At 46.4% G+C, this 144179-nt stretch overlaps 1 protein-coding gene across 3 annotated transcripts; it reads right to left on the reverse strand.

Annotated features, from left to right (window-relative positions):
• Positions 1-31870: 31870 nt before the first annotated feature.
• On the reverse strand, positions 31871-95885 carry ASB1 (ankyrin repeat and SOCS box containing 1). Of its 3 annotated transcripts, XM_084643196.1 has the most exons (6): positions 95545-95885; positions 92416-92557; positions 88682-88984; positions 79059-79444; positions 77628-77804; positions 31871-32061 (listed from the first exon to the last, which is right to left on the reverse strand). In XM_084643196.1, exons 1-5 carry the CDS (start codon positions 95663-95665, stop codon positions 77671-77673), a joined length of 1086 nt encoding a protein of 361 aa, XP_084499322.1. In that variant the 5' UTR covers positions 95666-95885; the 3' UTR covers positions 31871-32061; positions 77628-77670. The 3 variants fall into 3 exon arrangements, with proteins under 3 accessions (XP_084499322.1, XP_084499321.1, XP_084499323.1); XM_084643195.1 differs by lacking the exon at positions 31871-32061 and having other exon boundaries at positions 71456-77804; XM_084643197.1 differs by lacking the exon at positions 31871-32061 and having other exon boundaries at positions 71456-77804; positions 92416-92562; positions 95545-95676.
• Positions 95886-144179: the final 48294 nt, after the last annotated feature.

Genomic DNA, 144179 nt, shown 5'->3' on the forward strand with positions numbered 1-144179 from the left:
ACGTCCAGTTATTCCCTCACACAGTCTCATGTGCAGAGAAGGCACCATGCAGTTAAAATGTCAGGGTTTAGTCAGTGTCTGGACGCAGAGTGAGTGACCACAGTAGCTTATGCAGTCTGGTTAATTCAACAGCCTACAGCAGGAATTCCCAAACTTTTTGCTGGCACAACCCAATTTGAATTAATTATTTCTTCCCTGGCCCCCAGACAGCATGAAAGACACCATTTTGAAGAGCAAAATTGCACCCTCCGCGCAGCGTGACTTTGCTCTTACCGTACATGGGAGGTCATGCCACATGGCAATTGCCAGCTTGCTCTACAAAATAGAATCCTCCTCACAGCATGACCTCGTACATATGATGTCCTCTGCACTCGAGGGATCGCCATACCATCTGCTCATGGTGTGACCCCGTTTGGGGTCATGACCCACAGTTTGGGAACTTCTGGCCTATGCAAAGTGAATCAGTACACAGCGTTGGTGGGACACCATTATTACAGCACTAGGAAGACCTTTTTTTCTTCCTCAGCTAGTGACAATGGGCCAGAGCCTCAGCTTGTGTAAATCAAAAAAGCTTCACTAAAGAGTGAACCTGTGTGTTGTATGTGGGGCTGTACCTTTAAGGGCTGAGCTTCCCATACAGAAAGTCTGGGCAAGGTGCTGTGAAACTCTAGGTGTTATGCACAGCCAGTGGGAACCAGACACAGACTAAAGCAGAGCACTTGCATGCATCTTAAGCACTGGGGCCTAAATCCCCAAAGGTATTTAGTGTCTTCAATTCCACGGATTTCTATGGAAGTTAGAAACCTACATGTGTCTGAGAATCTGGGCCTGAGGGGTCACCAAACACTGCACCCTGGATGAATCTTACAAGGGCTTGTGGGCTGCTTCTGTTTCAAGCAGCTATGTTGATTTTACATCAGCTAAAGTTTTGGCCCGTTGTTTGCTGCTGCTTTCCATTGCCATTGGTAATGCTTATTTTCAATCATTAACTGTGCAGTGTGTTGACGCTTCTGTGACAAGGGCTGAGAGCTTTCATAGCTTCTGGGCACCTTACAATAATCGAAAACAAACTAATACCCATATGGGAAGCTCCATAAACAGTCCCTGCTGCATCTCACTGAGTGCCCTTAAAAATGTAATTTTTTTATTGTCTTTGTCGCGGGGAGGTGGGTAACAGGTTAACCGTTTTCCAAACTTGGCCTGCTCTGACTTAGCTGCAGAGCTGCCAACAAATAAATCAGAAAAGGGAAAGGGAAAACACTCTTCAGGCTTCCTCCACTAATTCTTGAAAAAAATATCCCTTGTTTATCACAAAGTGCTCGTCTGTGTGAAATCTGTTAAAGGCGTAATGTTCTTTATTGCTAAGACACTGGTTTAGTCTACAGAAAAACTGGTCTTTCATATAAGGCCAAAAACTACTTGCCTTCCTTGTGAAAGCAGTTCCTTTAGGACAGATTCATCCCTGGTGTAACTTCATTAATACCAACAGAATGTGAAGATTTCAGTCCATTCCTTTTATGGCATTTCAGCAGGGCTGTCTGAAGTACAAGCCTTGTTCCCAGTATTATTATTTATTAGCAGCCCTAATCATGGACCAGGATGCCAGTGTGCTAGGTGCTGTACAAACACAGAAAAAAAAGCTCTTACAGTCTAAGACAAGAGCCAACAGATGGGTATAGACAGGATGGAGGAGTACAAGGAAACAGTGACACAATATTGGTCAGCATGATAGGCTGTGGTATCAGTGTGCCAGCAGGTTAACTATTCTCCGATTCTGTCCGTATCACACAGCAAAGGAGAGTTTTAAAGAGGGATTTGAAGGTGGATAATGAGGTCGTTTTGCAGACGGTCATAGGGAACGCCTCCCCTGTGTAGGGCAGCATGGGAAAAAGCTCACAGAGGGGCTTGTTTGAAAATGTATCAAGTGGGCAATGCAGGCTGACATCATGGGCCACTCCAAAGTGGGAGTTGACAACTCACTAGTGATGATGGGAGATGCTAGGTTGGATGAGGAGAGACTGTGAAGGGTCCTCAGTGAAGATGGGTAGCTTATATTTGATGTGATGGAGAAGAGGGAGCCAGGGGTGAGGTACAAAGAGAGGTAACTCAGTCAAAGCTGCAGGCTAGGAAAATGCCCTTTGCAGCAGCATTCTGAATAGGCACGAGTGGGCTGACATTGAATTTGTCAAGGCAAGAGAAGGCTGTCACGATAATTGAGACACAGGGCAAGTGAGAAGTTCCTACAATAAAACCGATGGCTCACTCTGTGGCTCCGTTTCTCTGCTCTAATTTGAGTACAGAACATGTTGTCAATGCAGATGGCTGCTTGGCTTTTTTCTGCTCTGTCTGGTTTTGTACCATCCCCTGCTGAGCCTGTATTGTCTTGTATAAACTGGTGTGGTGTGTTCTAAAGTAGAACTCTAGTCTTACTAGTGAGGTGGATGAGCTCATAGACACTAGGAAGCAAACTTTGCTAATACACTTGTCTTAGTGGTATAGACCAGCATGTGTTTGCTGCATTTCCTCTTCCTGGAGTGAGGCCTGTGGCCTGACATCCTAGAGTATTGGGAGCTCACTGTTGACACCTGTTGGTGAATAAGGAGAAGAGTGGGCCAGAGCTGCTGGAATACTCCAGATAGGCAGTGGCTCCACGGGGGAGGGAGTTCTCTCTTGCCGTCTGTTGGGGAACAAGGCAAAATGACTGAGTGGGCCAGACTTATTTGCATTCAGCTATGTGACAATTTAAGGCATTTTGGTTAAAATTCAGATAAGTTTTGAGCTTGGGGACAATAAAATGCCATTGTCCCCATTGGGAAATGAAAGGGCATGAGATTTTCATCAAATGTATGTGGAGTCTCCCTGACCGAAATTACAGTTAGTGGCAATTGGGTAAGGGAGCCTGAATGGGGTAAAATAAGAGGGAGAAAGAAAAGGGGCCTGAGTTTTCTAGAGGCTGCTGAGAGTGCGTCTCTGTTTGTAAGGTCTCTGCTGGAGCCACATGTCCGACTGATTTCTTTCCAAAGACTTGGCACATAAGCAGCTTTTGGGTGGCAACCAGAGCTGTGCTGAGGGCGGTGATGATGTGGCTGGGGCTGAAGCCCCAGAGAAGAGCAGCAGCCTATCTGAAGGACTTGGGTGTGAGCCTCCCTACCCACCAATCAAAGGCGAAATCACCTCAGCTGGGTCAGGTGGCAGACTCCCGAGGCAACACCGGACTCCTTGGACTCCTCCAACCCTGGACAACAAACTGTGAGTGGGGAGCTGGAGCGGAGGGAAGTGGCTAGAATGCATCAGCCAGTCCCAAATGCCAGAGGAGACTGATGTGGGGACTGTTGCTAGGACACCCTTGGGGATAGGGAGAAATCCTACCAAATAGATATTGTGAGTTTATTAACTGATGGCTTGAGAAAACTGAACCCACCCCCTCTTGCTGCCAGCAACACCTGGCAGAGGGGTTATGCTGACAACAGTCACACCGCAGCGGTTCAGCTTGGAAGCACTTTTTTGTGCTTAAAATGCATGTGGTGGTAGAAAGTGGGTGAATGGCTCCAGCTCCCTGCTTCAATGTCCTTATCTATAAGCTGGGACTCATAGTAAGGATCAAACTGACCTGACAGATGCCCTGTGATGACTAGTTAATGTCTTGATGGTGCTTGGCACGTGTAGCGTTCTGTGTATTCATGATCATAATGAGGGCGTGACACCCGTGCTGTGTGTTCTGCACTGGCTGTCTGGTCATTTCTAAGTGCCATCCAAGGTGCTGGTTATGCTGTGACTGGGCTTGGATCCAGTTAAGTGAAAGATCACCAGTGTCCCATCATGGGGCTTTGATCCTTTACTTTGCTCTTCCTGTTAGTTTCTGGGATTCAAAGGCCCACAGCAAGTGGCAGGGCATTCTCATTAGAGGTTGTACTTGGGTCACTGAATAATGTCTTGTTTTGAGGGCATAAATTACCTCTGCAGACTGATCACTGCCTAATAAGGGACTTGGGTGATGGGTGTGCACATTGCAAAATGGTTGTCTCAATCATATTTGCCAGAAATAGATACCTACAAAATGATGTTGAAATGGTGGCACTGGGAACAGGTGATCTTAGTGCTTTGTATACAGAACTGTTCACAGCAACTTGTCTCCTGTGCTACAGAAAGTGTAAAATCAACCAACAAGAGAAAGACACCAAATAAATAATGAAAATATATTGATTCAGATCTCTTGCTCTTCGTAGAGATGTGACACATGGCGTTCGTTGTCTGATTATTCCTCCAGAGCTTCAAGCCAAGTTTGTTCTGCTTGCTCATGAGACTCATCAGGGAGTTATCTGACCCAAATACAGTCTCAGAGATCTCTCCTGGTGGCCAAGGATGGGCTCACAAGTTGAGAACGCTGTAAAATTCTGTATTACTTGCTATACATTAACAAAACTGCTGCAGCACACACAGTGCTATAGTATCTACCTCCCTTGCCTGATTCTACACGGGAGAAAGCTCATTTTGGGTGCAGAGTGTCATTTCAAGGACATGAAAATGGCCCCAAACCAATTAATGAAACTTTTGGGCCAAGTTTCATGAACAAATTTTAATTAGTTTTTCCAGCAAAAGATTTAGTTCTGTTTTTTAAAAACTGTTTTCAAACTCCGCACCAATCGTGAAGCTCTGGAATTCATTTGCCACAGATTTCGTACAGAACTACTGAGCAATTCGGCATGCAGCAAAACAGATGTCTCCTGCAGAACTTCTGCATTGGAGGAATATGCAAACTAAATTAAATGTAGATGTTCTCCAAAAGCCCGATGCTGACAGAAAAGGTTCAACAAGATGCAGCTCACCAGATTGTTCAACAAAAGTAGTCTGACAAAAAGAAACAATGTACAGACGTACGCTGTAATAGGAGGCAGTTAAAATCTCAGAGTTCATAAACCCTAATGTGGGGGGAAAGGACTAAGCTTAATGGTTAACTTCAGAATCTGAGACTCATCGTTGGCAGAGATGGACATGTTCTATTAGGTCAACCAGACTGTCTTTCTGCTAACAATGTATAATCCATGCTAACCAAGTGTGACTCTTTGTCCCCCTCTAGTGGCTGGAACACACATAGCGGTTTAATGTCCGTTACCATCCTTTGGTCAAGTAGCAGAGGCTCATACTTTCAGATCCAGGTTCAATCCCCATCGACAACTCAACCAGGGCCATCATTACACACAACATTAAAACTTGGCCAGCCCAGTTTTAAATGTTCCAAGCAACAAGGCTTCCACCACTTCCCACAGTAGATTATTTCACGTCACCATCGGGAGACTTTTCCTAATATTTGGCTAAAATGTTCCATCTATTTCTAGTAAAAAGAAAACCTCACTGCGGGGTAGGAGCTTAGGGTTATGGGAGAGCTCATTTATATGAATTCTTTGCTCTGGCTGAGCATCAGCATGGGTCCACTACAAAGCTGGCAGGGAGGTGCTCCTCACCAGCCTGACTCACCTCAGGCGCAATAGGCCTATTGGTAGCCAGAATATGTAGGAGTAAGGAACTAACGCACTCCTTGCTCCAGCATAGAAAAGAATCAAGACTGGCCCCACAGTGAGTTACAGCTCATACCATCCCGCTGGTGGAAATGAGGGACAGGTCATATAGGACCATAGAACTAATGGCAGTGCCTCTGGCTTTCTACACAGCTGCACTGATGAGTGGGTGTCTCAGAGGTCCCCTTCCTGCCTTGAATTTCCCCAGTGTACTGCAGTAGCTTCGCTTCTGGTTCTGGGTCAGTCCCCAGTGGATCAACCACGTCTTGCAACCTTCAAATGCAAGACAAGTAACTATGGCAGAGGAAGCAGCAGCACCCCAAGGGAAGTCCCTGCTGTTTACATTACCAAACCGGGATCTTGCTGTGACCAGGTGGGAAGGCGCTCCAGCAGGGAGGGGTTACAGGTTGGGGGGAGGAGCTGTCACATGGCTGCATGGGGTAGCAATATGAAAGGTAAGTGGAAGCTAGGTGAAGGGAGGTTGCCTGAGGGGTCTTCTCCACTCCCCAGCTAGCTGAAGGCGGGTGTTTTTGAGTTGATTTGCTCTAGCTATGTGAACCTTTCATTGAGGATAAAATGAGCCCTGAGAACAGGAACTCTGCCTCTGTCTTCACGTACAAGGTCAGCTCCCAGACTACTGCACTGGGCAGCACAGCATGGGGAGGAGGTGACCAGCCCTCTGTGGAGAAAGAAGTGGTTCGGGACTATTTAGAAAAGCTGGACGTGCACAAGTCCTTCGGGCCGGATGCGTTGCATCCAAGAGTGCTAAAGAAGTTGGCGGCTGTGATTGCAGAGCCATTGGCCATTATCTTTGAAAACTCATGGCAATCGGGGGAAGTCCCGGACGACTGGAAAAAGGCTAATGTAGTGCCCATCTTTAAAAAAGGGAAGAAGGAGGATCCTGGGAACTACAGGCCAGTGAGCCTCACCTCAATCCCCGGAAAAATCATGGAGCAGGGCCTCAAGGAGTCAATTCTGAAGCAATTAGAGGAGAGGAAAGTGATCAGGAACAGTCAGCATGGATTCACCAAGGGCAAGTCACGCCTGACTAATCTAATTGCCTTCTATGGCGAGATAACTGGTTCTGTGGATGAGGGGAAAGCGGTGGACGTGTTGTTCCTTGACTTTAGCAAAGCTTTTGACACGGTCTCCCACAGTATTCTTGCCAGCAAATTAAAAAAGTATGGGCTGGATGAATGGACTATAAGGTGGATAGAAAGCTGGCTAGATTGTCGGGCTCAACGGGTAGTGATCAATGGCTCCATGTCTAGTTGGCAGCTGGTATCAAGTGGAGTGCCCCAAGACTCGGTCCTGGGGCCGGTTTTGTTCAAAATCTTCATAAACGATTTGGAGGATGGTGTGGATTGCACCCTCAGCAAGTTTGCAGATGACACTAAACTGGGAGGAGAGGTAGATATGCTGGAGGGTAGGGATAGAATCATAGAATCATAGAATATCAGGGTTGGAAGGGACCTCAGGAGGTCATCTAGTCCAACCCCCTGCTCAAAAGCAGGACCCATCCCCAATTAAATCATCCCAGCCAGGGCTTTGTCAAGCCTGACCTTAAAAACTTCTAAGGAAGAATATTCCACCACCTCCCTAGGTAACGCATTCCAGTGTTTCACTACCTTCCTAGTGAAAAAGTTTTTCCTAATATCCAACCTAAATCTCCCCCACTGCAACTTGAGACCATTACTCCTTGTCCTGTCCTCTTCCACCACTGAGAAAAGTCTAGAACCATCCTCTCTGGAACTACCTCTCAGGTAGTTGAAAGCAGCTATCAAATCCCCCCTCATTCTTCTCTTCTGCAGACTAAATAATCCCAGTTCCCTCAGCCTCTCCTCATAAATCATGTGTTCCAGACCTCTAATCATTTTTGTTGCCCTTCGCTGGACTCTCTCCAATTTATCCACATCCTTCTTGTAGTGTGGGGCCCAAAACTGGACACAGTACTCCAGATGAGGCCTCACCAATGTCGAATAGAGGGGGACGATCACATCCCTCGATCTGCTCGCTATGCCCCTACTTATACATCCCAAAATGCCATTGGCCTTCTTGGCAACAAGGGCACACTGCTGACTCATATCCAGCTTTTCGTCCACTGTCACCCCTAGGTCCTTTTCCGCAGAACTGCTGCCTAGCCATTCGGTCCCTAGTCTGTAGCTGTGCATTGGGTTCTTCCGTCCTAAGTGCAGGACCCTGCACTTATCCTTATTGAACCTCATCAGATTTCTTTTGGCCCAATCCTCCAATTTGTCTAGGTCCCTCTGTATCCTATCCCTGCCCTCCAGCGTATCTACCACTCCTCCCAGTTTAGTATCATCCGCAAATTTGCTGAGAGTGCAACCCACACCATCCTCCAGATCGTTTATGAAGATATTGAACAAAACCGGCCCCAGGACTGACCCCTGGGGCACTCCACTTGACACCGGCTTCCAACTAGACATGGAGGCATTGATCACTACCCGTTGAGCCCGACAATCTAGCCAACTTTCTACCCACCTTATAGTGCATTCATCCAGCCCATACTTCTTTAACTTGCTGACAAGAATACTGCGGGAGACCGTGTCAAAAGCTTTGCTAAAGTCAAGAAACAATACATCCACTGCTTTCCCTTCATCTACAGAACCAGTAATCTCATCATAGAAGGCGATTAGATTAGTCAGGCATGACCTTCCCTTGGTGAATCCATGCTGACTGTTCTTGATCACTTTCCTCTCATGTAAGTGCTTCAGGATTGATTCTTTGAGGACCTGCTCCATGATTTTTCCGGGGACTGAAGTGAGGCTTACTGGCCTGTAGTTCCCAGGATCCTCCTTCTTCCCTTTTTTAAAGATTGGCACTACATTAGCCTTTTTCCAGTCATCCGGGACTTCCCCCGTTCGCCACGAGTTTTCAAAGATAATGGCCAATGGCTCTGCAATCACAGCCGCCAGTTCCTTTAGCACTCTCGGATGCAACTCATCCGGCCCCATGGACTTGTGCACGTCCAGTTTTTCTAAATAGTCCCTAACCACCTCTTTCTCCACAGAGGGCTGGCCATCTATTCCCCATGGCACACTGATAGGTTACAGAGGGACCTAGACAAATTGGAGGATTGGGCCAAAAGAAATCTGATGAGGTTCAACAAGGACAAGTGCAGAGTCCTGCACTTAGGACGGAAGAATCCCATGCACCGCTACAGACTAGGGACCAAATGGCTCAGCAGCAGTTCTGCAGAAAAGGACCTAGGGGTTACAGTGGATGAGAAGTTGCATGTGAGTCAACAGTGTGCCCTTGTTGCCAAGAAGGCCAATGGCATTTTGGGATGTATAAGTATGGGCATTGCCAGTAGATCGAGGGACATGATCATTCCCCTCTATTCGACACTGGTGAGGCCTCATCTGTAGTACCGTGTCCAGTTTTGGGCCCCACACTACAAGAAGGGTGTGGAAAAATTGGAAAGAATCCAGCGGAGGGCAACAAAAATGATTCGGGGACTAGAGCACATAATTTATGAGGAGAGGCTGAGGGAACTGGGATTGTTTAGTCTGCGGAAGAGAAGAATGAGGGGGGATTTGATAGCTGCTTTCAACTACCTGAAAGGTAGATCCAAAGAGGGTGGATCCAGACTGTTCTCAGTGGTAGTAGATGACAGGACAAGGAGAAATGGTCTCAAGTTGCAGTGGGGGAGGTTTAGGTTGGATATTAGGAAAAACTTTTTCACTAGGAGGGTGGTGAAACACTGGAATGCGTTACCTAAGGAGGTGGTGGAATCTCCTTCCACAGAAATTTTTAAGGTCAGGCTTGACAAAGCCCTGGCTGGGATGATTTAATTGGGGATCGGTCCTGCTTTGAGTAGGGGGTTGGACTAGACGACCTCCTGAGGTCCCTTCCAACCCTGACATTCTGTGATTCTATGAACTTGCAGGACCTTGTCTCTGTATCACTCCTTTCCTGGCTGGTGAAGTTGTTTAGCTGCTTACGCTTGCAGATGCTAATTCATTGCTCTCTGAAATGACTCCCAGAGTACGGTCCAGGGGGCACCACTTCTGGCTGTGGCCTCACAAAGGCAGCTAGTGGCAGTGTCTGATGCTGGAACAGCCACCTCAGAAGTCTTGGTCTCGGGACAAACCAGCAAGGGGCAGCAGGCCTAGGGGAGTGGGGTGTCGGGTCAAGCCCACAGGGATGGGAGGTCCCAGGAGATTGTTGGAGAGCGAGCCCACCCCACCGCAGCTCCTGTCCCAGCTCCCCACTCCAGCCCATTGACTCTTGCCACAGAGTGCATTTAGGGCCCTTCCCCTAGAGCCCACCTTCCTGGCCCTGAGTGGTGGTTGTTTTGGTGGGGGAAGGGGTATTTCCCCCCCATGGTCAGGGGTCCAGTGCAAGTGTACTGAATGCACATCGGTTAGTCTAGGCCTGCTCAAATCTACCCTCAGTGTTAACTAATAACACTAATACCTCACTCTTCGATGGAACTTTTCATCAGCCACGCTCAAAGCACTTTACAAAGGAGGTCAGTATCATTATCCCCATTTTCCAGGTGGGGAAACTGAGGCACAGAGCAGGGACATGACTTGGGGAACATCAACCAGCAGCAGGGCATACTTGAGTTGGAACCTGCATCTGAGGTCAGTGTGTTATCCACTAGGTTGCACACCTTACCTGGTCAAATGTATAGCAGGGTGATTTTAACCTCTTTAAAGAGTAGCTCTCCATCATGAAGCCTTGGGTCCTGCATTTCCAGTTGGGTTTTTTCTCTTTACGTAATGTAGGTGCATTTCTCACTAAAGCACATGAAAAGTCATAAAGACCAGCCTGCGCTTTGGCTGGTAGAATGGACTCTTTAAGAGCCTTTTAATTAATGTTGCTTTGTTTTTAAAAGCCCTCACCCCTCTCTCTCCCATGCTGCAAATCCATTCCCACTGTATGCGCTGTTGGCTGCGAGTGGCCCATTCGGTCCTGTGCCAGCAGCCCGGATGGCGACATATTGATGGCAGTGCACAAGAGATGACATCACATGAAAGGCTGACATCAGCTGCCAACTTAAACAGATGCTCAGGGCTTGGTGGGCTTAATTTTTTTAATAACATTTTTGCAGTTTTTCCCCCAATAAAAAGCATTCTGGAAACGCAGATCAGTTATTCCCATGTTTCAAATGCTGGCTCCATCCTGTGTGCAGCTGCAAGCATAGAATTTAACCTCTTCAGTATTTCAGTGTAAAAATATGAGGGAAAGGGATGCCTGTTGTTACATTGCTTTGCTTTGATTTTTACTTATGTGCCCAGCCCAAAAACCTGGATCTTTATGTCCCCGAGCTTAGAGCAGGGCCAAAACAGACTTTGCAGCTGGCTTCTATCCTTGTAATAGACTGAATCAAAACCCCAGATCTGAATACACTCAGGACTTTTGGAAGGTTCAGATCTGGATCAAAGTTTTTCAGTTTGGACCTATCTTCTGTTTTCTCCATCTATTCTATGCAGTCTTTGCCTTTAATCCTTTATATGAGAATTTAATGCCCATAAAATCAAGGTGCTAATGCGAGCCAACCAGGCATTTGTTGATGAAATGGTTTTTCATCAGAAAACACTGATTCATCCAAATCAAAACTTTTCACAGGAATGTACCACTTTTGACTAAACTTTTGTCAGGAAAAGTTTCTCATGTCCAGGATGGTGGGTCCTAGCCCATGAAAGCCTATGCCCAAATAAATCTGTTAGTCTTTAAGGTGCCACCGGACTCCCTGTTGTTTTCATGTCCAGGATGGAATTTCTGGTCAAATCCAGAGTATGGGACATGCTTCTCAACCAATAGTTTATCACTTCAAAGTTAGGACAATCCCCTTAGACACAGAAGTCCCAGGTTCTAATTCCTGCTCTGAATTGTGTCCAATAAGGACATGACGCTGGGTTGCTCACATCCCAGGCAAGTGCCCTAATCACTTGGGTACTGGCTGTTCTGGGGTGGAGCTTTCTCTGTTTTTTGTGAAAAACTTCAAAACATCTCAGTTTTTGTCCCAATGCAAATCAAGCAAATGGTTGAAATCTCAAAGATTTTTACAGAACAGGGAAAACATTTCCGGCTGTTTGCTTGAGTTACATATGGGGTGCACATATCCCGGGCAGCCTTCCCACACACAGTTCTGCCAATGCTCCTCAGTTACACCCCTGCTGCTGCAGAGAAGGCCAGTTGTATCGAAATGAATGGTGGTTTTGTGACATGCACAGAAAAGATTATACTAAGGTATATAACTGTGATCTGTGGATTGAGCCAGGATGTGGATTTAAGTCTTCAGAGATACCAGGGCTCATTAATCTAGTGGACAAAGGCATAACAAGGGCCTAAGAACTAGATAAGTTCATGGAGGATAGATCAATCAATGGCTATTAGCCAGGATGGACAAGGATGTTGTCCCTAGCCTCTGTTAGCCAGAAGCTGGGAATGGGCGACAGCGAATGGCTCACTTGATGATTACCTGCTCTGTTCATTCCCTCCAAGGCACCTGGCACTGGCCATTGTCGGTAGACAGGATTCTGGGCTAGGTGGACCTTTGGTCTGACCCTGTATGGCCATTCTGATGTTCTTATGTTTTTAAGGCTGGAGGTTGAAACTGGCAAAGTTCTACATGGAAAGGAAGTACAGATTTTTTCAACAGTGAGGCTGAATTAACAATGGGAATGGATCATCAAAGGATATGGTGGATCCTCCATCACTTAGAGTCCTTCAATCAAGATTAGCTGTCTTCCTAAGAGACATGCTTGTGTTCAACCTCAAGTTGTTGGGCACAATGCTGCAATCACTAGGAGGAATTATCTGTCCTGTGTAAAGCAGGATTTGATTATCATAATGGTGTCTTCTGGCTTTAAAATCTATGCACGAAAAATGCTACTCCACTTCCTGTGTTACCCAGCAGCCTTGAAATGAAATGTGCATTCTGAGAAAACGATGGGTGTAAACATAACTCTCCTGGCAGTAAATAATTCCATGGGGGGGGGGGGGGATTTGTGACAGGTCTGAAAGGGGAAGGCAAGAAGCTTGTATCTGGTACAGTGAAGAAGGGGAAGTCAATGGAGAGACTCAAGGGGGTAATGTGGCCAGAACGACAGGCCAAGAAAATGACTTTAGAATAGGGTTGCCAACTTTCTAATTGCACAAAACCGAACACCCTTGCCCCGCCTCTTCTCTGAGGCTCTGCCCCGCTCATCTCTATCCTCCCTCCTTCTGTCGCTCGCTCTCCCCCAACTCACTCGTTCGTTTTCACCAGGCTGGGGAGGGTCCCTTTTCGACCGGGGGTTCTAAAGTTTAGAAGCAACTGAGTTAGGTATGCTGTGTGCTTCAACTGTTCACGTTCTGACTTTCTATGGTAAACGGTTACATTTTATATGCTTCTAAAGCAGATCCTAAAGCTCAGAGTGAATCAGTTCAACACCATGGCTGGGGTATTTTGCCTCTTGCAGGAAGCTGTAATGGTTTGTGACAGGCTTTCTGTTTAAAAAAAAAAAAAAAAAAAAGTATGCAAGGCCCAGGCCTTTTAGGCTTGATCCTAGAGTGAATTGTAAGAAAAATAAAGTCTCTTAGGGAAGAAAGACTTGCACCCTTTAAGGATGAATTCCACCCCAATCCTGTGCCAGCTCTTTCTTTCATCATTTTGTGTGCCCTTGACCCTGCTGCTCTGCCCAGTAGGTAGCTGGGTATTAGGGTGTACTACAACTCCCAGCAGCCACCAGTGCTGACACATCAAAATAAGCATAGCTTAAATAAATAGATAAAGTGCTAATGACTCTGCTGGCTTTACTGAAGCCAGTGAATCACATTCCTGCTCATTAAAGTCTCAGCTTTGGAAATGTTTCAGAGTAACAGCCGTGTTAGTCTGTATTCGCAAAAAGAAAAGGAGTACTTGTGGCACCTTAGAGACTAACCAATTTATTAGAGCATAAGCTTTCGTGAGCTACAGCTCACTTCATCAGATGCATATCGTGGAAACTGCAGCAGACTTTATATATACACAGAGAATATGAAGCAATACCTCCTCCCACCCTTACCAGCAGGACAGTGGGGTGGGAGGAGGTATTGTTTCATACTCTCTGTGTATATATAAAGTCTGCTGCAGTTTCCACGATATGCATCTGATGAAGTGAGCTGTAGCTCACGAAAGCTTATGCTCTAATAAATTGGTTAGTCTCTAAGGTGCCACAAGTCCTCCTTTAGCTTTGGAAATGATTCCTTGAAAATGAGGGTGTCATCCTCCAACCACCTACACGGGAGCAAAGATAAGATGGGTTGCTTCTAAAAGTTATATTTCCCAGAGACCTTTGCATTTGCAAGGTCCCGAGTTTGATATAGTTCATTAACAAGAACAGGAGTATAAAGAAGAAGGTTTCTGCTTCGGCTCCTTCTTTTGGGTTGGCCCCATGTTGTGAGGTTGATTGATTACAGTGGATGGAGAAAAGAAGAGTTTGAGAAGACCCCAGAGATATTCGAAGCAGGATGGGAAAGGTGAGAGGCCTTCCAGAGCAAAACCAGAAAATTGGACCTGTAAGTACCTTTTTTAAATTTTATTTTATTTTAAACTGGAGATGCTAGAGTTGTTAGAGGCCAAGAGAAAGGTGAAGAAGCATTAGGTGCACTGCTGACAGCCAAATGAAATGCAGTTGGAAACCCAAGTCAGGGCTGGAGCTTGAGAGAGGAATCAAATGAAAGCTGAAAGTTTGTGCTGGAAGGGAAAGATGGATGTCAGAAGAAGAGATAGACAGGGATGCAGCCAAAACAGGGAAAGTGAGCCTCAGGAAAGAGAAAAACCTTAGAACAGATCACTGTCAGCTAGGGAACTCGATGGAGAGAGAAAGAAGAGGAACAACAGCTACTGTGAGCCTAACGGGCCTCAGAATGTGAAGCTATCCAGACACTAAGGTATCTCGGGAGGACTGACATACTGCACGAGGTACAGAGGGAGGGGCTCAAATCCTGAAATATATCCAAAACCATGAGGGAGGGTGGTTTTGTTGCCTGTGGGAGGAAACTATTTCCTAAGGATCAGGAGAGCTTAAGCCCCAGGCTCTGTTTAGAAAAGAAGCCAACAGATCAACCTGTCAGAAGATCTGTTTGGGAAAGGGAGCTGCAAAATCAAGCAATTAAAACAGAGGCTAGGTTGTGGGAAATGTGTCCAAGGGAAGCGATGCATGGTCAGGAGCTCTCATTCCTCGTGATGAGAACCAAGACCGTGTCTTCACTAGGAAAAAAGGTATGTTCGGACTACAGGTTAGCTGACATCTGGTAACTAACACCTGTTAAAATACTAGTGTGGAAAAGGCTATTGTAGTTTGACTGTGTGTTAGCAGGTTGAGGTAAACCCTAGGGTCTCCCCTAGTGCTTACTGCCTTGACTTTTCTAGGATTTTACCTCATGTTCGTTATCATGTATTAGCTAAAATGTAGTAATAAGACACCTTTTCCCTAATGTGGATGCAGCCTAAAATGTTAACACGTTCTGCATCTAGCATAAACTCAGCTGTATCTGGAGATAAAGAAAGCTGAGGGATGTAGGAGGCAGAAAACAGCTTTTTAATAAAGGAACTTTTATAATTAAGAAACTTTTAATCAAGAAAATGCCTTGTAAAAGTGCAAAAGTCCTAGCCCCTCTGGAGGATTAGATTTCCAAGGAGAAATGGAGATGCAAACAGAAATATCTAGAGCCAGTCTGTTATCCTCTGTATGAAAAGCTCCACTTCTGCATAGTGGATCTGTACTCCATCGCAGCCAGACATGGCTAGGAATATACTATAATGAAAATGACTGTGGGCCAGACTCTCTTACCCTTACATTGAATACTCCACAAAGAACACCAATGAAATCCATGGAACAATTCTGGAAATAAAGTGCTACCAAACATGTGTCAAAGTATCAGAGTCTGTCCCCATATGGGTAAAGAGGCTGGAGTGACCAAATGCCCCTGACTTAGTTCCTCTCCTCCCCACCTGACCCAGAACTCAGTGTGCCAAAATGCCATTTCCAGAAGGAGGCAGTCGCTTTCTGAAATGAAGCTCAGATGTGATGGTAATGGGAACAAAACAGACAGACATTATGAACAGGGCTGCAAGAGGCATGCATCTTCACCCACAGCGTCTGCTGACACAGCTATGTCAGTGTGGGATCATGAGTCGTCACATCCCTGACCAACACAGCTATACCGGTAGTGTAGACCTGGCCTGAGATGCTTGGCTGTTTCTGTAAAAGCAGAACACACATGTTCTTCATTTGTTCTTTCAAGTGTTATTTTTTGGAAATAGAATGAGGAATACCCAAATCAGAGTGAGTTCCTTGGAAGTTCTCATTGAAGTCTGAGTTTTACCATGAAGCCAACAATGGGCGCCTTAGAAAATCTCCCCACTTAGTTATCAATGATCCTGGAGAAATCCCACACCAAATTGTAGATTTGAGGGAGGAGAGATCACATTTGGGGCCTAAAATACTGAGCATAGTATCTCTTCGATGTGAATTATAAAGTGCAAATTCCTCTCCACCGCCTCCCTCTCTGCTTGTGCAAGGGAGGAAGCTGTGGCTGCATTGGGGTTGCACCCTATATAGGACATAGTCAGCATGTTAACAGCCCTTCTGCAACCATGCGGGGCTATGGCTCAAGGCTGTAACTCCCTGTAATGGGGTGCACTCACCCCACACTAGACTGGGAAGGGTTAAAGTGGGCTGAGGAAGCCACGCCCACCAAGCCCTAATGGGTACGCTCCAAGTGCAGCAGTAGTATAAAGGGAAGCAGCTCAGCTCAGTCTGGGCTGACAGCTGAAGAGGAAGGATGCTCCCTGCAGGCTTCAGCCGAGGAAGCACAAGAGGCTCCGACAGTGGGAGCCAGGAACGCCGAGACCCAGACACCAGCGGATGTCCGGGAGAACCCAGGATCCCTGGGAGCCATCTGCTCTGCTGAGTCCGGAGGCCCCGAAGACGCCCAGACCACTACAACAAGGGACACGGTAGGGAGTAGCCCGGGGGCGGGCAGGCGGGCGGGCGCCAGTGCAGGGCTGAGAACAGTCAGCATGTTGCAGTTGGATCCCTGCTGACTCAGTGGCAGAGACCCTCACCACTGACTGGGCTCTGGGCTGGAGCCTGCTGAAGTAGGGAGGGCTCAGGTCCCCCTATCCCAGCCACATCCACCCCAGGTAGCAGCCCACTGTCCTTGACTTTGGCCACTAGGCCTTACCGCTCTGAAGATAAGGGCAACTCAATTGACTCTGTCCGCTAGGCCTTATCGCCCTATGGATAAGGGCAATGCTATGGATGCTGGCCATTAGGCCTTATAACTCTGGGACCTAGAACCATGCGGTGAACCTATTCTCGCACTGGGAACACCTCCTTGCATGCAAGGAGGATGAGGTGCACCCACCCTGCACTAGGCGGGGTGCCCCCCCGTCACACTCCCCCTCCCCCCCCTTTGCAGCTGCCTGAGAGCAGTAATTAAGAAGGTTGAACTCACCTCTAGCGCCCCTGCTGGATCACTGATGCAAATGCAAGGAAAACATGGAGACCACCAAATAGTTTAATCGGTTTGTATTAAAGGCAGGGCTAAGCATATGCAAACCACCGAGCAACAGGAACTAGTCCCCTCAATTGCTGGCTGTACCAGTGTCTCGCGTTCACAAACAACAAAATTGCTCGGCAGATCTGCTAATGAAATGATCGAGAACATTGTGTTGTTAAAGGGATACATTTAAACAGTGTGCACACACAGGGTTTAGCTGAACAGCTGCTGATACAGTGGAGCCCTTTAAATTACCTGTGAATGCACTTTAAAGTGCACAGTGGGGGAGGAGGTAGAATTTCATGAATACCATTTTTCTTCCCTAATGTCTCAGTGTTCATTTTTATTTTTGTTAATGGAGGTTTAAAACTCCAGGAGGGACATTCCTTCCCAGATTCTGACATTTTTAAGATAGGTCAGAGTTTTCAGCCTAAACTACAGAGGCCCTTAAGTCGGAATGGGAGGCAATAAAGATATTATGGAATAGGGGGTGCACAAATCCTTAGACAGATAGAAAGACAAATATTTCCCTAACTCATGTCCATGTGATTACACTGGCCGCAATGCAGTTGTACAGGCATAAATTAGGGCCATGTTTGACCTTCCATATTTATTTTGAATTTCTAGCATTTCCTTGTGCTCCCATCAGGAGGTAAATGGGGTGGATTCTGCTTTCAGTTACCCCTTTGCAACTCCATTGATTTCCATTGCACTGAAGAAACCAGTGATAAACTTTGGGTGGCCAGTGGGGCTAGGCCAGGATTTTCAGAAAGGCTCAGCACCCACAGTTTAAGTTGGATTTTTAAGACCTCATTTCCCATGGCAGGGCTTAAGTGAGGGCCAGTTTTTTGAAAGAGCTCAGCACGGTGGGTGCAGAGGTCTTTTGAAAATCTGGCCTCAGTGTTACAATGGGGGGAGCTGCTGAGGCCTAAGCACTTTTGAAAATCTGGGCCCTTAATTTTGGTGCCTCGATGGGAAATGCATCTGTAGACAATTCAGGGCTAGGGAATGAGGTGACTCACCCCCTTTAAAAATCTGGGCCCAAGTGTCTGAGCTAGAAAGACAGAGCAGTCTACTGAATACTTCCATGTTCTTGCAGGAGCACAGTTTACTATGGGGATTAGTTATGTTCCTCATGAATACTCATCACAAATTCCTCATAATACATGAAATAGTCAGCTGTGGATACCTTTTTTCTTACCAACCCTGTGTGCAGTGAACACCCCATTGTGAATCGCCATAAAAGATGAAGAGCGTCTGAGTCAACAAACCCACACGAGTCTTGATGAAAGGGCATCCCAGTCAGACAGGTCTGGATTCCATAACTATAAAGGTGTTTTATTTCCTGGAATGCTGACTTCAAAGGGCAGATTTTCGAGACAACTAGCTGCTATTTTCATTTCTCTGGAGAAATCATAAGACGTGATTGACAATTAAGATCAGAAAAGATTTGATGGGCAAAAGATCAAGAAATAAATCTCCCCACACCACAAAATACAGGACCCCTTTAAAAAGCTGTTCATCCCAGCTCACCACTTCTTTCACAAGGCTTCAGGGCCTAATTTCAGGGAGGTTTAGTGCCACTAAAATAGGGTAGAGGAAATTGGGCAGAGATTTGTTGGCTACAAAGCTCTCTAAAGCTCCAGAATAAAGGAACAGCTATTGTGACACGTTCCCTGAAGATGGCTCAAAGAGACACAAATTAAACTTCCTTGGCCAACTTCAATCTATATGTGTTTTTGGGGTGCTTCACAGTAAGGAGATCTGAAGAAGAGCTCTGTGTAAGCACATAAGCTTTTCTCTTTAACCAACAGCAGTTGGTCCGATAATAGATATTACCTGCCCCACCTGTCTCCATAATGAGACCCAGCAGTAATGCCACCTGCCGTCAGGGTTTCCCAGCTACAGGGTGCATCTATCTTGGAAACTTGAAGCAGGTAAGGTAATGTCTTTAATTAACGTGACTTTGAATGGACAAGGCCAGTCATGTTTTAAACGTGTTTGCTGGCTGTGATTCAGCTTGTGGTCTACGCAAAGTCATGTTTAACGTGTTTTCCAACACCTCTAGCTCTTTATTAGACACATGCATATTGAAAAATTGGAAGTGCAGTTCTCTGAGCTTTGTTCACAAATGCCAGTTCCCACCTGTGCTTGTACAGATCTCTTACCCACCCCAAAGGGAGAGCCTATAAAAATGTGGTCCCTTAGGGCATGTCTACACTGCACTTGGGAGTGTAATTCCCAGCTCAGGCAGACATACACACACCAGCTCTGTTCGAGCTAGAGCACTGAAAATAGCACTGTGGTCATGACAGCACAGACTAGCTGCCCAGGTACATACTAAGGGGGTTTGGTGGGATTGTATTTGCACAGTGAGCCAGAACTGCATCCCATGCTGCTGTGGCCACACTATCACATGCATGGCTCCCTGAGGTGGGAATCACACCTCCCTGCTGCAGTGTAGACATACCTGCAATCTCCACCTGTCTCCGCCTTTCAGTGACTCCTGGCCTGAATTTGACATATTAACCTCATCACTTTGAAATAGAATAGTTTCCCTCTAGACTCCATGGCTTGAATATCACAGCTTTATACACAGAACTCATCCGCTACCTGTAATGTCTGTTTTATGGTTCCTATGCGCCGAATGGTACGGTGGGCACAGCATTTATATACTGCCATGCAGTGTTTCTCAGCAGAAGACAAAAAAAAACTGGAGGTGGATTTGAGCCATGAGGTTTGGTTCCAGAGCTGGTTTCCCACAAAGTTCAGGTTTGGAGCCAAACTTCTGTTTCAGGCCCACCTCTAAGTTGTTTCCATAAGCAGCCTTAAAACATGAAAAGAGAAACAGTGTCTCTGAAGATCTGTGGCTGGTTGTTAACTGTGGTCTCTCTGTGCTTCTGTGGGCATCATTAGGTAAGGGGAGGGGTTCCTGTAATTCCCACGGTTGTGTGGATGGCTTGTTTTTGTTGGGACTGAAGAATTCTATGTCACTCCGACGTGGGAGTGGTCTTCAGCAGGAGTTGTGGGTGTGCAGTACCTCTCAGGATCAGGCCCTCTCTTCAGATCAAATTCTCAGCAGTTAGTTCAGTTCCTGTCAGATGCTTGCCTGGGCTGTGGGAAGCTTGGAGAAATTTCCTGCGCTGCCTCAAACTTCCTGTGATCTTGAGCATGCCTTGACCCAGGAGCGTCTCTGTCCCCATGTCGCCATCTGCAAACTACGGATAATACAATAATAATAGCTAGTTCTTCTATAGCACTTTTCCAAAGAGGTCAACATCAGTCTCATTATCCCAATTTCACACGTAGGGAAACTAAGGCAGAGGGGGTGAAGTAACTTGCCCAAGCTCACCCAGGAGGCCCGTGGCAGAGCCAGGAATAGAATCCACTCCCAAACCAGTGGTCTATTTACTAGGCCATACTGCCCCACTGCGCAGGGGCTGCTATCCTAAATGTGTGAGGTACTTGGCTACTTAAGTAATGGGGGGGGAGTCTCATAACTACAGCAGATATATACCATACTTGACATGGATTGGCATCCCTTTCTAGGCCCTTAAGTCCTGGGCAGAGTTAGACAAAGCCCTTTTCAGCTAGCAGTCTCTCCCTCTCTGGGAACTACCAAGTCACTTTCTTTTCAGATCTCATTTAAAAAAAAAATCTTCCCACTGATTAAATTATTTGTTCCTGATTTCACTTATTCTGGCCTTGATTCAGCAAAACCCCTTCTTACATGTGAGCAATTCCATGCCAATTTGACAAAGCAGTGAAGCGCATTTACCTTTAAAGTCGGACATTACATTTCATGTATAGTGTGGTACAAACACTTAACCAATGAAGCCACAAGTGCATTTTCAGGTTATGCTGAGTGAGTGCCAACTAGAGCCAGGAGAAAAATGCAGAAAAACAATCCCATAATTTTTTGCCAATATTTTTGTTGAACCTTTGAATTTTTGAAAACTTGTGGCCATTCTCAAAAAGCAGCAAAAACTTTTACTCCCAAGAAATTGTCAGTGTTTCCCAAATTTTCTACCAGCTCTAGTGCCCACAAACCTCATCCTGTAGTTTGCATATGCCACGTATGTTTCTGGAAATCTATCACAGAAACACTTCAGAGAGTCTTTTTTTAAAAAAAAAACAAAAACCCTACTTTTTGCTCCACTTCCTGGAAAGCCAGGAGTCTTAGTTAGCATGTGTACAACTGTACAGGGGTCAGACAGAAAGTCATTTGCAAAGAAGACATTTTAGAAACCTCAAAAAAAATTACATGAGAGTCCTTCATAGATAATTTTGCAATTTTAAGGTCAAATGGTTCATGACCATCCAGGACTAAAACACAAGTGCTGTGTATTGTTTTATAAAACTGGGGTGCTCCTCTTTTCAGTGATCTTTTCTAGCCCTGGTGGGTTAGATATCCAAATCTCCATCCTTGAATATCCATCTTTACTGCCTGAGGACTGAACATTGACCATCCTAGCCTATATGTAGGGGTAATTATACAGGGGTAAAGAAGGGGACAGTTTTGTATCTGGTTCTTGACTGCTGTTTGAAAGCTGTTTATAGATTCAGAATGTTAGTGGTAATCCTGTTTACAACTGAAGCCTACCATTAATGCCATAGTTGCAGAAATAAGGGATTTTTTTCCATGGATATCATGCTGTCCTATGTGGGCTGATAGACAGTCAGAGGGAAAGACCACTAGGCCATGCCTGCGTTGATGTAACATGTGTACATTGTTTCAGAGGGGTAGCCGTGTTAGTCTGTATCAGTAAAAACAACAAGGAGTCCTTGTGGCACCTTACAGACTAACAAATTTATTTGGGCATAAGCTTTTGTGGGATATAACCCACTTCATCAGATGCATGGAAAATACAGTAAGCAGGAATAAATATGCAGCACATGAAAAGATGGGAGTTGCCTTACCAAGTGGGGGGTCAGTGCTAACGAGGTCAATTCAATTTGTCTGGATGTGGCCCATTCTCAGCAGTTGACAAGAAGGGGTGAATATCAAGAAAGGGAAAATCATTTTTTGTAGTGACCCAGCCGCTCCCAGTCTTTATTCAGGCCTAATTTGATGTTATCAAGTTTGCAAATTAATTCCTGCTCTGCAATTTCTCATTGAAGTCTGTTTTTGAAGGTTTTTTTGTTGAAGAATGGCCACTTTTAAGTCTGCTATTGAGTGACCAGGGAGATTAAAAATTTTTAAATATTACAATGCTTGATGTCTGATTTGTGTCCATTTATTCTTTTGCATAGATACTGTCCAGTTTGGCCAACGTACATGGCAGAGGGGCATTGCCGGCACATGATGGTATATATCACATTGGTGGATGTGCAGGTGAACGAGCTCTTGATGGTGTGGCTGATATGGTTGGATCCTATGATGGTGTCCCTTGAATAGATATGCGGACAGAGTTGGCAATGGGGTTTGTTGCAGGGGTTGGTTCCTGTGTTAGTGTTTCTGTTGTGTGGTGTGTAGTTGCTGGTGAGTATTTGCTTCAGGTTGGGGGGCTGTCTGTAAGCAAGGACTTACATTGTCATGGGTGCCTCTTTTTAATTGGTCCACAGAGGATAGTTGCCTGCTGCTGATTCTAACGAGACAGCATCATCTTTTAGCACAAATGGTAGAGCTCTGTGAGTTGGTGCTAAGGGTCCAGAGTTCAAACCCTACTGGCGGTTATTGTAGAATTGGTGCCGAAATAGTGACAGGAACCATGGGAGAACTTGGATGCTCAAGAGGAGGTTTCCCTCCCAAAAGGGAGTATGTAGCCTACCTGTAAAGTCTGTCACACAGCTCCCTCTAGTGGCAGCCCCACAGAGAATAACCATCATCTTCTGCTAGCAGATTTGCTCCCTTAGCACCAGAGGTCTGCAGAACAGTGCTGAATCTCCCAAGCTCAAACCTTTCTAATCACCCACGTTCACAGGAGGGGAATGGTTGTTATGAATGTATCCTCTTAACCAATCACTGAGGAGAAAGTCTGAAATGTCAGGGTAGTAAAGTGTTAATATATAAGCAGTATGGCTTGGGGGGAAGGGGAGGAGAAGAAATAATCATCTGTGGTGTCTCTCCTAGTTGGGTCTGGCTTTCAAGACCTATGTAAATAAACCTCCTGGAAACTCAGCAATTTTATCATCATAAAGGCTGGCAAGCTTTCCAAGCAATAAAATAAACTCTAATCATGTCTTCAAATAGAACACAACTGGCGGCAGTCCTTGTGCAGGAGGTTCTGTCATATCGGACATTGCTTTTTATTTATTTATTTTTTCTTCCATGTGCGTTCCATGCCAGGGTTATGATGAATAGGGAAGCCAAGGGGCACTCTGCTGCTAAGCTTAAAAGGAAGCAGACCATATGTCTGTAGTGCAAATCAGGAATGGGCAACTAGTTCAAATGAAATAAGAAACCCCTCTGAACCGCCATCTGCAGCTCAAATGGAACCTGGATCAAAAACCTTCCAGCCTACGGGAAAAGGCTGATGTTTCTCCTTTTCGTACGTCTCTGCACTTCAAGGGTCATGCCAGTGCTGGAAATCTCATAAGAAAGTTTGTTCCTGCAAGGTTCCCAATCAGTGTTGCACACTCAAGATTAGAGGTGGTAGAAAATCTTCTGTTGATAAGTTTTTTCAGGGGAAAGTGGCATTTCTGACCAAGTGGAAATTTTCACACTCACTCCCCTCTCCCCCAAAATCCATTTTCATCAAAAACTTGTTGAGATAATAAATTTCAATGAAATATTTCAACAAAAATAAAAAAAATTGTATCCTTTTTTTAAAACAAAAATGGATCGTTTTTCCCAATGAAAAAAAATTGTCAGGGGGAAAAACAATATTTCCAAACCAACTTTACTCAAGATGTGTCTGAATTTTGGGTGCTTATCTGAGCCCAACCTGTGCTCTGAAGGTTTGATGTTCACCATACTGAGTGGGAGCTGCTGAATAGGCATCACAAAATGGCACTCTTATTTCTTAGGGGTCACACTGAATTTTGCACCCATTGTTTTTATTTGGGGGGCAGGGAGGTTCAAATCCAGTTTAGAGGGGAAGGATGGTTTTTTCCAGTTCAGGCACTGGTGTCGCAGTAAAATGTCCCCCCCATGTGGTCCCCTGGGTCAGCACCAGCATTGTATATTGCTGATGCCTTTATATGCATTGGAAAGTATCTTGGGAAGGGTTGAAGGTGTGAGAGTGGAGTGGAAGATTCCTTTGCAGGTTACAAGAGGCCGAAGGGGGAGGAAGGGAGAAAGGAATGGGTTAACTCAATGATCCAGCTAGGCTTGAAGATAAGGAATGAAACTGCAGCCCAAGGCCAGCGCACACAAACGAGCTCTCTGCTGCCAAACAGCCAGAAGCCTGTATCTCAACCCTCTCCAGCTGTGAGAAAGGAGAACTGAGCCAGACAGAACTGAAGGGGTTTCAAAACTAGTGAGATTACGAAGGTCAGTGAGTTGAAAAACAACAGTCTTGCAACCCTGAAACCGGTGTGTTTTGGGGCAACTAAGGGAGCCACGGAAGGTTGGTTTGGACTGGTACTGAGAGCACAAGGGACAAAGGTCCTTGGATGAAAATGCCCCCGGAAGGACCCAGGCTTAAAACCCTCCCGAGAGCTGAAGCAAGTCGGAGATTTACAATGGACTTAGACGATTTGTGCTCAAGGCAGAACTCTCATCTACCCTTCTCCCTCTTCTTCTTACGTTACACCCAGGCTTGGACAGCCTTGGGTTGTTTGTGTGTAAGCATGAAAGTGGGTTAGGGCTTGGGCACTAATGCTTTCTTCTTCCCTCTGAGTGACATGGGGCACACCCAGGACTCACCGCTGTTATTTGGTTAATAAAGCTTTAAACTTAGTCACTTGGTGTGCTCCTTCATCTCCTCCCCTAAAGAACCTGTGGCCTCAGCCTGATCACCTGAAGCCCCAGGCAGATTGGTAACATAAATCTGTCACACTGGACTAGGCCTCAGCAGATCAGAGTTTGCTTCCAACTCTCCCACAGACTCCTTCTCTGACCTTGGGCAAATGACTTAATCGTTCGGTGTTTCATTTTCCTACAATACAATAGTGGTAGGAACCCTTCTTTGATTAATCTTGCATATATTTAGCCTGCACATTCTTTGGGAGCTGGACTTTCAGGTACTAGGTGTTTGTACAGTACTGAGCACAATGGGGTCCTGACTACAGCTGGGCAGGAACAATTTTCCCGTCCCCCTACAAATTTTCAAGATTAAAAAAATAAAAATTCTCATTCTGCATCTGGGTCAAAGTTGAGGCCTTTCAAAATTCTTCATGAAAAACCAGTGAGAAAACTCCCCCTGGGGGTTAGGGCATTGCCCTAGTATGTGGGAGAGGCTGGTTCAAGCCCTTGGTCTGAGGCAAGTAAAGCAGAGAGCTGAACGTGGGGTTCCGGTGTCTCAAACTAGTGCCTGAACCACCTGGCTGTCTGGTGTTGTGTCTCTCCGCCAGGAACTTTGTCCCAAGACACCTCTTTCAGTTCACGTTCCATTGAAATGGATACATGGCCACAAAGTTTTGGTTCTAACAAACCAGCATTTTTCAATGAAAAACCACGGCATCAAAAAATTTCCAACCAACTCTCGGCCTGACCTGCTTGAGGCCTCTGGGTGTTACTGTAAGACAAACATTAAATAATAATACTATTAAAGATCATCATTGACGTTATGCTACATAGAACTGACTTCTATTTGGACAACTATGGCTTTACTGGTGTATATATGCACTCCGATGACGGTGTAGCAGGAAGGTTTAATCAATGATGCCAGAAGTGAGTTGTTGTTTAGATTCACATGCATTTAAAATGAAAGCACAGAATATGGTCAGATTTTATTCACGTTTGAAATAAGTTGTTGGCTCTTGGTCATATATGGTTATCTCATCCCCTCCACTGTGAGGCATAAAGGGAACGAAGGTGACATCAGTTTGACTGGTAAGTTATGAGAGAGGAGCCTAGGCAGATATTGTAACGCCAAGATGGCAGATGCAGCTCCCTGTAAGCATCATACCATAGGGTCATGCAGTCTTGGAGGACATGACTGGCCCAAGGGCAGGGAGGAAGTAGTGTACAGTCCCAAGTACAAGCCCACCCGACTCCCTGAGCCTCTGCCAACCACACCCACCCTGGGCTGGCTTGAGCAGAGCTGTCCACCACACTGGGAATTACACCTCCCAGGTGCTGTGTGGACATACCCTGAATGGCATTATCTCTTCCAAAAATGGAGGCTTCTCCGTTGGAAAAGCTATTGGAGTTAGTCTTGCTTAGAGAAGTGAGATGAGCTGTAGCTCCCCCCATCTTCCTCACATTCTGCAGAAAAATCCTATCTTAGTCTCTGATGAACAAACTCATTTTCTTGAGCTGGTCAAAAAAATGTTTGTCCAAACTTTTTGTCCAGCTGAGATGGGGTGTACTTGCCCTGCACTGGAGATGAAGGGGTTAAGCCAGCACTCTTGGCAGCGGAAGCCACTCCTCCTCACCCCTGCTGGGCATGCTCCAGCTGAAGCAGTAGTATAAAAGGGAGCAGATCAGCTCAGTCTGGGCTGACTGCTGGAAAGGAAGGACGCATGCTGCAGGCTCCAACCCAGGAGCAGTCAAAGTCCCAGATCACGGGAGCCAGAGGCGCCGAGACCCAGGCAGATGCCCACATACCTGCAGATGCCCAAGGGAGGTTGGGGACACCAGGAGCAGCACAGGCTGATGGATCTGGAGACCTGGAGATGCCCAGATGACGGCCACAGCATACACAATAGGAAGCAGCCCGGGGGGGCAGGGCTAGCTATTGTCCCAGTTGTTGTCAGCGTGTTTCGGTTGGATCCATGCTGACTCAGTGGGCTCACACTCGCTACTGAGAGGGTCCTGGGCTGGGACCCGGTGGAGCAGGGAAGGTCCAGGTACCCCTATCCCCGCCACCACCCACCCCAAGGGCACCCTCAACTGGCCACCAGGCCACACCGCCCTGAGATGGAGGGCAGCCATATGGACTCTGGCCACTAGGCCACACTGCCCAGAAGGCAAGGGCGGCCACGTTGAGTTGGGTCACTGGGTCCTACTGCCCTGAGGTGAAGGGTAATCAGGCAGTCTTAGCTGCAGGACTATCGTGCTCTCACCCTACCTCAAAGGCGAATGGGATGTACTTACCCCATGACACCAACGAATAATGTTTTTTCAATGAAATGGGAATTTTCTCCAAAAAGAAAAGAGTAAATTTCATCAAAAATGCCCAGATTTTCATCCAAAAAGCAAACTTTCTTTTGATTCTCAACAACGAAAAACTGCCATTTTTCAGTTTTAAACTGACACATTTTGGGGGTTTAGTTGCCTTTGTGAATGGTCTTTTTTTGACGAAAATCCCAAGAAATTTCAAATAAAAATTGCAACAAAAGTAATTTTGTTTATGGGAAATAATTTCCTCACCAGATCTATAATTTATTTAAATCTTCTCTTCCTCCTATCTCCCCACCTAAATGCACGGGAACACACAGATTTAAAAATCAAAGGGCTGCCCTTGGCTCTCTCCTTCACCCTTAGCTGCCCTGAGTGTATTTTCATTTTAATTAGGGTACAATAAATTGATTTCAAAATAATTATATGCACAGTCTGATTAATTCACTGAGTCAAAATGCAAGGTTAGAGTCTCAGTGTTGGCTGTAGACTAGTAAGATGATATAGGTGTGGATCATGACACAGAAAAGCCAGAAATATATATGGATCCATGCCAAGTTTATGCGTAAACTCAGATTGACCTTATACGTTGGAAACTGTTGTGGTCGCTCTGTCTGGCATGCTCACGCATTTACAGCAAGAAAATCTAGAAGTGGGAAATTGCTGTCTCAATGAATGGCCAATCATAATTTATATGGGCCTTTCTCTACTGAAAGGTGAAATTAAACGTATGGATGCAGAGCTACAAATCATTGCAAGAATGCATAGTTTTATACTCCCAACTATGGTGATTTCTTGGACAGAAAAGACCATTAGTAATAGTTGTTGACTGGGCAAGGTGGAAAAAAAATCACATCCGCTCTTACTGTCTTTGCAATATTCTTACGAGTAGATTCCACTCCATCACCAGGAGCTCTTTCGAATCTCTCCTAAGGGAGAAAGTGAGACAGAGTCAGAGGAGAGAGAAGATTGCTGAGAATAACAGATTCAAAGCTCAAGCAGTGTAATTACTATCCCTATTCTGTGGCCCTTACTTTCTATAGCAGGAGTATCACTGTCATCAAGTGGAAAGAACAAAATTCTGGGTTTGATTCTTATTTATGCTAAGGCCCTTTACACCACTTTAGCAGTGGAAAGGGTTCTTAAAGCAGACATCTCTTACATTACATCCCTCTAAGGGTTGCTGGGAAGATGGAAAGTGGACCCCAGTGTAAACTGGAATTCAGGACTCCTGTGTTTAATTGTGGTCCATATAAATTTAGGGCTGCATATTCCCCCTCAGTCCACAGCAGAACACCTATGAGTGTCAAGGGGAGGTTTGCATGGAGACCAACTGTAAAATACAGTTTTTTCTGCAGCAGCTACACTTTCAGTTATGATCATTAATTACTGTTCGTTCAATACTTTATGGTCATATATCCAGCACTGGTCAGTGGGAAAATCTGTTCTTTTTTAGGACGAATGCTACTTCGGCCCTTTGCTTCTCCTCCTTGCCTGTTCCCCATTCTCTCCATCTTTGTGCCTCTCTTTCCTTTCCTTTCCTGCACCAGCTCCCAATTCCCAGCCTTTCATCCTGAGGGGTTCTCTAGCTCTCCCCTGGTCATTTCAGTGATCGGTAATTAAATAGCTAATGCCAGCGTTTCAAGTGACTCTAGAGCCATCACCCATCCACGATTAATGTTGGTTGGGGGTTCACACTTTTCAGAGCCATTTTTTCAGGTCTCCGCAGACTCAGCAAACAGCACTGCATCAGTTACATCTGTTCATATTCGGAAGGATTCTCATCCACTGGAATCCCCAGGTCCTTTTCTGCAGAACACCTGCTTAGCCAGTCGGTCCGCAGCCTGTAGCGGTGCATGGGATTCTTCCGTCCTAAGTGCAGGACTCTTCACTTGTCTTTGTTGAACCTCATCAGATTTCTTTTGGCCCAATCCTCCAATTTGTCTAGGTCACTCTGGACCCTATCCCTACCCTCCAGCATATCTACCTCTCCCCGCAGCTTAGTGTCATCCCTCTCTCATAAACTCTCCCTCTCCTTATCCAGATAAGGTTGCCAACTTTCCAATGGCAAAAACCAAACACCCCTTCTCCAAGGCCCCTCCCCACTTGCTCCCTCCCCCCTCCCTCCATTGCTCACTCTCCCCTACCCTCACTCATTTTCACCGGGCTGGGGCAGGAGGTTGGGGTGCAGGAGGGGGTGAGGGCTCTGCGGTGGGGCCAGGGATGAGGGGTTTGGGGTGTGAGAGAGGGCTCCAGGCTGGGGGTAGGGGTGCTGGCGGGGGTGAGGACTCCTGCTGGGGGTTCAGGCTATGGGGTGGGGCCAGGGATGAGGGGTTTGGGGTGTGGGAGAGGGCTCCAGGCTGGGGCCAAGGTGTTCAGAATATGGGAGGGGGTGCAGGCTCTGGCTGTGGGGGTAGACTCTGGGGTGAAGCCAGGGATGAGGGGTTTGGGGTGCAGGAGCAGGCTCAGGGCTGGGGAAGGGGGTTAGGGAAGGTGCAGACTCCAGGAGGGAGTTGTGGGAGGGGGTAATGTGGGGTGTGGGAGGGGGTGAGGGGTCCTGGAGGCACTTACTGCGGCTCCCAGGAAGCAGCCGCCAGATCCCTGCAGCCCCTAGGTGCATGGGCAGCCAGGGAGGCTCCACACACTGCCCTCGCACCCACAGGTGCCGCCTCCACAGCTCCCATTGGTCGCGGTTCCCGGCCAATGGGAGCTACAGAGCCGACACTAGGGGCAGGGAAGCATGTGGAACCCCACCCATGTGTCTAGGGTCCGCAAGGACCCGTCGGCCACTTCCAGGAGCCATACGAAGCTAGGGCAGGCAGGGAACCTGCCTTTTCCCTGGGCCCCCGCTGCACCGCCAACCAGACTTTTAACAGCCCAGTCAGCAGTGCCGACTGGAACTGCCAGGGTCCCTTGTCAATGAGGCGTTCCAGTCAAAACACAGATGCCTGGCAACCCAATAGCCACATCGAATCTCACTGATTTCACGGCATGTTCTATACATGTTTCAGAATATTAACTTATGTCCAAAGCCATACCGTATTGGCCTATTGGTCCTTTTTGATCACGTTCCAACCATGCTCTCCCTTTTGGCAATACATAGCTGAATCTTCGTTACTTAAGAACACAAAAAATTCTATACCTTCTTCTGTTCAGTGACAATTGCTTCACAACTAGGGAGGCATGTCCCAGCTTAACAACCACTTCCTAGAACATACAGACTTATGAACAATGAAATCAGTGGAGTTGTAGCAGCATATAACTGGGGTCCACAAATGGAGGATCTAGCTGTTAAACTTCAGCCTTGTGTTTCACAGTTCATTTCAAGTGTGTGGGCATCTCACATTCACAGATTTTTAAGGCACAAGGAGTCATTCTGGTTATCTAGTTTTGTAAAACACAGGGCATAGCTTTTCACCCAGTAATTCCTGGATCAAGTCCATATCATGTAGTGTAGTTAAACATATAGTTTAGCAACATACAGAATCTTGATTTTCAGACCTCAAGTCATGAAGAACCCACCACTTTCCTGGTAATTTGTTCCAGTGTTAATGACCCTCCTTGTTAAATTTGCACCTTATTTCCAGTCTGAATTTGTCAACTTTCAGCTTCCAGCCTTTCAATCTCATTATGCCTTTGTCTGCTAGGTTAAAGAACAGTCTTCCCTACATGGGTACCCCATAATCAAATCACCTCTTAGCTCTCTGCAACAAACTGAATAGACTGAGCTTCCTAAGTCTTTTGCAGTAAGGCAGAATTTTCAGACCTCAATTTGCTTTTGTTGCTCTTTTCTAAACCTTTTCCATTTTTTCAACATCCTTCTTGAACTGTGGATATGAGGAGCGGACCCAGCACTCTGTCTCCATATAGTTTATAATGTGTTACTGCTCACAAATTCTAACTAACTTAAGTGTCTTTTACCTTATAACGGAATGATGATCAGCTACCTTGCATTCTGGGTCTGATCTAAGTCCGTCCATTGACATGGATGAAAAGACTCCCCTCAATTTTAATAGACTTTGGATGGGGTCTTAGATTGGATGTTGCACAGTCCAGCTGATACAGTACAACACTGAACTTGGGCAAAACAAAATTACCTGAACAAGGAGGGATGAAAATAATCGAGTAGTTTTAAAGTTGCATATAGGGAGTTGCTCTGCATAATTCTAACCACTTGACTCAGGCCTTGAACAACTCTTCAATTATCCAACTGTGTGGGAATAACTATGAAGCGCATTTGAGGTTTTTTTTCAATTCAAATGAGACCTAATCTTCCTTGTGAGTTTGAACACTTTTTTCTCCTGGTGAATTGTTTATTTTTTTATTCTGGATGACTTCTAAGAATAGCAATTTGCTCCATAAAAACTTACTCTTATGCTTTGATTCATTGCACTTAAAGAAGCTGTTGTCATTCTCTCAGGTGTTGGCATGCAATATTTGACAATCTTGAACTGACAGAATTCCTAGAATTGAAGAACAAGGCTTTGTAGTTTGGATCTTTATTTTATTTTTTGAATGGGTGCAAATGGATGTTTATTTTTCGTAATAAATGCCATGGAATTTGTAAAGACATTCTATTAATTTCTAGAATTATTATTTTCTGGTGTTAGATTTATTAAGGCACATAAAATCCATAAACCTCAGATATTTGCCTAGTGGGCAAGCCTAACAGCACGTAAGAAAAGCATAGAAAAGGCATACTACTGCCAACAAATTGTTAGCGTCTTTAAAAGCATAGGATGGCCTTGTGATTAAAGCACTGGTTGATGATTCAGAAGATGATCTCTGTTCATTGTCTGAGACAGGGACTGTCTTTAATGTGTCTGTACAGCACATTGGGGCTCTGATCTCAGTTGTGGCCTCTAGGTGCTACTGTAAACAAAATAATAATAGTAATTAGTTATTTGTAAATACTTACAAAGTATTTTTTTATTATTTATTCCATCATGTATAGAGTGGTGGATTCCTAAATAAGACTCAAGGTAAGGAAAACGTTCCACCATTCTGTGGGCCATACCTATATTCCCCAAACTTCAGTGGGACTTTTCTCTGAAGTAAGGACTGTGGGATCCCATAGCTTGCCAATCAGACAGCAAAAGACTCAATACAGCCACCATTTCTGTTTTTTCACAGTTTAAGATCACACGTTCCTCCATAGTATTCCAATCAACCTTGATTGGAGTATTCCGCAAAGCCCTGGCAATTCTAAATATCACTTGACTGGTCGCAGGGGAAGCTCCATCTTACAGTAATATATGGCAATATATGGGTGTGAAGTTAGGATGCTATATACAGACAAAAGGTGTATTAAGCAAAGCTTAACCACGCCTTTTGTAAAGACAGAGTACCTTGCCTCTCCATTTCCTGGCTCCAGCCAAAAGCAGATTTGGGACATGATGCAGATAGAGCTATGTTGGTATAAATCATCTGTGGATCTGACCTTACAGTGTACTTGCAATCTCCTACAACCTATCTATTTTAGACAATACAGAGGCCTGCACGCTGTACTGATTTTGTCAGTCTGGTTTCTAGGACAAATGTTTTCAAATTCCTCATTCTGAAGCCTCATGCCCCCAGATTGAGAGAGGTGTTTGCGACGAAACCTGCAGTATATTATTTTTCTGATCATGTGATTATTTTAATGCATTCTGACCTGGGCAACTTGGTGAGCATGGCTTCTTAATAACATAACTCCCTGGTCAATCAGATTGTCCCCTAATTGTATTGTAGCTGCTATTCCTGGAGGATGCTTTAAGTCTAACTTTATAAGACAAGCTTCCCCCAATCCACACAAGGTAAGAAAGCATTCGGTTCTGGTTGTAACAGCAGGTTCTTGAGATCATTATAGACTTCCTGGGGGCCTGGTGCTTCAAAACAACATCCACCAACATTTGTGGTGTCTTTGAACCACTTATAAATAGAACGATTTCATGCAGCTGTTTAATGTGTACACCACAGAATCAGGGGAAGTGCCTTAAATCTCGTTCAGAATATACAGTCTCTGGTGTCATCCCAGCCATCAATCATAGCTGAAACCAAGATGAAATCCAGAGGAGGTGCTGAGTGCTAGGGTGTCAGCCACAGAAGAATCACCCATCTTTTGAAAAAGCAACAAGCAAAGCTCCTACCACAAGGAATAAATTTGCACACATGCTTTGATCCCTTTCAGGGTTTTTAAATTTGTTTTACCCACATCCTTTTCACTGCACCACTCAGTAAAAGATGCTTTAAATTAGATAGGGCTTGGAAGCCCCACAATTCTCATCCCCCTCCTCCACTTTCACCAGCCCCCAACCCGTAGAGTCAATCTGGTAGCCAGAGCTATGCCTGGCTAATAGAAAACTGGCACAAATGAAAAGATGGATAAATAAACTTGCAGGAATGTTTGTCATGTTTCATCTATCACATTTCCAAACAGCCGAAGTAAAATACCATGTGGTAGTGTTTACATCATTCCGATGTAAGGCTATGTTTCCAAAAAAAAAATCTACCTCTGGTGTTATGTAAAGTCAATAACAGTCTCCTCTGCATTCACAAATGCAAAGAGACCTCTTCGCCGCTCTTCCTTCCCCTGCCACTACACCAGCCAGCCACCAATGTCTGCAAATGACTCATTTACGGATGCTTTCGTTTTTTTTACTCTTCCTTACAGATCCTGTTGAGTGAGTGCCTGGCCCCATGATGCCCTGGTACTGTACGGGTGATGAACAAGTGACACTCATTACACCACCTGGAAGCACTTAATCTCTGTACTAATGAAATTGGCACAAAGCAGCTTCTTAACAGCTACCTGGTAATTTCCAACGTCATTAGCCAAGCTGCTGGTATTCTGCACTGAGTTTATCATAGCCCAATTTCCGTGGGAGAAAAGTCATTGCAACAGATGTGTCCATCCTGCCAATGTATTCCCATGCAAATCAGATGCATTAATCCTCTGGCGAACTTGGCATGTCCAGTAAAGTGCTCAGTGCACTCAATTCCCATTGATTTCCCGGTGAGTCCTACCTGCTAGGACCATTCAGATATAATGCATTATGCTGCACCATATACTTAACGATCATGAATGTCAGCCAGTCCTGTAATATCTAAAATATAATTATGGTGTTGCCAAGTCTTACAAGCTTATCATAATGTTGGCAATGTTTGGTGTGTTTCTTTATCCCCCTACTCCATGGAGAAAGATGATAAGTGGAAACCTCAGCTTTCATTTTTTTTTAAAAAGTGCATTCCTAGTACTAGCTTTTCCAGAGAAAAGCTTAAATGGGAGCTCTGATGGCTAAAATGCAGAAGGCAAATTTAAAAAAAGGACAACTTAATTATTTTTTAAATAAAATCACATCAGTTTGGCTTGAAAATCATGAGATTTTATTAAACAACTCATGATTTGTGTGGACTTCACTTGTGATTTGTAAATGCTGGGGGCTGTAATTAGGCTGGGATTTTCAAAGGAACCCAAAAGAATTAGACATTCAGGTCCAGATCCCCAAAGGTATTTAGGTGCCTGAGGATATGGGCCTCATCTGCCATTGAATTTCAGTGGGATTTGGATACATAACGCCCTTCAGCCTCTTTGAAAAATTCCCTGGTCTTTAAGGAAAGCTGCACCTGTTTTGCTCAGCCAGACAGTCTAGTAGCTCCCCCAAGAGAGAAGACCCAGGGATACACTGTGAGATAGAAACACCGGGGCCTTATTTTCAGAGGTGCTCCCAACTCAATGGGAGCTCTGAACGCCTGAAAAAAGCTCTATTTTTGAAGTTCTTAACCACTATTACCATTTCTGAGCCTCGCGCAATGAGCAGCCATCTTGCTGGCAAGTGATGCCATCGGTTACACTAGCGTGTGTGGCTTTATCGTGCTAAATACACAATTTTAATCCTAATAAATGATGAGACTGTGAACTGGCTTCCAGCTCTCCTCCTTCACCTTGTACCCACTAGGAAGCAGATGGCCTCCTTATGGCCTCCAGATGGAAAACCCACAAATTCCTCCCTTTCTTGCTATTCATGCTATCTTTGTTCTTTCACAAATGTGGCAGAGAAAGGGGAGGAAGCTTGTGTGGCTAGTGCTGCTCAGTCAGAAGGCTGATTTTCAGCCATTCACAGCCAGGGCCACTGTGGCAGAAGCACAGCCCTGACCTGCTTTTGTGTCCCAGCAGGTAGGGCAAGGTAAGAGATTCCTGAGGGAGGATTCCATTCTCGCCCCTTTCCCATCCCCTGCTGCTGGAAGGATTCCTTTTTGCCCCCTCTCCCATCCCCTGCTCCACTCTTCAGCACAGACTCTGGAGAAGGTAAGATAAAAGGGAAGAATGGAGAAGGGAGGGACAAACTGGGCAGGGATTGGGGAAGAAGCATCAGAACACTTCCTTCAAGACAGACTCCACATTGCTTCCCTCACAGCTGGAAATAGACTTTGGTCTGGAGATTCAATGGACTATAAAAGAGAGGGGTACAGGATCCCAAGCTATCTGTCTTTCACCAGCCCTTTGACTTTGTGGGGTAGATCCTGACCCAGGAGTTTGGTCAGCCAGCTTGTTGGAAGCATGGTGAGGATTTGACCATGAACCAAATCTAGCTTGTTAACTTTTAGTCACTAGAAAGCATTTTATCTTTACTTGTAACCATTTCTGACTTTAATTCTTACATGTGTACTCACTTGAAACCTATCTCTTCGGAATTAAAGAAACTTGTTTTATTTTGAATCTAAGCCATTCCAGTGCTGTGTTTGAACTGCACTGTTTGATAACTCTAGTTAAAGTAACAAACTGTTGGATTTTGACTCTGCAGAACATGTGTTTTGGGAGGAATCTGGGGCTGTGGAGAGTTTGGAGTCACCTTACCAGTAGTTAACCCAGGCTGGTGGAGAAAAGTGGAAGGCTTTGGTATTGCAGGCAAGGCTCCTGGAGCCAGACCATTGGACCAGGGCTGCTCAATCCAAAGGCATAGAGAGCATGTTTGTTGCTGACTGTGAGCATCCCAGGTAGAGAGCTACAGTAGCAATGCTTTTAAAGGCATTTAATGGTAATAGGGTGAAAGGTGACACAACTCTTTACCAGTCTGGATTGCACCCCATCACATGACAGCTTCACTGGGGGTGGGGTGGGGGCTGTGGAAGCCTGGAGGTGCTACAGGTGGGAGAGAAAGGACATGAGGCTGTGGGGGACCAGGAGGGGCACAGGATGCAGATGTAATGTAGGAAAAATTCATTCTCCACCCAGTGCTATGGGGGTGACAAACTGGGGGAGGCGCAGCCCTGAGTTAGGTGCAGCCTGCAGCTGGGATGACCCTGGGCAGAGAAGCCTGAATTGTGTCTCACAGAGGACCAATTTGGTCCCTGATGACCCCTTACTCAAGGATGAATCTTGGCCAAATCAAACCGGACCACTGATAGATACAAACCAGATACATGACTCAAACCAGGTACAAGGCACAAACCAGAGCACTGAAAGGTCGAGGGGAGGTCTGTCTCTGGGGCTGATTTCAAATTTCTACCTCACACTGCTGAGGCAGTGACAATATGTGATGTCAGGAAGGAATATTCTCCCAGGTCAGATCAGTAGTGACCTGGGGAGGGTTTGCCTCCCCCAGCAGTGTGGGGTGTGGATCGCTTACCAAGATCATCTGGGTGTGTCTCTCTTAATCAGTTCCCTGCCATTGTGGGGGCCTCAGGGCACTGGTGAACCTTTGTCCCCCCCTATTCTCTCCCTGTGGCACATAATAGATCATTCTCCATGAGGGTTGCAACACTTTGGCCTAATTTTAGTTGTTGGTTTTAGTGTGCAGGTAGTAGGTAGTGGGTGGTGGGTTGTGCTAAACAGGAGGTCAGGCTAGATGACCTGGTGATCCCTTTTGGCCATAAACTTGATGATGGTGAATTGCAGAAGGAAGAGCTCTTTGCCAGTTCCTCCATTTCCCCGAATAGTTCTCTAGATCAGGAAAAAATCTTGCCTGCTTTGGAACAGTTCATTGGATGGGGTATTCTGCCGCAGTGCATATCCAGTGTGAATGGTGCAGGGGGAGACATGATGGAATGTTCTAGATATAGCTTTCTAAGTACAGAGACATGAATCACTAGCTACCAGCAGGGTGTCTGACTTCCATGAATTCCCCAGAGACACAGGATTCCCTTTCAAAGGAAGCTGAGTCATGTCCAAAGCAGTGTCTCCAGTATAATTTACAGGACAATTAATTAAGCGTAGCATCCGGCAGTGTCTTAGATTGACTAAAAGCTTGAAACTGTAACAAAGAAATACTTTTGTATATACCAGTGTGGGAAAATGAGTCGGGATCCGTTCCTGGAACAAACGAAGCAATGTTACCTTATTAGTAAATGTCAAGTTAAAGAGTTGTTAATATCTTCCTTTTGCTTTTGCCAGTGTTTTGTTGCCATGCTGTACAGTATCTGTAAGTTTATACAACACTTAGAATCATAGAATCATAGAATCTCAGGGTTGGAAGGGACCCCTGAAGGTCATCTAGTCCAACCCCCTGCTCGAAGCAGGACCAATTCCCAGTTAAATCATCCCAGCCAGGGCTTTGTCAAGCCTGACCTTAAAAACCTCTAAGGAAGGAGATTCTACCACCTCCCTAGGTAACGCATTCCAGTGTTTCACCACCCTCTTAGTGAAAAAGTTTTTCCTAATATCCAATCTAAACCTCCCCCACTGCAACTTGAGACCATTACTCCTCGTTCTGTCATCTGCTACCATTGAGAACAGTCTGGATCCATCCTCTTTGGAACCCCCTTTCAGGTAGTTGAAAGCAGCTATCAAATCCCCCCTCATTCTTCTCTTCTGCAGGCTAAACAATCCCAGCTCCCTCAGCCTCTCCTCATAAGTCATGTGTTCTAGACCCCTAATCATTTTTGTTGCCCTTCGCTGGACTCTCTCCAATTTATCCACATCCTTCTTGTAGTGTGGGGCCCAAAACTGGACACAGTACTCCAGATGAGGCCTCACCAATGTCGAATAGAGGGGAACGATCACGTCCCTCGATCTGCTCGCTATGCCCCTACTTATACATCCCAAAATGCCATTGGCCTTCTTGGCAACAAGGGCACACTGCTGACTCATATCCAGCTTCTCGTCCACTGTCACCCCTAGGTCCTTTTCCGCAGAACTGCTGCCGAGCCATTCGGTCCCTAGACTGTAGCTGTGCAACTTCTCAACCTTCACACAGCACAGAAGCCTGAGAGCTTAGCATTGACTGTAACACCCATTGAAACAGGTATTGCTGATGGTTTCACCTTAGCGAATAAGAAAATCAGGCATTTTTGAATCAACCTACACAAAACCTGGGAGTTAAATGCTGCGGTGGCAGGTGTCACCCCATGGCGCTGTTACAGTTAGTCCTCCAAGTTCTTTTTATTGGTGAGTGAGCAAATGTTCAGTCTCATTAGACATTCTGTGAGCTGTATGGCTGAGCTATGTGATCAACAGGAGAGTCTGCTGTCTACTTTGGTCTCTAACAAGAGTCTGTTCTTGAGGCAGAGATCTTCCCTGGGAACCGGACTTTGGTGCCGGGCTGAGATTCCTAAAAGAAGGGATTGACCTGCACACACTGTGACCAGCTCTGTTTCAGGACTGCATATGTGTGTAAATAAGTCAGTTACACTTAGAATATACCTAGACACCACATCACTGATTTCTCCTTGTGATGGGGTGTTCAACCCCATGCTAGCCCAGAAAGGGTTAATGTGGTCCAGGGGGGGTTAAGTAACCTGATGGGCCACACCTGATTGGAGAGTTAGGCTAGATGGCAAAGCCTGAGAGGAGAGTTAGGCTAGATGGCAAAGTGCTGAGAGGGAAAGGAGAAGACCCAAGGGGAGAGCAGAAGCCCTGGGATCCTGGCCCTGAAGGAAGGGTTTACCCGGAAGGGTGGAGGCGCAGAAGCCTGATAGAGGTGAAGTAGGAAAAGGCTCAGGGGAATGTCAGCAAGGTGGGATATTGCAGACCTTGGCTGATGATTTGAGGTTCCTTGAACTGGAGCCTGGAGTAGTAGGTGAGCCTGGGTTCCCCTGCCAGACACCGGGAAAGTGGCATAGTCTGGACAGAAAAATGGCATACTGCCTGAGCCAGATCCTCCAATGAGACTTTGATACCTTGGAAGGGGAAAACTATAGTGACCTGGCCAGAGGACCAACACTTGAAGAGGGGCTGTAGCACAAAGGACAGATGGAAGGGGGCATCAGACGGGTCGGAGCTATTCCCCCAATGCAGCTGCAAGGAGGCACCCTCTTGGTGAGTAGAAACCCTATAGCAATGCTCCACTGAGAAGCTGACCTATAACGCCCTAGACATTTGCTGTCATATGGTGGAGTACTTAAGGGTATTTAGCTGTTAAGCTATTGTGTGGATCGGATCACTCAGGTTCACTCAGAACTGTCTATTTCCATCAGGAGACTGTATGATCCTGAAGGCACGTGGGCTTGTGCTCCTTTGCTGGAGTTTAGGCCATTTTTACTGAGGTTTTCAAGATGCCAGGATGCTTCAGGATGCCAAAAGCTGGATAGCGGGCATCCAAATATTTGGGGGTGGGTGGGAATTTATGCTTGATTTTTCTCCAAGCAGCAAAGTTAGGGTCTGAGTCCGTCCTCCTTGCTCCTGTTGAGTAAGTACATTACTCTGCAAGTGGTCCCACTGCCTTCTAAAAACCTGCAACTCAGTGCAAGTAAGAATGGGAGAATCAGGCCTTTGGAGGGGGTGGATTTTGGTACAGATATTTCACACTGCTCTGCTAGGCAGGAGTGCTCCCCAAGGACCAACTCTGCCCCCCTTACTTGTGTTGAGTAGTGCCTTACTCTGTGAGTAGTCTCGGTGAACTCTCTGCCCCAGGGGTGCCTTTATTTATGCTGAATAGTGCCTTATTCCATTGCTAGCCCCATTGGAATCAGGAGCACTTGCAGAGTGAGATGCTGCCCAGTAGGAGTACCAGAATCTGGCCCAAAAGGCTACCCTGAGGAATCAATGGTTGGAGACATCCAACCTTGTTAGCACGATACCTCCTGAGGTGGCCCAAAACCATGCTAGAAAATGGGTAATCCAGATATCGAAGAGCTTAAGCATAGCTTTCAGAGACCTGGATGTTTACTACACCGGAACAGTGAGAGTTACGACTTGTTACCTTTGAAACTGAGACGCACTTGGTTTCCCTGAAAGCATCAGGCCTTTGGGGCGAGAAGCTCTGAGAAGTATTTGCACTGTGAAGAACATGGTGATTTAGGAAGTAAAACATTTGTCTTTGTGTTGAAATTCCCTCTCTTCCTGACTTTGTTTCCTATTATTCTCCCTCCACCACTCCCCTTTGTGTTGATCCACCTCATGCTCTTAGACTCCTTCACCACATTGCTCATTGCGGCACCCTCTGGCGATGACAGGCAGACTCTGTGTAGGTGATGTCAGCAGTCATGCAATAAGCATTCAGCAGGTTAGAACCCTCAGCAATGGCTATTCCCCATATTCCCTGATCCTTTTTTGTGCAATCTTGATCCAAACACCAGGTGCCCCACAATGTGGAAACATACTTTAGCAGCTATTATTCTTTTAAGTACAGTAGGGCTCTACATACACACTGCTTCCATTGTGTACTGAACTACAGCGCTGGCCAGGATCCAAATGCATCCTTGCTGTTAAATATTTCCAAGATCATACCATTTACAGGTCGGTTTGATAGCTTTAGACTTGATAGTCCACTTCCCATATATATTTTGTTGCAGCCAATGGAATAGATTGCTGAAAAAATACAAACAATGGCTAGTCAACTTTAACACCATTTGAACAGGTGGTTCCTATATATTTCCATACATCTATATATCCCTGGTGTAGCATTGAGTCTACTGGCTATTTTCCTCCGAAAAGTTTCTAGCTTTGCCCTCAGGCACTTGTTGTAAAAACAGAGCTATGATACATATAACATGCAGACACCACCACAGAGGTCTCCTCACCAGCTGTTGCTGCTCCTTCTCAAGCCGTGTAAATAGATTAGCTTGAGAGCAATTTATCTCCCTTCAAATGAATACCTTTGTCTCCAATCGCTATATTTTTGTGGGCATAGATTCCCAATATAGGCTTTAGCAGAAACGAAATACAAATAAGTTAGGCAGCACAAGCTGAGAAATACAGACTAACTAGCAATCCATCTTTAACTTTAGTAGTAACAGGAATATTAAAATATGTTCTGGCATTTAGGTTCAAAGGGCAAAGTTCAAATCCCCAGACTATCAAGAATTTGTTTCTCTTACATCATCTTTGTCAAGGCCCTGGTGCCTTTATGAATAAATATTTTGTTTCAAAACAATGTTGCTTACAGGCTATATAATGTTTTGGTGAATTTCTCTTCCTCTTTCTTTTTAGTCAGTGACGGGTCTGACAACACTACACCAAATTCTTATGTCCATTACGCTGGTATAACTACAAAGTAACTCTACTGATTTTCACTCGCATAACAGAACAGAATTTTGCCAGATAACTTTGTCAATAACTCATCAGCTCCTCGTGCCCACTTGAAAATACTGTATCAGAGTTGGTTGCCAGAGAAGTAGTTGTGGTATCAAAACCAGAGATGGGCCTTAGCCACCAACTTTTGAAGCAGACCTAGATTTCAAACGCTTTAAAATTCAGGGGCATTTGTATCTAGGGTTGCATTCAGGTAGGGGATATGTGTACATCTGAAGAGTAATAGACCGTCCCTGTCCTCAGTAGCTTGCAGTGGACATGTACAAGATAGAGGGTGAGAGAGAGAGGAAGTATTCTCTCTATTTTACACAGGGGTAACTGAGGCACAGGCCGTTAAAGGCAATATTTTCAAACATGGGCACCTAAAGTTAGGCACCCAAATCCATATCTTGATCCCCTAAATAATTGGCCTGAGTTTAATAGATGCCGAGTACCCACCGTCCGTGTTGGGAGCTGCTGTGATAATTGATACCCAAAATACTAGTCTCTTTAAAAAAACCTTGGCATATATATATATATATCCATGTTGCTCATACTATTCTCCAAGACAATATCCAAGGCTGTCTTTTCCCTAGGAAGAATGCCTGATAACCCTCCTGAACTGCATTAAGTCTCATGGCAGATCACATGACCATTTTTTATTAAGAAGTAGCCATTGATAGTATATCTGTTGGGCGCTCAGTCTATGTTCTCCCCTCTCGTGTGCTCTTACACAGAGTGTTTGTGTGTTTGGTGCTATGGCTCAGTCTATGCCCCTGAACAAGACCTTTCAGCTCACAAGTGCTTATGAGAAATCAGGATACACTGGTGAAACTGAGGGCCTGTTCCCCCACTGCCTTGCACCCTGTGGGTTTTCCAAAGAAGTCCAGAGGAGGTAGGTGCCCAACTGTCACCAAATTTCCATGGGACTTGGGTTCCTAACTCGCTTTGCAAATCTCAGCCTTAGATTGGGGCAATGTGGATGTGAAGTGGCACCATAGCAGAGTCGCACCACTTCGCACAGGTATAAATGACTGAAATGAGCCCTGAGTGTTCAGCTCTCTTCAACCATATACGTTCCTTAGCGTCAGGGGGTTGCTGGCCTTGTCTGAGTTGACTAGGAGCTCTTAGCATATAGGTGTGAACAGCGACTGTGTAGCTGACTCCAGGCCTGCTGCCAGTGTGACATTTTGTTTATTCTGTGTGTGTAACTGACCACTTTTCCAAAGTAACAGGTGTGTACTGCATGAGAAGGTGACTGTGAGGGAACTGATGCCAGCTTTGTGTTTATAATGCCTGGGCACCTCTTACCTAGCGAGACATTGCTTTTATTAGTGTCCTTAGAGCACCACGTACCTGCGCCATGCTGCTAAATGAACTGCACGCGCCCCATCTCTGTCTATTGATCAGTCAGCTGCACTTATCTGGCCTCTGCTACCGTAGTGCCTGAGCACCTAACACACTTTTATGTATTTATCGTACAGCACCTCCTGTGAGGTAGGGAACATAAGAACAGCCATACTGGGTCAGATCAACCGTCCATCCAGCCCAGTGTCCTGTCTGCCGACAGTGGCCAGTGCCAGATGCTACCAAGGGAATTAACATGTTGCCCCAGATTTGAGGGGTGCATGTACCCCAGATTTTGATCAAGCTAATTGCAACCACATTGTGTGCAGTCAGCCACCATGAATTAATAACCTAGAACACCACATAATAGGATCTACTTTGGGAGCAGTTTTCTCAAGCTATCCTGAGAGACTTTTTCCTGACACAAGACTTCCTGGGCCACCAGGAGAATGGTTGGGGTATGTGGGGGACTGCAGGAGAGAGAAGCAGGAGGCGGAGCATATCGAGCACATGGGGGATTGCACGCTCAGCGATATTGTCTTCAGTAGTCCACTGCAGCTACCCTGTTCTCCAGGCTCTAGGGGGTAAGGAGCCAAACAGCTATACCTAGATGCACGTGGCTGGTGAGGTGACTCAAGGTTGGTATGTGCTGCTCTCCATAAGCAAGCGCCATCTGTCTGAAGCTTCACTGTGATCTGTTCTGTGTCGGCCTCTGATGAGCCAGCTGAGGAAGCTGGACACGGCCTCTGTGGGTCCAGCAAGGGGGGAGCGCAGCTCTACACGTGGTAAAATGGCTCCAGTGCTGCCCAGGCCCCTAGTACAGCGAGCCATGTGCCAGACTGCCTGAGTGCCTGTGATGGGTGCCATGGGCTGGCACACACATGAGTCCTCATTAGCAGTCTTTTGCTTAGCCATGTCCAGGGTCCCCAGGGAGCAGCGTGTTATGAGCCCAACCCTCTGGAGCGCTTTGAAGTCAAAGGGAGCAAGGTTGAGCCATGGTATATGATCTACCTATGGTATTTTCCACTGGGGGATCTGCTGCCAGTAATATAGTGTCAGAGTACAAGGGAAATGCACTGAGGAAAGTGTTATTTCAGTGCAAACAAATTGTATTCTTTAAGCAAGAAGTGTCCATTTCACAGGAGCATTGTACATGGCTTGCTGTTACAGAAATCAGACGTGAAATGAATCCAGGAGAGCCCCTGGACACAAATCCCCAAAAGCAATATGTTTCACCTTTACCAATTTCAAAGGGAGACAGAAATTGAGCAAAGCCAGTTTATAGGAGTAGCTTATAGAAAGGAATAAACTTGTTAAAGGGCTAAACTCCCAATGCACAGAAAATGGGGATGGATCTGACAGAAGAATAAATATGGTAAATGAATACAGACCACAGCATATTTCATTAAACATCATAGCCCTCTTCAGGTACTGGAGTTGTTGTTAAAATAGAGCTCTGGTTCACCAAGGTTATCGGTTTAACAGGGTCCTACTACACTGTGATTTACAGGACAGCCTTGTATTATTGGATATGTTTTGGCTTGATAGAGAGAAAATTAATTTGCCAAAACGGCTGTTGTTACCTTACCTCCATTTAAAGGGTTTTACCACTGTGTGCTGCTGTATTGTGATTTCTGAATTTTCAGCTGCTTCCTTGCTACTGCAAGTACTCAGTGCTATCACGCTGAAATGCCTCTGATAGTGGCTTGTTCCCAGTCACACATTCATCACCATATTATCAATTACACTGATCAATTTCACTGCATTATTGTTATCATTTATATTAGAGTCAGGCCCCAACCAAGATCCAGGCCTCACTGCACTGGCTGCTATGCAAATACGTAGTAGGAGGCAGTCCCTGCCCCAAGGGTTTATAATTTAAATAGACCCGACAGAAAAAGAGGTGGGACACAAGAAGCGTTAAGAGAGATTCAGTGATTTGTCCAAGGTTCGACAATCACTGCAATTGACCCCAGAACTCCTGAGTCCAGTGCCTTCACCTTCATACTTAGCATTCCTGTTAGAACTGTGCAAATAATGGATTTGTTTGGTTCACTGGCAGGTCAAAAAAAATTATGTAGGATGAAACAAAAAAAAACTTTTCAACATTTTTGCAAATCAAAAAGTTGGGGGGAAAATCATTTCAGGTTGAATGAAACATTTTGTTTCAACCTCATAGAAATGTTTTCATTTAATTTTTGACCATTTAAAAATGTTTTTTTAAGGGAATTTTGAAACGGAAAAGTGAAATGTTTCATTTAGAAAATGTCCAACTAAACCATTTTGATTTTTTTCAGGATTGTTTTTCTTTGTGTGGGAAAGGACCAAAGCAATTTTGACACACATTCACAAAATATTTCATTGTCACCAAATCTGCATTTTTCACCAAAAAACCTTACAGGCAAAAAATTTCACCGAGCTCTACTTCTTAATAACTGACAGGCAGCTCACAGGGAAAGTAAAATAAACCAAACAAATGTTCTAACATTTTACAAATTTATGACATACGAATGTACTTGGATATAGTCAGACTCTGGTTTTAGTGGCATATGGAGAGAATACTCTGCCCTGTGCGGAAGAATGTGGGCCCTGCTTCAAAGAATTTAGAGCTTTCAGCGTCTTTGAAATCTAAACACCTCATTTGGTTCAGTTTCACAGTGTGCCCAAGCCCCATAGCAGACAGAATTTTTGTGGTTTCAAGTTTTTGTTCGGTAAGTTTCACACACTTTGGAAAAAGAAGGCTGGCCCTGTAGCTGACAGATTGGACTGGGCTTCTGGAGACCGGAGTTCTCTTTCCAGTGAGACCACAGACTTCCTGTGGGGGTTGGGAATGTCACTTATCTCTCTGCATCTCAGATCCCCATCTGTTCAATGGAGATAATAATACTTCCTTGCTCTGTCTCAGAGCTGGTCTACACTATGCGGGGGAGGGGAACAAGGTAAGTTATGCAACTTCAGCTATGTGAATAGCGTGGCTGAAGTCAATGTACTTAGATCTACTTACCGTGGTGTCTTCACTGTGATATATCGATGGGAGACACTCTCCCATCAATTCCCGTTGTGCTTCTCATTGAGGTGGAGTACCAGGGTCAACGCTAGAGTGAACGGCAGTCAATTTATCGCGTCTACACTAGACACAATAAATCGATCCCCGCTGGATCAATCGCTGCCCATCGATCTGGCCGGTAGTGTAGACAAGCCCTTGGTGATGTAGATTGCCAACTTTCTGAGACAGAATTATTGCATAAAAATGGCCATGCTGAGTCAGACCAATGGTCCATCCAGCCCAGTGTCCTGTCTTCTGATGGTGGCCTGTGCCAGATGCTGCCAAGCGAATGAACAGGGTAATCATCAACTGAACTGTCCCCTGTCATCCAGCCCCAGCATCTGGCAATCAGAGGCTTAGGGACACCTGGAGCATGGGGTTGCGTCCCTGACCATCTTGGCTAATAGCCATTGATGAGTCTATCCTCCATGAACCTATCTAATTCTTTTTTGAACCCAGTTATACTTTTGGCTTTCACAACATCCCCTGGCAATGAGTTCAACATGCTGACTGTGCGTTGTGTGAAGAAGTACTTCCTTATGGTTTTTTTAAACCTGCTGCCTAGTAATTTCATTGGGTGACCCCTGTTTCTTGTATTATGTGAAGGGGTAAATAAACTTCCTTATTCAATTTCTCGACACCATTCACTATTTTATAGACCTCTATCATACCCCCTGACCCCCCAGTACAGTCATCATCTTTTTTTTAAGCTAAATAGTCCAGGTCTTTTTAATCTCTCCTCACCAGGAAGATGTTCTATATCCCTAATAGGGCCTTGAATTTAGCTTCAGGAACTCTAAGCACAAGTGTAGTACAACTAATAACATGAGTCTTACCAATAATATCCCATTGTATATCATTCTGTTTTGTTACAGGGAGGGACTTGCTGGCTGAAATAACATTAGTCACTCCACAGCATACCCACGGGAGCAATATGTCCCTAGCATCTCAAACAGGTGATTAAAATGAAGCAGAAAGCCGACAAGAAATGAAAGTGGGGAGGGATCAGCAAGGAAAGCTACCTCTTGGAGATCAGAGGAAAAGTGAGAACTGCCAAATGCCAAGCAGAGTTGGACCTTACAAAGGGAATTAAAACCAATAGTAAAAGGTTCTATAGCCATCTAAATGAAAACACGGAAAGAAGAAGTGGGACCGCTAAGCACCGAGGATGGGTTGGAGATTAAAGATAATCTAGGTATGGCCCAACACCTACATAAATACTTTGCCTCCATTTTTAATAAGCATAATAAGGAACTTGGGGACAGTGGCTAATGGGAATGAGGATATGAAGTAGAAATTACCACATCCGAGGTGGAAGTCAAACTCAGACCATTTAATGGGACCAAACTGGGGGGTCCAGATAGTCTCCATCCAAGAATCTTAAAGGAACTGGCACATGAAATTGCAAGTCCAATAGCAAGGATTTTTAATGAATCTGTCAACTCTGGGAGTCGTACCCTGTGACTGGAGAATTCTTAATATAGTACCTATTTTTAAGAAGGGGGGGGTGTGATACAGGAAACTACAGGCCTGTTAGTTTGACCTCAGTTGTATGCAAGGTCTTAGAACTAATTTTGAAACAGAAAGTAGTAAAGGACATAGGGGTGAACGGTAATTGGGATAAAATATGACATGGTTTTACAAAAGGTAGATCGTGCCAGAACAACCTGATCTCCTTCTTTGAGAAGATAACTATTTATTTATTTTTTTAGACAAAGGAAATGCAGTAGATCTAATCTATCTGGATGTTAGTAAGGTATTTGATATAGTCCCACATGGAAAATTATTAGTTACATTGGAGAAGATGGGAATTAATACAAGAATCGAAAGGTGGGTAAGGAACTGGTTAATGAGGAGACTACAATGAAGGTGACCTGTCAGACTCAAGGGAAGTTACTAGTGGAGTTACTCAGGGATCAGTCTTGGGACCAATCTTATTTAACATTTCTATTAATGACCTTGGCACAAAAAGTGGGAGTGTGCTAATAAAATTTGCAGATGACACAAAGTTGGGAGACATTGCCAATATGGAGGAGGACTGGGATATCAGACAAGAAGATCTGGAGGGCCTTGTAAACTGGAGTAATAGAAATGGGATGGCATGCATCTAAGGTCAAGTATCTAAGGACTAACAATAAGAATTTTTTGCGATAACCTGGGGATGTATCAGTGTGAAGTGACGGAGGAGGAGAAAGACCTGGGTGGATTGGTCAGTCACAGGATGACTATGAGCCACCAATGTGATGTGGCCGTGAAAAAGGCTAATGTGAGCCTAGGATGCATTAGGGGAGGTATTTCCAGTAGAGACAGGGAAGTGTTATTGCCATTACACAAGGCACTGGTGAGACCTCACCTGGAATATTGTGTGCAGTTCTGGTCTCCCGTGTTTAAGAAAGATGAATTCAAACTGGAACAGGTGCAGATAAGGGCTAGTAGGATAATCAGAGAAATGGAGCATCTACCTTACAAGAGGACACTCAAAGAGTTTGGCTTGTTTAACCTAACTAAACAAAGGCTGAAGAGAGATATGATTTGCTCTTTCTAAATATATCAGAGCACTAAATATCAGGGAGGGAGAAGAGTTATTTAAGTGCCAATGTGAACACAAGAACAAATAGATATAACCTGGACATCAGTAAATTTAATCTTGAAATTAGATGAAGGGTTCTAACCATCAGAGGAATGAAGTTCTGGAACAGCCTTCCAAGAGGAGCAGTGGGGGCAAAAAACCTAACTGGCTTTATGACTGAGCTTGATATGTTTATGGCGGGGATGGTACAATGAGACTGCCTACAGTGGTATGTAGCTGATCTGCAACTGCTAATAGTAAATCTCTCCAACAGCCGGTGATCGGACATTAGATAGGGAGGGCTACTAAGTTACTACAAAGAATTCTTTCCCAGGTATCTGCCTGGTGGGTCTTGCCCACATGCTCAGGGTCTAACTGATCACCATATTTGGGATTGGGAAGGAATTTTTCCCTGGGTCACATGGGCAGAAAACCTTGATTTTTTTTATTTCGTCGCAGCATGGGTCACTTGTAGGTCTAAATTAGGTAAATGGTGGAATCTCTATAATTTGAAGTCTTTAAAGCATGATTTGAGAAGGTCAGTAACTCAGCCAGAGGTTAGGAGTCTATTACAGGAGTGGGTGAGTGAGGTTCTGTGGCCTGCAATGTGCAGGAGGTCAGACTAGATGATCATGATGGTCCCTTCTGGCCTCAAATTCTATGAGTCTAATAGTAAGCTGCCCTTTGATGCAAAGAAACCACACATACATCCATGCAAAGGCAAACGTTGGTCCCTCATGTGGCTGAACTTTTGCAGATAAATGAATTGTCCATGCTGAAAAATTGTTGTTGGGAGGAGGGGTTTGGATTTGGGACTTTTCTCTAAGACCTCTCCCCCGCCCTTTACTGTATTAATGTCACTTCTTACAGCAAATCCTGCCACTGTGCGCTGAAAAATGATCACCACGCAGAGATGACACTAAAAGACTGCACACAGCTAACTTCCAGCCTCCGTGTTGATGGGCATTCTGAGCCATTATCAATGGGGGAGTACAGCTTAATTTGCCCATAGTCAAATTTGCTGATATCCCGGGCAGCAAATTTTATTGCATGGCAAAGAAATCTGTACTAATAATTACTTTATAAAGCCTAATAAAACATGCTGGGGGAGGAAAGGCAATCAGGACCAACTGGAATATGTTTGTGTTCACATTCTTCCACCTTCTGTCCTAGAGGCCAGGAGACATTGTCCCTCAAGTGTTGCCAAGAAAAGGAACTGAGATCCTTTTCAGTTCCCCCTTTGAATCTGCAAACTTCATCCCTGCTTCCCTCTCCTAGGGGAGGAAATAGTTCAGATTAAATTAGTATTGAAGCTGGAAGCCTGGAGTTGGAATCATTCCCCCGTTGGCCTTTGCTGGGCTCAGAAGGTAAAAGCCTTCAGGGCAAATTTGAAAATGAAATCTCCTGCCAGTCTTTCTCCCACTTAGAGGTCCTAGTGTTTTTCCTCACGTGTTCTGCTTTAGTACTTAAGAGACCTTTTCCTCAGTCACCTTAGATGGACCTCCAGGGCAAACAAAATAATTGGCTTAGTCAAATGCCAGAGAAAAAATGAAAAATTCATTTCTCAGGTGTAGCTCCGCTTGTAAATGGACTGGACCGCCACCTCTCTCCATTTCTAGTTCCCCCTCTCTCTCGGCATCCTTGCCATAGTGAATGCTTCAAAACTCTGAGTCAGAGGGGCAAATGATTAAAAGCAGGGTGTAATTCTAGTCCATTCCTTCGGCATTCCTGTAGAACCCATGACATACAGCCCGAGAGCTGTGTACTTTGTGGGGCTCAGATTTTGAAAGATGGGGTGGGGGTTGAAGCTCAGGCAGTTTGGCACCTAAATGTAGGCTCCTACATCCATATTCAGGCGTCTAAGTAAGTGGCTTTCCAAGGAGGCATAAAGGGACTCAGCATCAGGCCATTAGAAGACTATTTACAGGAAATTGGTCTAAATGGGCTAAGTGATCCGCTGATCTGATCAAACAGCAGAAGGCATTACTGCTTTAAAAGGGGAAGAGCAAGTGGTCAGAGATGGGTCATCCCAGAGAACAGGCCTTGCATAGAGAGACACGGAGGGACTCGAACAGACATTTTCAGGGAGGGCTTTTCTGTATAGGTTCCATTAAACAAATGCCCCGACCCTACTCTGACACTGTTCTAGTAATAGCAAGTTTTTATCTCATGACTCAGAATGCCCCGATTGGGAGCCTGGTCCCATTGTGCTAGACACGGTACAAAGAGACCAAGGACAATCCCTGCCCTGGAGGGCTTCCAACCCATCTTCTTGGACAAGCCCCAGGACTGTAGGATATAAACGCCGCACAGTCATTATCCTCTCCGCACCCTTCGGAGAAGGTGGCTCTTACTCACACCTCCTCAAGCTCGCACAAGGGGCCCACAGCAAAGCCAGGCTTTGACTTTGGAGAGCCTCCTGTCTGATGACTATTAATATTTATCCTTTGGCTCATCCACCTCATTTCCACTTTGGCTGAAGAGCTTCATCCCTAGCTCTGATCATCCTTTAAGTTCCTATCTTTTGGGATCATCTTCTCATAACCCTGTCCTAGCACAGCTGCAAGACAATGGGAAGTAAACACTTGGAAGAGACTGGTGTCTGACACGCTACCTGGGTAACACTCTTCCACCCGCCTAAATGGCAGCGCTGAGTGGTATTATTCCTTATTTTCCCAGTGGGTGATGCTTTACAAATGAAAGGCGGCTACAGACGGCTAGCGACCTCTAGGACACAGTTAAAGGATGGTGTTGATGGGTTTCCAGACCACATTGTTAAATGTGTAAAGGGGATCCCGTGGCAGGGACCATCCAGTCTCTTTCAGCATTGAGCCACTCCTGCTTTGCGGGGTGGGTTCGGCTTGGCAAAAGGTAGATTGCTCCACCAGCCGCGGGTAAGCAGGTCTGAATAAAATGACATCTCTTTTCCCCAGATCTTTGCCCCAAGCTGACCCTGAATGAAGCTGCTTGCAGGATTCTTTTCCACTTGGTCCCTATGTTTTCACAGGGAAGAACAATTCCCTTCACTGCAGCAATCCTGGGATGGAATTCCCTGGCCTGTATGATGCTGGTGGTGATTGATGATTGATGATCGTAGTGGACCCTAGTTCTTTACAATCTATGCCTCTCTTTTCTTGTTTGCCTGTCTTGGAGTGTCTGGTGCCAGCTGGAAGCTCCAGTGCTGAAATGCAGCAGTACAAGCTTCTCAGGTGAGATTTCTAACTTGGTTCTGCATCCTCAAGAGGCCTGAAAAAGCCTATGGATTTGGGTGCTTAACCAAGCCAAACCCCAGTTCCAAATCTTTGGTGGCTCACCCACCGCTAATTACAGGAGAGGTACATACAAAGGTAAATCGTATGTGGCAACATGCCAGACTGTGGACACTGTCACAGCACAAGATCTTTGTGAAAGACTTGTTCCTGGCAAACACTCTGCACGGGTCTGCCATTAGGAAGTTGCAATGCAAAGCGATAGGAGTGGGGTGCAAATGATGTGAAGGGCCTGTTATATCATGTCCAATCAGCAAGGCAATCCCTTTGTTGTTGGTGGGGCAGTGGCAACAAATCTGATGGAGAATTTCTGAGCAAGGCCATTAGGAAAGACTGTTCCCGTCAGGTTCAAACATGGTGGGATGTTCTCCAGCAGATTCAAACACAGTGGTAAGGGCAGTGTGGGATACAGGCCTGGCTGACGGTGTCATGTCTTTCCCTGCTAACCCAAACGTATCTTAGAATTCCATCCTGGGTGTCGTTTTGGGCTGGGGTTTTCATGGGTGCCTAAGGAGTGAGATTGGGTGTGTGACTCCTCTGAAAATCCAGGCCTTAGTTACCACCAATCGTGACCCTTGTCTAGCCAGATGGGAATTCTTTGTTCCTTTGCTGCATAAACGAAACATAAACTCTGGCCCTTAACCATGGAGCAGAACATGCTATTGTGCAGAAGGCTTCAGGGCATGCCAAGGAGGGGGAATTTCAGGCACTGATGAGTAATTATGGCCTTTCCCTCTTGAACAATAGGTTGTAGCTTAGACATCATTCCCTAACAAAAATCTTTGTTAAGTCAAAATCTAGTGAAATCAGTGGCAAAACTCCCATTGATTCTGACGGGGGCCAGGATTTCACCCATTATGTAGCACACCAATTATTTTATATATATATGGGATACATGATGGGGTGGGAGAGAGGTTTCACTGACATGCATTGGGACCAAACTCATTGTTCACAAGTTTATTATGTAGCACTTCCTAAAAGATTGCTGGTAATCCTTTGCCCTAGACCATCATGCATTCTGCATATGCTACCTATGGACCAAGAAACAATTACAGAAATACTTCAGAGAGTTTGATTGGGATTATTTTCTTTCATCCTTCTTCCTGAAAAGCTAAGGAACTTTCATTGCCATGACAGGACTCAGGAGGAGCCACAAAACCGCATATGCACCAAAATAGCTTTTCTACACCTAAAGCTCAGGAATTTTAAGTGTATTACCTTGGGATGGTACCACTTCCGCAGAGGAACACTTGAAGGTTTATGATTTACATGGAGCTCCACTGATTGGCACTAGCTGAGGATGGGGCCCTAAAACCTCATTCCTTTATAGAATCCTTTGAATCAGGCAAGGCCTGGGGGAGTCCACATTTTAAAGCCAAAAGGTGGGAGTTCTTCCCACAATAGTCATGTTATTGTCCTACAGAGAACTCTCACCTCTTTCTGTAACGATCAATGTTCAGTCGACTACTGAGACAGAAAATGAGGGCCCCCTGCCTTCCACTCCTTGTAAAGAAATCAGGCAACCACGTACCTGAGGTGCATATTTTCAGAGTGGAATACAGGAAGTGGTCCAATCTCTGACACCCCATCCTCTGGAGGATAACAACTTCAGTTCTTTCTGTTGCATGAGAAAATGGTCACCCAGAGGACCAAATTCTCTGCTGGCATAAACCCATTAATGTTGATGTAGGTACACCGGCAGACAATATGGCCCAGAATCAGATACAAATGAGACAGGAAAAGACTCCTATATCAGCATGTGTATTGACACCACAGGGACTCAAAGGAAAGCCTCATGTCCCAGTTGAGTAAACATCTGATTGCAGCTGGCCAGAAAACTGATATTGAGACAGCAAGGACATGCACAAAAGACAATAGAAAATTCCTGATGCAAACAGAATATTCATTTAATCTCAGACCTGTGAATGGGATCTACAGCCAGTGACCTCACTGTGGAAATCTGCAACTGGTGATGGCAACGGCAAATTGCACACATGCAGATAACTAAAATCCAGCTTTGGGCAAAATTGGCTACAAATGGTATTTCACATCTCGCCTTTGCTATCCAGTTTATATCAAGTAGTTTTATATCTAACTTGAAACCGTTACAGTCTAAAAGAGACTGCCTGCCAGATTCCAAATCTCATTTTCTATCAAGATTTCCAAAACATTGTGGCAAAATGAACACACACAAATAGCCACTCTTTTTGTGTGACTCAACTACCACTCCATGTGGGCTGATCCTACAGTTGCTAGAGATAATAACAGTCTCATGGTTAAGGCAATCAGGATACCTAGATTTGATCCCTGTCTCCACCACACTCCCTCTGCAACCCTGGTCAAGGCTCTCTGTGCCTCAATTTCCCAACAGTAAAATGGGGATAACGTTTGCTTAGGTTGCAAGCTCTTTTTGGGACAGGGCCTCTCTCTTGCTATGTGTATTTACAGTGCTTAGCGCAGTGGGTGCCTCAGAGCACCGCTGTACTACAAATAAGAGCTAGCAAACCTTATTCCAGGCACTGTGCATACAACATCACTGATGCCCATCCATTAACAAAGAGGGTAGACATTAATTCCGAATTATAATGCTTGTTGCTGTGTGGCTCACAAGGGAAAAGCCTGAGATTACAATGGGATCAAACAAAACGTGAGAGATTGAAGAGCTTGGTCTAGCCATTCCTTTCACCATGCAGCTAATTGTGTCCTGCAAATGGTCGCACAGAGCTACAGCTGCTTTTGTCCTAGTTAGTTGAGTTGTACTGGGTTAAAACCTGCGGTCCTTTCTTGGGCTTCACTCAGGCCACACCCACTGTGATGCCTATACTGAAAAGGTGCATAACTACGTAAGCACAATGACTCTGCGCCGAATGGCCCCCTACCAGCTCCTTGTAGTTCTACCGGAGTCTAACAATATTGCACGTGACACCTGTACGGGGAGATTTCAGCAAACCAGTGAAGTGCCTGAAACCACTATTGCTTATTGCTAAAAGCAGCCAAGTCAGCAGGCTTAGCTTAACCAAGGAAGGAGGGGAGGGAGTTTTGGGTGCCACAGAAAGGGCAGTTTGACCCCGCATCCTTCCTGATAAGAATTGTGTTGAAGTTGCTGATACATGCATTTTAGAAGAGCAAGATGTGCCCCAGGCATGTCTATTGGGGCCTTAAGACTGCAAACTCTCGAAAAACCCACACCTAGTTAATCAATAATTAGAAGGAACCTCTTGTTTGACCATTCAAACAGCTTACTTAACAAGTTTTCTTTAAGGGACATGTCATTCTATTACTAATGTATAAATAAGGGGGCAAAGTTTGAGGGGGAGGGGTACTCTTCGGGGCTGGACTCTCCCTCTGGCTGCATCTTGTGTTCCCCACTGGCAGACGCCGCCGCTGTGCCACTCGAGAGCCCCACTCAGCTTCGGTGATTATCGAGGGTGGGGGGTGTTCTGCTAACCTGTTGCGGACGTGTGTAAGTGCTGGAGACTAGGTAAAGTTTAGCTTTAAGTGAAAGCACTCATGTGTTGTCCTGTTTGTGCCAGCCATCACGGTCGGACGGCCGTGTCTCCCCTGATTTATTTCCTGACACCTCCTCGCACAGAGTAAAAGTTACCAAGAGCTTTGGGTAGAAAGAACCCCAGGTAACAACACCTAGGCCCAGAATTACATAGAACAATTTGCATTGCAGTATACTCCCGTTTCGCCAAAACCCTATGATCCGAATTGCCACATTAGGCACATCCCTGCCTTGCCCCCCAGCATGAGACACATGAGAAACACACCCTCTGCAGAGACCCCTGGCCAGGACTGTGAAGATGAGCTGGGGCATGAGGCCCCTTCCACCCCCTCAACCCCCCACCCCAGTCACCAGGGAGGCTACCCCACTGCTGAATGGCTCCTGACATCTCAATTATCTGAACTCTGATTAGCCAAATAAAATCCATGCCCCCCCCCATTCAGATAATTGGGGGTACACAGCACTTCAATAACAGTAGCACCCTCAAAAGCAAGTAAGCTGTTAACCCTGCTCCAACGATCTTACAACCAAAAGAGAAAAAAGAAGGATTATTAGCACCAAGGCTGGCCAGAGAAGAAGAAGGCTGTTTCACAAAAAGCTTTGAGGGGTTGACATTAGTTTCCATTCCAGTGCAAAATGAAACCAAGACCTTTGGAAAAGTTTTGTCAAAACAACAGAAAGAGGGAGACTGACCATTGGCAGGTCTCATCCACAGACTAAAAAAAACCCCAACATTTGAGATGTAATCAGTACGCTGTAGAATGAAGAATTTAGCCTTTATGCATGTCCCTACTATGCCTGAATCAGAGCAGGGAATCTGAATCTCCCAGGGAAGTGCCTTACCATGGGGCTGTTGGTTATTTTCTCTCTCCTCCTGCTCCCAAACCCGATTTGGACCAGAAATTCCAGTCTGCTCCTGAGAAAATTTCAGGTAATCTGACATGTTTCTGTGAAAAGTTTCGGTTGCAACAATTTGGCATTTTCTGACCAAAAAAAACTTTGCTGAAAAATTTCCAACCAGTCCTATCTGCCCCATATGACAGTTGGGAAACTGAGGCACAGAGCGCTTTAAATGACTTGCCCACAGGCACAGAAGAAAACTGTGGGCAGAGCTGCCATTACCCCCACTTTCCCAAGTCTAGTCTTTTACTGCAAAGTTAGCTTTAGTGCCCATGCTAAGCCCCTGTGTTCTACAGATAAAACTACACCGAAAACCTGTGTGCCTGAATGGCCACACTGAGTTTGTTTATTAATTTCAGTTTTGTCCCCACAGCCCTCAGGCTGGCTGGATGCTTGCATACCCTAATTTATATATCCACCTTTGCTCTTGTCTACAAATATTCTTATAAAACGTTAGTGAACAGGTTTTAAAAAAAAGAAAGACTGGAAAACAAAATGCCTGCCAAAGGGAAAAGAACCAAACCAGCCAGGAGAGTAATGTTATTGCCAAGAAGCTATCGCAGCCAGAGAAGGGCATTTAAGAAAAAACAGGTGGATGACATGGATCCCTTTAAACTCTTCCCAAGGAAGCAGCCTTCGCGGCTTTTCCCACCGCTTTTGAGAGAGCAGTGCAATAAAAATGTCAGTGGTGAAATAATGCAGCCCATCTTTGGAACCCCTTGCCTGTGTCCAGCCAGATGACGCTATTTTAAAGAGCCAACGAGTATCGCAGTAGTAAATATCAGAACAAGGATGCCTTTAGCATTTGGAAACCTGGCTTCGAATGAGGCTTGGGCTGTAAGTGAAACAAGCATGCATGAAGACAAGGCCACGGCTCAGTTTGAGTGGCGTGTGACATCAGGTGGAAATCACCTTGGTGGTGGTTGCATTATGATCCTGAAATTTGGGTCTAGCCCACCAAAAAGTTCTCAAGACTTTTCTTGGAGCTGAACTGCACTGACAAGTGATCTGTGCTGATGTATCGCTGTGGGTGTGAAACCCAGTTGTTTCCTCTGATTTTAACCTTAAGCTAAGCAAACCTTGGCTGAGTTTCGCTTTGAACTGGGGGTTTGGAACATAAAGCCAAACTCAGTATATGATACCCATGTAAACTAAACCTAAAAATCTGTCTTTGAACTCATAGCAACCAAAACTACTGACCTTCGCACAAGTCTATGTCTATACTAGGTTTTGAGCATAATTACAATCAAGTCAGGAACAAAGTTACAGCATTGTTAAAAACAGTGGGACTTGGCTATCTCCCATTAACCAAGCTATAGCCTTGGCTTTCCAAGGCTTAACTCAGTTATGGGGTTTTGGTTAGGGTCCTGTCTGCACTACAAATGTTAATCACGGTGTAATCAGATCTGGGGGGAACTGTGATTGTAACCAAGATTCCCGATGTTTGTAGTGGTGACACAGTTATAATTGTAGTGTAGAAGAAACATAATTCAGTGAAGAAATGTCTAAAATTGGGTTATAGCCATGCTCACGACAGAAGTGCACTTAGGGTGACCAGACAGCAAATGTGAAAAATCGGGACAGAGGGTGGGGGGTAATAGGTGCCTATATAAGAAAAAGCCCCAAATATCGGGACTGTCCCTATAAAATCAGGGCATCTGGTCACCCTAGATGCACTACAAGGACGAGCTGTATCTGTCAGGCACTAGGCAGTGCTGCCAGCTTCCATGAGAATTGCAATTCATTCTAAGAAAATAGGTGGTGGGGGGGATGGGGAACACAAGGATTTTTAAAAAACAAACAAACCCTGAAACTGTTTCCAGAGTGAAACCAGACATCAGTGATTATCCTGTGAGTAAAGGGCCAGGAACAACGCTAGTATCTGAAGATGTTTTTTCTGTTTTGTCCCAGCGTAGTCACTAATGACAACAGCTAATGTAAAAAGAGAAATGTCTGTAACTGATGAAAAACTATTTTCTTATCACTGGGCACCTCATGTGGATTTTAACCCCAAAATGATCTTTCAGTCCTGGAAATATGCCAGAAATACTTCCAATTTTTGTTTAATCCTCCACAATTATGAAATATATTTTCCTCTCCATTGTCATATTCTGTCTCAGTTGTTGGCATGTAGGGAGAGAGAGAAAAATACATTGCTTTCTCATCTTTTAAATATGCTTTTATAAGAAGAGATGAAGAGCCCTGATCATATTCAAAGTCCTTCTGTTAATATCAAGAATGCTTTGGGAGTTCAAGAGGCAGCTGCTCCTACCAAGTGTGTATGTGAACTATGGATATATGGATTCACATAGGCTTTGTCAATCGTCTCGACTGGGATGAAAGGATCTTGGTTTCTCCTAGAGCAGACTCAGTTCCCCCATTTCCTTGTCTGCGATATGTGAATTTATTTAGTAGCATTCCCCACAGTGATTGTTAGGTTGTTGTCTTGCCTTTAATTTCATGCTTGGTTCCTCCCAAGAACAATGAGATGTAAAAATCAATTTGGGCATAAAAACAAATGGAGCTGACAGAGCTCTTGGTTATTATCAAGAATAAACCCATCCGCTCCGTAAGCCGACCAGATCTTGAGTTTTCTGGTCTTATGAAAGAGAGAAGCAGGCAGAATTAACTGCTTGTGCACACTTTGTAATTAGACATCCTTTCTGCAATGAAAGAGGGTTTACATTAGATTTACTAAAACAATAATGCTCTTCACTGAGGGTCAGATTTTCAGAGACTTAGGAGTAGAGCTGGGCCATTTGTTGTTGGTTTGTTTTGGACAAATGGTTTATTCGCTGAAAAAAAAAGTTTCAGGTCAAATTTGGGGAATAGTTTTGGCTGGGAAAAAATCACCTATTTGCTCAGCTCGACTTAAGAGCACAGGTCCCATTGACTCTCAGTGAGATCTGTACTCCTAAATTACTTAGGGGTTTTGGAAAATCCCACCTTCGTCAAGAGAAGCAGGTAATTAAAAACCTATTAACTCAACTTTTCACCTCTGTAGGTGTCTCAGCATTGGGGCCTTCAAAGCACATTTGAGAACTTTCACTAGAGGCGTTTCCCAGAAGCAGAGGGACTTAAGGTACTGAGTTCTCTTCACTGCTGGCCATATTATAGCCTTGGCTCCAGTTGAAACTGTAATCTGTTTCTCTAAAAGAACTGGTGGACTAGAAACCTCTCGGAGCTTTCGCTCAAGATGGAAAAGGAACCTAATCCCATGTCTTTGAAAACAATGCAAGCACTGTGTACAAGCTATGGTGGGTTGCATTTTCAAAAGGATCTCTGTGACTTACTTTAAATGGGACTTAGGCTTCTAAATCACCCAACAGTATTTTAGCATTTAACTCCTACAGATTTCAGGCGCCTATTAAATTAATGATCTGGGCCTTAGTACTTTTGAAAATTTTACCCCCATCCAGGGGTCAAGATTTCAAAAGTCACTCCTGATTTCAGATACCACGGTTTTATGGTGCCTAACTTGAGCCACCTGATAAAAAGTGCTGAGCTGCCAAACTCTGAAAATGAAGGCCTATTAATGAGCCTCAAGCTGGTCACCCAAAAACTGAGGCACTCCAAATCACTGGCCAGTTTTATATAGCTTGGCCATTAAGAATACGACAGCTGGTAACAACCAGACATTAATTTTTGCTCTGCTGCTGTGGAAAGCCTGTTGAATTGCAGCAGTACAGTATAGCTTCCTGATTATAATCACAAGCCATCATGATTACCCTGCGTGTAACGAATTCCAGACATGATTACAAGGATTTTTAAAAGTGACCGTGATTCTGAGAGCCCCAATACTTGGGTGTCCAACCTAAGACATCTTAAAGGGACCTGATTTTCTCAGAGCCTGAGGGGTACACTTGGAAAATCAGGTCTCTTTAAGGCATTTCATGTTGGTTACCCAAAAATTAAGGCACCAAAATCAATAGTCACTGTCATAACCATACAGCTAAGGGTAGCTTAGAATTCCTCCTTACCTGTAAGGGTTAAGAAGCTCAAATAACCTGGTTGGCACCTGACCAAAAAGACCAATGGGGAAAGATGATACTTTCAAATCTTGGGCGTGGGGGGAGGCTTTGGGTGTTCTCTTGGGAAGCAGAGAAGCATCAGATCAGAAAACTCCTTCTCCTATAAACCATCCTAAAAGTCTCTCATATTACAAAATTTGTAAGTAAAAGCCAGGCAAGGCGTGTTAGATTATCTTTTGTTCTGCTTGTGAATTTTTCCTTTGCTGGAGGGAGGTTTATTCCTGTTTTTTGTAACTTTGAAACTAAGCCTCGAGGAAGTTCTGCTGTGTTTTTTGAATCTTTTGTTACCCTGTAAAGTTATTTTCCATCCTGATTTTACAGAGGTGATTTTTACCCTTTTTTTTAAATAAAATCCTTCTTTTACGAACCTGACTGATTTCTCTATTGTCCTAAGACCCAGGGGTTTGGGTCTGTGATCACTTTGTAACCATTGGTTAGGATATTATTCTCAAGCCTCCCAGGAAAGGGGGTATAAGGGCTTGGGGGGATATTTTGCGGGAATAGAAAGCCCAAGTGGTCCTTTCCCTTATTCTTTGTTAAATCACTTGGTGGTGGCAGCGTACCCTCCAAGGGCAAAGCATTTGTGCCTTGGGGAAGTTTTAACCTAAACTGGTAGAAATAAGCTGAGGGGGTCTTTCATGCGGGTCCCCACATCTGTACCCTAGAGTTCAGAGTGGGGAGGGAACCCTGACAGTCACTTTCAAAAATCTTGACCGTAACACCTACTTATTAAAAAGCAACAGGTTACACAGGGACTAGGACACAGCGTCAAGTAGTGGAGCGTGTTAGCCATAAACACAAATCCATTTTACTTGGGTAGCATCAATTCCCTTGCAACTTTCGGCAAGAAAATACTGGTTTCCTCTCTCCCAACCAAACTTTTCCTACCTACTTTATTTTATTATGAAGCTACAATGCTACATTTTGCCAGCTCACACCCTTGGGCAACTGCATTGGTTTCTCTGGAAAGAATCTGGCCCATTTGGATTCTGGTGATGATTTGCGTTTCAACAGCCTGTGATGTCACAATGTGCACATGGGATTTTAGAAGTTCAGTGCTGCACAAAGAAGCATGCCGGGCGAGGGAGGAAGCCTTTAGCCAAAAGCCAAGCTATGATATAACTAGAAGGATCACATAAATGTACAGATAAAGTAAAGCATTGGGGGTAAAAACAAAGGGTTGGGGTTTTGGTCTTTTTTAGTTTTTTGTTTGTTTGTTTTTCTGCAAATTTACACAAAAGAGAGGACTGCTCCCCAGTCCACTCAAGAAGTAATAAAAGATAATAAAACTTCTGTTTCCCCCACCTTTGTCTTATCTACTTAGACTGTGAGCTGCTCAGGGCAGGGACTGTCTGTGTATGTACAACTGGGCCCTGCTCTCAGTTGTGGCTTCCAGGAATAAGAAATAATAATAATTAATTTTCTGCACGTGTTGGCAGAGCAGACCTCAGGTCACAGGCACTGAAATCTCCATCCTTAGAGGTTTTGAAGGCCCAGCTTGACAAAGCCCTGGCTGGGATGATTTAGTTGGGGGTTTGAGCAGAGGGTTGGACTAGATGTCCTCCTGAGGTCTCTGCCAACCCTAATCTTCTATAATTCTCTGAAATAGACCTGAATCGCAAGACAGTTCATCCACACAGTGCAGGAAAGATAAGGACAAAGCAGACAGGTGCAATGAGGGTGGCTAAAAAGGGGAAAGAGACAAGGGCCAAGGTAAGCAGAGTAGAGCTGATGGGCTAGTGAAACAAGGGAGGAGAAATATGGCAGAAATCACACTGGGTTGTATGACTTATTTTAAATACAACATGATAATTAACAAATAATATTCACATTTTACAAGGAAGGAGTGACCACTCCAGGGCTTCTTTTGCATTGTCCTGCTTCCCCCTGGCTTTACAATGGTCAGGGTGTCTGTCATGGACGGGAGTGTCCCACATTTTGGGGGCTGTGCCCCCCACACTCTGATTGGAGAACTGAGGCTGATGACCCGCAGCTCTGTCCACATGGGACCCAAAGGTGGTGGTTTGTCTCCTGCCATGCTCATGGCGGTCACTGCTGTCTGTGGGTGTATGGGGGTGGGGGTGCATGCTACCTGGAAGGCTCCCATCACTGCAATAGTAGCTGATGAGGGATATCGGAGCCTCTCATGGTGCAGTCATCACCAGTGGGGCCACATTAGTTGCCGTCAAACTGCAGCGTTATCTGTCGCCTGGAATTCTAATTTGTGGTTTATGCCCCATAAAAATGTGAGCTTTCCAGGCTGAAAAAAGCAACGGTTGCCTGTTTCAGCTGCCTCTTTTTTTCCACTAGAGCTGCTGTAACCAGCTAGACCTGTGCATGGCCAGAGCTGTGTATTCCAAAACAGTATGGATTTCCCATTTGTAATTTGAAAACCACACAGTGTAATTGGCCCATTGAAGTACTTGGGTCCGTTCTGATCCAGCCTCTCAGGATACTAGGCCAGGGGGAGTTCTGTGGAACACTGCTCTGTCCTAAGAAAGGCCAAATGGGAAACAAGCTGCATTTCACTTTTAATGGATGATATTTTTAAAGAGGAACTCCAGTCTAGGGAGCAAAACAGCCAATTGCTTCTCAAAACACAGCTCGAGTTCACCAGGCCCAATCTAGGTAAGTCAAAATTTCCCTCCCAACTAGGATGTGGTTATATGGGGGGAAGTAGCCTCTGAAACTGGTTTTAAAAGCAGTTGAGTTAAATAGATGCAAACCCATGTGTGGACACTCTTATTTCAGTTTATGCCCAGTAAGCTAAAACCACAAAAAGCCACCATCAAACTGAAATGACTGCCTACACAAGACTTTGCATCTGATTAACTAAATCCTCTGTGTGTGTCTCTCTCTGTGTGTGTGTGTGTGTTTGTGCCCTTCACAGAGACTGTGTTGCCAATTCTCACCATTTTACTGCAAGCTTCATGATCTCTGACATTTTTTTCTTAAAGCCCCAGCTTCTCAGCTGGTATAGCTTGTCCCAGTGCATTGGGGGGAGGGATAGCTCAGTGGTTTGAGCATTGGCCTGCTAAACCCAGGGTTGTGAGTTCAGTCCTTAAGCGGGCCATTTAGGGATCTGGGGCAAAAATTGGGGATTTGTCCTACTTTGAGCAGGGGGTTGGACTTAGATGATCTCCTGAGGTCCCTTCCAGCCCTGATATTCTGACTGAAAGCCATGGAGTTCTGATGCCTGACACCAGCTGAGGCTGGGCCCCCTGGAGGCCTGTGATTAAGTGAGCAGCTCCACTTCATTTTTAAAAAGTTTCTACCCCAACCAGTTGCAGAGAAAAGCTTGAAAATGGGACACCCTCCCCCGCAAAGGCACAGAAACCAAAAAGGGGTGGGAGGGAACCCAAACGTATTACTTTTTTACACATCGCTGAGGCTGTGTTCCCTAGTGGGTAGCACATTGCACTGGAACTCAGAACTGGGTTATAGGCCCAGCTCTACCCCTGGTCTGCTGGGTGACCTTGTACAAACCTCTGTGTTGCTCTGTGCCTCAGTTTCCACATTCATAGAACAGGAATAATGATACTGAGCTGCTGATGAAAACTACTATATAAGGGCTAGGCGGTGGTGTTATTACGCATGCCTGTGTGATGGCTGCCATTTTAGAGGGCTCATACACAACAGCGAAGGAGACAACCCTGCATTTGAGACTAAGCTGAGATGCAGTTTGCCGGAGTCCAATTTTCCGCAGCAGATGGGCTTTTTCTTTCCCGTCATCATTAAAATCCCCATGCCATATGTACCAGCTCTTCAGCTGGCATGTTCCTCCCGGGGAATGATGCCAATTTTCTCCAGCTGAGAGCTGACCTACATTTTTCATTGGCTAGGGTGGTGCTTCCATTGTGAGAGTGAGCATAATGGCTGACATGTGTGGAACCGGTACGCTTGGTTAATTGCACTCAGAGCTTTTCACCTCTTGGCCACTGGGGCTGGTCCATTGCTGGCCGGCCGTGACTGGCTGTCACCGTTGGACAGTTGCTGTGAAATGAGTAGGTGGGCTCCAACTCCCCACCTACCGATGCCTGCATCACAGACGCATGCCCCCTGTATTTTGCGTCAGTGTTAGCAATGAATCACAGACAACACACTGGCCACTTGCTTATCACAGCCCATTCACTTCTGTAGGTGGGGAAATGTGGGCACCAAAAGGTGAAGTGACTTGACCACTGAAATCAATGGAAGGTAGGAGGCCATGCCCCTTTGAGGAGCTGGGCCCTGGTTCTTTCATTCAAGCAACAGAGACTTTTTGATCTAGATGTCCCTGGTACCATCCCACAGTTCGCTCAGCAGGGGCATCTTTAGATCAACATAGATAATAAAATAACCAACTGGGTGGGGGGCATCTTATATTGCGGCTTTAGCTGTTCTGTGGCTAAACAAAGAACCTCGATATCCAGGGCTGTTTAACTGGTTCCACTCACTAGCCAAAAAAAATCACTTTACCGAGGGATGGTCTCCAGCAGAACATGAGAGCTATTTGATTTATCAGCTAATCCTCAAATGACAGGCATTGCAGATAAACTATTTTCCATTAAAATCTAGCTGCAGAACGACAGATGACTTGATTTAATTATCCCATATACTACCCTTATACACATTCAAACATCTGACCCACGCTAACAAGACTTGGGACTTCAAAGCCACGTGACTCATCCCTCAAACCACATGAAAGTGAGTAACAGCAGAAAAGCCAACTCCTAGCACACACCCCACTAGGCTCCTTTTGCAAACTAATTTAATTTTTATAGACATATGGTCGTCGCAGTGAAAATGACCCCAATTAACTCATTTCTCCTAATGGCAGGGCAGTGTCCTCTCAACTCCTGTTGGAGCCCGTGGGCTCATGTTTACCTCCCACCCTTCCAAAGCCCCATGTCACAATCTTTTAAGCAGGATAGACAGTTTGGCCAGAGACTTCGCTGTTGAGAGAAGGAAGCTATGCGTGGTATCGCTCTAGGACTTTGAGGCCTGGTCAAGCTAGAAAGAATGAGCCCAGATGCTAATGAACAAACCTGAGTACCCTAAACAGCACTGAAGAAGGCAGCTTGCAGGGTGTGTGACTGAAACAGAAATCATCTTAAAATTACTCAATAGCCTGAATGTGTTTTAAATTACCAACTTTTCTGTCGCAGATGTAACGTTACAGTATTTAGCTACCTTTTAGAACTAATTTCCAGTGGATTACTCCCACAACACACAATCACAGCCAATGAGACTGGCATTCGTGCACCAAAAATAAGCACACTGATCCTTCCTAGACCCGTGTGACTTGGCACAAATGACTGAGCTGCCATGGGTGCATTTTTCTTCATCTATGATGCCCTAAACATTTAGGCACCTTAAAAGACAGTGATTATGGATCCAGAGCCCATTGAACTCAGTGGTAAGATGCTTGTCATCTTCATTGGGGAATGGCTGTGTTTGTCTGGTAGAGCCCAACAAGGAAACAATACTCAATGCATGGGTTTGACAGTTAGTTCTTCGTGAGCTGGAATACAGGGTTGTATTGTACATGATCACGAGAGTACAGCGCAGTGTTGGAATATCAAACTGTGGTAGCCTGGGGGTCAACATGGGAATTTAAAACAGGGACAGTGAAACTAAGACATCCACACAACAGATGGGTTAAATCTGCAGGCGAGTTGGTAGCCAACTAAGGTAAAGGAGAACGTCTGATGCTTTGATGTTCTGACTATAAGAAAGTTGCACTAATGGAGGTTGGTAATTATAGGAACTGATGTTAGGAACGGAGTTAGGGTAATTGAAAACTTCTGCTTTGCTAGGTATTTATAACATGCTTTATTTGACTTCTTTGATGAATGCAATGACTTTAACTTTTTTAAACTACAGAAATGCGTGCAATACATTTATTATGAAGCAAAATTGTTTTACAAGTGTGCAAGATGAAACAGTCCTACAGTGGTTAACGGCTGAGTGGTAGTGTAGTGTTTGTCCTTTTAAATTGAGGATTAGAAAAATATTTAAATGCTATGGGCCCAGATCCTCAGCCGGCGGATAACATAGCTCCACAGACTTCACCCACTCAGGGGATATCCTATGGGCAGATTTTTAAATGTATTTAGGAGTTGGTCTGCTGGTTGCAAGGCCTAAAACACTGAGCCTAAATCTCATTTAAAGTCAATGGAAGTTAATGATGTTTAGGCATCGAACTCCCAGTGATTTACATACTGAAGCTGATATTTATCTAGTAAATATCCTGGTTCTTTTACAACTCCTTTTTCCCGCTCCACATTGCCAAAATATTTAAGACCCAATCCCACAGAGTTGCTAATTCAGACCAGAGATGGTCAAAATTTTCCAAAATTAGATTTTTTTCAACAAAATATTTAAGTGAAATTTCAAATTTTTACCAAAGAAAGAAAGAAAGCTCTGCATTTGGGGGAATTTATTGTGTGTTTTTTAACCAGCTATAATAACTGATCAACATTTCTTGAATTGCAAAAGTTTCCGCAAAAAATTGTAAAAATTTCAAATTTTGACAATTAAAAAAAAATTAAATAAAAAATTCCCCCCAAAATTATTTATTTATAAATTTTGCATTTTTGACCCAGTAAAATCACTGGCAGAAGATTTGCGGAACTGGGGGTCCCTCAGAATAGCTTTCTCACCATGCTTCTTACCTCTAAAACCGGAGCTATTTGAGTGAGAGTAAGAAAAAAGAAAAAGCAATCTTACATCAATAAAACATTAGTGCTCAGTATGGCCATGATCCAAATTTTGGGTGTTTTTCCACTGACTTTACTGGGCTTCCCTATAACTGAAAAAAGATGATCATTTCTATTATGAAATACAGTTTGCTGTGGATATAACGACCATAGGTCTGTTGGCTGTTTGCTCACTCTATTTACTCCAAATGACTTATTGAGGACGGCTTTGCCCCAGGAGCAGATGGTTCAGTGCAGAAGATCAGTCTGAAAGAGGGTATGCCAAAATATCTGACAACTAGGGAAAGCCTCTGAAACACTCTTGTTCCCAGTTGACTGGTGAGTTTGTTGGATGATTTGGTTATCTCCATGTTGACCCATCAGCAGAATTTGACTGCGGATGTGGGAAGTGTGTTGGGAAACATAAGAACCATGGACCCCCATCCCTTAATAAACCTGAATTAAATCTCTCTATTACTAGCTGCTCATTCGTGGCTTTGCCAAGAGCCCTGTGTAAGCAGCAGTGCCTCATTGAGCTGTCCCAGAAGAAGGTTGTGACTGAGTCTGCCTTCTGTATACCCAATTGAGTAAGGTGATGTGTCTACCCTGGCTCTATATGTGGTGCATATGTCCGTCGCTGTACTGGCATTGGTGGATAGATCTAATTGCAGGATGGGGAGTAGCCACTCTGAGAAGGGGAATAAGCGGGCTTCTTAGGCCTCTGTTTTGCCCTTGGGCACGTACCGCAGACGGGCCCCAGTCTGGCCCTAGATTTAGTGATGTGAAAGGTACATATGTCACCCTCACTCAACACTATTCATTTAAACAATTGGAATTTAATTTTAATTTCCCTTTTATAAAGGCTTTTTATTGGCTTTCCTCTTGCAGTTTCTCTGGGCAATTGCTGTTGTCGCTTTATAAAATGGATGTAGGGCTCACTAGATTATTAAAATTGAAGGAGAGTGCCGCATTGGCTAAGTGACTCGTGGCTGGAAATCAATGTCCACAGAAGCTTTCAAACTGCTGTGGAAAGAATCTTTTGGCAAAAATGCACTGTCTCTAAACATGACCTCACCCCTGGTATGTTTGTGAAGCACTGGGAGAGCATAGTGTTTAAGTAATATATCATCCCTGTACCTTTGCTTTGGCTGTTGAAACAATTCATCAGTGACCAAGCCTGTCATAGGCTATATGATCCATCCTGTTCTTATTTTCTCCTTGAGCTCCAGTGACAGAATCACATCTAGATTTCTAATCATGGTGATTTCTTGAACATTTTCCTGTTCCTTCCTGGGAAAATTGTCAAAGCCACTGTGTCTAGGCTTCAAATTTTGGAATACACCACAATTTTGTAGGGCAGCTAGAGGGACACAAAAACTCGTTAGCGAGTTTGCAAAAATTTCAACAAGAAGGGCATGTCTTCTCTCCCGCGGCAGAGCTACGGAGCTCTACTGTAGGGTAGATGCTCCCTCCGGCACCGGAATGGCTTTTCCCATTGATGTAGTTAGTCCATCTCTCCAAGTCAACCTAACTACATTGCTGCACAGGGCACAGCATTTTCCACAGCCCTCCGCGATGTGGCTAGATGGATGTAATTTTTAAGTGTAGAGCTCCCCTAAATTTTCTAATCTCAAAAAGTACAGACTCATTCAAACCTTTCCTATCGTGGTCCCTTGTCGTTGTGATCTAACGCTAAAAATCTCGAGGATTTTGCTCTTTTCTTTTCATTCAGACTCATACTTTGCAGGTGAAGTAAAATTATTTAGCTTATTTGAGACATGGAGATGTTCAAAGGGACCTAATAAAGTTTAAGTGAATAGGCAGGTGACATGAACTTGCACAGTGATGACTAATGGCAGACAGTGCACACTGGAAGAAATCATTTAAACTACTCACACAACTTACTGGATTTTAAGCGTGCTGTAACAACTCAGCAACAAGACCTAGGTATAACTATGGGCAGTACACTGAAGAGCTCTGCTCAATGAGACCCTGGTCAAAAAGGAAAAAAACATTTTTGAGTGTGTAAGGAAAGGGACTGCGGGTAATACAGAAAATGTTATAATGTCATCGTATAAACCCACGGCCCACCCTCACCTAAAGCAGTGTTCATTTCTTGACACCCTGTGGCACAGCAGAGAGAGGCAGAGTTTTGTGACAGATGACAAGGACGATTAGGGGTACAGAAAAATTCTCCTGTGAAGAGAGACTCAAAAGGTTATCACCAGCAGGAGAGTGAATTTGTGTGTGTGGGGGGGGGGGGGTGGAGGGTGAGAAAACCTGGATTTGTGCTGGAAATGGCCCAACTTGATGATCACTTTAGATAAGCTATTACCAGCAGGACAGTGGGGTGGGAGGAGGTATTGTTTCATATTCTCTGTGTGTATATAAAGTCTGCTGCAGTTTCCACGGTATGCATCCGATGAAGTGAGCTGTAGCTCACGAAAGCTCATGCTCAAATAAATTGGTTAGTCTCTAAGGTGCCACAAGTACTCCTTTTCTTTTTGCGAATACAGACTAACACGGCTGTTACTCTGAAACCTGTCAAAAGGTTTGGTCTGTTTAGTTTTTGAGAACAGATGAATAAGAGGGGGCATGATAAAGGTATACAACGTTATGAATGGGGAAGAGGAAGTAGATCAAAAATTTCTATTTCCCCTTTCTCATGATACCAGAGGAATGCGACAGTCAGTGAAACTGACAGGCAGCATGATTTCACATGAACTAGTTGCTGGACTGCTCAAATATTGCAATGCCTATTTTCCAACACTGGTGCTCAAAATCAGCCTTATATTAGCAGGATTCTTGTAGCCTTAAGTAGGGAGAGTCTATTTGCTTTTCATAACTGCCCCCACCCACACAGCCTTTGCCACACGATCTCATGTTCTTTCTAACCTGCAATATAGGCATCCTGTGACTGATTCTACCCTCACTAAGATCAACGGCACACAATTTACACTGACACCAGTGGGAATGGAACTGAGCGCCAACCAATCTGCAACAAAAATGGTTAATAATTGTATGTAATTATAATCCTTTTTCCTCAGATATATCCAACGCACAAGTTTTTCTGCAGACTTTACTATTTGGAAAGAATGAAAGGGACGTCACAGGCCATTTCTGAGTGGAAAGGAGACAAACAAATGTTAGACATATGTCAGAATTTCAAATGAATTTTTTTTTTAAATTAGCCAACTCAAAATCAGTTTGATACAATTCTGCAAGTGTAGTAGAGACACTCTCCTTTGCCTTCGCAGTAAATTCTGGCGAATGCCAGGCCTAATCAATGTTCTAAGCTAAAGTTTAGGGGGTTCTAAAACAGGGTTTTAAAACCCCAGCCTGGGATTGTCTGCCAGGACTGAACTCCAGGATCTAAAAGCTCCTGTTGCTACTGTCTGAGAGAACTCAAACTTTCACCGCTTAAAGGCCACAGCAGACTCATCAACTTCTATACATGGGCTAGCGACTAGGTGGGGACAAAGAGCCATGCAGTATTATCGATGGAAGATGGTTGCAACCTTAGCTCATCCTCTCCATAAAGAAGCTCAGTTCAGAGATAACATCCCTCTCCCAGACCTGCCCCCCCTCCCGCTCCAATATCCTATCAATGCTGAAATCCCATACAATCCATAGATACAGAGAGGCCTCAGCAGACCTGGCCTGCTGCTTCTGGCATCAAGAATTATACTCTGCAGAATGGGGCACCTTTGAACTGAATGCCTACATGCAAGCGATGAGTCAAGCAGCTACCTGCAGCTAGAACTGCTAAGACCTCACCAAATGGGTGTATCATCAGTTTTGTTGGGGAGCGGAGCAGGGTTGTGTTAGGGGTTCAAAGAGAACAAGTTGGGTACCAGGAGTCTCTGCTGGGGAGTAGGAGAAGGAACTAGAGTCGGAAGATAGGGACTGATCTACTGCAGTTATTTCAGAGGAGGGAGGAGACACAGCTGTAACCCTGGAACCTCTGGATCTAAAAGCATGAGAACCAGGCACTCTCCTGCAAAGACTTTAGCAGACCCATAAACCTCTCTCTGTGATCTAGCCAGCAGGGGGAGACAGGGCGTGGGGTTCCTGAGAAGACTGGGAGACAAAACCTGACAAGGCTTGTGTATGTCTCTAGTGAAAAGCTGAGGGTTGGAGGCTTATTCAGCCCTCTGCACCTGCCTGTCACTTGCTTCCATCCCCCACCCTGTTTAGTCTGGCTTGAGCCTGCTGCATGTGAAATGACCCAGGGCTGAGGGTGGCCTGGGAAGGCGGTGCGCTCTCTCACTACTAGCAGCCGTAACCCAGGCTCAGAGACCACAGGTCTCTTCCCCCCTCGGGTGGTTAGAACAGAAGTTTGTGAGGCAGCTGAACGGTTTTAGCTCAGGCCATAGAGACTTGTGCTTTTTAGAACCAGAAGTCCAAGGTTCAATACCCAGTGCCAGCACCTTCTCCAGGGTGCGGTGTCACCCTTTGGTTCATAAATGAGCACGCTGCGAGATGGCCTTTTTTCTTTTAAACATCTTTATTTGGTTACCATGTCCCCAGTTTCACCGCAGATGTCTCCTGTCCGCTCCCCGTTTCAACCTGACTCCCTTTAGAAGCTGTAGTTTGTCCTTGGAAAAAGCAGCAAAACACTGAGCAACATCTGCAGGCATTTCATGGAGCATCTGTGTGTTCTTATAGCAGTCACTGAAAAGAAGGGGTTAAAGAAGGTACTACAACCCCTTTCAGAGCTTCCTGCCACATTCCCATTTGAGTTGGAAGCAAATATTTCCATTCCAAAATATCCCTCCCTGCACAAGAGGGTTTCAGAACGGAATTGGAAATAGTTGACCCAACTTAGACCATGGTGAATTGACTTGAACCCAGCCTTGCTGTTGTCTTTGGAAGTGGTGGGGAGGCACACGTGGGAACAACATCCCAGACAGCATTTATCAACAGCAGAATCCAGACAAGGCAGCAAAGTAAAGAAGAACGCAAAGATGAAATAATTCTCTTTTTTTAATGGCTGTGATTGTTCAAAATGTGTCTAGGTTCATTAGCCAATTTTCCAATCTCGTTACCATATCACAAGCTGCATTCCTAGCAAGGCCACACACTAATTGATACATAATGTGCATGCGTCTATATATGCAATATACACTGTCTGGCTGTTTGATTTCCCACCTAGAATGATTTCTGGCTGGGGCAGAAGATACATGTTTGTTATGAGTTATTTATGCTATTCAGCCATTACTGTAGGACTCTATGGAACAAACGCCTTTGCAAAAGAGGTATTTTTCTACTTATGAGAAAATAGTGAAATATGAGTTAAGGCGAAAATCTCTCTCTATATATAGTTATATAGAAATATATTGTACTACAGCTATACAATATACAGCTCACTCCCAATTAGCCAAATAGCACGGGCACACAGATTTTACTTGGGTAATTGGGAGCTCAGATAATCCAGAGGGCCAGAGCCATTCAGCAGGGGGTGGCCTTCTCAGTGGCCAACACTCATCCTCCTCCTCGCCGTTCTGTTCTATTATCCAAACTCATTCCTTACCTCCCAGCATGAGATACACACCCTCTGCAGCATGTGTCTCATGCAGGGGAGAAAGGAAGGGATTTGGATAATGCAGAGGTTTGGACAATAAAGTTTTGAGTAAATGGGAGCATAGTGTATACATGTTATTACTCAGATTTCATAGTGGAAAATTATCGTTCCTTTGGTTGAAAAAAAAAGTCAGCAGCTAGATCTAATGCCTGAAGCCACAGGTTGAGAATATCATTGACCCCTGGAAGTCACTTTTTCAATTCACAACTCAACAGTTTCCTCTAAAAATTTCAGGATATACGTATGCTTAACATTGCCCTTTTAAGCAAGGTTTGGCACCCTTGGTAGCAAACCTCCACGGGAAACCACTTTGGCACCTATCCTGCAAACACGCTTGTGCTTAACATTCTGAACATGAGAAGTCCCATTGACTTCAGCTCGTATCTGGCTGTCTCTCCACGAGGAAAGATGAGAATGGTTGACATTTTCAGAGAGGCAAGAGTCTCTGGCTTCCAATGGGAAATGAGCACCTTCAGCTACACAAGCCAGAAATGCCTCCTGCACATGATAGTTTTGATCCTCCAAACACCTGGTTAACTTTAAACATGTTTGGTTTCAATGGAACTACTCATGCATCAAATTAAGCATAGACCCAAGTGTTTGAGGCATCAGGGCCCTCAAGTTCAGACTTTCTTTAGAGAGAGAAATACAGGTAAGATTTGATCACATCTCACCCATAATCCAGGTTGTCCTTTTTAGCAGTCAGAGCAGGTAGGTGAAGATACCAGGGAGAGAAACCACTTACGACAGATATAAACCGAATTTTGTAAGCAAGGTGGGGCCAATGTGTCTTGTACACCCTGACTGTCCTATTGGTCCTTACACATAAATATTGTATGGGAGGAGGACACTGCTTGATGTGTTGTTTTTATGGATAGGAGTAATGTTTTTGAGGAGAGGGTAGATGTGAGGGTTTATATGGTTAAAATTGTATAAGCCAGTAGTGCGCCTTTAGTGGGTTGCTCACAAACATGTTGTATGCGACTGTCTTAGCTGAGTACACACTGGTAAATGGCTCAACTACTGACCTGTTAGGAAGGAAATAATGAAATACAATAACATGGTGCTGTATGACTTAGAAGGGCTATAAGTCTTAGCACTAATTATGCTGTCAAGGCACACTGGGCTCAGATTTAATCACACTCCACAAGAAGTAACTTCAATTGCTGAATTTGATCATACATCCAGCCATCAACCATCTTAGCTATCCAATCGTTTCAGTCATGGGCCAAATTCAACCCTAGCTCAGCTCTACAAAGTTACATCACAGTTGAATTTAGGGCTGTTTTGAGGTTTTGTTCTTTCTATATCATAATGATGTTCCATCTCAGACCCTTCTTCCAACATCTCCTTTGGGGCCAGGTTTTTAAAGGTATCTAAGTGCCTAAAGATGCACATAGGATTCTACGTAAGAACGGCCACACTGGGTCAGACCAAGGTCCATCTAGCCCAGTAACCTGTCCTCCGACAGTGGTAGGGTGACCAGACAGCAAATGTAAAAAATCCAGATGTGGGTGGGGGGTAATAGGAGCCTATATAAGAAAAAACCCCAAAATCAGGACTGTCCCTATAAAATCGGGACATCTGGTCACCCTAGACAGTGGCCAATGCCAAGTGCCCCAGAGGGAATGAACAGAACATGTAATCATCAAGTGATCCATCCTCTATCACCCATTCCCAGCATTCTAGTGGGATCAGCCAATCTGCTGGGGAGGCCTCCAAGGGGTGGAGCCTAAAGGACCTAAAGACTCTACAATACAGGTTGTCACTGATCTAACTTTCCAAAAGCATGTGTCTGTCTATCCATCCACTTTCCCTCATTTCCTCCCTCCCTATCTATGGTTTTTAAAACACCCATCGCTCTGGTGTCTGAGGACCTACTCATCACTCAAAATTCAGCAAAACCTAATCAGCAGAAATTTGTTTTTCCTTTTCATCTCACATATTCAGATATTTGTTTGCAATGAAACAGCGAGCAGAGGCAATGCAGGACCCATCTTTATATACTTGCCATCTACTGCCGCCTTAGGCCAGACTGCATGGCTGCTAATCTGAAATTAAAAGGCCAATGATAAGGAACACTGAGGACTCTCTGTCCATTGCTCCCCTTTCTTCTAATCTACCTCCTTGCCAGAATGAACTGTTAATGCAGAGCCGTTAATACAAAGTAAGAAAATAGTGAAATAACAGCAAAAAATAGCAATCCAGCATTGCCTACCAAATTTAAACACAAACATTCATAGGATGAAATTCATAAGGACAAATGCAAAGTACAGCATTTAGGAAGGAACAATCAGTGGCACACATAAAAAATGGGAAACGACTGCTTAGGAAGGAGTACTGCGGAAAGGGATTTGGTGGTCATCGTTAAGGCTGCGAGTCTTTCACAGAGGTCACGGAAAGTCATGTGACTTCTGCAGCTGCAGAGGCTGACCCCAGGGCTGGCTGAGCAGCTGGGGTGGCCCCGTGGCCAGCCGCACTGGCTGCTGCTCCAGTGGCCCCAGGCAACTGGTCCTGGGCGCTGCCCCAGAGCAGCGGTAGCAACCCACCCCAGGAGCATCAGCGACCGCCGGAGCACACACACCCCAGCAGCAGTGTCTTCTGGAGGACCCTACCCCAACCCCCCACTGCCTCTCTCTGTCTTTCACACGCCTCAGCCAACTCTCCACAACTGCTGAACTGCAGGAACTCAAGACAAAGCATGGTCTCCTCAGCTGCTTCACACTGGGTAAAAGGGCTGGATCAGAGTAAAAGCACGGTAACCACCCAGGGGCGGCTTTCTCTGGCACAGGCACTGCAGAAGACAGCCTCAAGGCTGCATTTCAAGAACCCCTCAAAACACCTGGTGTAGTGGGTGTGCAGAGCGTGGGGCTGGGAGGTGTTGCGGGGGATGGCTCGAAACCCAGTTTCCAGGCAATTCCCTGTCTAATGCTGGAGCCCCAAGAGTTGCATCCGATGAAGTGAGCTGTAGCTCACGAAAGGTTATGCTCAAATAAAATGGTTAGTCTCTAAGGTGCCACAAGTCCTCCTTTTCTTTTTGCAAGAGATTGCTGTAATTTAGGCTCCTGGGACTGACTACATGACACAGGGGGCCTCCCGCAGCCCCTGCAACGGTCCAGGATTGGGAGGGCACAAAAGCGACTATAGCTTCCCCTCCCTTTGGGCTGCAGGTTTGGTGCTGCACCCTCAGAGGTTCAGCACAGCATCTCACCCAAAGCATATACATAAATATAGTGTATAGAAATCAACAGCTAAACAAATGAGTAAAAGGGAGGGGGAACTTCTTCCCAGCTGTGGGGCCACCTCCTTGCAAACCTTGACACTCCACTGCTAGGAGCACCGCAGAGCACATACTGCGGGGCTCAGTGGGACAGGGCCTCCTATCTGTTTTTAAAACATCCCTACACAAAGCATAGGACAGGAAAGCACTCTAGGTGCTCTCCTTGGGACAGGGAGTCTCTTGTACGGATTGTATTGGGCCTAGTAGAATGTGGCCCCAGTTTGTGATTGGAGCCCATTAGTCATTACTGCCACATAAACAATAATAATTAATGGAGACACTAGAAACAAAGGGCGCCTTGGCCGAGCTGCCCAGCATTCTTCCATTGGGTGCAGTGTTACTCAGTCTTTATTCAAGATAAAACCAAGCAGCTCAGTCACACGGACACCCCAAGAAATTGTTCTGTCCACAGCAGAAGTAGGAAACACCTGATGGTTGGGGAACATTCTATCTGACAATGATGCCAACATAGGATGGGCAGGGAAGGGTGGTAGTAATGTCTATATGCGTGTGCCATGCTTTGCAAACTGCCGACACCTCCCCATCGATAACTGCCAACACGGCTGTTGGAACACTGATAACATTTTAGTGGGGGCGGCATGTTTCTAAGCAATGAAAGCAGACTAGTATTTGGTTTGGTGGAGTTTCTTGAATGGAGTAACCCCACAGCAATTTACAAGCATGGAGTTAATTACCAGTAGCGTAGGGACACTACAGATACATTTACCAAGTCATTCACCGAACAATAGCTCCCGTTCATCCTTGGGTATTTCAACCAGCATTACTGCGCATCGAGCTGTTCAGCAGAACATTGTCTTTTTGAGAAGTGCCATGGGAGCTTTCTGGTGGCCCATGGACATTAGAAACATTAGCTTAATGCCTCATTAGAAGGCTGAGACGCACCACAGTCACGAAGGAGCGGGACAGAGCATCTGAGCACAATCTCAGACTGACGCCTCCACAACTTGTAGCTGAGTGGGCTGCCTGCTAAACCACGTGCCATGGTGAGTGTTATGTGCCTTCTCCACAGTCCCATTGAGAAACCCCATTCTTTTCTTCTCTCTTATGGGTTTTCCCCTTCATGCCATGGCAGTGATTGCTATAGCTGGTCCACTCCCAGGCATTCATGTAATTGGAGACCTATTTTTCTGGTAGCCCACCCAGACCTATATATTTTTGGTAGCAGGTACGTCAGGACACCATATCACATCTGAGAGTGTTTTGAGGACACCTGCAGTTGCTCAGACCGGTTGGCTATCTCCTAGCCTTTTAGTAGTCCCATCTCGGGATTTCTAAATAACAAAAGCCAAGTGATCTGGCTTGGGACTCTGCTGCTACCTTGAACAGCTAGGCACACACAAGCAATTTCATATTCTCCAGCAAACACACGGCACCAGACAAGAAACCCAATGCATTCACCCCAGAATGAGACATACAGCAAGTCAAAACACATCAACTTGCCATATGCACAATAGCAATTGTCAGCTCCTCAAGGGAGCAAGGTCGAAGTAAGGACAGCTGAAGCATGAGAAGATAATGGAACAGTACTGTTGTACACGCCCATTACTGATGAGGTCAGGGACTGCCTTTTGCATATTATAGGCAGATAAAAGCCCACCGCTTGAGTATGTACAAGTTCAGCATACGGTAGTGTTGCTAAAACCCAAGACAAGTTACAAGTAACAGCAACAGAGGTAGTGTCATAACAAATAACCTTATGCAAATAACCACAGGATATATCGTTCAAAACAGCACTGTGGGGAGGGGGCGATTGGCACCTGTTTTCATCAGCTTACTCATTTCTTACAGCAAACTGTCCCCAAAGCAGCTGATTGCATTCTAGCTCTGTTTGTGAAGTAAAAATTGTTTGATAGGGTCTGGGACTGGAAGAGCATGTATCAGATGCAGATGGTATTTGCCAAGTATCCTCCGCAGGGCCACACGGCACAAAGACAATAAGCTCCTGGGGCAGCCTGCAATCAAAATAACAAAGGGGAAGAGAGAAAGGAATAAAAGAGCAAATGTAAATTGTTACTGGGCCAGATCTCCCTCGGGTGTAAATTGCCATAGCCCTAACCACTTCAGTGGAGCTATGCTGATTTATACCCCTGGGGATTGGCTCCCTCCCCACGCCCTTGTTCTATACCATAATAGAAATTCACTGTTAATTCTTGCAAGGATCAGACAACGCACTTTGCAAAAGCTCAGCACCCAGGGCAGGCAGGAGTGTGTCTGACACTAAGGCCTCTGGATCAGATCTTCAGCGGCAATAAAGCGGCATGACTCCATTGAAGTCAGTGGAGCTATGCCAATTTACACCTGGTTCTCTGTTTATAAGGGGAAATCTCCAGCTCCCCTGAATGCTTAGCACCAGTCGAGTCATTTTGGTTTTAAGTTACACACATTTTCTTTTTGAATTAAGCATCCCCGGCACACAAAAACAATTAACACTGGGTAGAGCTAGGACCTCTTCTCACAACCTGTCTGCAACGATGCCCTGCAAACCCACTCCCCTTCCCTGACCTCTCTATTTCAGGTGAGAGGCACAGGGTGCACTGTCCTCTTTGCCAGCTAAGCAGGGGTTGAATGGACATCACACCACTTCCTTAACCCTCTGGTTGCTACTTTTCAAGAGGACCACGTGTTCAGCTCTGACCCTATGGCCACACGTTTGCTCCTCCCACCCCTGCTCCCGCTTCTTGCCACCACTGTTCCTCTGCTGCTTTGCTTCCCAGCCAGCATGCTGCAGCTGGAGACCTAGGCCAGCTGGCCCAGATAATCAGGGCCAGACAGGTACTATAGGCTCAGGCCTAGGGCTCCGGCACCAGGACTTGGAAAATGGGGTCAGAATCTCAGCTCTGATGTTTTCAAAGTTAAGTTTCTAGCCCTGTTGGACTCAAACAAGCTGGAAACATCACTTGAGTGTAACTGAGGCCTGCCTGAGTTTGCAGACAGCCTGAATCAAGAGCCCCAAGAGGCACAGACTGCCCTATTGATCTTACCTCTGAAACCTGCTGCCAGCCCAAGGAGGGCTGGCACCATGCTCCAGGGGCAGAACCACGACACAGGGGTGGGGTAAGGCGGGACCCATGTAGGGTGTGCCTAGGGCTCTGAACTGCCTTCAGTCAGCCCAAGCTACAAGCACCACAGCCATAGGGAAACCGTTTGCTGTGCTTCTCTCTTGGCAGCACGAGCAAGTCAGTGCCGAGGACTCGCCAGCCACTTACTCCTGGCTTCTTTGAACACCTGCAAGGCTTCTGGGTTGACTTTGACCCTTCCAGTCGAATCGGCAGCCAGGGCTTCTGCCTTCACCAGGTTCAAGTTGGCTCCAAAGTCAATCAAGAGGTTGACAAAGGCTGGCTCGCAGCCGTGTCTCAAGACAGCATCCATCACGCAGACCGGGGAGCCCCTGGAGAAGCCCTGGATGTTGACGGGGCCGCAGCAGTTAAAATCGGGGTTGGCTCCAGCCTGGAGCAGCAGCTTGAAGCACTGGAGGTTGTGATAGGCAGCGCTGATGTACAGAGGGCAGACCACCAAGGAAGTGAGTGGGCGAGAGGAGGGGCTGGGGAGCCGTGAGGGCAAGTGGTGGTTGACGTCCACGTCAGCGCCATACCTGAGTATGAAAAAACAAAAGCCATCTTGGTACCGAGGCAGACGGGTGCGGGCACACAGGGCCTCCAGAGGGAAAATGCTTGAAAGCAATAACACGACTGAAGCTCAGGTCCATGGAGAAGCTGGAAATCACTGAGAAGGCAGGAGAGCCCCACCACCACTAACCATCCAGGGCCTACATCTAGGATACTTTGCTGGCTGCCAGCCTCACAGTATCTGTGCATTTAGCCTCACACTTTGTATGGGGGCGGAGGGCAGTGTGATTATCTCCATGGTACAGGTGGGAACTGAGAGACTCCTTGCGAGAGTGGGTGGCCTAGCAATGGCTCTGCCAGCTTTACCCCCTTCCCACGCACAAGGGTTTTCTTGACAGCCACGCAGCACAAAGCAGCAGCAGCAGAGGCCGGAATATGGCCTGTGAAGGATTCATGAATTGCAGGGACAAAGCGGAGGGCGTGTGTTAAACATTGAGTTCAATGACAGGCTCACATTCCACAGGGGTAAATTTAGGCTCCTGAAAGTTGGGGAATTCTGGATCGCCTGCCAAAACACCCTGCTCCTGGTCCCTTCCCTGCCCGACACAGAGAAGCCGACTGCATTGGGGAGGTGAGCACAGTGTATGTTGAGCTGGCCACTCTACAACTAGCCCAGTGGTGGCTATGGCCACTCTGGTGGCTGTTGGTCCCCAGGATCAGGAAAGCGGAGATGTGACTTAGAGACACTTTCCTCTCCCAGTCATAAGGGCTGTGCTGAGCATTGTCCTTATGCAGCTAAATATTCTGCCCTGAGTGACCAGTGTGTAAAATCCACCATTAATGGTTTGGCTAGGGGATGTGTAAATAGAATCATAGAATATCAGGGTTGGAAGGGACCTCAGGAGGTCATCTAGTCCAACCCCCTGCTCAAAGCAGGACCAATCCCCAGTTAAATCATCCCAGCCAGGGCTTTGTCAAGCCTGACCTTAAAAACTTCGAAGGAAGGAGATTCCACCACCTCCCTAGGTAACGCATTCCAGTGTTTCACCACCTTCCTAGTGAAAAAGTTTTTCCTAATATCCAACCTAAATCTCCCCCACTGCAACTTGAGACCATTACTCCTTGTTCTATCATCTGCCACCACTGAGAACAGTCTAGAGCCATCCTCTTTGGAACCCCCTTTCAGGTAGTTGAAAGCAGCTATCAAATCCCCCCTCATTCTTCTCTTCCGTAGACTAAACATCCCCAGTTCCCTCAGCCTCTCCTCATAACTCATGTGTTCCAGTCCCCTAATCATTTTTGTTGCCCTCCGCTGGACTCTTTCCAATTTCTCCACATCCTCCTTGTAGTGTGGGGCCCAAAACTGGACACAGTACTCCAGATGAGGCCTCACCAGTGTCGAATAGCGGGGAACGATCATGTCCCTCGATCTACTGGCAATGCCCCTACTTATACAGCCCAAAATGCCATTGGCCTTCTTGGCAACAAGGACACACTGTTGACTCATATCAAGCTTCTCGTCCACTGTCACCCCTAGGTCCTTTTCTGCAGAACTGCTGCCTAGCCATTCGGTCCCTAGTCTGTAGCGGTGCGTTGGATCTTCCGTCCTAAGTGCAGGACTCTGCACTTGTCCTTGTTGAACCTCATCAGATTTCTTTTGGCCCAATCCTCCAATTTGTCTAGGTCCCTCTGTATCCTATCCCTGCCCTCCAGCGTGTCTACCTCTCCTCCCAGTTTAGTAATAACTCAGCTCCTCACTGAATGGGTACCAGATAGGCCCTAAAACAACTTCCCCCCCGGGAGGAGATGAGTAGTTAATATGTTAGTGCAAGCGCCCCTTACCTGTTGCAATCAAGGAAACTGAAACACAAATCTCTGCTAAACGGAGGAGTGTAACGAATTTCAAGAGTCTCACTTCAGTGGGAACTCAAATAGTGGAAAGCCAATCATAATGTCAAATGCTGGAGTTTCCCCCTGTACTCAGCTGTTTATGCTAAATAGACGTACCAAATTCCAGGCTTGTAGCAAATTGGGAACATATAAAATAATTATGTCAGTTAGTCAGCCATCCCTGAGAACTGTATTGTATTATCCTAAAATTAAATATTATGAGTTATGTCATTATAGATCACTTTTAACATCTATTCAGGTTGTTGGGTTTTTTTATTATGGTTGACAGCTGCCATCTTGGCCAATGCACCAGAGATGAACCATGGATCTTCAGAGCTGCTATTGCGTGAGCTAAACTGCTAACGCTTTCTCGGGAGGGCTGTAACAGACTCAGATACTGTGGACCCGGAACAGAGTGGGAACTGTAGAAGCCATTCACCAAGGGCTTACGGTCAGAGCTATGCAAATAACTGATTTTTCAATTCACCAGCTACACATGCCAAAAAATTGTAAAAGATCATTTTGATGAAATGTTTTCAATTTTTCAGCAAACCAAATAATACTAATTTTACAATCTTTTGCATCATTTCTGGGTTTTTTTTAACCTTTTCAAAAATAAAATAGATGTACAATTCAAAAAAAGACGTCGTTTTGAATCAAAATGATTTGTTTAGAAATGTCAGAACATTTCGATTGTTTCAGATTTATTTTTTCTCCTGGTTTTTCTGACCGAAAAATATGGTGAATTTGACACAAATTTGCAAAATGTCTCAAATCTGCATTTTTCAGCAAAAGAAGGTTTTGTCCAAAAACTTTCATCCACCTCTCAGTACAATGGAACAACACAATACAATTTAAGGGGCTGGTTCTCAGAAGCATTCTGCTTAGGTCTAGCTCTGCACTCATTGAGCTCAATGGATTTCAAAGAGAGCAGATACCCCAATGTCGAGCACTTTTGAAAATCTCACCCTCGGTGTTTAGAATCTATGCTGTTATGCTATAGATGTTACTTTGATAGTACAAGGCATGAAACTATACATTTTACATGTGTAGCCTGTGCACCTGAGTGGATCAAACACTGAGTGAACAGAAAATAGGAGGGTTTTGCAAAAGCCTGCTGAAGAATAAGAATAGCACAAAGAACATTTGCTCCCTTTAAAAATATTTACTTTGAAACACCATAATACCGCATTTCACTGAAAAATAATAATAGCAACGTGTGCTATATGCAATGCCGTACCCATACAGTATAGAGCACATGCTTCCCAAATGGTGCACTCGCACCCATTTTACATACCGTAAATGTTAAAAAAAGCAGGGTGGGGGAAGAACAAGCCAACCTCTTTTAGCCATTTTTAATTGCTCCTTTGCAACAGCCAAGGATGGATCCTGGATAGAGGAGAAGTGTCGTGCTTCCCCTTCAGAGTAATACAATGCTCTTCCGCTCAGGAATAACTCTCCTGGGTTTGTAATCTTAGCATTCAGAGAATGAGGCTTTTCTGCTCTCCTGTATATTGTAGGATTCCTCTTTCTGGTTAATAAAACATTCTGGGCCAAATTCTGTCTAGATCTTTATGAAGCTCTCACTGAAATCAGTGGGTTTCTGGCCCTGCTGCTGCAAATATTTATCCATGTGCTTTAACTTTGAAGATATGAATAGGCCCACTAAAGTCAAGCATGTGCAGAACTAGTTGCAAGATCATGGGGCATTCAAGCACATCCAAGTGCTGAATTTGGCACTTTGTGCATATTTCTCCGCACTCCTCTCCACGTCACAGCACAGAGACTGAGACCTCAGAGGATGATGGAGAGGTGGCTGCAGGCATGAGTGGAGAGGACAGGACGTTACATGCTGACTTCCCCCAAACGCACACTGCAAAGTGGTCTCTGTCTCCTCCATAGTCACAACACAACAGCTCAGCTTTGCTTAGTGAAGGCTAAAGCTAAGAGAAGGGAGAAAGTAGCCAGGAACAGCAGCTCTCTGAAGAACTGTTCCCTTCTGAAAGAGGTTTTCAATGTTCTGTGCTGAATTGAGGCCATACTGCATATAATGGTTTCATCCTAGAAAGTTTACATTTAAATCGGGTTTCTAGGAAAATGGCAAAGGCTCAAAGCCAAGCAATGGGACTCCTCCCGAGAGTCAGGCCTGCAGGATTGGTTTCCTTTGCAACTAGCTGGTCAAAAATTCTCTCTTGAAACTGCTTCTCAGCAGAAAATTAGGTTTTCAATTAAATGAAATTTATTGCAAAAAATTTCTGCATTCCACAGAAATGTTTGATTTTTTCATCAAAAACCCAAATGGCTGAAAATCAAAATCTGGTCAAAACCGGAAATATTTCTATTTGGATTTGCTGCCACAGTGCCTCATTGCAGCTGTAGTCCGCTTTTCTCATGCCCAGTTTTCTTCTGTTGGCCAGATTCCCTGCCAAACTACATTTCTACGATGCACCGTGGCCAGTGACTCCCATAATGCACCACCCTTTAGGGAGAGCAAATTTTTTCATGAAAAAAGCCATTTTCTGACCAACTCTGCTAAGTTATACTTTTTAAAACAAAATCAGTCAAACTTTTTAAAAGTTTGTAAGTACTGATACAATTCCCCATGACTTTGTCAGTTTAACACTGTCCTTAATGGAATAAGCAGAATATATATCTCCTAATATCCTGGCTCTGCCCTCTATTAGACTAGAAGTATGATGCAATATCCCATCACAGGATGATTATGTAACAGGCTGTTAGGAAAGTAATCTATACGCCAGCCATATAATTGTAAATATTTCCACCAGTCTTACTATAAAACACGGATTACCATTCCATAGCTACGTGTGTATTTACTATTAGTGGATAAAATTTACATATAATGTCCTATCAGCTCCTGCTTTTTGCCTGGTATTCTGGTTCAGCAATTGTAGCAGGTCACAGGACTTCAGGAATTGTAATTGTGCTACCATATGATTTAATAAACCAAATCCAGCAGAGTCAATAGCAACTGCGGAGTTTGTATGTTAACAGGAAGCACCACATTGACTGATAATTAACTGGGAATAGGGTGTTTTGAAGAATATGAAAATGTATAATTACATCTTGGTAAAAAATGTCATTTTATTACATTTACCCTGTCAAGGAAAGAGTAACTTAGATCAATACTTTTAAGCTTCTACAGAGCTCTGTAAGTCAGGATTGTGTTTTAAAGTAAGCAATTCTGAATAGATCTATGAAATCCCTATTGAAAATTTTGGGCAAACTGACAATTTGGTATTAACTTAGCAGCCTTGGGAGAAACATTGCCTAATAAAAAGATATTGGACAAACTCCAGTTAATTTTTAATCCTGAAAGTTTTCCAGAATCATGCTTTTAAATTGCTGGCAAGGCATCTTTAGAGGCAGACGTATAAATCAATACATCAACTCCATCTGCTGAAATATCATTTGCTATGTTTTGTACTGTGCTAGCAAATATACTGCGGGAGATTCTTAGGAATGTAGCTAGTGGGTTCATTCTGATGTGTACACATGCAAAAGAGGAGAAAATTCAAGTTTATAGGGCCCAGTGCAAAGCGCATTCAGAGGCTATCAACCCTCCTGCTTCAGGGTTTAAGCCAACCTCTAAGTGCTGGGGGTAGGAGGAAACTTCACAGGGGTTTTCTCCCAAAGCAGCCTGCTCTAGGGTTTCTTGCACCTTGCTTGGAAGCAGCTGGGACTGGCCACTCCTGGAGCCAGGATACTGGACAAGATAGTCCATAGCTGCTTTGTAACTTTCTGTACCAACACTTTGCATTAGAGGTGATTCCATGCCCCTGTGACTTCAGTGGGCCCATAATGAGCTAGGACCATGATTTTCAAAAAGCTGGGCTCCCAAATCCACCTTTGCTGCAGAGTTAACTTGGGCTTTTACTCTGGGGTTGCCCCAATCCCTCTTTCCTAACACATTCATACCTCTCCCAGCTAACATTGGTGGTGATTTCAGCCCAGACTACCTGTCTTGTCCTGGGGCTATAGGCTAAAGCCAGCCTAAGTGAGGCTTTCCCTTGGGTTTGTATCCCACCCACTTTGCACTGAGGATGCAGGCTACATCACGTGACTGCTGATAGTCCTTCAATGACTTCCCACAATTCCCTTCACATACCTAGAAGTTAGAAAAAAGTTCTCTCACTGGGAAAGAATCAAAGTGGCTCAGGTGACAGCAGCACAAAGAACCAGGTCCACGTCCCAGAAGTCCAAGTTACGCTCATGGGGAGAGCAGCACCAGTGAAGACCCAGTAAGTCGGGTGTGGCTGCTCACATCCAGGAGTGACCAACCCTGGTGCTGCTCACCCCACTTAACTCTGCGGTGACGACAGATCCCAAATCATTTCAATAAGCAGGCTGATTTTCATTGGTGATGAGCACCTACAATCCCACTAAAGTCTGTGGGAGCTCCTAGGGGCTCCTTTGAGAATCAGACCACTTATCCAGGTATCTAAATACAGGTTTAGGAGGCTAAATGTGGGTACCTGGTTGTGGCCAGTTTGGGCCTCGGGCAGTGTGCACAATTTCTAGGAACATAAAATAAGCATTGTATAGAGAAATCAAAGGTCATCATCCATCATTCTTATCATTAAATGTCATATCTTATTGAAGTGCTTTGCACACGGACCAGAAGTCTTTGCCCAGGATTTATTTTGGCTTTATTGACCTTACAAAAGAAACTTCAAGCTCCCCGCAAAAATAGGCACCTAACTTCTCAGCTGATCTGCTGCTTTGTAACTTTCTGTACCAACACTTTGCATTAGAGCTGATCACAAACTAGAAGTCAAAACAGCTTTCTGTTGGAAAATGCTTGGGGTTCTCAGCGGCACACCTGCTCTGAGCATTCAGTTCAAATCACCTGTTGAAATCCCTTGTCAGACATAGGCCGGACTTGAACTAGGGGTCTCCTGAGTCCCAGGTGTGTGACCGAACCACTGAGCATTGGTGGAGCTGGAGGCCTGGGGCAAGCCTAAGAAGGAAGGGCCAGCACTTTGAAGGTGGGGAGATGAGGTTTCACTCTAACATGATGACAGATGGGGAGGTGGCGGAGGGATCTGAAGAGGGGAGCGACTGAGTGAGAGCAGTTGCACCAGAGGGGAGATGTTGGAAGCTGGACTGAAAGGACCCGCCATGGAGCAGATGAGGGGACTGCGCAACCTGTGTGCTCCGTGAGTTTGAAGATAAACGGGGGGAGGGAGACAGAAGGCAGGACTAAAAGAGAGTTTGTGAGGATAGAGGAGAGCAGGATACTTTTCTATTGTGAGGGGAAGGAGCCAGGGGAAAAGAAGGAGGCCAAGGGAGGTTAGGAGACATACAGGACACTCTCTTTCCTCCCTGGCTCTGGATGCCGTATCAAATCCATGGCACAAACTCAAAAGGTAATAACAAAATGATTTTTAAGTACATCAGAAGCAGGAAGCCTGCTAAACAACCAGTGGGGCCCCTGGACGATTGAGATAGAAAAGGAGCACTTAAAGACGATAAAGTAATCACAGAGAAACTAAATGAATTCTTTGCTTCAGTCTTCATGGCTGAGGATGTTAGGGAGATTCCCAAACCTGAGCCGTCTTTTGTAGGTGACAAATCTGAGGAATTGTCACAGACTGAAGTATCACTAGAGGAGGTTTTGGAATTAATTGAGAAACTTAACAGTAACAAGTCACCGGGACCAGATGGCATTCACCCAAGAGTTCTGAAAGAACTCTAATGTGAAACTGCGGAACTATTAACTATGGTTTGTAACCTGTCCTTTAAATCACCTACTGTACCCAATGACTGGAAGATAGCTAACGTAATGCCAATATTTAAGAAGGACTCTAGAGGTGATCCTGGCAATTACAGACCAGTAAGTCTAACATCAGTACCGGGCAAATTAGTTGAAACAATAGTAAAAAATGAAATTGTGAGACACACAGAAGAACATAAATTGTTGCGCAAAAGTCAACATGGTTTCTGTAAAAGGAGATCGTGTCTTACTGATCTATTAGAGTTCTTTGATGGGGTCAACAAACATGTGGACAAGGGGGATCCAGTGGACATAGTGTACTTAGATTTCCAGAAAGCCTTTGACAAGGTCCCTCACCAAAGGCTCTTATGTAAATTAAGTTGTCATGGGATAAGAGGGAAGATACTTTCATGGATTGAGAACTGGTTAAAAGACAGGGAACAAAGGGTAGGAATAATTGGTAAATTTTCAGAATGGAGAGGGGTAACTAGTGGTGTTCCCCAAGGGTCAGTCCTAGGACCAATCCTATTCAACTTATTCATAAATGACCTGGAGAAAGGGGTAAACAGTGAGGTGGCAAAGTTTGCAGATGATACTAAACTGCTCAAGATAGTTAAGACCAAAGGAGACTGTGAAGAACTTCAAAAAGATCTCACAAAACTAAGTGATTGGGCAACAAAATGGCAAATGAAATGTAATGTTGATTAAAGTAACGCACATTGGAAAAAATAACCCCAACTGTACATACAATATGATGGGGTCTAATTTATCTACAACTAATCAGGAGAAAGATCTTGGAGTCATCGTGGACAGTTCTCTGAAGACGTCCACGCAGTGCACAGCGGCAGTCAGAAAAGCAAATGGGATATTAGGAATCATTAAAAAAGGGATAGAGAATAAGATGGAGAATATTTTAGTGCCCTTATATAAATCCATGGTACACCCACATCCTGAATACTACGTACAGATGTGGTCCCCACATCTTAAAAAAGATGTTGGCATTGGAAAAGGTTCAGAAAAGGGCAACTAAAATGATAAGGGGTTTGGAACGGGTCCCATATGAGGAGAGATTAAAGAGGCTAGGACTTTTCAGCTTGGAAAAGAGGAGACTAAGGGGGGAGATGATAGAGGTATATAAAATCATGAGTGGTGTGGAGAAAGTGAATAAGGAAAAGTTATTCACTTGTTCCCATAATATAAGAACTAGGGGCCACCAAATGAAATTAATGGGTAGCAGGTTTAAAACAAATAAATGGAAGTTCTTTTTCACTCAGCGCACAGTCAACCTGTGGAACTCCTTGCCTGAGGAGGTTGTGAAGGCTAGGACTATAACAGGGTTTCAAAGAGAACTGGATAAATTCATGGAGGTTAAGTCCATGAATGGCTATTAGCCAGGATGGGTAAGGAATGGTGTCCCTAGCCTCTGTTTGTCACAGGGTGGAGATAGATGGCAGGAGAGAGATCACTTGATCATTATCTGTTAGGTTCACTCTCTCTGGGACACCTGACATTGGCCACTGTCGGTAGACAGGATAGCGGGCTGGATGGACCTTTGGTCTGACCCACTATGGCCGTTCTTATGTTCTTACCCCACAGACTGACCCTGAGCTGGGAAGGTAAGGGGACCAACTATACTTGCCTTATCAGCTCTCTCAGGATGTCGGCCCTGCCCACGCGGGAGGTGTGGTACACAGGGGTGCTGCGATGGTGATGGCTCCCGTTGGGGTCTGCACCAGCTTCCAGCAGGATTTGGGCGCATTCCAGGTGCCCGTTCACCACGGCAACATAGAGGGCTGTCTGCCCCTTCACATCCACCAGGTCAATCTCCGCCCCTTTCTGGAGGAGGAAATCCACACAGTTGCCATGGCCGGCGGTGGCAGCGATGCGCAGTGGGGTGCAGGGCAGCCAGCCGCAGCACCACACGGACTTCTCGTTGATTCGGCTGAGCGGGGGGGCAACAGAGCAGAGTTATCTGTCAACGCACACGGCTTCTTCCGGGATACAGCCCTGCCTCCCCCCGGACACACAGTGGGTAAGCCACAGGTATGGTGTATGCCCTGGCCTCTTGAAGCCTCATCTAGTACCTTTATTACGGTAGCACCTAGAAGTGCCCACCAATACCAGGGCCCTATTGCACTGCATGTTGTATGTACACATAACAAGGGGCAGCCACTGCCCCAGGGAACTTACAACCACGTAGACAAAGGAAGGATTATTAGCCTCATTGTACTGATGGGGAGGTGAAGCACAGAGCGGCAAAGTGGGCAGACCGTGCAGAGCTGGGAGCTGAAGACAGATCACTGGCGTCCCAATTGAGCACATTAGCCACAAGAGCACCCTCCCGCTTGAAGAAAGAGCAAAGATAAAATATCCATTCTTCCTTCCGAAGTGCAGGACTCTGCACTTGTCCTTCTTGAACCTCATCAGATTTCTTTTGGGCCAATCCTCCAATTTGTCTAGGTCACGCTGGACCCTATCTCTACCCTCCAGCGCATCTACCTCTCCCCGCAGCTTCGTGTCATCTGCGAACTTGCTGAGGGTGCAATCCACGCCATCCTCCAGATCATTAATAAAGATGTTGAATAAAACCGGCCCCTGTTTCGACAAAGAGGATGTTGCTTGTCTGCTTGTGGTGCAATAGTCTATGTTCCAGGGTGAAATCGAAATATGATTTCACTAGCAAAGCTGTCATTTACAAACCAGCTTTGCTAGAACCGTCACAGCCGAAGTAGGTCTTTTCCCCCACGGCCAGGCAAGAGGTGAAAGTGTGCCGAGCACACACCGGGCTGTGAGCTGCAACAAGGACCCTGTGACTGTGCCAGAAGAGCAAAGGAGGGAGCAGGGGTCAGGAGGAAGGCAGGGAAGAGTTAGTGACTGAGGCTTTTAGAACAATCTCCAGTCTTGATTTTAAAATCACCAGGGACGGTGCATCCCCCACGCCCATTGGTAAGTTGTTCCAATGGTTCATTACCCTGCCTGTTAAAACTATGCACCTTATTTCTAGTCTGAATTTGTCTTAGCTTCACCTTCCAGCCATTGGACCAGACTATACTTTTGCCTGCGAAACTGAAGAGCCCATTATCAAATATTTGTTCCCCTCATGGGTCCTTAGAGAATATGATCAAGTCACCCCTTAAGGAAGCTAAATAGATTGAGCTCCTTGAGTCTATTACTCTAAAGCATGTTTTCCAACTTTAATCCTTCTCATGTCAGTTAGGGGCTGATTTTTTGCAACAATTCTTCTTTACAGGCAAAAGCCCTACTGTAGAAACAGTTGTCCTGGCATAAAAGTGTCGATTTCACTCACTGAAGTGGTATAAGCGATCCCAGAAAAGGGACGCTGTATAAACCATATAGCTATCCCGGCAAAACTTTTCTGGCCTAGGCTAGGCCTCAGAGCGCAAGAAAGCACAGACACAGCAATGTCCTCAGTTGGCAGGCAGCGCAGCCCAGTGGCTAGGCCATTCACTTGGATGTTAGGCGACCTGGGTGTTCTCAGCTCTGCCTCTCACCCACTGCTTGAGTGAGTCACTTCACAGCTCCAGGCATCAGTGCTCACATCTGTGCAATGGGGTAATAGTACTTCATCCCCCCACCCACACACACACACACTCACACTTGTTATTTCCCATCCTTAATCCAGGTTGTCTCTTTATATTGTAAATTCTTCAGGGGCAGGGAGTGTCTCTTGATAGGGGTTTGCATGGTGCCTGGCACAACAGGGCCTCTAAGCACGGCTGGAATATAAATAATAATCAAGTGAGGCTGATGGGCACAAATAGGTGACAGGTGAAAACTTTATAAAACTTGGTGGGCCAAGTGACAAAAGGAATGCCCCGGAAATTTGCTAGGGACAAAGCAGTTCATTCTTAGAAGGGCTGGCTCATTCTGACTCTTGCTGAAAAGGCAATTTCAGGCAAGAGTTGTCATTATGCAGTTTACTCAGCAATGCAGGAAAATTAATTAAATATCCCAATGGCCACAGACATAGGCTGGGCCAAATTTTTAACACAGGGCGTTTCAGTTTTATATGTGATTGTAATCCCCTCTGCATGGTTTTGCCATTACACATAGACTTCTATTTCCCCATTATTTTATTTCCAGGCTGAGCTGAAGCATATTCACAAGCGGAGGCTGGATATTTATAACTGTACGTAACTCAGTTGAAATTTGCTTGGCGTGGGATTAGCCTGGGTAAATTCAGGTGTTACCTGAGCAGCCTCTGACCCGCAATACAAAGAGCCTGCTGGGTCCTGCCAAGCTGCTCTGTTAAAGCTGAGGAAGTGCTGAGCTCACTGTGCCCTCAGGGAACGGCTGATTACTGGGAAACACAGGAAGAAGCAGTCATCTTCCCTTCCCCCTGCGTTCCCAGGAGGGTCTGACGGTGGCCTCTGGATCTGTACGTTCAAAGATACCCTTTGTGTGTGAAAGGCATGAGGAACTCCGTGGTGCTCAGTGCTGGGATCGGGGTATCTGCTGAACCAGGGAAGCGGAGCAAGTGAGCTGATCGATCTGTGAACTGCCAGGTGTAGGAAATGTGCCAGAGCCACATCTCTGAAGACACCAGTGCCTGCTAGCATTGGGGAGCAGATTTCCTATCACCCCTCCTTAGGAGAAGGCCTGACACTGGAGGGGGAGATCCGACCCCAGGCTTCACTCCCCCACTTTCTACACAAGAAGATCTGTCAATGCACAAGTTCTTCACCATTTCAGAACCAGCTTGCTGAAGATGGACAAGGCAGCGGAGGGTGGCAGGGGGGGTGTTAGATTTTTCTAAACCTGTTTACCCCAGCCCCTGGAGCCCACTCATGGCCACGGCCATCTCGTGACCTGCTGTACACAGAACAGGCAAGTTATGTCTATGCAGCATCCCCACCAAGGAAAACACTCCCACAGGTGGCAAACGGGACAGCAGCCTCGGCTGAGAAGCCAAGGGAATACCACTGCTCTCTCATCCCTCCCAATAACCCCTTCGGCTCAGACTGGAGGGACAGACTTTGGCCCAGCTGCGAGGGCGCGACAGGCCACATTGCATATGCTCTATTAAAAAACCAAGGCCTGCATACAGTGTGAGAACCTAAAACCACTCTGACATATACCAGGTGAAATTGGGTAGGTTAAGAGCTGCACCGTCAGCTGGCAGTATGATGGGCCAGATGCCCACCTGGCGTAAGTCGGCATGCCTCCACTGAAGGCCATGTGTGTGTGCTGATTTACACCTCTAGAGATCCAGTACCATTTCTCTCTATCCCAGACCCTGCCAAAAGGAAGCTTGCATCAGACTCCCCATCCGAGCATCACTGAGTAGCGGGTGTTCCCAATACCCAGCCGCGAGGGGCATGCTGGGAGAGCAGCAGGGGAAACGAGGGTCACCTTTGGAAGCTCTCCTCCTGCAGCAAGCTCCGGAGCGTCTCCAGGTCCCCGACATAGGCAGCATTGTGCAGCCTCATGTCTTCGCAGTGCTCAAGGGGGTGGTCACAGAACTGCTCCCTCAGCCACTCCTTCAGATTGCGACCTGCGCTGGAGAGAGGGTTGCTGTGTTAATCCTGGAGATGCCTGGATTCAACACCTACCCCATGGGCGCTACCTTGACCAATGCACCAGGGAACTCAAAGCAGAATTTGCTACAACTTGAGCTGTCTGGAGCCAGGGTGCTAACTTGGGGTTATAAAATCTCCCATTCTCTGTGGTGCGGCCTACGGGGGGCTTTGTAATATTCTCCCCGGTGGGTTATGTCCTCTGGCAGTGTGAGGATCTGAGGTGACATACGGCAGCTGCCTCTACACACAGCAGACACTGAATGCTAGAGGCTTCACTAGCCAGAGCCAGCCACGCTCTAGGGGCATGAGGGGGGCTGTCTTCCAGGGAGAGACAATGCAACAGGGAGCACCCGGGGGAAGGCAGGGTGGGCAGCCTGTCTCCACAGAGCTGCCGCACGTTGACAGGACCACTGGCACAGCAGGAATGATGGAGGGGACCAGTGTGTATGGCAGGGATATTCTGGGTGCGTCCAGTACCCAGCGCAATGGGGCACGCCCGTGGCTGGGGCCTTCAGGCCCTGCTGTACTAGGCATAAGCGTCTCTCTGCACTGGCCCCCAGCTCTGGGATTTGCTGTGTATTGTTTTCGCCTTCCCTTTTCCCTGGTGGTGTCATCTGTCCACTCCTCCTCCTTTCCCTTTCCCTGTCACCCTCCTCCCACTCCCGTTTCTCTTCCCCTCCCTCCCCTGGGCCTGCCCACCCAGCCCTTTTCCTGCCAGGAGGCGGGGAAAGCCAAGGGCCTGAAGAGAGCCAGCTCTTTGCTACCAAGTTAGGGAGGCCAGGTGAGCAGAGAGGTGATGCCATAGGCAGCCGGGCGAGCCAGGATGGCGGCTGTCTGTGCTGCTATGTTGCAGCGCTGGGAGACTTGAGAATCCTGGGAAAGTCCCTGGCTTTGGAAAGCCAAATGGAAGCTCAAATCAGGGCCTGGAAAACCAAAAGAGTCCTGCTTTTTGTGGGCTTCTGGTCACTCTACCCCAGAGGCCAAACCGTGCTCCTTCCCCTCCCCGCCATCACACCTTCCTGATTTCCCTTTGACCTTTCACCCAGCCATCCAAGCCTCCCAGCTGCCCCTCCCATGGCGATTCCTGCTTTCTTCAGCACGCTTGTGTCAAACGCTCAACCCACCGCCCCTGCTCCAGAAACAAGCGGTGCTTGGATACACTTCCACGTCCGAAGCCCTCCCGAACAAGGCTCACAGTTAGCAGGTGTGAACAGCAACAATCACTGACAACACATGATGCAACCAGCCAGGCTGGTCACTAAGAATGACTCCAAAGGTTTGGAATAAACAAGAATTGGCCTAACCCTCTGCCCACAGCTAAAACAAGCCCAAGCCAAAAATATTCCAATAACTGGTTGGTGTTTTGTCCTCACAAACGCTGCCCGTCCTAGCTCCAGCCAGGATCGGAAGTGTAAAGTACTCAATGATGGTGCAAGATGCTGTCCTCCCCAGATTTGTAGAGCAATTTAGCAGACTCGGGAGGGTCGCATCATTTGAAGTGGTTTAGCTGAAGCAGCCAAAGCACTGGGGAGTTCTCTGAAACATCTGTGGTTCGCTTGTCAGTAAATATTACCTCCGGAAAAACTAAAAGGGAAACTTCAGGTTGCAACCTTAACTATAGGGTGCTGTCACATGCGCCAGAATTTTCAGAAGAGCTCGGCTCCCGTTTAGGCAGCAATACACACGGTCCATTTTTGCCAGCACTTCAGCGCACTGGGTGCCAAGGTGTCCTGAAGAATGTGGCCAGAGGCGTCACAAGGGCAGCCGCTGGGTGCTGAGCACTTTGGGTAAATGGGAGCTGCTGGGCTCTTTTGACAGCTTGGCTCCAGTTGTGGATGCTGCTGAGCGCTTGAAAATGCAACTTGAGGTGGCTCAGCCTGTCCTTTTCAAATACATGTGAACATAAGAACAGCCATCCTGGGTCAGACCAAGGGTCCATCTAGCCCAGTGTCCTGTCTTCTGACAGTGGCCAATGCCAGGTGCCCCAGAGGGAATGAACAGAACAGGTCATCATCAAGTGATCCATCCTTGTCGCTCATTCCCAGCTTCTGGCACTGTGTGATGCACTGTGTAGCAAGCATACAATAAACATGTGAGATGGACAACGCTAACAGGGCTCTGATGATAGTCGAGTATCTCTCCATGTTAGAAAACCACGACGGTTCCATGAGGTGTCTTTAATCGTGTAGCCAACCAGCCCTTGGGGAGAGAGCTGCAGACATTAAGTACGTTTAATTTGAGAGGCAACTGGTAGACTTAAAATGGCAGCTCAAAAAGGGAAAATAGCAGAGTGATTTAATATCAGAGCTTAATTTGTGCCAGGGCTGAGCCCCGGCACCTTTAAGCCTGGCAGCTCATAGCCCCAGCACCTCTGGGCTTGCTTCATCTGTTATGAATGTAAAAAAATTGCTTGAACCATGGCACCTCTTTCATTACAGATTAAGCACTATTTCATATCCCTGCACACACAGAGAGCACACCCGCACACACTGGACTAGAGGCATAAACCACCTGCTTCTCATCCAGCTATGTGGACTTGTACGTCCTTAAGAGAATGACAATTGCATGGGAGCAGAACAGAGAAACAAACCACGGGGTTTGCAAAGTCCCTTTTGTGGTGCTGCTCACACGTCCCTCTGGAAAACCCTACACAAATCCGAGAGCCCCCTGAATGGCCAGCATTCCTGAACATCCCGCAGCTTACAGTGAGAGAATGCACTTCCCTGCCCCCAGCCTCCCACCCCCACCATACCACCCTACCCCCAGAAAAAGACCAGGGGGCACTCCAGAGTGTTCCCCCCCCCGGCCCCCAGTTCATTGCCAGGGAAGCAGAGCCTTGTAAAGCACAGCCCCCCCTTCCCCAGGCAGCGCCACAGGAAAGGAGGCAGGGCCGCAGCTTGAGACTGCTCTGGTGGCTACAGTCCCTCTGCTGATGCTCCTGGCTTGGCTTTCCTTACGTTACCTGCATTTCCATCGGTGGCACCGAGGGTGGCACCGTGACTGTCACTGCTCTGGGCTTCCAGGCCAGCCCCAGGTTCTCTTTGCAGGGAACCAGGACTGTTGGGGTAGTTTCCTTCAGCCATCTGGCCCACTCTTCTACACCGCAGCCGCCCAGCCGCTCCCTGCCCCCCCCAGGGGCTCCCCAGGGCACTCCCTACACTGAGCTGCCCTGGCACAGGAACCACAAACAGGCTGAAGCTGGCATGTCATTTCCCTGGCCTGGGAACACTGTGAGCGCTGCACACTGTCCCACCCTCCCGGATCCGATTGGTGAGGGCCATGGCTCTCTGCTTCCTGCTTCTAGTTAAGGTGGTTTGGGCTGTCAACACTGAACCAGAGCAGGGAAGCAATTCCTCCTTTGCAAGGGAAACAGGCTGGCTTCTCTCCCCCAAAAGGGCAGACCTCCGGAAGCTGAAATAGCCTGTCATTCGCAGGAGCACGCCCTCATCCCAAACAGAGGAGTCTGCGGAGAGGAGGGCCGAAGAAAGAGTGAAAGGGGAAGTTTGTGATAATAGGATCCATAGTCTATAACACTGTCCAAATGATCACAACAGCCGTGAGACAAGTTTGTCCCTGTGTCAGTCAGTCAGTCAGAACACAATAGCCCAATTGTTGGTTCGTTTTTCTGCTGCCCCAGCTTTCCGGCTAACCACATCTCGCTCCCTTCCATATGGGCCTAAGGCAGCCAGCATTGAAATCGCTCCGGCTGACTCTCTTTAGATCCCCTGTCCGCTTCCTGTGGAGGGAGCAGGGTGTAGTTTGGCTAGAAATCCAACCAACACGGAACATTGTGACTTAACGTTTGGCAAAGGCTTACTCACCCCGCTGGATGCTGACAGCAGCCAGCTGGGCCATCACGTCAAGGAGGAGAGAAATGGCTGCTATCCTGACCCAGCCTTGATCGGCTCTGTGTGCCAGAAGCCCATCCCTGAAGGGTGGAAGGCCTGCTGGCAGGGCCAACTTGCCCAGAAAATCCCCGTGTTCTGTCCCTGGAGCACCAGGACAGGGAGCATGAGGCCTGATGCACGAGGATGCATTGGTTTCAAGGGGAATCCTGTGCACTTGGGCAGCGCGGCATTCTGCAAGAGGAAGCAGCTGGCTAAGGAGAGTCCACCTTTGTAGTGTAAGGCAAAGGCGAAGGTTTGGTTTCTGCAAGCTCATGGAAATGCGATCAACAGCCGAGGCCAAACTGTTCTGGGTTCGTTCACCATTAAACTGTCAAGTCAAGCCCTGGGGATGCTAGTAGGACTAGAGCAGCAAATGTAAAAGCTAAGAACAGATCTATATGCTCTAAATAGGAGCTCTTTTTCCAGCAAGTGGTAGAAAAAGAGGAAGGGGGTTGCCATGAAATTTGCAGTACCACCCTTGCTTTTGAAAACAGCCTAGTAGCTTCAGTGGCACTTTTGCAGGACGCAAAGCGCTAGAAAGAGAAATGCTCAGCATTGGAAAGCCGTTATAAGCTACCAGCTTAGTGAAATAGCCAGAGGAGTGTGAAGATTTCAGATAGAACGGCACTTGTATACTATGGGTGTGTCGTTATCAGCTCCACCGTTAAGTTTGCATTGACTTTCCACTCTTAGCACAGGTTCCCTTAATTTTTATTAAATGAGTTATACAAAATTTTCCCCACAGCGGATGCTAAAATTATGGGTACAAGTGTGTGCGTACTCACATTTTTTGGAAGGTGCAGCTTTGCACACACAGGTTTTCACTTGGAGAAATGCACCAGATTGTGTGCAAGAGTGCTGAGGTTCCTTTCGCTTATATTGGCATGTATGCATTAAAGTTTATGGAGTTGCACCAGTGTAAAAATTAGTGCAAGTCAGAGGAAAATCAGACCCGTTTTCTATCATTCCGAAAATAGGGTAAGTAGCTTTCTAACTGTTTTGCACAAACAAAAACAGGGCCATGAAAAAGTGGGTAAGAAGAAATTTGAGCATGCAAAACTAGTTTTGTGGCCTGGGTAGAGATAGTTTAGTACAATTGATCGATAGGGCACAGTTTCATATGTGCTCTCCGACTACACTCACAAAATTTCCAGGGGCCTCTATCTGCAAATGCAAAACCTACACAGGAGAGATAATTACACCTGCAAAGCATGTTGTGTGTGCAAGTGACTGGGATTGTGGATACAAACAGATGCACCAATTGCTGCAGGCATACTTGGCATGGCTGATTTCAAATACATCCCACATCATCTCCGTACACAGCCCTAACTGCGCATTTTGTTGGCGGTCTGGAAAGTGTTTTAAACACACCCTGTCTCATGCATGCAAATTTGGGTCCCCACTGCCAAATGGAAAGGAATGGTTGTAAGCCACTTGGCTCTCCTGCAGCTCCACTCCTGCTGCTCAGCCACACGCAATCAGTGCACAGACTCCTGACTTGGGCTGCAGATGTGGTTTCCTATAACTTATGGTTTTAGATCCATTGATCCTTAGGAGAGCTATGCAGCTTGAAAACCAAACCTATCTGTCCTGCCTGGTAAGGGTCAGACAGGAAGAGAGAATTTCCAGACTCAGTTCATACCATCTTGTCCCCTTCTTCCAGCATTATCCTTACCCCAGGCATCCCTCAGCTAGACAGCAGCTCCATGGTGACTGCCAGTTTAAAAATCTGATCTGATGTTTGTTTGGCCCTCCAAGGACAAGCTGTAGAAATGCTTCAGACAATAGTGCTTCAGTTTATGTCCCTTACTTTTGAGTTACCGTGCTTCCGCTTTTCTGCAGCAGACCCTCAGAGAGTTAATACAGGTTCAAGCGCTCTTTAGCCCAACTCAGCTGTCTAAGTTCTGGACACCTCTAGCCCTGACAACTTATTACTGCTGTTTTATTCACCATTGTGCTGAGCTCACAGGTCCTCTTCATGCCCAGGCCCTGTGGTCCCTGGAATTTCACTAATGCAGAACTGGTCACAAGACCCTTAAAGACATTGCTTTAGACTTTGGTTGCTCCTTTTCTGCTGTGTTGTCATAGGGCTCGGCCTTGGCTCCTGCAATATTCTCCAGGAAGCCCAGCTTATCATCTTCTTCTTTGCCAAGCAAGCCAGGAAATTGGGAAGCTGGTAGCAGTTTCAGGGGCTCAGCTTTCTGGTTCCCAGCAGGGGTGGCATTTCAGCTTCCTAGAGCCCTCAGTAAGCAGCCTTCTCATCCAGACTCTCCCTTAAAAGAAGTATATTCGTTTCCTTTTATTCTGAACTGGTGCTTTGCTCTTTTGCCCACTGGCAGCATGAGAAAGAGAGGGCCCTACTGTGGGTGTAATGTTTGCTTGCAGTCTGTTAGTCAGCCACTAGTTGTCTCTGTGTCCTATGCAGAGTTGCAGACAGCATGAGGTCCCTGATAAACAAGGAAGACAAAGCTGGAACTCAAGGTGGACGAATGCCTGTTTGTTCATGGCCATAGTTGTGTAAGCAGAGTCAGGATGAGCTCCACCCTAACATCTGGTGGTGAGGCGTGGCAAGTTGTGGAAAAGAACTTCAGGGGCTGATCGCATTTGCATAGGCACACCCACCCCGCCTAGAATGAGGCCATAGCTGCCCAAATGGTCACTTTGGCTGCTGTGGAATCCCCAGTGTCTCTGTTATTGGGGCAGGAAGAATAAATTGTTATTACCCTGATTATGGGAATCAAGGACAGTGGAACTGAACTTGGCCTTTTGTTATGATGGAGGGACTCGCCATCAACTAAGTAGCATCTCGCTAGGCAAGGAACATGGGTTCCAAAACTCTGTGAATTGAAAGAGGCTGGGGGCAGGTATTAATACTTGGTGGCATAGGCCCCACCCTGGGTGAGGGCCTTACATGCTAATTGCATTTCCTTCTCTCTCCACTGTGGACTATCAAAGCTAACTGTGATTCCATTAGGAGTCTAGTTACAGGCTGCTGAGCTCACTTTGGGCTAAGGGTGCACCAGCACCGAGGCTCCCCTACTACAAGCTGAAATCACCAAAGAGCTGACCTGACTAAGAGCTGAAATCACTGAGCGTTGGGTTAAGTAGTGGGGGAGCCTGAAGCTATATGGAAGAGCAGTTTGCGGAGTGGCTGGCAGAGCAGTTTGTGGGATGACGAGCGGAGCGATTGGTGGAGCAGAGCAATTTGCGGGATGGCTGGTGGAGCGGAGCCCCATGGAGAGGTGGGGCCATCAGCTTTGGACCACGTAAGGTGCCCCTTAACCCCCCCAGTCTCCACCCAGGTTGGGAGGTAAAGCTCCACAGATAAACTTTTGAACTCTGGGGCTGCCCTGACCAAGGACAGAGACTTTTGGGTCGTTGGACTTTTGGGACTTTGGGTGATTTGGGGTTGCCGGACTCAAGAACCAAAGGGAAAGGGCATGCCCCAATTTGCTTGGGGTGGGTTTTGCTCGTGGGTTGTGTTATGAATCCTGTTGGTGGTGTTTCCCCAACATAATGCCACATTGTTTCTCTCTGTTATTAAAAGGCTTTTTGCTACACTCAGACTATGTGCTTGCGAGAGGGGAAGTATTGCCTCTTGGAGACGCCCAGCAGGGGTGGTATATATTTGTCCCAGGTCACTGGGTGGGGGCTCGAGCCGGTTTGCATTGTGTTATTGGAATGGATCCCCTAGATACTGAACCCGGCCCTTGCTGTTGCCAACTCTGACAGGCAGAAGGGTTACAGTTGTTTGCTCTAATAAATGGCTCCTGCTTAAAACATCCTGTGATTCCATGTATAATGAACGAGGAGATGACTGCACTTTCTGGCCCTGTTCTCTGTACTCCATGCTTTTGAAAGTACATGCCTAGAACCGAAGTGAAGAGGAGAGTACAGACAGTCAGGGACCCTCTTCAAAAGAGCTGTGTTATCAGGAAAAGGACATATCTAGTCCGAGACCAGAGACTAGCATGTCTTACAGCAGGCCTTTATCTCTTTGACTTGGCTTTCCTTCACTCAGGGCTTCACACACACAAAACCAAACCGTGAATCTAGTTAGTTCTCCTACAGGCGAGGCAGACCGCTGTAGTTTATTTCTGTTGGGAAGCTGCTACAACAGGACAGTGGTGAGAATAACCCCAATGACTTCAATAGAGTTGGGTTGATTTACACTAGTGAGCATCTGGCCCAATAGCTTGCATGTGTCTGGCTTAGGAAACACCTTGAGGTCTGCCCGATGTACATATCCATTATGAGCAGCGGGTGCTGTATATTACAATGCTGGCAACCAGCCTGGCATCTCACTAACAGCCATTCTTTAGCATATCATGCCACTCCATTTTGAGAATTAACATCTGGTATCAGCAGCATCTCCTGCTGCCTGTAATGAAGCAAAGTGATACATGATTAGGCTGTATTGCTGCTACATGGCTAGCGTTACAAGAGATTCACTCAGGGGGCAGCTGACTTTGCTTACACGTTGACTCCATCTCGCTTACACGTGAAAAGTACATTGGTGCAGATTTGGCCCAGTGAAAGTGAAATGGAATCATTATAAAAGGCAACAGATAGGACCTTCTGCCTTTGCTAGTTCCCTCCTCAACATTATTATTGCTATTTATTATTCATATCCTGGTAGTACATGGAGGCTTTACCAAGGGCAGGGCCCCACTGTGCCAGGGGCTGCACAAGTACTTTGAACATGACGGTCCCTGCCACCAAAGAACTTACAGTGTAAATGCTCAGCAGACAAACAATGAGAGGGGAAACTGAGGCACAGAGCAGGGAAGGGACTTGCACACGGTCACCCAGCAGATCAGCAGCAGAGCTGGGAATGGAATCCAGGCCAGTGCTCTGCACACCAGGTCACAATGTCACTCAGGGAAATGGCGTATTAGAGGTATGAAGTTGACAAGGGGTAGCCCAGCTATTTGACGTTATCCCACTAATAGCATGGGCCCATACTTCATACCATTCTTTAAAGGTATTTAGGCTCAGAACTTCCATTAAAATCAATGTTTGCAGTGTTCATAGAATCATAGAATATCAGGGTTGGAAGAGACCTCAGGAGGTCAGCTAGTCCAACCCTCTGCTCAAAGCAGGACCAATCCCCAACTAAATCATCCCAGCCAGGGCTTTGTCAAGACGTCCTTTAAAACATCTAAGGATGGAGATTCCACCACTTCACTACCTTATTAGGAAATAGTGTTTCCTAATATCCAACCTAGACTTCCCCAACTATAACTTGAGACCATTGCTTCTTGTTCTGTCATCTGCCACCACTGAGAACAGCCTAGCTCCGTCCTCTTTGGAACCCCCCTTCAGGTAGTTGAAGGCTACTATCAAATCCCCCCTCATTCTTCTCTTCCGCAGACTAAACAATCCCAGTTCCCTCAGCCTCTCCTCATAAGTCATGTGCCCCAGCCCCCTGATCATTTTTGTTGCCCTCCACTGGACTCTCTCCAATTTGTCCACATCCTTTCTGCAGTGGGGGGCCCAAAACTGGATGTAGTACTCCAGATGTGGCCTCACCAGTGCCAAATAGAGGGGAATAATCACTTCCCTCCATCTGCTGGCAATGCTCCTACTAATGCAGCCCAATATGCCGCTAGCCTTCTTGGCAACAAGGGCACACTGCTGACTCATATCCAGCTTCTCATCCACTTTTCATCCACATAGTTGTTATTGGGACACTTAATGCACTGGGAGAGATACACAATGTCTTGTGATAGGCATGTGTAGCACCCATGGATCTTGACAGGTGGGCTGTAGAGGGGTGTTGATCATTGTAGCAGTGGAGCTATGACTGCAGGTTTCGAATCGGTTGTTCTGACAGAGTCTGGCGCTGCTTTGAGTTGGTGGTTCCTGGTTTGTGGGGAGCTTGCTTCTGATGAGGAGTTTGGAGACGCTGTGGGGTTGTTTGGCGGCCAGATGAGAGAATTCGGGAAATATTTCTTTGAGGACGTGGTCTTCATAACTTATGGTTAGTAATAGACTACTGACCCCCTCCCCGTATGGGTTCCAGCGTAGGGCGGTAAGTGACAACAAATGGTGTGAGGTCAGCAGGCTTTCTGTTTCATATTGAAACATGATCTCTCAGTGTCTTTGGGTGGCCCACTCCATGATGTGATCTCCATTGCTGGTGGAGTGTCTTTGTCTGGTTCTAAGTGTGTTAAGGTGTGTAGCCCGGACTTTCTCCTTGGATCACATTCTCTGGTAGCTGAGTGCCTGGCTGTAGATAACAGATTTCTTGGTACATTTCGGGTGGTTACTGGATCTATGGAAGTAAGTGTGATGATCTGGGGGCTTCGTGGCTATAGTTTGCTGAAGGGTTCCATTGGAGAAGCTGATCGTGCTGTCCAGGAACTTCTAGAACACTCCGACACCAACGTCAACTTCCCTGACAGTACAATGGGGGGGAGCAGAGAGGGGTGGGTGCTCTGCTTGGGGAGCTGGGGGCAGTCGGGTGTCAGGAGTTGGAGGGGAGGGGGTGGGGGCTCTGCCTGGAGAGCTGGGGGAGTTGGGTGTCAGGAGTTGGAGGGAGGGGGTGGGGGCTTTGCGGGGGAGGCAGGGGCAGTTGGGTGTCAGGTGTAGGAGGGGACAGGGAGGGGGTTCTGTGGGAGAGGCAGGGGGCAGTTGGGTGTCAGGTGTAGGAGGGGACAGGGAGGGGGTTCTGTGGGAGAGGCAGGGGCAGTTGGGTGTCAGGGGTAGCAGGGGACAGGGAGGGGGTTCTGTGGGGGAGGCAGGGGGCAGTTGGGTGTCAGGGGTAGGAGGGGACAGGGAGGGGGCTCTGTGGGGGAGGCAGGGGGCAGTTGGGTGTCAGGGGTAGCAGGGGACAGGGAGGGGGCTCTGTGGGGGAGGCAGGGGCAGTTGGGTGTCAGGGGTAGGAGAGGACAGGGAGGGGGTTCTGTGGGAGAGGCAGGGGGCAGTTGGGTGTCAGGTGTAGGAGGGGACAGGGAGGGGGTTCTGTGGGAGAGGCAGGGGCAGTTGGGTGTCAGGGGTAGCAGGGGACAGGGAGGGGGTTCTGTGGGGGAGGCAGGGGGCAATTGGGTGTCAGGGGTAGGAGGGGACAGGGAGGGGGCTCTGTGGGGGAGGCAGGGGGCAGTTGGGTGTCAGGGGTAGCAGGGGACAGGGAGGGGACTCTGTGGGGGAGGCAGGGGCAGTTGGGTGTCAGGGGTAGGAGAGGACAGGGAGGGGGTTCTGTGGGAGAGGCAGGGGGCAGTTGGGTGTCAGGTGTAGGAGGGGACAGGGAGGGGGTTCTGTGGGAGAGGCAGGGGCAGTTGGGTGTCAGGGGTAGCAGGGGACAGGGAGGGGGTTCTGTGGGGGAGGCAGGGGGCAGTTGGGTGTCAGGGGTAGCAGGGGACAGGGAGGGGGTTCTGTGGGGGAGGCAGGGGGCAGTTGGGTGTCAGGTGTAGGAGGGGACAGGAAGGGGGCTCTGTGGGGGAAGCAGGGGGCAGTTGGGTGTCAGGGGTAGCAGGGGACAGGGAGGGGGCTCTGTGGGGGAGGCAGGGGCAGTTGGGTGTCAGGGGTAGGAGGGGACGGGGGGGCTCTGTGGGGGAGGCAGGGGGCAGTTGGGTGTCAGGGGTAGGAGGGGACAGGGAGGGGGCTCTGTGGGGGAGGCAGGGGGCAGTTGGGTGTCGGGGTAGGAGGGGACAGGAAGGGGGCTCTGTGGGGGAGGCAGGAGGCAGTTGGGTGTCAGGGGTAGGAGGGGACAGGGAGGGGGTTCTGTGGGGGAGGCAGGAGGCAGTTGGGTGTCAGGGGTAGGAGGGGACAGGGAGGGGGCTCTGTGGGGGAGGCAGGGGGCAGTTGGGTGTCAGGGGTAGGAGGGGACAGGGAGGGGGTTCTGTGGGAGAGGCAGGGGGCAGTTGGGTGTCAGGGGTAGGAGGGGACAGGGAGGGGGTTCTGTGGGGGAGGCAGGGGGCAGTTGGGTGTCAGGGGTAGGAGGGGACAGGGAGGGGGCTCTGTGGGGGGAGCTGGGTGCAGTTGCGGGTAACAGAGGAGCGGGGTGGGTGCTCTGTGAGGGAGGCAAGGGGAAGTCAGGTGTCAGGGATAGGAGGGGAGTTGGGTGGACCTGGACCTAGCGATCTGGGCCTCAGATACCATTTGACCCTTTTTGTCTCCACCGCGTAATAAAAGGGCTGGTTCAGTCTCAATTGAGAGTCTTGTTAAACGCTGGAGAGCTGAAATTACCGATACCTAGATCTAATTAGACCTGCTTTGAGACAGTGTCGCTGATGCAAGAGACTGCTCTGTGTGCACTAGCAGAGAGGCTCCCCCACGGAAAGCTGAAATCACTGAGACCTGTGTTAAGTGGCGGGCCCTGAAGACATCTCAGCGAGCGGCTGGTGGAGAGAGGCAGCAAGTGGGCAGCCGACAGAAAGGGGTGGCGAGCGAGTGTCCAAGCAGCGGAGTGTGTAAGGTGCCTCCTTACCCTCCCCTCCACCCAGGGTGGGAGGTGAACTCTGAAGATGCACCTCTGAATTCTGGGGCTGCAATGACCAAGGACAGCAACTGTGAGTGGGGTGCAGAGAAGGGACGGGCACGTGAAAGCGACTTAGGGGTTGCTCGACTTAAAAACCTGAGGGGGAAAGGACACTGCCCCGCTTACTTGGGGATGGGTCTTTTGCTCATGGTTTATGTTTATGATCTCTGTTTGTGGTGTTTTCCCAAATTAATGCCAAGTTACTTCCCTCCTTTTATTAAAAGTTTTTGCTACACTCAGACTCTGTGCTTGCGAAAGGGAAAGTATTGCCTCCTAGAGACGCCCAGGGGGTGGTGTATAATTGTCCCAGGTCACTGGGCAGGGGCTCAAGCCAGTTCTGTGTTGTATCAATGGAAAGGAACCGCTAGATATTGAACCCGGCCCTGGTTGCTGCTGGCTGTGCCTGACAGAAAGGTTACACACAGGAGTGGGAGATGGCAGTGTGGCCATGTACACAGTTTGCAGGGGACATCAGTTCCAAACAACTCACTTTAAATGAGGCACAGAGATGGAAACAGATCAGCCCTTACCCTATTTCCATTCCCCCACTTCCGCCTCCCAGTGCCCCCTGTGTAGAGTTCTCCCTGGAACTAGATGGGAGGCTCTCTGGGGCAGGTCCCTCTGGTGGGGCCGCTCTGGACACGCTTCGATTGCTATTCCTAATCATGAAGAAGGCTACAATTCAGTCACAGAAGTCATGGCAGTGACAGATTCCATGACTTTACTGGACCTCCATGACTTCAGCTGTCAGCAGCTAAAGCCAGGCCCAGAGCCGGGGCTATTCACCCCATATAGCCCCGCGGTGGAGGCTGCAGCTGGGGCCATGTGCCTCTCCTACACAGCTTGTACAAGACACAGACAGGTCACAGGCTCTGTGAGTTTTTGTTTGTTGCCTGTGACCTTTTTGTGACTTTAAGGCTAAGATTTTGTCACAGTTATTTTTAGTTAATCATGAACCATGCGAATGCCACTCAGTGTTCACCAGTGCATCCTACGGTCTCCCACAGTATTCTTGTCAGCAAGTTAAGGAAGTATGGGCTGGATGAATGCACTATAAGGTGGGTAGAAAGCTGGCTAGATTGTCGGGCTCAACAGGTAGTGATCAATGGCTCCATGTCTAGTTGGCAGCCGGTATCAAGTGGAGTGCCCCAAGGGTCGGTCCTGGGGCCGGTTTTGTTCAATATCTTCATAAATGATCTGGAGGATGGTGTGGATTGCACTCTCAGCAAATTTGCGGATGATACTAAACTGGGAGGAGTGGTAGATACGCTGGAGGGGAGGGATAGGATACAGAAGGACCTAGACAAATTGGAGGATTGGGCCAAAAGAAATCTGATGAGGTTCAATAAGGATAAGTGCAGGGTCCTTCACTTAGGACGGAAGAATCCAATGCACTGCTACAGACTAGGGACCGAATGGCTCGGCAGCAGTTCTGCGGAAAAGGACCTAGGGGTGACAGTGGACGAGAAGCTGGATATGAGTCAGCAGTGTGCCCTTGTTGCCAAGAAGGCCAATGGCATTTTGGGATGTATAAGTAGGGGCATAGCGAGCAGATCGAGGGACGTGATCGTTCCCCTCTATTCGACATTGGTGAGGCCTCATCTGGAGTACTGTGTCCAGTTTTGGGCCCCACACTACAAGAAGGATGTGGATAAATTGGAGAGAGTCCAGCGAAGGGCAACAAAAATGATTAGGGGTCTAGAACACATGACTTATGAGGAGAGGCTGAGGGAGCTGGGATTGTTTAGCCTGCAGAAGAGAAGAATGAGGGGGGATTTGATAGCTGCTTTCAACTACCTGAAAGGGGGTTCCAAAGAGGGTGGCTCTAGACTGTTCTCAATGGTAGCAGATGACAGAACGAGGAGTAATGGTCTCAAGTTGCAGTGGGGGAGGTTTAGATTGGATATTCGGAAAAACTTTTTCACTAAGAGGGTGGTGAAACACTGGAATGCGTTACCTAGGGAGGTGGTAGAATCTCCTTCCTTAGAGGTTTTTAAGGTCAGGCTTGACAAAGCCCTGGCTGGGATGATTTAACTGGGAATTGGTCCTGCTTTGAGCAGGGGGTTGGACTAGATGACCTTCTGGGGTCCCTTCCAACCCTGAGATTCTATGATTCTATGATTCTATAGTGACCCAAGGTAACACTGCAGCTAGTGCCACAGGCCTCCAAGGATCACCATGGCCCTGATCCTGCTGCAGGGATCCCCGTGGTGGGGATTCCTGTGCCTGTGGAGAGCCCCACTGACTTCCTCTTAGGAGGAGAGAGTCAGCCGTGTGCCAGGGATGCCAGCCAGGAACAAGGGAGGGAAGATGGGAAGAGCCAGCTGATGAGGGCTGTGGAGATTGAGGGGCGGGGGGGTGAGAGAGAGGATAAAGTGGCTCCTAAAACTTACCGACTGCTCCAATATCTTGTCTCTGTCTCCGTGGAGAAATCAGGGTGTTCTCTCAATAGGACACACGCTTTATGCAGAGAAACTTAGGCTTAACTGCTAATGGACAGTTGCAGGGTGGCAGTTCCCCACAGGAAAAAAAATGGGCCAAATCCACAGCTGGTGTAAATCCGTATTGTTCCACCAAAGTCAGTGGGCCAGATCCCCAGCTGATGTCTATGGGCATAGCTCCATTGGAGCCAATGGGCCAGATCCAGACAGATGCCCAACTGGTGTCACTGAGTGTAGGTCTAGTTACACCAGTGGGGCTACAGTGATTTACCGTAGCTGGGGATCTGGCCTATTTTTTCTTTTTTAAAATCTGCTCCGGCTGACTCCAAGAATCATACCCTGAGACTGAAAGCAAGTGCAATGCACAGGCTGGATGGGAAAACTCACTCGCCCACCTCATCCTTCTAAGAGCTCATTCCTGCATGGTCTGCGCTTCCTAGGACTGGCCTTTCATTGCTCTGTTGATTTCCAGTGCAGCTGAAAGTGGGGATGTAAACTGATCTCCTGAGAATGAAGAGCTGGGCTTTCTCTACTGGAGCGTCCACGCTCTAAAAATATACTCACACTAGTCTAACAGGACCCAGACACGGTGACTTGCTTTTTATAATATGCTTTTTTCTCCCTCTCCCAACCATGAAACAATGAAAAGACAGGCAAAGACACAGGTTTCCTACAAGGTTAAAAAAAAAACACATCCCAAAAGAAACCAAGAAGAAAAACACAAAAGAATACATTCAAAATTCTGGTGTTTTTCCCAGAAATAAAATTGCACCCACCTTTCTCCCTTTTTAGAACTTGCTTGCCAAGAAAATCCATCTAATTCTCTGCATAATCGCTCGGCTGGGGGACACTCAGACTGGAATGTCTAACTCAGCCACTCCACCACATCCGCTAATGTTTCCAAAAGCTTCCCGTTACCACAGGTACTTTCTCCAGCTTCCCACTCTCAGTGCCCCATTCTTAGCTTCCTAGCATGCTCCTGGTGGTCTGAGATATGTCTAGCAATTGCCAGTATTAGTCCCCCATCCTGCAATTAACAGACCCATGTGGAGCACCACTGAGGCAATGGGAGAATGATCCTATGATCAGGGTGCTGGCCTGGTTGTTAGGAGAGCTACTCTGCTACAGACTTCCTGTGTGACTTCGGGCAAGTCACTTGTTGTCTTAGTTCTCCATGTGTAAAATAGGGCTCTACTGTGCACATAAATACATTGAAGATTGTATTGCTTACATATTGTGGCAAAGGCGGGGTGGCCATCTACATCCCTTCAACAGAGAGCTGGGTGAAAAGCTCAGTGCACATTTTTCTAAAAATCTGAATTTCAACCAGCTCCAGTGTAAGTAATTGGAATGGCTGTCAGAGATAGGCCTTTCCTGTTGGCCATCTCACCCAACTTTCCACCAGGCCACGGTTGTTTCCATTGGCATATAGCCTAGAACTTCGGACAAATCTACCTGTGAATAAGTCACACAATGGTCCTTTCCTTAATGTCCTAAGGGAAAGGACCTTGGTTTTAAATCTCAGCCATGAGAATTAACAATGACTTCAATGGAGCTACAGCAATTTGCAGCAGCTGAGGGTCTGGCCCAACTTCTGGAACACAGCTGAGCCAAAAGTTGTTAGTGTGTGTGATCGTCCAAAGGTAAATTTCATTTGTTTCCTCAGATATGCAACATGTTTGGCTGAAGTGCCAGACGATGCCTCTGCAGAGCAGTCTGAATGATACACACCTGTATGGACGGCATGCACTTGCCGTGTGGATAGCACCCACCTATGGGTGTGTGCATACAAGCATTTCTCAAGCATTTTGGGCTCACGACCCATTTTACATGTTTATTGCCTGTTGCAACCCAGTAAATAGTCTGGGGGTAGAGGACCTCAGGTGGTTTCAGTCAGATCCTGTCCCCCTCCCGGGGGAGGGGTATTGGATCCTGCCCGGCCTTCACCCCACAGTGGTTGCTCCTGCAGCTCCTGTGCTGTGGGGCTGGCTGGGCTTGGCTCTCTGCTCCAGGCGTTGCAACCTCCGGGACTGCAGATACGCTCAGGTTTGGCCCTGCCCCCCTGATTGGACCCAATTTGTGTGAGTGGAGCTGTGACTCGGCTCATGGGGTTGCAGTGCCATTCACTCACGTTTGGTCTACCCAGACTCCCGTCAGCATGACGACTGGGCCACACCTGAGTGGTGCTGGGACCGCAGAGGTTGCAGTGGCTGGAGCAGAGAGGCCAGCCCAGCCAGCCCCGGGGGACAGCAGCTGCCACGCCACCCTTTGAAACATTCTGGCAACCCAATTTTGGGTCCTGACCCACAGGCTGAGAAACCCTGGAGACAAGGACAGTGGTTTCGCACATAAACTGGAGATTTCCAGCTTAACCCCGTGGAAAGGTGACACAATACATATGCTAAATGGATCCCAAAGGCTAACATTTTATTCTATGTCACCAGAGAACTCCACCACTAGAGCAAAGGAAAAGGGTCATAAGCATCTCCCACTGCTTTTACTTCCTGGAAGTACGCCAGCATTTGCATTTAGTGCAGTAGAAGGAAGAGGATAGAAATGTACCTCGCTCTCATTTCTGGCTTAACGAGAGCCCCCCATGACTGTGTCCCACACTCTGATTGGACACTCTGTTCTGTGACTTCTAAGGGCAGTTATTTACTATTGGTGCTGAAATGAAGGTTAGCCCCCCACCACCTTCCACACCCTTTCCAGAAGCAGCCGCCCTCCAATTCCCCAAAGGTTCCAACCAGACCTGTCAAGTAGCAACAGCAAGCTGTGTTATGGAGTACTTAGCAGTATATCTGCTTCGGCACCGGAGTCACAGTCAAGCTGCTCTTTAAAAAAAGGAAAAAACCCAAGATTGTAGCCATAACTGTAATTCACACTTAGCTCAGTCTATAAAACCTTTTTCTTCCTGGCTCTCGGCCAAAGACTTAACTTTAGAGTTCACTAAAAATTCAAGTTGCTCTGGGGATTAATTCCTCCATGCCAGGGGAAGGGGGGGAATCCCTACCATTTTAGTGCAGATAATGAGATCTGTACACTAATTGGCAGTCAGGAGAGTACGCCCACCTTCGAGAGGGAACTGCAGAACATGTCCAGGAGCAAAAGTCGGTATTAAAAAATGGAAAGAAGAGGAGATGTGAGGAATGCTTAACTCTGACATACTGGCTCATCAATAGGGTTTGTGGTCCTCTCGAAGAAGGCAGAAATAGATTTCTTCAGATCCAACAAGCTCACTGAATGAAGCTTTGCCCATTGAACTAGAAGAGCAGAACACTGACAATCCCACAATTCACTTCAGTGCCATTGTCTTCACTGAAATGTAGCTGAGATGGTAATTAAAGTCCGTGATGCCGATGCTCCAGCAGTTCTTCAACCTCACTTTCAACAAGCAGGTGTGTTCATTCATCTCAAACACCCAAACAGTAGAAAAAGATCAATGGGTGATTACACCATAAAACAAGTGAAAGATAGAGACTTGCACCAGATAGGGAAGTCACAACTTTCTTTCATCTGTACTGGAGCACAAAATGAGCCAGTCAATGAAACAAATTAAGCAATTTACCTTGGATATACTGGTCCCAAGACAGTTAGACTCACACATCCCATCCTAGATGCTGCCAGCGAAAAAACAGGGGGGGGGGGGATAAACCAAGATCCAAAAGGATCAACATGGACAAATCATAGGGCTCGGTGCAAGAATCAATGGGAGTTTAACCACTGACTTCAGCAGGGCCAGCATTTTGCTTGGTGAGTCTGTGGCATTAATACAAGATGCTGACAGAAGTTATCATATTCCCCTGCCATACAATCTTCAAAGTCCAAACTGGCACAACTGTGCTGAATGGTGGGCAGCCAGAGACAAATGTCCAAATTAGTGGGTGCCTGCGTATGAGAGGGAAAAGCTGGTTCTCAGATCTATTTCTCAGAACGGATATCACCCACTCTTCTGGGCAGACCCTCCCTAGGGAGCCACCCCAAGTGTCCTAGATCCAACTGAGTTTGCAGATGTGCTACCATGACATTTCAGCTGTGGAAGTCACCTCCCGGCAGTCAGAGGGCAATGCTGCAACAGCCAGCCGGGGGAGCCTGAACTCAAAGGAGGAAGGAAAGGGGAGGTGGGAAGGGAAGCCTAAGCCGACTGTGCAGGTCTACCACACACACAGCATTCAGAGCAGTGGACCGCTTGTGTCTGTTCACATGCAATGGAAGTGAAGCAGAGTTTGACCGGCAGGATTCGAGCATCTTCCCATGGGCCATGACTGCTGTTTGCACCACAGCGCCACCTATTGTACAGCAGCGGATTACAACGAGGGCTGCACTTGCCAGAGGGAACCGCTCTCACTTCACCTTTCAAAAGAAGTGAGCTACAGACAGGAATCAGACACTGCTGAGGCGGTGCAGCCGGCCCGCTCTGTCTCTTTTGTGTTCACTGGCACGTTACAGAGCCTGTCTTTCACCTCCTCAGACGCTAACCAGACCTGCTGTCACAGAACAGGCGGGATAAAACTGGTGCACAAGCGCTGAGCGTGCCTCAGGTGACAGAGAGAGGTTGCAGTCTGCATGTCGACCTCATGCTTCCACGAGAAGTGCCTGCACTGAGTTACAGGTACTTACTGCCGAGGACATACGCTCCATAAATCATCCATGATCAGCACCAGCCATAGGCACAGTGAGGGACATCCCTGACACTTAGAGCCAGCTGAAAGCAAATGCTCTGAGGGCTTTTACTGCCGCCCTCCAGCCAAAATCACCATCTGCACCATTCCCCTGCTGGCACACCTGGAGCTAGCAAAGCAGAAGCAGGTGCTTCCTCCCCCTCAGTCACCCACCCAACCACCTTCGTGCAAGCCGGCTAAGGCCGCTGAGCACAAGTTCTCACGGACAGTAAAGATCTGTCCGAAGACAGGTCACAAATGAAAGCGAGTCTACTGTTTCAGCCAAGCTATTTTTTTCCAAGGCTAAATGGCTTTTTAGCCAAAAAAAAGGGGGAGGGGGGAATTGTCACTTTTCATGGAACGTTTTCTGGGTTTTGGAGGGGGGAAAAAACATTTTGGCGTTTTTTCAGCACAAGTCAGAAAATTTGCAAAGAAAATTTTTGCCAAAATTGGGGGGAGGGAAGACACACACACGCACTCACTTCTCTTCCCTCCCCCCATTCTAATTACATTTTTTATGGGCAGACAAATTCATGTCCTGCTATGCACTGCCCATATGCATGCCACCACGGCTGTGGACCTGTAGGAATGGTACTTGCCACTGCAGAAGATTTGCTGGTGGTGCAGCTGAGTCTGAGTATGCACCGATTAGCCATCACTTCCCAAAGCTTGAGAAGGGGGGGGATACACCGTACTGCACCGCAAACCCACCCTGGTACAGCTAATGGGGATGGATTGAATTATCCGGCATGAGATCCTTAAGCCTAATAATGGGGCAGCCCTATGTCACCCTTCACTCTTCTCCCTCCATATCCACTGGCATGGCTAGGAGAGAAGGAAACCCCCACAGGCCACATACCAGGAGTGGTACTTGTGTATGGCAAGAACGCCCTGAGGATGCCAGTTTAGGGGCCTCATCACTGAGCATGGCCATGGCCACGGCCATGCAGGGGTGTGGATGCTCTGATGAGGAGTCCACATGGGGAATCCACAATTAACAGAGCTGGGAAATGATGGGCAAATTTTTAATCCTCTTCCATGAGGATCAAGGGCAGGGCCTGACCCAGCTGGGTTCCCCAAATGCTCAAGGCCTCCACACTCCAGCTGAGCCACTTGGTGCCTCCAGGTCCTGTCTTCCATTTGCGGAGACAAGGCCTTACAGGGCCATAGAGCCTAGTCCTGGTCTCTAGCCTCCTCTGCCCCTTCCAAAGGAGACCACTGGCATTTACTCATGTAAGAGCCATGAAGGGCCATTGTCGGGTGAATGGGGAGGGGTGGGACATATTGTGTCTCCAGTTCTCAGCAGAAAATGGCCTCTGAGAGGAAACAGGGGATGGAGAAGAATCTTTCCAAGTCCCAATCAAGAGACCTTGAGGAGCCAGGGCCCTCAGTGCTGGTAAAATAACAAAACTGGGGGACTTGCCCCGACTGCTGCGGGGGACTCTCCTGCAGGGCCAGCTGCAGTGTCACCCAACTGCCTCACACACTGATGTTTGGAGGGCTCCTTTGGTCACACAGGGTTGCAGGCCTTCAGCGTGTATTGCAGATGGGAATGTTGATACGCCTGGACCCAGTATCCTGAGACAGAGGGATGGAGTAGGTCACAGACTCAAGCACAAGTTACAACAGGACCCTATACCTATTGCCCCCAACCTCCGTCTGTCAGATGTGTGTGGGGCCTTCTATCTCCCCACCACATCCAGCTACCAGCATCATCTTCACACTGCCAACACCTCATACCCAAGATACCCCGCTGTCTCCTGCCTCTTCCGTCTTCTTCTTGACTCCTCAGTACCCTTGACTCCCTCCCATGGGCTCACAATGGTAGCACCAACCCCAGAATTCAATCCTATTATTATTGTTCATATTGCAGTAGGGCCTAGGAGCCCTAGTCATGGACCTGGGTCCCATTGTGCCAGGCACGGTACAAACTCACAGCACAAAGAGGTGATGGAGGAGGGCATGGTCGCAGCACAGAGCAGGAGTCATAACCTCTAGAGGTGGCGTGAGGTGGGATGGGGACAGGCTGTGAAGGCAGGGATTCATAGCTTCCAAGGCCAGGTGGGACCATTGTGATCATCTCATTTGACCTCCTGTGTAGCCCAGGCCAGAGAATATGCCTGCATGAATTCCTGTCTGAACTAAACTATGTCTTTTAGAAAAACATTCCATCTTGATTTTCAAATTTCTATGAGCGGCTGCGTTTGCAGCAACGGCAAAGGAAGAGCCAGGGGAGGGATGCATGGAGATGGGGGATGCCTTCAAAGTGCTGGGTGGGGGAGATGCCCTTCGCAGCAGGGTTTGGAATGGACCAAGGGAGTGAGATGGGCTTGGACAAGGCAGGGAGGATAGTGCAGAGACAGGAGGCGACAAGGGCCCGGACAAGCATTCTAGCTGGGCTGATGGGCAGCAGAGGCTGAATTTAGTGACAGGATACAGGGAGAAGCAGCAAGAGTTAGACGGAGCCTGGATGCAAGGATGGAGAGAAGGCTGAGTGTCAGAGAACGCCCAGGTGTAGAGCAGACGAGAACCCCTTCAGTGCTGTTACTATCCCAGCGCCCTGCCCCATCCTCATTCATGCAGGGAGGGGAGACTACCCGTGGGGGCCCTCTACCAGCCCCACCTCACCAGCACTGAGGGGAGAGGCTTACCTTCCCAGCTTTCCTCCACTCTTTCCCAGGCATCTGACTCTGGAACCTGCAGGCCCAGGGCCCTTGGTGGAGAATAGACACAGTCAAGCTCCCTGCTCCAGTGAGATCTTCCTACGCCCCAGCCTTGTCCACATAACAGGGCTTCCCACCCACCCTGGCCACCCTCAAGGGATGAAATCAGCTCCTGAGCTCAGGGACAGAGGGGCTATGGCCAAGGAGAGGCAGAGTGTGCAGGCCGGCAGGTGTATATGTGCGCACACGTGTCCACATCCCCCACCAGGCCTGTGAGTGCACACACAGCCTCCACTCTCCCTCACCCTGTTCACTTCCCCAGCCAGAAAGGGGCAGCAGGATCCTGGTAAAGGCTGCACAGGTCAGGCCATCAAGCTCTGCACTGAGGCCCTAACTCAGGGTCCTAGTTAAGATCCAAGGTCAGCCTCTCATCCGTGCCGCACAGTCCCTGGGCCATGTCCCCCAAGAGGGGCTTTGCTCATGGCACAAAAGGATCCTTGGGGAGCATTCGTTGCCCCCTACCTAGATAATCCCCATCCTAGCATATGCTGAGCCCCCTCTCAGCCAGGGCAGGCTATGCTACAGACATAGGCTCCTTTTCCTCCCGGAAGAGAGACCAGGCCAGTTCCTGGTTCTGCTCCCTGTGCCCCAACCAGTCCAGTGCTCCTGGGTCGCCCTGGCAGAGCTGCCACCAGGAGCAGTCCCTCAGCTCAGACAGACGGGCCCTCGATTGGCTTTGGAGTCAATGACATTCCTGCTCTGGTCCCCTGGGTTTTCCTTTGCTGGTCATCCCTCCCCTCCCAGGGACTGGCAGCCAGGATGGACAGGCCCTGGGTGCCGAGAGCCTGGGTGGGTGAGGGGTCCTGCAGCCCAAGACGTGCCACCATTTTGGCTGCTTATGAATCCCTGAGAGAGGCACTAGTACACAGAGAACCGGCCGCTACGGAGCTGTTTCACACAGAGCAGAGCTCTCTGGCCCACCAGACACACCATCATGCTGGAGAGAAGTCCTCTGGAGCATTCAGCATCCGGTGTCCCCACCAGCTGCCTGTGGGAGGACAGGCCATTCTCAGAGCTGGCACACCCTAAGGGATCAGGCCAGAGACCCTAAGCCCTGGGGAGTTAGATGAAGGAACCATTCCATGGAGACAGTCCCTGGGGGCAGGATGAACACTGACCCCCTGAACAAGGTGAGGCAAATAACATGACCCCAGCCAGCTGGAGATCTGCCTCTGGCCCCAGGGCACCTGCTGCTTGGGATGGACACACGGAACCCCCAGGGTTTTTGAGCCTTTAGTGTGTGAACCGTAAAGGCTCAGAAACCAGAAAGAAAATAAAAAGGACCCAACGTATATTGTCTTTTTTTTCCCCACTCTCATTTTTTTTAAGACAATCTTACGATTTTTGGGGAGTGGGAGGGACCTTTATGGATGCTTGGGGTTGAAATATTGTAATAATACTAGGAGGACTTGTGGCACCTTAGAGACTAACCAATTTATTTGAGCGTGAGCTTTCGTGAGCTACTTTCCTCCTTTTCTTTTTGCGAGCACTGACTAACATGGCTGCTACTCTGAAACCTGTAATAAGACGGCTTTTCTCAGTCTTGTCTGTTTTGACCAAAGCTCTTTGGGGCAGGGACTGTCTTTACGTTGTTATGAAGAATTCACTTACCGCTAGAGCACCTCCTTCTGGTCACGTATGGCATAGCAGCTCCCCCCACCATGCCACCCCCTGCCAACAGTTGCTTCAGCACTATGATAATCTCCCAGTCCCGCCGGACAGGTCAAAATTTAATCCACCCCTTCTGGGATCACAATCTAACTATCCTCACCAAAAGGCCTTCAGCCCCAACTCCAGGTCCAGAGGCCATCACATCTTTCTCTCAGATCTCTCCTGTGGCCCTTAGCCACTTCTCAGGGGCTTCACACCACCTTCTCAATTGGCCATAAGGGAACCCAGGCCTTCACTGCACATCAGGTTGCAGCCCAGGGACCCCATAACCAGCAGTCAAGGTCTGCTCAGTCCCACTCCTTGCTGCTGCTTCCCTAGGCTTCTTCCTACCCCACCTTCAGAGGCCTTCTCCCCCACAACCTCTCTGGCTTCACCCTCATTTCAGGGCCAGGACTCTCAGGCCCTCTCCAGGAATCCCCTAACAAAATCCCAGCCTAAAAGTATAAAAAAAAGCCTGATTCTGCCCTCTCCTCCTTCTCAATTAAATGTCTCTTGGGGATCCCTCTGTAGAGGCCCCCATCTTGCCCTTTGGCCATGGCTTCCTTCCAGAGCGCACTCCATGTCACTCCTGGCCACTTGCAGTCTGCCCCACTCAGGAGAGGACCCCAGGCCTTCGTATCCTTCAGGTTTCCATCTCTCTAACCCCAGAGTGAGACTGCATTCATGGTAGAAAGTTGGCTAGATTGTCGGGCTCAACGGGTAGTGATCAATGGCTCCATGTCTAGTTGGCAGCCGGTGTCAAGTGGAGTGCCCTAGGGGTCGGTCTTGGGGCCGGTTTTGTTCCATATCTTCATAAATGATCTGGAGGATGGTGTGGATTGCACTCTCAGCAAATTTGCAGATGATACTAAATTGGGAGGAGTGGTTGATACGCTGGAGGGCAGGGATAGGATACAGAGGAACCTAGACAAATTGGAGGATTGGGCCAAAAGAAATCTGATGAGGTTCAATAAGGATAAGTGCAGGGTCCTTCACTTAGGACGGAAGAACCCAATGCACAGCTACAGACTAGGGACCGAATGGCTAGGCAGCAGTTCTGCGGAAAAGGACCTAGGGGTGACAGTGGATGAGAAGCTGGATATGAGTCAGCAGTGTGCCCTTGTTGCCAAGAAGGCCAATGGCATTTTGGGATGTATAAGTAGGGGCATAGCCAGCAGATCGAGGGACGTGATCGTTCCCCTCTATTCGACATTGGTGAGGCCTCATCTGGAGTACTGTGTCCAGTTTTGGGCCCCACACTACAAGAAGGATGTGGATAAATTGGAGAGAGTCCAGCGAAGGGCAACAAAAATGATTAGGGGTCTGGAACACATGACTTATGAGGAGAGGCTGAGGGAACTGGGATTGTTTAGTCTGCAGAAGAGAAGAATGAGGGGGGATTTGATAGCTGCTTTCAACTACCTGAGAGGTGGTTCCAGAGAGGATGGTTCTAGACTATTCTCAGTGGTGGAAGAGGACAGGACAAGGAGTAATGGTCTCAAGTTGCAGTGGGGGAGGTTTAGGTTGGATATTAGGAAAAACTTTTTCACTAGGAGGGTGGTGAAACTGGAATGCGTTACCTAGGAAGGTGGTAGAATCTCCTTCCTTAGAAGTTTTTAAGGTCAGGCTTGACAAAGCCCTGGCTGGGATGATTTAACTGGGGATTGGTCCTGCTTTGAGCAGGGGGTTGGACTAGATGACCTCCTGAGGTCCCTTCCAACCCTGATATTCTATGATTCTTTCAGAGCCTGGTTTGGGTACATACCCACTCACATAGGTGTATGTACTGCTCTTAGCACAGTCAGGATCTCTTGGAGCTACTGCAATGCAATTACATCTGACTTCCCTTTAAACACTCGCCACCACCACTAAATACCACTAGGCCCAGAACTGTTTTCGAGCTTTATTTCTGAATGCAAAGGTAGGAGGATCTCCACAAATAACATTTTCTCTGCCTCTGGCCACTGAAAATGGGCAGGAAATACTTGCTGGCAGAATCTCAGACTTGCCACCTCGAGTATCTGAACTGCTCCAGTGGCTGGTGATGAGGCTCTGCCAATGACAGCTCAGGTAAAACTGTTACTAATTCAAGTAACGTCCAACTGTGAGCATTTTACGGGCAGTGCAGAGTTTAATAATCCCAGTGCTTCTGAACATGTGGAGCAAAACTCAGCCCTACCACACATTGATTCATAGGGTCATGGACATTAGAAAGGGAAACATCCTATTAAATCACCTGGCCATCCCCTGCCAATGCTGGGCTGTTCCCTACAGTCCAATCCTCAGTGCCATGTCCAGTCTAGTTCTACATGACCCATGCAAAGGGGCTTCCATCTCTTTCCTCATGTGCTGATACATCAATTGGGGGAAGTTCTGTCCCTTGTGACATGGACCTGCCCAGAATAATGATTCATTGCAAGCCAGCCAGCATTTCTGGAGGTGACCCTAGGAGAGGCTGGGTCTTTGTCTCCCTCTAGTGGCTGCTCCACCTAAGATGTGCAAGTCAGCTACTATTTCCAGCTAAGGAACATAATCCTTTATCTTAGGCAAGAGAGGTTTATGCTTTTAGCTTCCTAGGTCCTGGCTTCAAATGCTGCTGTTGGCTCATGCACAGCTGGTCAGACTTAGGTTGGCATCTTCAAAAGCACTCAGAGGTGACCTAACTGCTCTCACTGAAGTCAGTGGGGGCTTACCGCTGACTTAGGCCAAGGTCTCTCTCTTGTGCATTCTGAAAAGGGTATTTTCCAACAGATGCATGCACCTGAGTCCCATTAATAGGAGTTGCACACATACATTGCAGAGAGGGTGAATACATGTGAAGGTGCAGGGAGAGAGAGAGAAACATCAGGTGTATCTGAAAGATCGAGGCAACATCACATTGTTTAAACACTTTAATGTAGCCAGAGCCTTCTATTGGTAGCAGCAGAAGGTTATCATCATCTATGTGGACCTGCCTCTAAAGGGTGATAGAGACACACACACTTTGCCAGCGGGTTTCAGCTCCCATTCTCCCGTGCTCTCTCTCAAACCCATCCATCCTTTGCTGTCTAGAAAAAAAGCTGTGTAATGCACTGGCAAGCCCCCTGTTTGTCTCCATCTCCCTCTTGTGGCAGATCAACACAGACAGTAACAGCCTTCTCCTGCTGCAGTTACTTGGTGAGCTCAAGTGGTGGAGGTCTGTGCTGTGGATCTAAGATTCCAACCCTACTGGTGATGCATGTGGATGTCAACATGGTTCCAGATATAAAATTTGAAAAAATAAAAATTCTAAGTGTTTAAAAAAAACTGAGGAAATCCCATCCCCAAAAGTCATGTTAGAAGAACATTATTCAGGTCAAAGTCAAGCACTCAAAAGTTAGGAAATACCAGAATTAAGGGTGCCTGGGCAATGTTAATTTGGTTCCCAGGACTCTGGCCTCACTCAGTACACAGTACGTCCCCCTGCTCTGGGGATAAATCAGGGCTGTGCAGTGAAGGAAGCGGTTGTCTGTAGGGCCCCTGTCTCATTCGTTGCAGAAGCTGGAAAGTGTGCAGTGAATGAGGCCAGGGACTGCAGAAAGAGAGGATGGTCTCATGGTAAAGGCAGTTAAAGGGTGCCCTGGAGAACTGGGTTCTATCCCTGCTTCAGCAATGGAGCGCCTCTGTAATGCTCATTAATGGTGTGTGTACACTTAAAATGCCGTAGCTGCACTGCTGTAGCTCTTCAGTGTAGACACTTTCTACGTTCTCCTGGCAGGGTAGGTAATCCACCCCTGAAGCTCTAGCTAGGTCAACAGAAGAATGCTACCCCAGGGGTTAGGTTGGTATAGCTGTCTCTCTCAGGGGTGTGGATTTCTCAGTGCAGACCAGGCCGAAGTCACTTACACCAAACTTTTCAGAGGTGTCACTAAGTGTATGTGCTTCATTTTCTGGGGACCCAGTTTGAGCCCCAAGGGGTCTGATTTGCAGAAGTGCTGGGTGCTTACAACCACAGCTAACATCAAGGGAACTGTGATCTGAACGTATAAAGTGCTACCAAATGCCTTGGGAAATCAGGACCTGGGCTTTTCAAACTGGGCACCCAAAATTAATAGACACTTTAGGCTTTGATGTCTGTGCTGCAATTCCCCCAGCTGTAAAATGGGGACAACAATACCTCTCAGCTCACAGCAGAGCTGGGAGAGAAATGCATTCACATTTGTAAAGAAGTAAGATACTACAGTGAGAGCACTACAGAAAAGCCCAGGAGGAAATCAATAATTCTGTATTCAGTGCAGGGTTTGGATGCTGTGCCTTAAAGAAGGCTTGAGGCCACATGTTGAAAAACAAGTATAACAAATATTAAATAGCTGCCCATGTGGTGAGTACTGTCCATCCTGGAGACTGAATGAGGCAGGGGTCCTATGGGAAAAATAGCATGTGATCGTATCTTTACAGAATGTATCATAATGAACTTACACAAGGGGGGCAAATTAAGGTTGCACGGGAAAGCTTAACTCTGACATTTCCTAACCTTTGAGTACTTGACTTTGCAACCTTAAAATTCTTTAAACAGTTTTTCCCTTTTGTCAAATTTCTAGAGCGAAGACCGACTAACAGATACAGATACAGATACAGATACAGCACCTCCTTGGGAAGAGAACTCAAAGCTGAAGTGGTGCAGGCACTTACAACTGCATTTGTAATCATAAGAGTTGCTTTTTAAAAGATTATCTGGGCATCCAAGTTAGTGGAGAAAAACAAACATTAATCTCTCCGAATCACAGAATATCAGGGTTGGAAGAGACCTCAGGAGGTCATCTAGTCCAACCCTCTGCTCAAAGCAGGACCAATCCCCAACTAAATAAATGTGAAATAAATAAAAGTGCCTAACTACTTCATTAAGGCAGACTATGGCGGCAAAGAAGCAGGATGTATATTTATTGAATTGAGCCCTATGAGAAAAAAAGGAGGAAAATAAGCTTCTACTTGTTATGGTGATAGGCATAAAAAAAAGCCCAGGAAAATAAAAACTACAGAATCATTTGTTATCCTGTTAGGACATCATGCTTAAAAATCAACGTTTTATAGCTAAAAAAGCCCAAACCCACAATTACTTGAAGAGACAAAGTTTGGGAGTAAAGCATAAGACTTACTGGTTTTAACCCACAGGTATCCCTGTGTGTTTCAGATTACACTATCCCACAACTGAGGTGGTGGTGGTGGGTTATTGGAATTATTAATAATATATCAATGTTATTAATATGGGAAATCACCAAACACCTATTTAACCAGTAAATCCAAAGGCCAACTGGTACTTGATGCAGTTGCTCTAAACAGGTCTAACAATCTAAAAATAAGCAGTCACTACAGTAACAAAGTACTCCGAAGCACGTGATCAGTATACTTACAAACCGGCCAGACCTGAGGATAGCAGTCTCATTCTGGCTGGTGTGTTCCAGTATGATCAGGTGGGTCTGACAAAGAACACCTCACATTCATAACTCCTTATACCCTTTCACAAACGAGTGCTGTCATGGCCAATTACTGACTCCAGCTAAAACCACTCTGAGACAGTTCCCCCTTATTGCCAGCCCACTTTTTCTTCCCAAGACCTTTGCTCCCCTCCTTGCTGACCAGCAGGTTTTGCACCTGGGTTCACGTAGAGATAACACTGGTATGTGGGTTGGGAATGGCCACGTTGGCCCGTTTTTGGACAGATTTCTTTTGTCTTATTTAAAACTAGCTGCAGTCACCCCTATCGGTCATAGGCCTTCTTTTTAGAAACTTCCCCTTACCTCATTAGTTATTCTTTACACACAACATCCTCCCTACTTCATTCCTTCTGGCCTTTTAACTCATTATTTTCAAGACCTTTCCATCAAAAACCAAGTGAAATTCACTGCTTTGAAATTAAACCAGGCAAAATGTGATGGTTTGGGAGGAGTTTTGTCTTGAGATTTTCGATTAATTTAAAACCAGAAACACAGCAACATTCAAGGGTACAAATCTACCTAAGCTAAAACTGAAGCGAATGCCCTCACACTCTCCTATTGCACTGCTCTGATCAGGGCCCTTTACAATGGTCAAGAAGTCTGGCTGTTGTTCTAGACCTTTTCTCTAAGCCCACTGAAGTCAATGGAAAGATTCCCATTGGTTTTAGTGGACTTTGCATGAAGGCCTCACTGCTTCTCACCCATCCACCTCCTCATTCACCTCAGATGATTTTTAATCCTGGCATTTGATCTTGACATGACATTTTAATTTTGTCAAACAATTGGTGCATTAGGTAGGCGAAAACTGCACACACCAGTGCATAGAGTAACCATGGGTTTCTAAGAGGTAACTTTTGGTAGAACCATTGCCGACTGGGCTCAGTGCAGGAATTCCAGGGTGGAAGTCTCTTGCCTGACTTACACAGGTCGGACCAGATGATCGTAATGGCACCTCCTGGCCTGAACTTCCATGGAGGAGGACATAAAACCTTTGGAATGTGCGAGCACCGCTTTGTGTCACGGCACGTGCTTGATTACTCACATATGGAGCTATGGCACGTTAAAGAAATGCCTGTGTTTTGATATGAATGACATCAATGTTCAGTGACTTTGAGCTCAATATGAAAACAAACAACCTGGACAAACCTCCATTGAAGAAACATAGCCGGAAATGAGCTCAAGCCATTACTCGCATATGGGTTTGGGTTTTTGGTTTGTTTTTTTCCAAATGAGTGGTTCCTCCACACACTAATCCAAAGGGTTGGAAATATCCTCCAGCAGGTTAGAATCCAAGCTGCTAGTTCATCTTAAAATTGAGGGCAAGAGGCTGCCCCACTGGTCATACACTGATTCAGACCAGCTGAGGCTCTGGGTGTCCATATGAACCTATACAAAGCTTTTTGAAGGGTTGCATAAAACAATTATCTTGTGCTATCAGTTTAAAATGTGCTGCTTTTTAATTCCATTGGGTATCCCCTTGTCATTGTCATAAGCAGAGAAACAGGAGCTCCTGACTATATCTGACTCTGTCCTATGATCATGCCCCTCTTTCTCCATCAATGTCCCGTACAATTTTTGCCTACTTGATCAGCCAGACCTTTATTTTGAATCGCTGTGGTTATAAGCCAGGCATAAGGGAGCTCTTTTCTTAGGCCTTGTGATCCAGGTCATAATCAATGTTCCACAGCATCTTCCAGCTCAAGCTCTTTGGTTTTCACACCTAATGGGGGCGAATCAGTTTAGATGGAAACAGGCAGAATGCCAATCCAGGCTCGTGGAGCAAAGCCGTGGAGCGTCACGTTCCAGAGTGTTCAAGTTCAAGTGGAAGTAACTGGATCCTCTCCTGGGACTACACAAAGGGCATTCAGTGCATGGGATTTCCAGAAGGCCCTAAGTTAGTCAGCCACACGAGTCCCATTGAAAGTCAATGTTGTGCTCCCAACTCTAAGGCGCTTTTGAAAATCCCACCTAGTATCAGCACACAGGCCACATTCACCACTCAGGTAAAGAGAACAGGGGCAACCCAGGTTAGAGTTATTTAGACTTTGGTGCATGCATAGACCGAGAGAGATGAGAGAGAGCTTGTCTGCGTGGCAGGGCTGTGGGACAAGTTATAGTTTGGCTCAGCTATGCTATATGGCGGATACTGTCATAGAATCATAGAATATCAGGGTTGGAAGGGACCCCAGAAGGTCATCTAGTCCAACCCCCTGCTCAAAGCAGGACCAATTCCCAGTTAAATCATCCCAGCCAGGGCTTTGTCAAGCCTGACCTTAAAAACCTCTAAGGAAGGAGATTCTACCACCTCCCTAGGTAACGCATTCCAGTGTTTCACCACCCTCTTAGTGAAAAAGTTTTTCCTAATATCCAATCTAAACCTCCCCCACTGCAACTTGAGACCATTACTCGTTCTGTCATCTGCTACCATTGAGAACAGTCTAGAGCCATCCTCTTTGGAACACCCTTTCAGGTAGTTGAAAGCAGCTATCAAATCCCCCCTCATTCTTCTCTTCTGCAGACTAAACAATCCCAGCTCCCTCAGCCTCTCCTCATAACTCATGTGTTCCAGTCCCCTAATCATTTTTGTTGCCCTTCGCTGGACTCTCTCCAATTTATCCACATCCTTCTTGAAGTGTGGGGCCCAAAACTGGACACAGTACTCCAGATGAGGCCTCACCAATGTCGAATAGAGGGGAACGATCACGTCCCTCGATCTGCTCGCTATGCCCCTACTTATACATCCCAAAATGCCATTGGCCTTCTTGGCAACAAGGGCACACTGCTGACTCATATCCAGCTTCTCGTCCACTGTCACCCCTAGGTCCTTTTCCGCAGAACTGCTGCCTAGCCATTCGGTCCCTAGTCTGTAGCTGTGCATTGGGTTCTTCCGTCCTAAGTGCAGGACCCTGCACTTATCCTTATTGAACCTCATCAGATTCCTTTTGGCCCAATCTTCCAATTGGTCTAGGTCCTTCTGTATCCTATCCCTCCCCTCCAGCGTATCTACCACTCCTCCCAGTTTAGTATCATCCGCAAATTTGCTGAGAGTGCAATCCACACCATCCTCCAGATCATTTATGAAGATATTGAATAAAACCGGCCCCAGGACCGACCCTTGGGGCACTCCACTTGATACCGGCTGCCAACTAGACATGGAGCCATTGATCACTACCCGTTGAGCCCGACAATCTAGCCAGCTTTCTACCCACCTTATAGTGCATTCATCCAGCCCATACTTCCTTAACTTGCTGACAAGAATACTATGGGAGACCGTGTCAAAAGCTTTGCTAAAGTCAAGAAACAATACATCCACTGCTTTCCCTTCATCTACAGAACCAGTAATCTCATCGTAAAAGGCGATTAGATTAGTCAGGCATGACCTTCCCTTGGTGAATCCATGCTGGCTGTTCCTGATCACTTTCCTCTCATGCAAGTGCTTCAGGATTGATTCTTTGAGGACCTGCTCCATGATTTTTCCAGGGACTGAGGTGAGGCTGACTGGCCTGTAGTTCCCAGGATCCTCCTTCTTCCCTTTTTTAAAGATTGGCACTCTAAAATGAGACTATCACACATTTTTCTTCTGCTCTCCAGCTCGGTTCAGTATAGATTCCTGCATGGATGACAGAGTATTTTTCTTCAGTTAAGCGATGCCAAATCCAGAAGAGTTCCTGCCCCTGCCGTGAAACATCATAATACACAGTGATGCAAAAAGCAGCTTTACAAACATCGATATCTCAGCCCCCATGTTTAATATCAGTGACATCCCTTTCATTGGTCAAAAGCATCATATTGCATATTCTTATGGAGTGAGAAGTGGGAAGGAAAAGAGAGTAGCCTCTTGGGGATATTTTGTCAGGGCTATAAATACAGAGCTTTCTCTTTTGCTATTTCAGTGCTTCTCATCTCAAAACCCGAAAGTCATGGATGAAAAGTTGGCATCTTTCACCAAGCTTTTTGAAACCTCAAGTAAAAGTTTTATGGGCACAAAGTTCTTATTTTATGCCAACAAGTTAGCCAACCACTGGTGAAAATGGTGAGTAGATTTTGCATTTATGCTGGTTTTTTGTGTGTGTGGGTTTTTTTTCCTTGACGTCATGTTAAAGCACACTTGGTGAACCACAATGTGCCCGACATAGTGCAGGGACAAACTTTAAAAAACAATCATGCTTTTCTTTCCAAAGTGTAAAGTCAAAATTAGTACAGCTCTAATTACAAAAAAAATTAAAAATAAGGAAAAAAGCAAGAAAGGCAGCCTGAAGCACCCAGTTTACTAACCGAATCCACGGTGTATGGAATTTGATATACACTTCACTTATCAAGTCAACATCCTAGCACTATGTACTGCTTTTGCTTGTGGACTTTCAAAGTAATTTAGCACGGCGGACAACTGCAGTGCTGAATACCTCCAGCCTGAGTCTTATTAAAGGCTATTTTCATACCTGTAAACTAACAGAACAATGCCCCATTTTAAAATTAATAAATATTGTTATTAACAGATTTAAACAAAGCTGGCTTTCATTCCTTTATTTAGTGGTGCATTTGGTGAAGCACTTAAGAGGGGGCCATTCCAACGCACACATATAACTGTTTTAATTGCATCCTGTGAATTTATTTTTCCAGGGAGAAATATTTCTCAGGGAAAATGTCTATAAAAGTAACTTTAGAAGCAATGTAATTTTGTGTGTGTTTCCTATAGGAAATCTGTTTAGTTTAAGTCCCAAGTTCTAACACTCCCTTTTATGCAGCAATGTAACCTGAAGAATGCTGTTGACAGCTGTATAAAGCCCCAGTATCTCTTCTGAAATTAAATCGCTGATGGATTTGTGAGGTAGATCTTGGTGGGACCTCACTTCCTTTCTTTTGCTTGGAAGGCTCACTCCTCTCCTCCACAACAGAAAACTTGATCCATCTTCCATTGACTCACTACATGGGGAAGCTCCAGGAGCAGATTGACCTCCACGTGTTAGAGCTTTGTCTGCTAGTTATTTTTAATTTTGTTTATTTAACCCAGGCAGCCCCCCTGGGTACTTTACACTGCTTTCCCAGCTACACTAAGTAAAACATTATGGATTTCAGAACTAACAAAACGAGAGAGTTCCCAGGAACCGTGTTCCTCTTGGGAAATGTTCGGTTTAGCTTAGAAGTTTAGCAACTCAAAGAGCCGGAAGTTCCAGTCTAAAGTCAGAATCCTCTCCCCGCCATTCGTCTGCTCACAGATCATTCGGATGGTGCACCAGAGCACCCATCCCCATTGACTCTACAGAGAGGCAGTATGATCCGGTCGGCACTCTAGTGAGAGTCAGGACACCTGGGTTCTATTCCAAATCTGTAAGATGGGGATAAAAATACTTCAATTGTCAGATTAGACAGACAGCTTTTTGGGGTAAGGGCGGTCTCTCACTGTGTGCATGTACAGCACCAAGCACGATCAGGTCCTCCTGATATCACCTAGGGCCTCTAAGTGACGCTGTAATGCAAATCATAATAAGTGCTAACTATAGTGTTTTCAATCCACATTGTATTCTAGAAAGGACATCCTGGAGGAGGCAATTTGTTTCTCCCAGATTCTTGGAGGCTTTCCCCACGCAGTAAAAAAAAGTGGCATAAAAAAGTGGTAACATGCAGTTCTTCACTATGCAAACCGTTCTGTGGCGACAAGTTATTTACAGCGTTAGCATTAGATAATGCATTGGTGTCCCCACAAATTATCCTGCATTTACTACTCCTTCCAGCGGAGTGAGTCTGTAGTCATCTTAAAATGCTGAGTGGCATTTCACGGTAAGTACTGCGGGTTGTTATGAAACACAGTTACAAAATCCTTGGAAGCTTCTGGAAGCTGATAGAGAAAAGGCCGGGGGAAACTGATCTGTGACATCCTTTGTCGTATGAGGAAGCAAGGTTTTGCCATGTGGAGTGAACAGTAAGGTTAGTGCTATTGGTTCTTTGTATTGAGAGGATGCAACTGAGACTGACGCCCCATTGTGCCGGGTGCTGTAAACACACAGCAAGAGCCAGTCCCTGCACTCAAGTACTTCCACAGTGAAAAGACAAGGCAAAGAGTGAGAGGACAAACAGCCCCCGGGACACAAAAATTCTTGCGCTAGATGATATAGTATGTTAGTGGGAGAGGTAGGGACAGAACCCAGCTCTCATGAATCCCAGTCAAGGGCCCTATCCATTGACCCACACAGCCACTGAAATTTACTGCAATCTCAAGCCAATATTTATATTGCTTTGATCTGTAGGGCTTTGGCAGGATTTGAGGTCTGAGCAAACAATTTCGCTGAATTTCAGACTGACCTAGACGGTGCTGTATATATCAACTGCCCAACTGAGCAGCCCAGCATGAAAGGTCTCCTCCACTTCTAGTGAGTCAAAGAAAGAGGGCTGTAAACTCAAAGCCACCTCATAAGACTGCATACTCCTTTATCTAACTAGCGAGCGGAGGCCAAGACCATAGAGTATCCATTTACCCCAGGAGCACTCCATAGCAAAAGAGGATGGAATATACCACACTGAACAAAGGGAATGGAGAACAGAAAGGCAATCGGTTCTTAAAAACTTTCCAATTGGACTTGTTAGAAGGAAAATCTGATCATGAGGCCAAGGCATGAATAAACGGGCTGGAACTCGCCAGAGACAGAGGGGTGCGAAGTCAAGTGCTGAAATGGAAATGGAACCTTCAATTCATTCTCTTGGACCTGAACAACCAAGTTCCATCCCTCCCATAGTGCATTTCCCACTGACCTCAGAGGGATGCTGTAGGTTTATAGTTTTCTGGGAATGTTTTGTGGGGCTTACAGTCACAATTGGAAACTGCAACTGATGAGTGGTTATTTGCCAAACTGGGAAAGAAGTGACACTACCTCTAAATGGGCTAAGAATGAGAGAAACATCTCTGCCCCAAAACCAGGGCACAGAATCAGGCCCTGACAATTCTTGAGAAACTCCAACAGCACTTCCTGAATGACAGGGAATAAGGAGGGAGTTACTGTGGATCTCGGAGACAGGGTGAGAATGGTTCTCTACACTCCGTGAGTACGTTGGAAAAATGACAGACTCCCTTGAAGGACCCACTTCTTTCTTACTAGTTTTAATGTAACCTGTGGTAGTCAGCAAGAGAGAAAGGTGTAAAAAATAAAAATAAAAAGACATAGAAAGATTTGCTTTCCTCCAACACTGAACAAGGAACATTATTTGAATAAGGCACATGGTATTAACCCTTGAAGATACTCTGCCTCTTTCATGGCAGAGCTCCTTCTAGAACTTTCTCCGCCCCATCTAGCTACAGCTGTGTAAAAATATCTATCCGATCAGTAACATAGTTCAGTAAAAAGAACACATCATATGGCCTGTTTGTTCATGTTATCCAAAGCCTCTGTGTAATCCAGAGAGGTAGTGATAGACAGATGCTGATATCAAACAAGGCCTCTTACTGACTCAGAGCACGTTGTCTTAGGATGCCACTTTTGCTCTTATATGTATTTTTCACAGTTATGAACATTATTTATTATTTGATGAATTCTAACAAGGGGCTTGGAGCTGTACACTACACAGAGGTAGACAGGGTGTACACCCCAAAGAACTTATAGACAGATGTGGCCTGACAAATGAGTTATGGAAGGGAATATCCAATCTCTATGCAGTGCCGATTTTTGTTGTTGTTAATTTTGCTGCTGGATTATTGTTGGTAGGCTTTGTGGAGGACTTGTGTTTTGAGGATAGATTTGAATAGGCGTACACAGGTACTGTATATTTGTGCATTTCCATGTCTATTATGTATACAGAAAACCCCCATCAGCTATGCTCTCTCAGAGTGAGAATTGGGATCAATTACAACTGATTGTTCTTAGATCCAGGCTTTTTTAGAATTATATGCATACCTGACTTGAGCATGTAAGTGGTTTTAGGCTAAAAGATTCTTAAGTTATTTCATACTCTCCCCTTTAGAATAGCAAGAGGCGAGTCCAGAGAACAGGGTGTTTAGCTTAGGACTCATTTTACTACCCAGGCTAAATAAATGGGCTAATACATTTTTCTTATTTATTTATTTTCTTTAGTTTGATTTAATCCTCAATAAAAGAAGCATTTCCCAACCTCAGATGTCCTAGGATCTCTCAAGGTTACAATTCCTAATAATGAAACAACAAGACAATGGCCTATCCCACACATCATAAAACAGCCAGTTGACAAGAAAACCCTCCCACTCATTGTCTGTCTTAGACTGTAAAGCTGTTTGGAAAAGAGACTGCATCTTATGATGTGTTTGTACATTGCCTTGCACAATGCAGCCTTGACCTCAGTTGGGACTATCAGGCACTACTGCAGTTATAATAGTGGCAATCTAGAAATGGATAGGCTGTAGAAGCTAGAAATTGTAGGAAACTGATAATGGAAGCAAAGGGACACAAGAAGAATTCTATGGCCAACATAGTTAAGGACGATAAGGAGTTTTTAAAGTATATCAGGAACAAAAAGAGTTCTAACAAGGGTATTGGTCCTTTACTAGATGGAAATGGTAGAATTATCAACAACAATGTAGAAAAAGCAGATGTGTTCAATAAATATTTGTGTTCTGTAGGAGGGAAAATCAGATGATGTAGTCATATTGCATGACAAGAGCCTTTCCATTTCACTAGTATCTCAGGAGTATGTTAAACAGCAGATACTAAAGTTAGACATTTTTAAATCAGTGGTCTAGATAATCTGCATCCAGGAGTTTTTAAGAAAGTGGCCGAGGAACTCACTGTATTTTTAATGCTGGTTTTTAATGTTGCGCCAATATTTTAAAGGGGTAAATGGATGACCAGGGTAATTATAGGTCTGTCAGTTTGACATTGATCTTTGGCAAATAATGAAGTAGCTGATATTGGACTCTATTAATAAAGAATGAAAGGAGGGTAATGTAATTAATGCTAATTAACATGGGTTTGTGGAAAATAGATCCTGTCAAACTAATTGGTATATGTTTTGATGATATTACATGTTTGGCTGATAAAGGTACTTGGTACGGCAAGACGTTTTGATTAAAAAACTGGAAAGATATACAGTTAACACGGCGTATATGAACCGGATTAAAAACAGGTCTCCAAATGTATTAGTAAATGGAGAATCATCATTGAAGGGTGTGTTTCTAGTGGGGTCCTGCAGAGATTGGTTCTTGGCCCTGTGCTATTTAACATTTTTATCAGTTACCTGGAAGAAAACATGAAATCACTGATAAAGTTTGCGATGACACAAACATTGGGGGAGTGGTAAATAATGAAAAGGACAGGTCAGTAATTCAGAATGATCGTGTTTGCCTGGTAAGCTCGGCTCAAACAAACAATATGCATTCTAATACAGCTACATGGAAATGTATACACCCAGAAACAAATAATATAGGCCATACTTACAGGATGGGAGACTCTGTCCTGGGAAGCAGTGACTCTTGAGAAAGATTTGGGGGTCACGATCAGTTGAATATGAGCTCCCTGTGTTATGCTGTAGCCAAAAGGGGTAGTGCAATTGTGGGATGCATTATCGGGGGAACCTTGAGCAGGAGAAAGAGGTTATTTTAAATCTGCATTTGGCTCTGGTGTGACCACTACTGGAATCCTGTGTCCAGTTCAGTTTATGCCTTATTGTCCCCTTCTGGCCTTGGAATCTATGACTCTATCAGCGTGTGAATTCATCACGCATTAATCCCCAGCATTTTTACAGTTGCACACTTCTAGCCGCACACAAGTCTGCAATAGAATATTTTTGCCTTCAAAGGGCAATTGGCCCAGGTGATCCTTGCTCTCGCTTTGTACTGACTCTTCCTCTGCCTTCCTATAGCAAAGGGTCATTCTTTTGTTCTGGCTTCACATTAAGGACATTGTTCACAGCCCACTGGAGTCGTCAGAACAAAAGCCATTGAGTGGAGCAGCCTTTGGAGAAGGCCCTAGCCGTGGGATTTGCCCCAGCCACAAACCAGTCACTGGGGTGTCGTCTGGGTCTGTATCTGGATCCCTGGCGACCTTTTGGAAAGCCTCCTCTCATTTTGTTTGGCTGCTTTTCGACTCTGGAACTGTCTGTGGGTTTGGTATTGGTTCAGATTCCCGGTCGATGGCATTTGCTCGAAGCATAGCTTTTTCAGCAGGGTGCGATCCAGGATTTAGAACAGCTTCTCGGTAGCGCCTGCTGGATTGACGTCTGTAAAACCATTTCAGCATTAATCACTTCTTTCCACACGCTCAACACTTTGCAAGGCATTCACTTTTCAGGATAACATTTTCCATGCTTGGGCTCTGGCCTGAAGAAGGGCTTCTTTTTTTTGTATGTGCAAGACTTTGATCAAGGTCTGTTCCACCATTTCTGAGCTTGGCAAGGGCAAGAAACTTTTCCCATTCAAAAAAATTCTCAGCACACTTTTTGTTTTTAGGAGTACAGCTCCAGCGAGGGGAAAGGCTGGTGCTTGGAGGCTGAACCGTGGCACAAGTCCGGCTTTCCCGGCGGGCCAGGACCTGTGCTTTGTGCGGAAAACCTGACAACCTCAAAAGTGCTGCTGTTGTGGCCTGCAGCCATGGGGCAGCGTGGGCATCGCTCAGATGCAAGCCCCACTCGCGCGACACTAGCCCCAGCCCGGGGCCACCCACCCACACGATTTCAGCCCTCCTCGAGAACACCCCACTGATTGGCTGCTTCCCTGCCTGCAGGCCACAGCAGCCAATCAGAGCTGCAGCAGCCTGCAAGCAGAGCTCTATCCCCCCATACACACAGCACCTTGGGGAGGGGGAGGAGAGAGCCCAGCAATTTGGGGTGGGTCAACCCCACTGCCCCCTCCCCACTTGAGCAGCGGGTGAGCCTACTCCCTGCCCCTCCTCCTTGAGCAGTGGGTCAGTCTGCTCTCTGCTCCCCCTTCCCCCGTATGAGCAATGGTTAAATCTGCTCCCCTTTCTCCTCTGTGAGCCATGGGCCAGTCTGTTCCCTGCTCCCCCACCCACCATCCCCTCTCCATCCCAGGAAGGAGAATGGGGGCAGAGGGAGGTGAAGAGCCCCTGGAGCGGCCCCACCCCCAGCCTGGGAAGCTGTGAAGAGCCCCCAGCTGCAGGAGGAGCAGAGCGGGTTTGGGTGGGGAGAGATGTGTGGGTGGGAGGCACAGAACTGACTAACTGGAATTCCAGGGGAGGCTGGAAGCTCTGCTTCATCAGGCTGCATTTCATACACATCTCCATCATGTGGACCCCGCTTGGTCCTTCCAGCGGGGCTCCTGCCTCGGGGGCCCAAATCCCTCTCTACGGCTGGGGAAGCTGGCAGCACTGCGACTGTTACTCACACACTGGAGGGGAGAGCTCACATGAAACAGCAGAAGTGACCAAACACCAAAATATAATGGGGGTGGGGAGCTCATAATTTTGTGGGCCAATCTCATGACTTTTGGGAGGTTTTAAACGCTGGGTTCTCACTGCTGAAGACTGCTCCATATGCCCCATTACTCCCCTGCACGAGTACGCAGTTGAGCTCTATGGGTGTGATCCAAAGCCCACTAAGCCAGAGAAAGTCCTTCCACTTAAATGGCCTTTGGCTCAGGCTCCAGGTGCCCAGCTACTAAGCCTGGTCCAAAGCCCACTGAAGTCACTAGGAGTCTTTCCATTGACTTTGGTGTGTGTTGGGTCAGGCTCTATGAGCACAGCTGCTGGTTCAAAGGACTGACAAGGTCTGCTGGAGAAGCCAGCACAGCTTGTAAAATGCGCCAGTGAATTACCTCCAGATTTTTTCTCCCTGTTCTTTAGGGCGCCTTAGGAAATGAACTGCAAAGAAATAACACTAGGGCACCATGGAGGCTGCAAAATCAAGCGTTCAGAATGATCAGGAAATCGTCAAAGGTGAGATTGCCCTGGCAATATTGTCTCCGCTTCACTGAGCCATTTTCAGTTTTTCCCGGTGTTAATGTAAAAAGTAACACATTTTTCTCTTTGTTAGTAACCTGTCCTGGACCTTAGCACTAGTTGCATCACAGCTGCACTTAAAAGCACCGAACAAGGACTTATTGTTACTGGATGCTGTGCAAAACGCAGTGTAAGAAAAAGAGTCCCCTGCCCCAAAGAGCTAACAGTAGACAAGACAGGCAAAGGATGACCTATTGTTCCCATTTTAGAGATGGGGAAATGAGGGGCAGAGAGAGAAAGAGATTTTCCCAACATCGCGCACAAAGGCCGTGGCAGACCGGAACACTGAACTCAAATCTCCTGAATTTGAGTCCTGTGCCTAAGCCACAAGACCAGCTTTCCTCTAAAAGGGCACATCTGATGTGCAGCATGGCAGAGCTAACTTTATTTGCTTCAAATGGCTGAGCTCAGAAGCTTTACAATCCATGAACAGTTGCATCATATGGGTCTCAAGGCAGGGATATAGATTTTATGTTCCTTTGGACAGGGACTGTAAGCCAAATTCTGCCATGATTTGAACCCCCTTCTACCCTTTCTAATCAACAGGGTGGCTTGAGTCAGTGCAGAATTTGGCCCTTGTACGTGTGTAAAGCACCTGGCACATTCTGAGCACTGTGCAAACTACTGGGGGAGGTTGGGGGTTCTTTGGGAGCAGGAAGAAAGACTTTGGGGCGGGGCAGAGGGTTGCACTTTATTCTGTTATGCCCAATGGAGCACCATTTGCAAATGGCTGTACTTAAGGTTACCAAACAGTTTCCATTACCACCTTTCGCACTCTATCATTCACACCTGTCTGATACATTCCCCCTTCCAGGCTGATGCTCTCCAAGTGTGGTCTGGACTTCAAGGTGAATTTTTAGTAGAGTTTAAGTCCAAATGGGTAGCAGCTAGCAGCCCTGAGAACTCAAAAGTGTTTCTTCTCATTCAAGGTAGTGCAGATACAGCATCTTCACTAGATGCTGCCTTTGGTCACCAGGTTTTTCAGGCTAATGTTCCTCCTTGATCTTTCTCTTCATGTCACTCTGCACCTGTCTCTCCACCCCCACCCCACACACACGCCCTTTCCTGGGTGGGCTGCTGGCAATTTCCCATGTGGAGGATGCCATCTCATTCTGCAAATAGACTATTTGAGCTTTCCCCCTACCCTAGTGCATAGTTTGTGTATGGTTATCATTTCCTGGGGTTCAACACTTTGCAGAGTCTTCCAAACAGGTGTGTCTGTGAGGAGAGAGATTGAGAGCCTGAAGAGAGATGCAGGAGATGGTCAGGACAAGCCCTTTTTGATACCTAGAGGTGTGGAACCTAGGTTATAAGTGTGGAGGGAGAAATATGGGGCCCTGTGACTGTGTGAAGCCATCACAAGAGCATCCTCAGATGCCAAGACGTAGCACTGGGTTCTTCTGCTCTAGTGCCCCCTGGTGTCTGTCATCTGGCGCTATAAAGGTCTGCAGCTCCCATGGGCTGATTAGGTTGCTAACTTTCTGATCGCAGAAAACCAAACATCCTTGCCCTGCCACCTGCCCTGCTTCTGCCCTGTGGCCCCACCCCGGCTCACTCCATTCCCCCTCCCTCGGTTGCTCGCTCTCCCCCATCCTTGCTCACTTGCTCATTTTCACTGGGCTGGGGCAGGGGTGCGGGAGGGGGTGAGTGCACCAGCTGGGGGTGTGGGCTCTAGGGTGGGGCCAGGGATGAGAAGTTTGGTGTGTGGGAGGGGGCTCAGGGCTGAGGCAGGCAGTTGGGGTGTGGGAAGGGGTGCGGATTCTGGGAAAGAGTTAGGGTATGGGAGGAGGCTCAGGGCTTGGACAGGGGGTAGGGTTGCGTCAGGGGGTGCGGGCTCCGGGAGGGAGTTGGGGGGTGGGAGTGGGCTTGGGGTGCAGGAGGGGGTGTGGGGTGCAGGCTCTGGGCGGGAGTTTGGGTGCAGAAGGGGGCCCAGGGCTTGGGCGGGGGGGTGGGGTGGGCTCCAGGCAGAGCTTCCCTGAGGCAGCTCCCAGAAACTGAGACATGTTCTTCGGCTCTTAGGCGCAGGGGCGACCCAGGAGGCTCCGCGCGCTGCCCTTGCCCACAGGCACTGCCCTCACAGCTCCCATTGGCCATGTTTCCCAGCCAACAGGAGCTGTGGAGCCGGCGTTCAGAGCCTCCCTGGCAGCTCCTGCGTCTAGGGGCCAAAGGGACGTGTTGCCTCTTCTGGGAGCTGCGCAGAGTCAGGGCAGGCAGGGAGCCTGCCTTAGCCCCGCTGTGCGGCCAATTGGACTTTTAATGGCCCAGTCAGCAGTGCTGACCAGAGCCGCCTGGGTCCCTTTTTGACTGGGCGTTCCGGTTGAAAACCGGACACCTGGCAACCCTAGGATCCTCAGCCAGGTCACCTTCCAGTTCAGCCCCCTTCTGGAATAACAGAAAACCCAAAGTCTAATAGCCTTGTGGCAGTCCTTCCGACCCCATCTGGGGACTCATCAGTCTCTGCCTCTTAGCATGATGGGAAAGACAAGCCTCAGGACTGGGGGAAGGGAAGGGAACCCAGGCCCACCATCTCCTCTGGGTTCCAGCCCAAGGACCTTGGGTTAGGCAGATAAGCACTGCTCCTTCCAATGCGTCACCACTTGACTGGGCTGCTCCTACCCTTCCCCGGCTTGTCTGCATCTCTTGCAGGGCCGCAGACAGGATGCCACTACTCCCGCTCTGGAGTCCTGTCTCCTCATGCAGCTTCTTCCCAGCCCGCTACTGACGAGCTTCCTTGAGGCCACTCCCAGCTTCTCTGGCAGCAACCCCTCTCTGGCTGAGCTACAGCCTTTTATCCCAGCTGTTGCTAATTGGCCCTTCAGTTGCAGCTGGAGGGATAATTGGTAGGTCTATTACCTCTTTCCTGGCTGTCACAGCATGGGGTCTATACCCCATTGCAGGGCCTAAGACAGGGTCTGCTGAGCCTGCCAGAAGTAATTTAGACTGGGATTTTCAAAGCAGCATACAGGAGTTTGGTCGCCAAATCCCATTGAAATTCGATAGGCATCTAACTCCCTTAGGTTCTGTGAAAATCTCCGCCTTAACATATCTTCTGCCCGTCACACTGAAACCTGCAGTTAATGGACAGACAGCCTTTCAAAGATGATGGTGCATTTTAGCTGGGTGGATTAGCTCCCCTTTTCTCCACCCCTTTCCACACGAAAGCAATAGCAGGTGATGGAGACGTGACCTGAGCAGCCAGAAAACAATACCGTCTGCATAAACTGGGGCCGTACTTAAACCGCCCTCCCAAGCACCAAAATTTCCTTGCTTGAACAAAGGCCATGCTCCACCCCTGCTCTCCTTCCAATGGGGAGAAATTGCCTTTCCCATATCAGATTAAGCCCAGCAGTCAATGGAGCCAACCCAGACATCAGCAAAGCAACAGGCCGAAGGGTCGAGCCAACAGTGGAAGCTCTCTTGTACTTTTTATTGTGCTCCATCGTTGCCTGTGCGAGCTCACCTAAGCAATATACATTGGAACCAGCTGGATGCTGTAGGGTGGTCTAACACTTAGGTCGCTCTCCAAAGAAACGTATCGAGCGCCCGCAAGTCCCGTACAAATAAAGTACATGATACCTGAGAAAGTGACACTAACTTAATAACACATTTAATACACATTCCGGCACAGCTTCTGATCACTCATAACAGCAGATGTAAAATTCAGTACAATAGAACAGTATGTAGCTACAGGAGTCAACGGGGCCGCTCCCTTATACTCTGGCTCTTAAAGGCAATATCCCATTAACACAGTCTGAGTTTACAGCCCTCCATCCAAGATTAAAACATAAAAACAGCCCTTGGTTGACACTTTTGTGGAACAGCAATGGAAAACTAAAATTCAGTAACCACCAAACCTGAACAAAAACCAGTCGTAAGGGTAACTCGGGTTCCCTGGGATACCATGTACCATGCATTCCACTGCAAAGCTCTTGTGTAACTCTGTGCATGAAAGCGCCATCCTTTGCACTGATTTGCTCTCACTATGAGGAGGCATGGCATGAAGAGTTAACCTAATCAGCATACCTACATCCTGATTCTCAGATGGCATAAATCATTGGAGATACTCTCAATTATACACATAGGGGATGTGGTCCATGGATGCCGAAGGAGTTATGTTGATTTACACCAGCTATCTGGTCCACTGTACCAGTTGGAGGACTGGCCCCTTGTTTTGTCCTGCCTAGTTTCACATGGCCCAAGTGATGTGACAGCCACAACTTCAATGGAGTAACTATTCTACAAGCCAGTAGTGCTGTTGATGGGAACCTTTTTCCCCAACATTTAGCCTCAGTAATTTACCCCCTGTTCATTTCATTCCATTACTTCTTGTTACACCTCTTAGGCCCCCTTTAATAATCCCTCTTCCTCCTTACATCCCTATTCTCTTCCACACAAGATATGAAGTCCCACTGAAGACATTAGTAATGAGCTGGGCAGAGAGAGTGAGCAGCACGGTAATGAAATGTGCAGGTGATCTTAAATACAGAGGTGCTGGAAAACACTAATACGGACTGAGCAGGAAACCAAAGCAAGCTACAATTGTGGGAAGAAGGACAACACAGTGAGGTTCAGCTTGGGAAAATACAAGGGAAAAAGTCATTTATCTCATGTAGCTATTCAGGGGAAGGTGCAATTCCCCCCAAAAAGCTTTGGGATTGATAGTAGACAATGAGTTAAACATGAATTTGCAATTCAGTGTGGTAGCCCACATGCAACATCAAGCAATGAAATAAGGAGGCTCTAGACCATTGAAATCCATGGAGTTATGCTGATGTATAACCAGTGTGAGTGGGGAACATTAGGGATGTTCTTTGTTTCAACAATTTACTAGCAATCGAGGTTAGACATGGTGGCCAGAGCTTGCCAGGATCACTCTTCCTTCATCTTTAATTTTTTTTAAATCAGAAATCCCCCACCCCCCATTTGCTTTACTCCAATCTCTTGGTACCTCTACGGGAGCCTTCAAAGATAATTGCCAAATTGATAAATTCTTTAGCTAATTGCTTCAACACTGAAGGAAGCATATCAGCTGGACCGACTCTTTTGTACAGAGCTGGGTAGGAAACAATTTTCCGACCCCATGAACGTTTTCGAGATGTCAAAACATTTTCCCATTCCAAATCAGGACAAAAATTCAAAATCTTGAAATTTTTCACAAACTAAAAATTTGAAAAAAAAAATGGATTCAGGTCAGTCAAAAAGTTTCATTTTTATAATTTTGAAACAGTTTGTTTCAATTTTGACCATTTTTATTATATTTTACTATAATTAGCTTACATTTTGAAATAAAAAGTTATTTCAAACCAGAAAATCAGAATTTTTCATTTAAAAAATGATTAAACATTTCAATATTCCATTCTCTAGCTGTAACAGGGCTGTCACTTCCTGAGTGGTCCCTCATGGCCAGAGTTCCCTTCGCTTCTGTTCTCCCTCTTCAGGGCCCCTTACAGACACTCTTTCCTAGTCCTACCACCCTCCAGTAAAGTCCATCACGACAATCCAAAGGTTCATACTTACCTCTGGGTCTTCTGCCATCCACAGGGAGCTCTTCCCTTACCAAAGCCTGCCCATCACTTCTCATAGCTGTTGCTCCCAAAGTTTAGTCTTAAATAAGAACATAATGGCCATACTGTGTCAAACCAATAATCCATCTAGCCCAGTACCCAGTCTTCCAATAGTGACCAGTGCCAGATGCTTCAGAGGGAATGAACAGAGCAGGGCAGTTTTTTGAATGATTCATCCCTTTCATCCAGTCCCAGCTTCTGGCAGTCTGAGGTTTAAGGACACCCAGAGCTTGGCTTGCATCCCTGACCATCTTGGCTAACAGTCATTGATGGAGCTATCCTCCATCAACTTACCTAATTCTTTTTTCAACCCTGTTACAGTGTTTGGCCTTTACAGCATCCCCATCAATGAATTCCACAGGGTGAGTGTGCGTTGTGTGAAGAAGTACTTTCATTTGTTTTAAATCTGCTGCCTATTCATTTCATTGGGTGACCCCTGGTTCTTGTGTCATGTGAAGGGGTAAACAACACTTCCTTAGTCACTTTCTCCACAGCATTCATGATTTTATAGACTTCTATCATGCCCCCCCTTAATCATCTCTTTTCTAAGATGAACAGTCCCAGTCTTATTAATCTCTCCTCATCTGGAAGTGGTTCCATACCATTAACCATTTTTATTGACCTTCTCTCTACTTGTTCTAATGTATCCTTTTTGAGATCCAGCAACCAGAACTGCATGCAGTATTCAAGGTGTGGGCATACCATGGATTTGTATAGTGGCATTATGGTATTTTCTGTCTTAATATCTATCCCTTTCCTACTGGTGCATGGAGGTGTTTCCTTTTCTGACTGCTGCTGCACACTGAGCAGATGTTTTCAGAAAATTAGCCACACTGACTCCAAGATCTCGTTCTTGAATGTAATATCTAATTTATAACCCACCATTTTGTATGCATTGTTGGGATTATTTTTTTCCAGTGTGCCTGACTTTGCATTTATCAACATTGAATTTCATCTGCCATTTTGCCACCCAGTTTTGTGAGATTCCCTTGTAACTCTTCTCAGTCAGCTTTGGACTTTACTAATTTGGACTTGAGTAATTTAGTATGGTCTGCAAATTTTCCAGATTTAGGAATATGTTGAACAATACTCTTTATGATACAGATCATCAGGGGACCCTGAGATTTACCGTTTTCCATTATGAAAACTGACCTTTTATTTCTACCCTTTGCTTTCTCTTTTCTTTTTTTTTTTTTTTGTTTGCTGTCTCCTGGCCACTATGGATGTAGAAGCCCTCTACTCCAACATTCCACACAAAGATGGACTACAAGCCGTCAGGAACAGTATCCCCGATAATGTCACTGCAAACTTGGTGGCTGAACTTTGTGACTTTGTCCTCACCCATAGCTATTTCACATTTGGGGACAGTGTATACCTTCAAATCAGTGGCACTGCTATGGGTACCCGCATGGCCCCACAGTATGCCAACATTTTTATGGCTGACTTAGAACAACGCTTCCTCAGCTCTTGTCCCCTAATGCCCCTACCCTACTTGCGCTACGTTGATGACATCTTCATCATCTGGACCCATGGTAAAGAAGCCCCTGAGGAATTCCACCATGATTTCAACAATTTCCATCCCACCGTCAACCTCAGCCTGGACAGTCCACACAAGAGATCCACTTCCTGGACACTACGGTGCTAATAAGCGATGGTCACATAAACACCACCCTATACCAGAAACCTACTGACCGCTGTTCCTACCTACATGTCCCCAGCTTTCATCCAGATCACACCACACAATCCATTGTCTACAGCCAAGCTCTACGATACAACCGCATTTGCTCCAACCCCTCAGAGACAAACACCTACAAGATCTCTATCAAGCATTCTTACGACTACAATACCCACCTGCTGAAGTGAAGAAACAGATGGACAGAGCCAGAAGAGTACCCAGAAGTTACCTCCTCAGGACAGACCCAACAAAGAAAATAACAGAACGCCACTAGCCATCACCTTCAGCCCCCAACTAAAACCTCTCCAATGCATCATCAAGGATCTACAACCTATCCTGAAGGATGACCCATCACTCTCACAGATCTTGGGAGACAGGCCAGTCCTTGCTTACAGACAGCCCCCCAACCTGAAGCAAATACTCACCAGCAACCACATACCACACAACAGAACCACTAACCCAGGAACCTATCCTTGCAACAAAGCCCATTGCCAACTGTGTCCACATATCTATTCAGGGGACACCATCATAGGACCTAATCACATCAGCCACACTGTCAGAGGCTCGTTCACCTGCACATCCACCAATGTGATATGTTCCAGCAATGTCCCTCTGCCATGTACATTGGCCAAACTGGACAGTCTCTACGTAAAAGAATAAATGGACACAAATCAGATGTCATGAATTATAACATTCAAAAACCAGTCAGAGAACACTTCAATCTCTCTGGTCACTCGATTACAGACCTAAAAGTTGCAATTCTTCAATAAAAAAACTTCAAAAACAAACTCCAACGAGAGACTGCTGAATTGGAATTAATTTGCAAACTGGACACCATTACATTAGGCTTGAATAAAGACTGGGAGTGGATGGGTCATTACACAAAGTAAAACTATTTCCCCATGTTTATTTTCCCCCCCCCTCCGTTCCTCACACGTTCTTGTCAACTGCTGGTAATAGCTCACCTTACCTGATCACTCTCATTACAGTGTGTATGGTAACACTCATTGTTTCATGTTCTCGATGTAAATAAAATCTCCCCACTGTATTTTCCACTGCATGCATCCGATGAAGTGAGCTGTTCCTCACGAAAGCTTATGCTCAGATAAATTTGTTAGTGGCTAAGGTGCCACAAGTACTCCTTTTCTTTTTGTGAATACAGACTAACACGGCTGCTACTCTGAAACCTCTTTTAATCAGTTACTGATCCATGAGAGAACCTTCCCCCTTATCCCACGACTGCTAACTTTGCTTAAGAGCATTTGATGTGGGACCATGTCAAAGGGCCTCTGAAAGCCCAAGTATACAATATCTCCCTTGAACACGTGCTAGTTGACACCCTCGGAGAATTCTAATAGATTTGTGAGGCATGATTCCTCTTTACAAAAAGCAGTGTTGACTCTTCCCCAAAGTATTGTGCTCATCTATGTGTCTGATAATTCTGTTCTTTGCTATAGTTTCAACTAATTTGCTTGGAACTGAAGTTAGGCTTACTGGCCTGTAATTGCCAGGATCATCTCTGGGTTAAAAGTCAGCATTATGTTAGCTTTCCTCCAGTCATCTGGTACAGGGGCTGATTTAACGGATAGGTTACATATCATAGTTAGTAGTTCTGCAATTTCATATTTGAGTTCCTTCAGAACCTTTGGGAGAATACCAACTGGTCCTGGTGTCTTACTACTCTTTAGTCTATCAGTTTGTTTCAAAATCTCTACTGATACCACAAACTGGGATAATTCCTTAGATAGTAAAGCTCAGATATTTTTTAACTTTTATTAAGACAAAGTTACAATAAAATATTAACATACTACTTGTACTTTACTTATTATGGATCAGGTTAATATTGAAAGAACCTGAAAGATTCTGGTTTGCTGGGTGGGGAGCAAGCCTCCTGAGTATGCTAAAAATCATGATCAAATTTCTAAAAAGCTATTCCTCTTTTTGGTGCATCTCTTCTGTGCGCACTTGGTGTGAACGCTTTTCCATTACAAGGGCACTTCATGTTTTCCTACATCCCGGTTCCATATAATGTGCAATGCAAAAAGTCTTGCTACTAACAATAAAAAAAGAAATCAATTTGTTGTTCTGTTTAAAATGTAGATCCTTTACTAGAGCACTGAGTAAGCAGGTCAGGGGAGCTCTATGACTAAAGATCTAGACAGAGCCATCCTGTATCCAGATTTCACAATAAAATTTTGGCCTTGTAAATATTGAACCTATGGGATCTGTATATTATTTACTTGTCTTTTGGTATGGTTCCAGATCAGGAGTCAGCTGTCCAAATTGAGTAATACTAGCTCTTACCCACAGCGAGTATCACTTTGATATTTCCTAAAGATTAATTCCTGATTATTAATGAAAGTCTCTATGGGAGAGGGCCTTGGCAACAGGAATTTAAAACTTTTGTCCAAAGCTGCTAAGATGGTCTGGATGAATGAGTGATATTTTTATTTTTGGTGACCTACATTTCTTTTAACCCAACAATGACTCTTGGGCTCCAGTCTTGTTTGGGTTCTACCCAGTGTTTGGATAGTCTAGCGTTGACCCAACTGATCAACTTTTTTTAATAGTGATGCATAATAATAATAAGCCAAATCAGGAGAAGCTAGTCCAATCCAATGGGTAGGCTTGAACAGAACTTTAGAACTCTATGTTTCCATATGAATTTAAATAGCACATATGCCTTGTGTTAATGTCACGTCAGGGGTACCAACAGGGATGCACTGAAACAAAAACAAATGTGGGAGGACATTCATCTTTATCTCAGCTAGCCTACCTAGCCAAGAAATATTGTAGTTGTTCCATTCCATCACTTTTATTATTTTATTCCACAGTGGAGAGTAATTTGTCTTAAAAAGACATTTTTCTCCACAATACTTATTCCTACATATTTTCCATCTCCATTCCACTCTAGGTCACTCACAAGCAGTTGAACTGGAGGTGGGCTTGGTGTCTACTTGACCAGGGATTGTCGGACCACCCCTCCAAATCAGCAAAGTGAGAGGCAAACGTATGGACAGACTGTCACGCTGTCTGGAGTGGTTCACGACAAATGTCCTGTCTCTTTACAGGATAGAATCATAGAATCATAGAATATCAGGGTTGGAAGGGACCCCAGAAGGTCATCTAGTCCAACCCCCTGCTCAAAG

This window comes from Lepidochelys olivacea (genome assembly GCF_965140295.1).
Source record: "Lepidochelys olivacea isolate rLepOli2 genome assembly, chromosome: 11".
Lineage (NCBI taxonomy): Eukaryota > Metazoa > Chordata > Testudines > Cheloniidae > Lepidochelys > Lepidochelys olivacea.

Coding starts and splice junctions, on each gene's coding strand:
- ASB1 (XM_084643196.1), bottom strand. CDS start 95,665: ATGGCTGAAGGAAACTACCCCAACAGTCCTGGTTCCCTGCAAAGAGAA. Junction 92,558..95,544: donor TGCCACCGATGGAAATGCAG/GTAACGTAAGGA, acceptor TCTCCAGCGCAG/GTCGCAATCTGAAGGAGTGG. Junction 77,805..79,058: donor GGTGTTCAAAGAAGCCAGGA/GTAAGTGGCTGG, acceptor TTTTGATTGCAG/GCTGCCCCAGGAGCTTATTG.